Genomic DNA, 144,179 nt, shown 5'->3' with positions numbered 1-144,179 from the left:
ACCTTAAATCTACGTCTGAAGCTGGCGTAGTCACTGGCTCCAAATGACTAGTTTGTGTGCAAGTTGCCCTCTGTTGTGAACACCCTGAAAATTCTTTTAACACAGGAGTGCTTGCCAAATGCAAATCAAAACTCAGTGTTTGGGACACCAGTCCTAAGAGGGAGGGGAGGTTGCCAAGGACCCAGCTGCATACAGTGGAGTGGCTGGAGATCTGCAGTCACAACTGGTGAAGGCAGAGGAGGGGAGAGGTTCTTTGTGCCAATAGATGGTTGCCCTGAAGATAAGCAGTGGCAGAAATGGTAAATGGTTGTCACAGCCGTACACAAAATGATTGGAAGGCAAAGGAAAAAATGTGCAAGGCTCTTCTGCAGATGGATTAGTGCTCCTGCCTAAAAGACCTGGCTTCTTTTGCGTGTTATTCCTCCAGCCTTGATTTCAGGGGGCTTTGCTATCTTTTATGTCTGATTGGATGAGGCTAGAATTTGACCCATTGCCTCTTGTGTGCACCTTTCAGTCACAAAGAAAACTTAAACAGTGTGTATAGGAACAAGAACTGTGTTTAGGTTTGCATGCCAGTGAACTGGCAGCTGTTTTGCCTGCAGCTGAAGTGATACTCTGAATGTGAATCTATATACTGTTGAAAGAGAAAGAAGGAGAATTTTTAATCTAGTGCTCCAGGGTTTTTTAAGGTATATTAGAAAATCTGAATCTCAAACCTGTTTAGGAAAAAATGCACACTGAAGTAAAGAAAATAACCTATTCACACAATAATTTGTTTAAAAAATACTGGTTTGTTTCTGTTCTGAAACTAGAAATCTTTATCCTCTGCTGTGATGTTGAGGATGAGCTGAGGTAAGATGCCTTTCATAACCATTATGGACTCATTCCCTATTTGCCCTTTGGATCTTTCTTGGAGACAATTCCCAGCCATGCTGCTCAGAGCATGATTTTTAAGTACAGGTTGTCCGTGTTAGGACCTCTGTTGTTTTTTGCTGCCTTTTCAGTATCACCTCCACTGAATGCCAGAGAAAGAAATTAATAAGCATCTTTATTACTGTGTTTGGATGCTTTAGTGTCCGACTGAAGCTTTTTGGTCCTATTGAGACTACCTTTCTATTTCTACTGTCAAATAGCAGTGAACAAAGTAGAATAAAATGTAATGTTCTCTTTGTTTCCCATGTAGTCTTCAAGGATACATATCTTTTCAGTTGCAGCATCTCTAGGTGACTGAAGTCCTTTGCCTGTTTCCATTAATATCAAGAGAAAGTCTGTTTCTTCCTTCAGTAGGAGCATAGCTGAGTCATTAAGTGCAGTTTTTTTGAAACCAATGTCTGATCCTGTTTTGTTTTGTCTTTTTAGTTTTTCCTCCTGTCTATTATAGAAATTACCTAGGTATTAATATTGTATTATTCTCTGGCCTTTCACTACATTCATTTTCTATTTACAACATTCAATGTGTTGTTTTGGCACACTGGAACCATCAGTGGAAAGATTTAGTTAATAATATTCAGAGAATATTACAAAGAAAACCAGGGAAATATACCACTATGAGACAGACTGAAGTGGGCTGACTACTTAATTCTGCCTGTGCCAACAATTTCAGAAGTATGTTTATTGCAACACCGCTGTTTTTCTCATCTATTTTCATCAAGAGCTTTTGAATCTTAATTGACTTGTGTGTAGAGAAACATGAATGGCTAATTCTTTTTTTCAAAAGCAGGAGGTTGTGTAAAATGTTAGTATTGGACACAACGTGTGACCATAGCAAAGTCAAACGTGACTGACTCTCTAATGCTTGACATGGTGTAATAGAGTTTCTGTTATTTATGCATGTCAAACTTTAGCTTCCAATTCTAACAAACTCATGTAGTTCTAGTTCTGCTTTGAATTAGCAAAAATCAGAGCTTTCCGTTCTACTCTCATTTGGTAATAACACTGGCAATTAAGGAATAAGACACTAGCCACAAACAAAGAAGCAGTTCCTGCCTTAATGAGTTTGTGGCCTGAATTCAACAGGCCTGATGGTCACCAGCTGTTTTACAGCATTGTCCTTGCATTTTCTTCTTAAATTGAACTTCCTCATGAAATGTAGTTCCATTGGCTTGGGGAGGCTTTCTCCTAGTTTTTGTGAGTATACTAGAGATCAGAATTAGGATCTATATGTGATTTATATTTATACAAATTTGTGAAGACTCATTTACTATTAAAACCAGATGCTTTCACTTCTGCCCACAGAAATCTCCATTTCTGGTGGTGGTTTGGGAATTCCTCTATTTGAAGAAAACTAGCACAGGTAGTTCTTGGGCACAAATTATTTCAAGGAAGAATTTTGTTATGTTTTCTGCATAATGTCTTTCATACAAAAATTATATTATTTTCTGATGGGTACCACGTTTCCCCACATGTCTGCAGAAAGGAACAGCTGCTGCTTTCACACTCATGTTTTGTGTGAAGCTGTCTGCAGCAATAATGGAAAGCTCCTGGCAGGACTGAATCTGAGGACTCCAAGCAGGAAGACTTTGTTGATCGTGGCATACCTTTTTGGCGTAGATTTGCACGTCTTTTCCATCGAACTTCTGGCTTCTTCAAAATGAGACAGCTTGTCTCAGTAGAAATATACTCGCTTTGCATACCCACTGTAGCTTTTAATAACCATTTTACTTTATTGCTGCCACATCCATGCCAAGTACTAAACTGGCCATGATCTTTTCAGCTCAGCTCAGACTTGTCAGCGTCTTTGCATGGCATTACACCTTTAAACATGGTTCACTTTTATTTTAACTCACTCCTTACTTTGGGATACTGGGCATTTTATCTCTGATTCTACAGATTCTGCACTTATTATGATCAAAGCCTGCAACTGTTTACAGTGCCTACTACTATGGTGAGTAACTACCACGGTGTGTCCTTTAATATACCTACACCTAACCTAACAGGAAATCACAATGCATAGTCAGACCATGACTAGAAAATGTCTCATTTTAGGGAAGTAAAATGCAGTTTCTTCAGAGCTTGATACAAACACAGGCCCTGTGTCATGTTTTCCATCCCTGTATTCACAGCAGGAGTGTGCTGTATGATTCCTGTCAGGTTGAGAAGATAACCTTTAGCAGGGAGATAACGGTACTTGGAAGTACTCTGACAGATAGGAGCATAAGGATTTAATCTAAGCCTTTTATTTTTAAAGGAAATTTGTTCCTGTGGGTTTTGGGTTACACCGAAACCATTCTCATGAGTTTTTTTGTGTTCTCACTTGCACTCCTGCCCTGTGCTCTCTGGAGACTTGTATTGAACAGGAACCTGTGAGGACTGCTCTTCAATGCCAGCACCTTGTGCCTTCGAGCCCCCTGCCACCCACAGCTGGTGTAAGAAAATACAGTGATTGCTAATGTCTTATGAGTCAGCTTCTGCAGTCCTTGCTCAGGTCCTGATTCTCGTCTTTCTATTTCTCTTGGGTGGTTGGTTGGCTGGCTGGTGTAAGCAAGAATAAATGAAGTCCTGGTGTGTTTATTAAAGCAAAATGGCCGGTGGCTTGCCCCAAATCCATAGTGTTGTTTGTGTATAAGTTAGTATCCATGAAGTATTAGGCCCTCCTAAATTTGTAATGATCTTTGTTTTCATCAGTGTGAATGAAAATAGTTGCCCATAAAGATAAACTCAATTTAAAAAGTATTTATTTGAACCGAGTAAAGAATTAATTTCATTTTTTGAAAAGTAACTGTGAAATACAAAGAGGTTATTGATATAATCCTTTAAATGGATACATTTAACATAAAGAAGAAATAAGAATATCATCTCAAGTGTCACGTCACTTTCTGTAGCAATGGGTAACTTTACAGTCCTAGAGATGTTAATGCAGAGATAACTGGATACAGAGCTTCCAAACACCCTAACAGTTTGAAAATAAATTACATTTAGTTGCATACCAAAGTAACAGAGTGTTAAGTGTTTTCAGTTTCACAGATATGCCTGCAATAATAATATGAATGTTATGCCTGCCTCTGAAACTACTTTGAGATAAGCGATATCTTTTCCAGATCACAAGAATTTAGTAACTGTATTAAAGGTCCTTTATGTGTAAGGAACCTCCTATAAAAAATAGCCACAGTATGCGCCTCTGATAGTGAGTTCAGTTCACTACTGAACAGATGAAAATATCATTTGCTGTGTGAGTTTTAATAAAAACTTTGCAGTTAACAAGGTTCAAGGGATTTTCTTTTTTAACCATCACATTTGTGATCTGGAGGCTGTTCAAATCTTAAATCCCAGACAAAACTTGTCAATCCATGACAATCAAATCCAAAGACACTATCATTAGGAATCCCTGAAATATGAAAGTGCCAAGTTTAGCCCTTGCAATAATGGCCATTCTAATGCTGTAGCCAAAACATGATCTAGAGAAAAGGAAATGGTGCTGTAGCTGTGGTGGTCTATGGACACAGGCAGGACAATTAAAATTCAGTTTTTTCAACTGTACCAGTTGGCTTAGTAAGAGAGAAAAATCTCTTGTACCCACAGAACGGCATGCTATATAGAATGTATGAGATGTGTATAGCTAATGATTATTCTGGTTTTAACTTCAGTCACAGAAACATTAGCTGCACTTAAAAATAGAGAGCTTTAGATTACAATTTGCTAGTTATTGTCATTATTAAATATATGGAAAACTGAAAATTAAAATACACTTGTTGCAAATGATAAACATGCTTATCTAAGCATGGGATTTGCCCCCAGCTGTACATGTAAAAAATAAAGCAGACAAATTAATTCTTCAGAAGCTATCTTCCTTCCTACCTTCTGTATTGGGAGCTTTACTGAACAGGAATTAACAAAATATATTTTGTTTCATCCTGTGTTTTGTGGTGTTTAACTTCATGAAGTTCAACAAGGAGAAGTACAAAGTCCTGCACTGGGGCAGGAACAACCCCATGCACCAGTACATGCTGGGGGCTGCCCAGCTGGAAAGCAGCTTGGGAGAAAAGGAACCGGGGGTCCTGGTGGACACCAAGTTGACCATGAGCCAGCAATGTGCCCTTGTGGAAAAACAAAAGCCAACAGCATCCTGGGCTGCACTAGGAGGAGCGTTGCCAGCAGGTGGAGGGAGGTGAGCCTTCCCCTCCCCTCAGCACTGGGGAGGCCACACCTGGAGTGCTGGGTCCAGTTCTGGGCTCCCCAGTACACGAGAGACATGGACATACTGGAGCAAGTCCAACAAAGGGCCACAGAGATGATGAAGGGACTGGAGCGTCTCTCCTGTGAGGAAAGGCTGAGAGAGCTGGGACTGCTCAGCCTGGAGAAGAGAAGGCTCAGGGGGATCTCATTAATGTGTGCAAACACCTGAAGGGAGGGTGCACAGAGGACAGAGCCAGGCTCTTTCCAGAGGTGCCCAGTGGCAGAACAAGAGGCAATGGGCACAAACTGAAACCCAGGAGGTTCCCTCTGGACATCAGGAAACACTTTCTCACTGTGAGGGTGACTGAGCGCTGGCACAGGTTGCCCAGGGAGGTTGTGGAGGCTCCATCCTTGGAGATACTCAAAAGCTTTCTGGGCATGGTCCTGGGCAACTGGCTGTAGCTGGCCCTGCTTCAGCAGGGGGGTTGGACCAGATGACCTCCAGAGGTCCCTCCAATCTGTGATTCTGTGGGTCTTCCTAGGGTCTTCAATGAAACAGAGCTCCAGTCACTCACATTTTGGTTTATAGACTGATTTTTACGTTATATAGATGTCTGTAACTGCTGTTTAGAAATTTGACAGGGTATCATAATATATTATGAAATATATAAGACAAGTTTTCAAGTGAAAAGCATAGAGATATGAAACATAAAATTAACAGAGAAGCAGAAAAGGGAATGATGCAGCACAATAGCAAATATACTGAATTGGCAGGTGAGCTTGATTGCAAAATCTTGCGTGGATTAAGTTGCCGTGAACGTGAAGTTATTGAATTACAGAAATAACCATGGTCTGTTGATATTTAAAATTTGGCATTGTTAAATGGCCCCTGTGGTTGTCTAAGATAGTTTAACTTCTGTTGGTTGTATGTAGAAAACAGGCCGATCAGGATTATTCTCCATCTGCTTTTGTTCACAGTTGCTACTGTTGTGGCACAAGTTTCTCTTGCAAGCTGCATCTTTTCCATCGGGGCAGAAATAGCTTAATTTTCGTACTTGTTCAAAAGCCAGTCTGTTTCTTTGCAACCATCACAATGTGCCAATCAATATAACAAGGGAAAATGAGGCTGCTACATGTGGTTCTACCTCATGAAAAATAGCTGCAGTACATGCTTGGATTTCTTTGCTCCTGCAGCCAGTCTCATCTTCCTCTTCTGTCCCCTGTGCTGTCTTGTACAGGTTAGAACTCCCTGCCCATCCTACTACTTCATATTCCTCCATTTTTGTAACAGTTTTCCTTCAGTCTGGCTGTTCCTTGCAATCTTATGACATGATTGACCCATATATGGTAAAACTACCCAGGTGTTGAAAATGCCTCATAAATATGCCTGGTGAACACAGATGTGTGCTGTTTCCTCCACCTCCCAAGAGCAATGCAGCATATTCCTTTACCCAAAGTGACCAGCTCTCTGCTCCACATGAGAGAGGATCTGGGAAGACCCGTGCCTGCTCTCACTCTCTGTGTCATGATCCTGTCTCATGTCTCCCTGTCACCATCCCTTTGGGGCACCTCAGCTCACAGTATTGGGATAGGTTCTCAAAGTGCTGCAATTCTGCCTGGGCTTGCGGCTGTCTCACAAGCAAGGATGGAGTTTCCTTTCTCCCTACCTTTTTCTGACTGTCACCAAAACAAAAGTCAGACATGATGTATTCTTTTAAGGTAACTTAAAACTGAAATGTAATGATTTCCCCAAAAGCGGTTATTGGACAAAATTAACCAAATAGTTGGCTGTAGTGCTCAATTATTCCATTGCATTCTTTGCTGTTTCTATCTGATGCCTAGTGCTTCCGCAGGTCTCTGGATTAAGCTGGAGCAAAAATCACAGCTGTTTCTTTATTGGTTATGCTATTTTTATTCCTAAAGGACTGTAAATAAGAAGGATGAAATAGAGGTTAAAATGAGATTTTATTTTTTTTTTTCACCCTCTCTTTGGAATTCGTAACTTAAGCTGCAAGCACCCTTTACCATTTAATTATCCATTGCAGCATGGGGAGCAAACAGGAGGAATTAGAGGTCTGTCTGCAGTTGCAGGGCTACAGTCTCACTGCAATCACGGTATGGACTGGGATAGCTCACATGACTGAAGTCCTGCAATGGATGGATACAGGCTCTTTAGGAAGGACAGGCTGGGAAAGTGAGGAGACGGAGTTGCCCTTGATATGAGAGAGCAGCAGGAGCGCATGGAGCTCTGCCTTGGGATGGCAGATGCACATGGGGGATGTGGCAGTTGTCTGTTACAGAGCACATGCTCGGGAAAAAGTAGATAAGGTCTCCTTCAGACAACTGGAAGAAGCTTCACTTTCACATGCCCTGGCTGTCATGGGGGACTTCAGCCACCCTGATATCTGCTGGAGGGTTGATGCAGCAGAGCACAAGTAATTCAGGAATATTCTGGACTGCACTGATGACAATTTCCTCAAGCGGGTGACTGAGAGCCAAAGAGGGGAGAAGCTCTCTTGCTCGACAGAAAAGCTGGTTGGGAGTGTGAATGCTGGGAGCAGCCACGGCTGCAGTGACAATAAGATGGTGGAGTTCAATGTGTACAAATACCTGATGGAGTGAATAAAGAAGACGGAGCCATACTCTTCTAGTGGTGCCCAGTGACAGGACAAGAGGCAGCAGGCACAAACTGAAACACGGGAAATTCTACTTAAACAGAAGAAAAAAACTTGTAATTGTTTGGACTACTAAACACTGGAGCAAGTTTCTTAGGCAGGTGGTAGAGCCTCCATTCTTAGAGATATTCAAAACCCAACTGGACGACGGTCCTGGTGACTGTAGCTGACTCTGCTTGAGCAGGAATTTGGACTAGATGATCTCCAGAGGTGCCTGCCAACCTCTGCAATTCTGTGATGTGAATCTGTGATCAAAAGATATTCCAAAATAGACTTCACGGTAAGCTTTAGAAAAGCTTACTCATAGAGAAATTACAAGGATGAATCCCAGCTGACAAAGCAACTCTGAAGTGTGCTTTATTTAAGATTATATCCTAAGCTGCAAGACACCCTTGTTTCACATCGTTTGAAGAACGGTTCTTTGTAATAATTTGATTAAAAGAAATTCCAGGAAATGCATGTGTTACTACATGATACTTCCTGACTAATTTGGCAGGAACTTTAGCACAGCATGATCCAATTAGTCCACTGTTTAATGAAAGGCACTAAGTTATACAGTGTAAGTATTCATTTTGAGCATTAAGCAGGTGCACAGCAGGGTATGGGAGAAGAGTGGAAGCTGCTTTCCAAGCATCCAGCCAGGTGTAGTCCAGGCTCTCTCATAGATTGCTACCAAAGATGGAGAGGATGGGAGGAGCAATGTAGCTGGAAGGGTGCTGGCATTTAGTTCCACTACGGTTTCCTGGGAATCAGGAATGAATTTTAGGAGTCTAGTGGAGTCTCACAGTTGCTGGCTGCTACTTAGCAAGGTCTCCAGTCACCAAACTCTTTTCCACAGAGCTCACAAACACACATTCCCATGGGATGATTTAATTATTCCATCCCCCCAAAAAGCACAGGAAAACTTGTTTTCTGTTTGATACAGAACCTCTTTTTAAGAACATTGAATGAAATCACTGATTTGATCAAAATTTAATATCTGTGTTTTGGGGTGTTTTCGTACAAGAACAGGAAAAGCAGAAGGCGGGATGAGGAGAACAGAGAAGGAGGAAGTATCCACACCCTTTCTGTGTGCAGTAACCCAGTGGTGACAGGCTGCAGTTCAAATCCTCGCTTTTTGAATCCAACCCATGGTCTTGAACAGAGACCTTCCCTCAGATCACTCTTACTGGTCACTGGAAGTGAGGAGAGACCCCACCTCCAAGGGTGTAGTGTCCCTTTACTCAGCGCTTGTTCAACCCTGTCCAGAGCACTGTGTCTAGTCGTGGTCCCCCCTCAGCACAGGACAGACATCAATAAACTGGAGCGACTTCAGCAGAGGTGCACGAAGATAGTTAGGGGCTGGAGCTCTTGCCCTGTGAGGATAAACTATGGGACTGGACCTAGTTTAGCCAGGAGAAGGGGTGGCTTTGGGGGCACCCAACACTAGCCCTTGCACCCACAAGGAGGTTACCAAGTGAGAGAAAATGGTCGTAAATTGAAACAGGTAACATTCAACTGGACATAAGACAAAAAAATTTCATCCAAGGGGACAGCCAAGCAATGCAGCTGGGGTGCAGAGAGGTTGCATCATCTCCATCCTTGGAGATTTTTATGCCCTGATTGTATGAAGCTCTGAGCAACCTAGTCTGAGCTCAGAGCTGTCCTTGCTTTGTCAGGGGTTTGGACCAGAGACCTCCTATGGTCCCTGCCAGCCTGAGTGATTCTGTGATCCTGTGATTTGCATTTATCTCCCCCATTCAAAACGTCACGTTTTCTCTACATAAAGTGAAAACCCTCCAGGGCAGACTGAGAGATGCTCAGACCCAAAACACCCTATGTCCCAGTGGCAAACTGTCCCACCTGTCTTCCAAGAGGCTGAAGATCCCAGTTCAAATCAGACAGAAAGAGTGCTGAACTGAGATACTGCATTTCCCAGGACAACACTGTAAACCTAGTTTGGCAATCACTCAGCTAGGAAGATTAGTGGTGTCCACACTGCCTAGCTGGTTTTGCAATGACATCGAGTGCTTAGCCTGCAAATTCACATTTACTGAAAGAATGATTTTGCAAACAAAAGATTCACCTTGTCCTCATAACAACTATTTTCTGTGTAATGACTAACATACCAGCCTATATTGATTTTCTCGGGTGAGCTTTCCCAGCATGTGCTCCTCCCATTCTACTTGGTAAAGCTTCTTAACGTCTGCTGGGACAGTCCGAGAAGCCTGGTCTGAAGTGCTCCAGGTGCATCACTTCTGCCTGTGGCTGATCAGCCATAGCAACAAAAGACAGAGAGAAGACATGAAGAAGAAAAGAAAAAGGATTTTGTGGGGTGACAGACAGTCCCGTACATGAGGGATAAATGTAACGCTGATGATCAACAAGGTGGCTTTCCTTTCTTTTGTCTGTTACGCACAGTGCAATACAAATAGCGGCAGTCTATGCTCCTATTTACTCTCTCATCCAGTGTGTAAAATCTAACCCGTAGGGAACACTTCTGTGGTCCTTTCAGCCCATAGCTTCGTTGCTCTGTAGAAGGTGATTTGAGTGACACAGTAAGCTGTCATATAACTTGGACTGATGGGCGCCATCAGTTCATGTTATTGTTAACAACCAGTTACTTGTCAGTTGGGGTGATGATTTCCAGACCCTTAGCCAAGTTCACATCAGTATAAAGGAGATCAATAGAAAGTTAATTAGGAGATGAAGGTTGCTGTGCTGACAAAGTCCAGCTCTCCCTTTTCATACCACTAGGTCTGGATGAAGAAGTAAGTGCCCCAGTGCTTGGAAAAGATGGAGCACTGATGAGCAGTAGATGGCCCAGAGTCAGTCTGGAGAAGCTGATGAAATTGTTGCTATGTCATGGTGACAGCTGTCAAAACTGGGTGGGAACCCTGCTCTGGAGCTCTGCAGAAGACCAACTCTTGTTGACCCACCCGTTACTGAGTACCTCATAACTTACTCCGGTTTGTTCCCTAGCTGGCTACAGAAATTGGCACATCATAACCGTAAATCTGTCTGTGAGCTTTGGCCTTGGGGATGATACTGGGCAAACAACAGAAAGAGGCTGTTAAGGTACTACTGTGCCTGCCAGGTGAGGCACAAAGTTTAGTGAGACTCACAGCATGTCTCAGAAGAAGACCAAGTAACAATGGATGTCTAGAAACCGATGGAAAAAGGGGATCTGGCAGCTTGCTAGCTATTGAACCCATCTTGGCATTATGCTAGAACTAAAAATAGAATAGTCCTAACCAGATGAGAACACAACCTAAAGAGAAATACCCTTATTTTGTAAGCCAGTCACAGGACTCAGTCCATGACAGCACATTGTTGTGGCAACCTCATACCCAGTGTCATTAATTATTAGTAATTTTCCCCCTTGGACCTTGCCATCTACTGTAATCCTCACGCACTGCTTTTGTCTCTACGTGGTTGCAAGGAAGCCACAGATCTGACATTTTCTTGGCAACCAAAATTTGTTTGTTTACCACGAAGTGCAACGTTTGGTGCAAAGACCACTGCTTGCACATCTGAACATTTTGGCCTGGTGCGAGATGCCCAGTGTGCATACGCAGATGGTTTGCAGACACTGATCAAACCAGCTGACAGTGCAAACCACAGCCACAAGAAGGGATGTAATTTTGGCATTTCTTTTTTTGTCTAAGTGAAAAACTTTAGAAGAAATAGCCTCATCTGTTTGCTAGCTTTAAAAACAGGAAGAAGAGCCTCTAAAGTTTCTAGATTTACTTTTTTTTTGGCTGTCTTTTTTTGTTTAGAGATGATCTGTGTGACTCAATCATTCCTTCTGCCAAGCAGCGAGAATTCATAATGTCCAACGGTTGCCCCTAATAATTCCTGGGGAACAAATATTTTAACCTGAGGAACACATTTTTTGTCCTTGCAGATTTTCAAATTGGCAAGGCTTTTTGGTTGGAAAGCAAATCAGGAATGATAAAGTGGTGCTGTCTCTTTTATGGAACTTGGCTTTTAAAGACCAGAACATACAGCAAGTTTTCTGTACATCCAAGGTTTAAGACCTTTATGTCCATTATTTGACTACTATACTCCCTTAACTTGGGCTACATAACATTTCAGGGTGGGAAGCCTTGCTCTCCTCACACCAACCACAGGGTAAATCAGGAAGAACTAGACTGAAGTATAAAATTGAGATATGAAACCCCAGTCGGGCCTGAAATGTTTAAACAACGTTGAAAATATAAACATCTGTATTCATTAGCATGCTTTCTTCTTGCTGAGGAATGAAATGGATGATTCCAAACAATAAATAGCCACCTATTTCATTCCTCTCCTTTCTTCTTCCAAAAATTTCCTTTCTCATACCATTGCAATAACTGCTGCCTCAAAGATTTTCAACACTGCTTGAATGCTGCAAAATTCACAGATCAAAACAAATCAGTGTAACAGGAAAACAAAAGGACAGTTATCCCCATGAAACAAGGGGAATGTCAGGATCAATCGGATATGCAGGAACACTGTGGAGATGCCATTCAGGTTTTTCATCAGGTAAGTAACAAGTTATGACTTGTAATCAAAGTAAGAGATACATTACGGAGATCTTTCTTTGTTGTATGCAATCTGTTGAAATTCTGGCATTTAACACGAACAGGCTGGGGGGGAACCCTGTGGCAATACCTGCCTGTACAGCTTTACATATATATTTATCTTGTGTTCTGTACATTTATGGTATGTGTCAAACTGAAAAATGAGGAGCAGCTGGAGCTGCCTCATTTGGAGGGTTGTAAAAGCGAAGCTGTCCTTTTTGTGGTAATCGGCAATCTCCAGCATGAGCGAGTATCCCGATTTCCTCTGCAGTTGCAGTCAGACAGAGTATTCTTCACTTTGGTATGAATTTGTAAAACTTCAGCCATAGCCCCTTCAGGCAAAACTGCCATATGTATGTCAGCTCTTTTTTTTTGTGGTGGGTTTTTTAATCTCATACGCTTACTGTTTGATGTTGCAACTGGAACTGCTGTTGCTGTGAACATGTCTTTCCTTTTTATATATATACCCTTTTACATATATACCCTTGTATACATATATTCAGCATGTTTCAAAAGAAGAGGTAGTGCCAATGCTGGCAAAGAGAAAGCTCTGACAAAAGCAGGAGGAGATACCCAGCTAAGAGATGGATTACTACATGACTTCAAGCCACACAAAATCTTAGCCCAGCAGCCAGGTGAGTGCAGTAACTTCCAGCTGTAGGACTCCAAAGCCCAAGGATACAATACTGACATGGTATCTGCCAATTCTTTGCTGGCTCAGGAGACAAAAAGGCTCCTGACACAGCTGAACTAGTCCTGGAGGCATCTCTTCAACAGGGCAACCCTCCTCTGTGGAATTTCTGCACTGTTTTGGGCAGTTATTTTGCCCCTGCCAGGGCGATTCATTACCTTAGCGCCACTCTTATGAAGAAGTCCCTGGAAAACTACTTTACAGCAAGGTATGGAACATGCAGATCCACTTCACACAGTCCTAAAAAATAGGGGCTAATGGTTTTAAACAGAACTGAACAAATCTTTCTTTTCTTCTGTCTCACTCCCTTTTTTTTTTCCGTTTTCCATCTCTGCACATCTCCTCATATTTGGCTTTCTCCTCTGTTTTCTTCCGAGTTCTGCAAAAGTACTGTCATCTGAGGGAGAAACTGACCGCAGGGCATTTATTTGTACACATATCAAATTTTACCATGGCAACCCTAACTTTTTTCATTATGCAGTCCTCTGGATGATGAAGTTGCTTTTGAACAGCTGGGCATTCCCCTGCTTCTTCTGCAGCTGGTATCTCAAAGAAATCTTAAAAATAGATTGTTATATTAACCAATAAGGAAAAGGGACACCATCCACAGAAAAGGTTTTCTGCAATTGTCAATGGCTTTTTGATTTGTTCATGCCTACAAGTAAGAGTTAGTTATTTATAGATGATTGATTATGTTATTTTGCTGTTAATAGCCCTAATTATGTTTACTCTTACACCTGTAGTGTAGCATCTGGTACAAATTAGCAGAGAATATTGTCCACAGTGTTTTGTTCTTTCTGGATTGTTACAAAATTTTCTCTTACCCGATTCATTCTGCAATGTCCAAAGACAATAATGGCATTTGAATATCGTTTAAACAAAGGAATACTTTTCTATTTTCAGAGCTAAAACGTATAGCAGAATACAGGTAGCCTATATTGGAAAGAACAGTTTCCTTTTGTCAATTACACATTGCTCCAAGGATCATACTATGGCGCTCAGCTAACTAACCTAGCCCCTACCTTTACAAGTCAGCTTTCCTTGCAGGAGATAAGACCAGTTCCTGATTCCAGATGCGCACTGAGCTACAGCCCTGTCCTGAGCCTAGCTGCCATCCCAGGTCTCTGGGCTGAGCAGGATGTTGCTGGCATTTCAGCTCCAAGGTCTTATGATTCCCCTAGCCCTAAACCCAACCCTAACCCTATCCTTCTGCAGAATAGATGATAAACCTCCCCAGTTCAAAAAAGACGACAACCTACCACTCCATCCTGAGCCCACCTTCATCTAGCTCTCTGGGTAGAGCAGGATTTCAGTGTTACTCCAACCCTGAGGATCCTTGCTTCCTGAACTCTAACCCTAATGCTATGCTTCACTATTGTGGATATCAAACCCACCCAGCTGGAAATGGATGATGAAACCATCATTATCCCAAACCCCTATCCTAAGCCAAATCCTCATCCTAGCTTTGGGCTGAGCAGGAGTTTGCTGGAATTTTGTCTTCATTGCAAAAATTTGCCATTTACTAGTTACAGTTACACTGTCAATCATTATACAAATACCTGCTCCAGCACGTCTTGTTTCAGTGTACTTCAAACCCACTTTAAATGAAAAAGGTATTTGTGTTGAAATTTGGACTATATTTTTGCAAGTAGCCGCTATTCTAAATTTGTATACATTTAAACTCATGTCTTCATGTACAGCAGCAAGGCTTGTTTATTGAGTCTAGATATAACTAACTTTCAGTAATTGGGCACTTATAGGACATCTTTAATTGAAGCATTTATTATTGCTCTCACCTGAGTAGCTGAAATATTCAGTAAAATACCTGAACCGTAAAGTAATTCTGTTGTTTTGTCCAGGAACCAAAACCTCTTTGAATACTGAGCCCAAAAGACCAAAATATGGAATATTAGTATTTCCTTCTTCTTCTCCTCTCCAAGTTCATTTCATAACTACTGATCTTTAGCAGAGCATCTGGGAAGTTCCACCACAGAAGGCCTCCACTTTGCCTTGTGAAGCCAGGTCTTCTCTTGTGATGGCTTCTATCTCTTGCTGGTGAAGCACAGGTGATGTAGCTTCACCAGCTACATCACCATCTACCAGCTACATGATGTAGGGTTTATGCAAGGAAACTCCTTTACATGCATGCATGTGGGAAGGCTACTTTTTAGCAGGATTATCTGCAGTTGCCATGACCATGAGGTTGCCCGTCTCACGTTGCGCTCCCGCTCCCCAGCTCTGCAAGGGATGGTGCTGCTGTGGCTGCTACCTACTGGCTTCCTTTTCTCCACAAGTGGGTGACCAGCCCATGGCATGAGGATAGCAAAGGGACTCTTGTAGAGCTGCATTCTCTGGCATGGGTCAAGCATGGGTGTCCTCTTCAGACCCCTCCACCTGATCATTTATACCAACTGTGAAATCACAGTGGCTGGCGCTCTCTCTGTTGACTGAAAAGGACAGAATCGGGAGCTGAAAGCAATATCCAATGGCCTTCAGAGGCCACCACCTGGCTAGCAGGCCATTAGCCAGGCTTGTAGCCAACGTTTAGATACTTTACAGTCCAATCATCTGCTAACTGTCTCGTTTGAAAAAAAACATGGAAGTCAGACCTGATAGCTGTTATAAAACATTAATTAGCTGTAAAACTGAGCTTTTTATGCTGGCTGTTTCCCCGGCACCTGAGTGTTTTTTCCAAAGAGGAAGTTGCAGTTTGCTGGTGCCAGCAGAGTTTTTACGAAGAAACAAATCACTGGGATTTAACTTGTTTAGTAACTTCACATGCAGGTGTTATTCTTGACTGTTTCTTTTACTCCTCTTCATTAAATCATGGTGACGCGCAGCAAGAGCCCACTTCTTTCAAGCAGCTGGCTTTCCTTTGCAGGGAATTAAATAAGGTCTGAAAAACTTACTATATAATAAAAAGTAGGCTGATACTTCTAATGTAAGAGAGGGATCTTGGAGTCTTTTTGTTGTCACTTACAAAGAAAGAGTCAGCTTTACCAAGCTGTGACTTCATGCCCAGCTTTACCTTTTCTGAGATTGTCCTCCTGGTCTTTTTGCTACTATTAGCAGCCTGCATGTTGCAGAATTGTTAAAAAAAATTTAAAGATTGCTCAGTTCAACCACTAACTAAATTTTTATCTGGAAGTACAGCAGCACTGACTTTACATATATACAGCAGATGCTGACTCAACATATAAAACAGATTAACCCCCTCCCGTCTGTTGTCATGACTCTGGATGACCCCCCTCCGTACGAGCCAATCTCACCAAGCTCAGCTGCAGCACAGTTCCCTTTGCTGAGTTCCAGCAGGTGAATCAGCAACGGACTGACTGCAATTTCCATTAATAAACTCAGGTGCCTCTTAAGATCCATCACCAACTCTCAGCAAACCAGAAGTACTGGAGAGCTCCATGGCCTCCAGATGAGGTTTTTGGGGTATCAATCACCAGAAGCAACTTCAGTGCATGGAAGAGTAAATATACTGAATCAAGACACAATATGTGGGGACAACATGCTAAATGCATGTACTTCGTTAGTACTAAACCCTACCAAGCTGTTCAGAGCAGAGCCTTCCAAACTGTTATACAGAACCAGTTCAACAGAATGGGAAAAAATTTCCTCTCTGAGCCATCCTAAAAAGCACACAGACATACCTGCTATGCTGATGTGCACATGTGGCTTTATGCCATAGGTGGCAGTGGTAGGACATTTCCCCACTGCTTCAGCTGGCAGTTGCAGTTTGCTGCTAACAGTGCAATGTGATAGAAATCAGAAAAATCAAATAAAACTGTCAGAACCTTTTCCTGCTCATCCCACGGGTGCATTTCTTCTCTTGCCCCCCAAAATGGCACATAACCCATATGGTAGCAGAAATGGCCAGCACAGTCACTGACTGCTAGTACCTTCTACCCAGCCTCTTTTTGTTTTTCTCTTAGGAATCAAATTCCTCAGAAATTTTTGAGAAAAAGAAATGGGTATGTATACTCCATTTACTCGCTCTCACCATTACGTGTCACCTCTTGGTTAGCAACACAAAAGGGGAGTCCTCATTCACTTTACTGCATTTTGTAATGTAGTATCTTCATAGAGAAGCAAAACTTCAAGCATTTTCTGCTTGATTTATAACAGAGTTCAGCCCATAGGGTCTAACTAGGAGAAAGTCCCTGGGAACAACAGATGCATTGTATACAAGGGCTGCAGTAAAGCCAGATATCAAAACTGAACAGAATATGACTACCTTGCTCTGTTAATGTCACTCTGTGATGTAATGTAGTCATGCCCACAGAAAGACAGATCTAGACTCCTACGTGGACTTGTACCTTACTCTATGAGAAGCCCAGTGAAAGCCAATGGAAGTATTCCTATGGCATGATATAATTCCAGAGAACGGAGAAGATGGCAGCTGCAGGAACTGGCTCATGAGCAAGATCAGAATCAGTTGGTATTGTGAAGCGCTGGAGGCAATGGGAAAAAGACATAAGAACTACAGATACACCAACACAAAGTTAATCGATTAGATGACCTCAGCTCAAATTATTGGTGCTTTTCATGTTGAAGGTAAATATAAAATAAAACAGATGCCAGGATTTCTGCCTAATTAGATTGTAAAGAGCCATGCGAGATTATAGTACCATTAAAGCATATAAGGCATAAAATAATAACATTAACACATGAATATGAGGACACTGAAGTATGAACACTGAACTGTGCTACAAGACCTCATGTCCTTGTCCAGCCCTCATGTCCTTTTCCAGCTGAGAACCGTACCCGTGTCCAATGTCTGAGAACAAGTGGAAAGTTCGGATGTGCTTGGGCATGCAATGAGATCTTTTTACGAAGTGTATTTTCCAGGATTTCAAAACAAACACTGGAGAGGAGAGTATCTGTAGCTAGGAGTGCAGAGAATTTGGACAAGCTCAGACTTCGATCATCGCTCTTCTGCTTCTCTGGTGTTGCAGTTAATGTGTAAATATGAAAGGAGTCAAATTAACGTAAGGCAAATTGAGGCCTCTAGATCAACTTTGTCCTTAAAGCAAGCTCACTTAATAATAGGATTTAACAAGAGATGTAATTGGCCTTCTGCCTTATTCTGGATCTCTGCATTCCCCGTCTTAAAAGGCAACAAGCACAAATGTGGCTTACCCGTTTCCCGACTGGTTAGGAACGAACTGGGGAAGTGCCTATGGAATTAAACTCTGCCATTTGTAGAAGGCTTTTGTACTCCTCAAAAACTCATATATAATGACTAATGACACTTCTGACATTTGTTTCCACTTGTGAGGTAGGCTGGTTAACATATGTGTGATTATGTTACTCCCTGACATGAGGAGGACAACCTAATTAATTTAGCAGCAGGAAAGGACAGGGTGGGATTTCAGGAAATGTGAGCTAATAAGGTGCAAACTGCTTTTACAAGTTCATTATTAAGGAAAATGTTCTGTCCTCTTCTACACATTTCTTGGAAGAGAGTCTAGTGGGCTGCTCTGAGATTTTACATCAGTTTCAGGAATTTTTATATCATTTCACTATTTACTGTCTCAAGACCCTTGCCTGGATTTTGACTCATTTCATTTTGTCTGTCACAATTTAGCTTACTTAGGCTTTCAGAAATGCTGTATCATCCTCCTCCAATTCCTCTAAATTGATCTGTAAATCTAAATTACACTTCAAAAAGCATCTGCCCTAACCATTGGTCTTATTATTTTAAATATTTTCTCAAATTTCTCCACAAACTCTGCATCCCCATAATCGAGGAGGAAGCAGTTAGCAACCTTCTATGCCACCTGGACACTCACAAGTCCATGGGGCTGGATGGGATTCACCCGACAGTACTGAGGGAGCTGGCAGGGGAGCCTGCTAACCGCTCTCCCTCATTTATCAGCAGTCCCATTAGCTAACGGGACTAATCATCTGCCTTGATATTGAAATTAATTCATGTCAGGTGTGCACATCTGGCTTCAGAAAGTTTGGCTAAAAGACCTGCCAGGAGTTTGTTGCTCTTTGAAACAGGAATAAATCCATTTATTCTAAAAGATTAAGTAGAGATATTAGTTAGCCAGCTGTCAAAAACGCTTCACAGCAGATATGTCCTGAAATGAGATCATTCAAGTCTCTGAGGATTTTAACTATGAGAGTCTGGAGCGGGAGAGAAACCTAAATCATAAGTGTGTATGGCTTTGACTAGATAAATCCTAGGTAAAGTCTTCTTACTGAGGAGGCAACAGAATGCTATTAAAATAAAAGTCTGTATTTCAAAAGTTATTGTATGCCACAAGTCAGATCTGGCAAGTGTGCTGTGTCCACAGCCTGGGTAGACAAATAATGCAGAGTTTCAATATTTGCAATGTAACAGATGAAGTGATCCTGATTTCTTTGTTGTTTCTTATTGTTTGTGTTACCATAGCAATTAGGAACCAAAGTACCTCTATTAAACTGGGCCCTGTACAAAAACAGAAATAAAAGTAATCCTTGCCTCTCCCAAAAGTTTTCTGCCTAAGAAAAGGGGCAGTGGATAAAAAGAGCCAGACAGACAGTAAATATAATGAAACAATCCTGCATGACTTGGACACAGCACACCAGTTTCCATGTTGTTGTCAATCTTTTACAGGTCTCACAGGAAAAAAAAACCCACAAAGAAACCACCTTTTAAGAAGGAACCTGAAGTAGAACGAGGAATAAACCATGTGGATGATTATGGAGAGCTTCTTATATGTGAGACGATCAAAGGGGGTAGAAGCTGATGTCAATGCTGAGGAAGAGCCAGTCAGGGAGTTGGAGGTCTTGAAAGTCTTTGAAAGTGAAAGCAAGCAGCTTATGTTTAACAGGATAGGAGAGGGGACCAAACGAAGGGATGGGAGAGAGGTGTGTGATGGTCAAAGCTAGGGAACTGATCTTCTCCATAGTGCTTGGAGTGGGTATGACTGAGAGAAGAAGGTACATTTAGTCTTAACTGACCAGTTAGTATTAAAGGAAACTTGCAGCAACAGTACTGAAACAAAGGAAGAATAAAGAACCAAAATAGTTTTAGGAGAAAGCAAAGTATTTCCTTTTGATTCTCTTACTTCAAGTCTGGAGTTTCTGTGTACATCACTGAAAGAGTTATGTTGAATCTGTCACTGCACTATAACGAAACATAAGGGCATGCAGTGTGTCAGGTTTTGTTTGTTTCTTCTTTAGCAACAGGAGTCTGCTTTGGTCATCTCAAGTGAAACACAATCATTATGCAACTGGCAGCCATACCAGAGAGCAAAAATCTAAAAAGGTTGAAGCAACATGATGCTTCCGTCAAAAGGAGAAAAAGTCTTTAGCTGGTGTTTGGATTTGCCATATGTCTGAGCAAGCAACCATTTTACTGTAGTCCAACCAACTCAATTCTGAAGAAGATTCTGATGAGAACCCATCTAGTTTTGCTAGCCATCTGGAAAAAGTTGTAATGTGCTTTATTTAATTTATTTTTTTTTTAAATCTATCACCTCCTAGACTTTAAGTTTGTGTATTTGTGTGGGATTTGCTGACACTGCAACAGAGATGGGAAGGCAGGGCAGCCAAAGGAACAGCTGCAAAAGTTGAGTGAAGATGCTACACAGACTCCATTTCAACTTTTGAGGAGGTAACTTACTGCAAAAGCTGGCAGCTTCAGGCCTATCTCTATCTGGACTCCTTTTGCAGACAAACAATCTAATTTACAGAAGGCTGAAGGCATGGGACAACAAGGAGTTTTTCCATCCTACCAGGATCTTTTGTCTAGAATACCAGGAATAAATTAAACTGAGGAGTAGAGATGGGACCAGGGTACTCCCTGAAAACACAGACAAGTGTGCTTAACTGTACATGCATGAGAAAGAGCCATGCAAAAAAAGGAAAGCTGATCTTATTTGTGAAGAAGCTGGTTCTGAAGCACTTAATGTCTCTAACAAGTTGTGATACTCTGCACACTGTTAAAAAAAATGGATTAAGGAAATGCTGTGTTTTTAAACAGAGAATGCAAAAGAAAATAAAAGACCCATAGAGTTTATGACTAGCCTGTGGCTGAAGAGCCAATTTTGTATTTTGGGATTAGTCAAATCCTTGAGAAGAGACCAGCTCGTGACTGGAGTCTGATGCAGACCACTCTGCAAGAAACTACCCAAGGAATCTGTGTTTTATAAAAACAAAGCTGAAAATACAAAATTTGTAGTAAAAGCAGGGCATAAATTGAGCTAAAATTGAGCCACATTCTGGATCTCATCCGGACAGCACATTCCTTGAAGGAGGAGATGGAGTAGGGCACCCTGGCAGTAGAGGAAGATTTTCAGAACTTTTTCAAGAAGATAATGCAGCTTTTGACAGAGTTCAGAGCAGAGATGAGGGAACCCTCTCTTCTGGGATGCTTATACTCTTCCACTGTCACTGGAGCAGAAACTGGAAGAAGGGCTGGCAGGCTCTTTGTTCTGGAAATCACAGGTCAAACTGAAAAAAAAAAAACCAAATGGGGTTACCTGTGCTGGTCAAGACCACTAGTTTTACTGAAAACCCGTATGAATTGAGTGAATTTCTAAAAGGGGGAAGTTTTTCCGCTACCCAGGAAGAAACATTCTGGAAGGAGCCTGTGCTAGATATTTTTGCCACCTATTTTCTTTGCCTGATGTACCCAGAGAGGCCTGGCAGGTGTCCTTAGCAAAAGCAGAAGATATGTTTGTGGGCATTCAGAAACTGTTTCCGGACACACCAGTTCCATAGGCTGCGTGTGGGAAGTGATTCACTGCAAAATCTAGTAACTTTTTTATTTTATTGTGGGTGCTAAGGTCTGCGTACATGCTGTTTTGATCTGGGATGCTGGTAGAGGAGTATGATCGAAGGTTTAGAAAGTTTAGATTGATTTTTGGCTCTGAGGCAAAAGCTAAGCAAACAGCTGTAAATTCTGTATTACACAAGTATTGTGAATACAGTGAAGAGTACAGGTGAATGACAGAGCAGAGTTCAGGGCACTGCCAGTATACTAGCCCTGCTGGGAAAGGAAAGGGGACAAGGAATTTTTGGACAAGGGGACAAGGAATTTTTGGCAGCAAATTTTGTCTAATCTAGCTATCCAAGCAAGAAACCCGAGAATGTCACTGTGCAAACCCATGATGAGGGATGCAAATATTATTATATTTTTGGGGAAGCTGAAGGAATCCCGCTAATATCCCGCAAACTCAAAATTAAATTGTCAGTGGCTATCTCCAACATAGGTGCTACTCTAGTCCTCCTACAACGGAGTGGACAAAATTAAGGACCTGCTGTTTATGCACAAGGAACACCAAAATAAAAAGGTGTTTATAACTTTATGCTGGTTACAAGACTTTCCATAAACCATTCACTGTTGTTCCGCAAAGCCAGCAAGCATGTCCTCACCATGAGAATACAGAGTCTGTTCTTCTATGTACAAAACTAATGCTTTTCAAATCAAACACATTTTGGAGTGATCATTAAAGAGGTAGATTATATACGTGGCTAATACTATCATGGCTGATACTACAACCCCCCCTACCAAAACACAATAAAGTCTGTCAGCCAAAAATCTTCATGGACAAAATGTGAACTGGGTGAAGGCTGGAGCAATTATCCAAGATGTCACCAGGGCTGTTAGCACAGTTGACTAGATGCAGTGCCTACATCAATTTAAGGGGGAAAGTTCTAGATGCTACATGGGATTCAGGAATGGTAAGTATATGGTTAAGTATATTATGAAGTTACATGACAGTTACTTAGGAATATAAAAACGCAGTGAGTGTTAGAGATCTTTTACCGACTTCAAGTGACTTTGCTAGAAACCTGTTGAGACTTTTGATGCATGCCAACATCTGCGAACATTATGAAAAATAAAGGCCAAATAACTGAAACACCCTGTGTAGGCTGTCACACAAACCACACATTTGTTCACAATGGCTGAAGAAAAACCTTATGTAGCTGTTCTGCACTATTCCTAGTACTTCCCTGACATAGCCTTACCAAATGACCTAATATCGAAGCCAGTGATTGTACTTGGAAAACCAATTTCCATGAGTAGCGAATTTTAATACAGACTGTGAGAAAAATGAAGAAATATGACTACATGTTATAACTAAGAAGAGTAGTTGGCATGAGTTAAAGCAGTTTTTGTTGAAAGGTAGGTCTCTATGGATTGATGCTCATTTCTGTTTCCCTGGAGCCCATGGATTGGTAGAAAGTGGTATTGAAGTAGTCCAACAAAAAGGTTCTGGCATCCTACATCCTCTTGGTGACTTCTGTAATTTTGAAGGATGTTTTCAGGAAGTCAATTGTTCAAATTTCTCACTGTACATGATTAGTTTACATGATGACCCAAAAGCATGGCTGAAGTGAATTTACCTTGGGATAGACAGAGGAATCGTCTGGTCAGCCAAGTTTTCCCAGACATTTCAATGGGGAACTGTGTTGTACAACAACTGCTGAAGCAAGCAATACAGGATGAGTGCAAAACCATTGAGCAGGGAGAATAGGGGCTTTAGTCTGTGTTACATGGGCTTAGCTGCCAGATCTGACCCGGAGAAGGGAAGAGAGGGCAAGCGTGCCAAGTTTTCAGCTGACACCAGACGGGGGGACCGGTGGATATGCTGTAGGCAGGACTGCCATTGAAGTGGACCTGAAAAGGGGCTGACAAGGAACCCAGGGAATTTAACAAGAGCAAATGTTGAGCCCAGCAGTTGGAAGGCAGAGCCCTGCAGAGATGCAGACTGCAGCTGGCAGTGCTGGGGGGCAGGTCTCGGGGACAGCGTGGGTGCTGGTGGGCAGCAAGCTGAGCTGGGGCCACCCGTGTGCCTGGGCAGCAACAAAGGCCAGCGGTGCCTGGGGTGGTGTGAGCAGGACATGGCCCGAGAGCCAGGGGAGGGCAGGGACTGTCCCCTCTGCTTGGTGCTTGTCAGACCCCATCTGGGTACTGCCTCCAGTTTGGGTCCAGTACAGGAACAACACAGAGGTGAGGGGAGGCCACCAAGATGGTGGGGCTGGCACCCTTGCCCTGCGAGGAGAGGCTGCGGGACCAGGGGTGATTCACCCAGGTGGAGGGACAGCTTTGGGGGCACCCAGCAGCATCCCTGGCACTGACAGGGGCGGTGAAGAAGATGCAGTTGGGCTCCTCACAGTGGTGCATGGTGAGAGGTCTCCCCTGTTTCAGCTTGTGAAATTCAGACCGTTCATAAGGAAGAAACTTTTTACTCACGACAACAGCCCAGCAGTGGAGCTGGGGCCCAGACAGGTTGTGCTGTCTCCAGCCTTGGAGGTTACCAAGCCCCAAATGGATAAGGCCTTGTGCAGCCTGGTCTGAGCTCAGAGCTGGCTGGGCTTTGGGCAGGGTTTGGAGTGGAGACCTCCCACGGTCCTTTCCTTACTGACTTATCCTGTAATCCTATGAACTGCAGCTCTTGGAGCACCCTAGCAGCTCCTGCACATTTCTTACCTAAATGAGTGAGGGTACCCCACCATAGCTCCCTGGTATGGCAGGTTTTGGGGCGCAGCAGGACAGCAGGGCAGGGTGTGGTGGCACAGGAGCCCCGGTGGGGTGGGAGCCGCTTTGTCCTCTGCAGATGGGTGTGAGTGGGCATCTTACCAACATGTACAAATACCTGACGGGGGGAGTACATCGGAGCCAGGTGCTTCTAGTGGTACCCAGTGACAGGAGCAAGGCAGTGGGCTGAAACACAGGAAATCCACTTAAACATAAGAAAGCACATTTTTACGGTGAGGGGGGTGACGCACTTCAGCAGGTTGCCCGGAGAGGCGGCGGCACCCCCATCCTCAAGGACACTCCAGCCCCAGCCGCCCCGGCCTCGGGCGACCGGCCGGGCCCGACCCTGCTCCGAGTCGGGCGTGGGAGGGGCCGCCCACCCGGGGCGCCCACGGCCCCTCCCCGCCCCTCCCCTGCCCTCCCGCGGCCGCGGCTCGCCTCCCTGCGCCCCGCCGGGGTGCCGAGGGGCCGCGCTCAGCCCCGCCGCCGCCGCCGCCGCAGCCCCGGACTCGGCTCGGCGCGGCCGCGCCCCCGCGCTCCCGGCCGCCGCGCCAGCCCGCCCCGCCGCCGCCAGCCCCGGCTCCCCCGGCGAGGAAGATGCTGCGGCTCTGCCTCCTCGCCGCGCATGGTAAGCGGCGGCGGGGGACGCGGCGCGACGCCCCCCGCCCGCCCGGGGCGCGGGGTGGGCGCCGCTCCGGGGTCGGCGGCGGCCCCCAGCCCGCGGCCGCGGGGCCGGCCGGGCCGTGACCGGGACTCGCTTTGTCCTTGCAGCTCTGCGGCTCGCCGGGGCCGCCTTGCTCTCCCCCGGGTCGTGCGCCTTTGAGGACAGCGCCTGCGGCTACGAGTGGGACTACGCGCATCTGCCCTGGGCACTGCACGGGGAAGGTAAGAGCGCTGCTGCCCGCCGGGGGTACGGCTCCCCCCGGGCGTACGGCTCCCCCCCCCCCGGGCGTACAGCCCACCCCCGGGCGCTGCTGCTCCCCCGGGCGCTGCCGCCCCCCCCCGCCGGGCGCTGCCGCAGCCCGCGGCCGCGGTGGCGGGGCGCAGCGCTCCGCGGGGCGGCATCCCGGGGTGCCGACGGCGCCGCGCTGCGCGCTTCGCCGGGGAAGCAGCCGCCGTCGGATCCCTCCCGTGCGCAGTGCCGGTCTGCGGGTGTCAGTCCCCGGAGAGCCGGTCGGCAGGCGCGGGCGGGAGGCGTCCGCTCCCCCCGGGCACCCCTCTCTCCGCAGGTTTCTGCAGTCCGCCTCGGAAACCCGCTTCCCATTTCTTTCACTTTCTGTTGGGAAAAGGTGTCCTTTGTCCAATCTGATGTAGGTCCTAGAAGAAACACATCTGTCAAATTCCTATGAGGCCGCGTTACTGCTTTTTCCAAATATATTTTGGCTTCTCCTCTAGAAGTGGGTGCATTTTCAGGGCAGGAGACAATCTTTGTGAGGATTATCTTTACAACATGTTCAGTTAAGACTTTTCTCCATTTTAGGATACCTGCACTTCAATAGGAAAAAGATAAGCACTAGTCCTTCAGTAAGTTGTACTAGACTTTACGACTGCTGCTGAAAGAGAGAACAAAATCCAGTCACTGTACACAGTGTCCATGCAACTGTAACTCTTGATAAGTTTATAGCGTAGGCTCCCATTTTTGAAAGAATCAATACAAACAAACCAAAGACTAAACAAAAATAAATACAACATGGTTATAAGTGGGGAATGAAATAATTTCTTTTGGGTTATGTTTTGGCAACAATGTCACTTGTAGTGAGAGTTGTGCTCACGCAGTAAAAGGGACTGTGTGCTTTCAAAGTTTTTAAGTTCTAAAGCAGGTGCCAAGAATAATGAAGAGGTGAGTACAGGTACAAAGAGATAGACACACCTTAGTACCCCTCATCAGTGCTCCATTCAAAACTGGCCGGTCTAGTTTTGTCATTCCACTTGTTACTCCACTGATAATGAAGCTTTTTTTGGTTTTGTTTTGGTTTTGTTTTGTTTTGGTTTTTTTTTTCTGATTTGTACCCAGTTTCTCACATATGCAAAGTAAGTCACCTTGTTAATTTTTAGATTAATTATTAGGGTTTGAGAATGTATGAAGAGTGCTAACTTAGAAGAGGCTGTGAGGATGTAATTATTAAAATAATTGCTTTTTCTCATCTTTTTTTTATTTAAATATACATAGATTTTCCTATATTTGTGAAGGTAGTAGGGGAAATTTAGTAACCAGCTCTGCTTTCCCAGCTATGTCTCTTAACATCATGCCCTCTTAAGCTGCCTGTCTTGGAAGCAGCACTTCCTCCTTGTGATTAACAGGGAGCCACATGGTAGTGGCACTGATTCAGCTCCAAGGGACTGTGAGGTGCTGGGAGTAATACCTGCAGAAATGGATGTGCATCATGTTGTGCACATCCATGCTACGGTGCTTCAAGAAACAGGGAAATTTGATCAGAGATTTGGATCAGCAGCAGCCTACTTTTTTTGGCCCACAGAACACTGTTTTGGTTGCCGTTTGATTTTTCTATGTGACCATAAGCGTACCAGTGCCTTACACAGCTTCTGTCATTGTAGATCTTGTTTTTCACAGATATATAACTGAACTGTTATACTCTGGGAGGATATGTGGTATACCAGCTCTCTTAATAGGCATAGTTCTGTCAGCATTTCCATTATAAACCTTTTTTCTGCAGCCTGTAATTTAATAATAGTAAGTCGTTCTGTGCAAACATTTGGCACACAAGGTATTAGCCTCTTCAGAAACAAATTAATAGAATCATAACTAAATCTAGTTGAAAACAGTTCATCCAAATCTATGTAGCAGGTGTGCAAAACCAGTCTTCCTTAGATGCTCTCTTGCTCTAGTAAAACCATGTTCCTTTTGGCAGCGCGGGGCCCTGGTATTTGCAGGTCAGTGTATGTACATGTGGTAATTTACTGGGACAACAGAGGAAGTTAAGGATGGGAGCGGCAGTCTAGTTTTGAATTGTTCCACTTCTCTTTGTGTTGCTTCAAAATGTTTTTATTATTTCAAAACATTATTTGTAATATAGAGTTATATACTACAAATCTCTTACAGGGATAATCTGACTTGCAGTGCAAGTTCTTTCATCTTATGAATCTCTCAATAGTGTGGTCTTGTGCCAAACTGTCAAGATGATGTAAATATAACTAAAATCCTGCCCAGAAATTTCCACTGCATACTTGAAAGTTTTTTGCTCGGTTGCCAAGGAAGCCAATATCTTCTGAAGGGCCAGGCACAGAAAGGAAGTGTGAAGCTAAACCTTGCTTTTGTTTACAGCTATGCATTCCCAGTTAAACCAGTACATTTCTAAGGTTCAGCTGCTTTTTCAAATGTCTCTGGCTTCTCTTGAGTATTCTGGGAGCTCTGGCATAAGAGGTTTTTTTGTGTTTAATTTTAGAATTTTTATAATTGAAAAGATTTTGATTTTTTTTTTGCTAAAGTTTTGATACCTCTAATTGGCTGGCATTTTAGGGCCCGTTTTAGTCAAGTGCAAAAGGAAAATCAAAACAAAATAGACAATGCCAAAACAGATAGCCGTTTCACTCTTTGCTGCTTTACTCAAGACTGGCAGATCAGGCCTTAACAAAGTGGGTGTTTGTGGGATACCAGCTACACAAGAAACAAATCAGGCATTTTACTGTAATATCTGTCCAGTGGACCTGTGCTCCCATAAACTTCTGCTTCACTGACTCTCTGTAAGCCTCGAGCTCTCTCACATAGCTCTGAATTCAGGAATAGGACCTTCAAGTATAAACATCAAGGTGCTCTTTTTAACTGTCAGCTTTTTGAGTCATCTGCTAACTCGATGTTTGCATTTTAGAATTGTAATGATTTTTAGCAGACAATAACCATGCAAAGAAAAATATAAAATATAGAAACAGCTGAGGACATAAATTTCTTACAAGCTTACCTATACCTGAGAAGCACACCCAGCTGAGGTCATAGGCCAGGCTGGGTGAATATAGCATCATGCTTGAGGCAGCATGTTTCCTAATGTGATAGTTCTGTTTTCAGTGTAAGCTGGGAAATCCCATGTGAACATGATGTGCTTCATGAAGTGGGTGTTTGTAGGATACCAGCTACACAAGAAACACAGTAATGTTGTTGCTCAGGAAAAGGGCATCATCACGTAATCCTGGTTCTGAAATCTGATGAGCAACAGATGAGTTTGTGTGTGATCAATGGACCAGTGATAAGATCTGCAAGCTTTCAGTGATTTGCTAGTACACATAAACCAAGGTGTCAATGGTCCATTTTAACTTCAGAGGTGTAGGCATGCTCCCATAAAAATTCTTGCATTCATAATGCCTCTGAACAGATAATTTATTTTTAAAAATCCAGGTACAGAATATAAGACAAAGATCAAACTACTTGGACCCAACTAATGGATGAGAAATTTAGAAAGCAGATCTATATTCATCACTACTGTGGTATTTAGACAGTTGAGGAGCTCAAATACCATGTTGCTTACCACTAACACCCACAGGTACATCTAGCATGAGTTCATGCCCAATTATGTTGGGGCATAAAGCTTTGCAGGTGCATAGTGGCTGGTTTCCACAGGAACTTACTTCTGTGTCAGCAGTATATGTATTGCAAGGGAAAGACGTGGTTAATTCTAATACATACTGTCAAACTTTGTATGATAGGATTTCATCAAATAATCTTGAGATTTTGTTTAACCAAATCGCACATTTATTTCAGAGGACACGTGCTTTGTAAGTGTAAAACAAACTTTAAAACAAAGGAAGATGCTGTATGTAATAGGCAGTAATCCTGAGCAAAGTAATAAAGCCATGTAGACTCATTTGAAACAGCAGAAGGAAACACAGCCTTAAGTCAGTTGCAGCCATTCTGCAGGGTTGGGTTTTGGCATTTTTTGCTTTCCTCCCAGCCCTGTCCAGCACAGAGCCAGCCGTAACCTGACTGTAAGAACATCCTGCTCATAGCATTATTATAAATAAATTTCATTAGACACAATAACTATGGCACATCTTTTCTGTGACTCTGGACAATGTTTACATTTTTGCCAAGAATATCTGTAACGGCATTTTGTGTGCCTGTGTCTATGGGTATGTTTTGCTCTCAATCTCCCTTCATTTTAACAGAGACCAGTTTAAAAGGGCTACAAATAATGTGCATTTGGGCTGTCAGCTCAAATTTGCACTAAAGGAGTTTGCTGTGCTGCATCTGCTTGCCTGGATTTAAGCATTATATAAGAAATTTGTCTATAACCACTGCAAGCTATAGGGAAGACAGGTTGTTTATATTAGCAACGTGCTCCAAAAAGCAAGTGGTCATTGTTCAATGTGCCCATGCACTGCCAATTGCACTGGACTTGGAGCTATTTTAGTGGTAGTGGCAACGGGTTTTGTACAGTTGCCTCCTTATCACCTTTGATCTTCTGTGGAGTGCTGTCAAGCAACTTTCCATGTCAGTCTTCTATAATGAGCTATGTGGCACTGAACTGCTAAAGCTGTAATTGATACAGCCGTATGCATCTGGCTCTCATAGGATCAGTGGCAGCTTTAAATGCATATGTTTGTATGTGTTGCTTTCCTTCTAAAATTCTGGAAGTGTGTATTACTTCAAATTTCATGTTTCTAAGGATATATTTTAATAGCATGCATTTCAGAGTTTTTTGATAATGTTTTTTCTTTCTGCAGTATTCCAAAGGAGACTCATCCTTAAAAAGAAATAATTTCATTCAGAAGAGTGATGTAATAAATAACGATGAATGTAAAAATAGCCTGATTTTCTTCTCCTTAAAACATGCCCACTTTTTGCTGCATTAGTCCAAGACTGTTTCTGTGATGTACTCAAAATGGGCATCCATCAGGTAACAGCTTATGGTAAGCAGGTAAGCAAGCAAGATCACTAACAACAGTGTCAGGAAACTGAAGTTTGTCTTTTGGGACATACTTATCATATAGCTACACTTTAAAATGGTTTTAAGATGGAAAATAATTTCAAGAGACAGGACAGCCATCCCAGGCCATCGGATAAATCAGGCATGAGAGCAGCAGCATAAGGAATCTCAAATCTAACCATGGCCTGCATACCATTTAAATAGCTTGTATTTACAGCTGTGCCACATGACTTAAAACTGACCTGTTTTGACCTAAGCTCTCTCACCTTGAATGCCACATCATTTGGTTGTAATATGCAGAGTAATGAAACAGGTAATCACTGGTCATCCTAGATTTTGTTGCACAGCAAGTGCAGTTCATATCTGATGTGTGCTGTGTCGTGCTCAGTTACAAACATCCTGGAAGATATATTGGCATGTCTGTAGTCTCAGTTTTCTTTCCATCTACCTGCAGTACTTTCCTGTACGTAGCAAAGTAAGCAATTTGAAAATGTAAAAAAGGTGTAACATTGCTGGCTTTGTACAACCCTAAGATGAGACAAGGGGTCTCCCATGTTTGCTATAATTGTATAATTGGGAGCAAAGTAGAGGGTAATTCAGGGAGACTTGCACCAGCTGCAGCAGAACCAGGCTGGCATACCACAATGCTTGATTGCTGGCAAGGTTTTCAGCTGATAAACCCACCCTGCCATGGGAGCTTATTGGTTTGGGTCTCCCAAACCTGGAGCCTGGGCATCTCTGCTCCGAATGCCATTTGATGGAGTGGAGAAGCCATTAGAACTGGCACATGGTCCCTTTTGTCTTGACCTGATAATTAAAATGTTTGTCTTCCTGGCCAAAATAATTGCATTTGGAGTGACAACAGTCCTTCCTAGTCACTCCCAAGGGGAAAAAAAAAAAAGGCTGACTCACATACTTCCGGTACACTTAGACTCTCGTGTTCTTATTTCTCCTTCACCTCTGGTGCCATTTCTCCTGTACACTCCACTTTGACTCTTGTGTTAGCAACTCATTTCTTCTTGCTATTTTCTTGTTCAGTCTGTCGCCAGCAGCTTAGTAGTACCATGTCTGAGTAACACTCAGCCTTGCTCCAGCCTCTCCCTTGTCTTCCTGACACCAATAGGAAATCTGGCATTTTGCTTGCCCACGTATAACTTCTGTCCTAGGCTTCTGGGCAACAGCATTTTTACTGAACTATGCCCAAATTACAGTTATTATCATACTTTTTGCTCATCTTCAGGGGTAGGTCTTGTGCAAAAAAAGATGGCCAAGAGCACTTTATGTTTATGGAGGGCTTCATTAGCAGCTGCCTGTGCGTGACACTTTTGATAAGTCTTGGCTTTCCATTTGCAGCAGGAGAACAAACGAACCCTAAATTGTTATCGGTGAGTCACTGCATGAGAGATGAGTTTCAAAGCATTCCTCTCCTCCATGGGATAGTAACATTCTCAGAAGTGTATTTTCACATACAGCTATTAGTGATTCAGTGCTTAGAGAGTCAACAAGCTATTTTAGTGCATTTTACACTAAGCTGTGGAGGCTGGCCGCAAGAGAGGGAGGACAGCTTTTATAAAATCCATATTTACTGAATATACCTGCACCTCCTGACAATAGGGTGGACTTTGTTTTGCATGAAAACAACTGAAAAGAGACAATTTACCACTAGAATTTGAAAAAAAATTAAAAAACTGTAGGAGGGCAAAAGAGTGTTTGGGAGTGGTGATGGAGGCCAGTCAAACAAATAACTTGCATGTAACCCCAGAGAAAAACTGATTCCCTCCAGGTAACAAGGTTTGTTACTCAATTAGTAAGGTGGAGCAACTTGTATGATTCTCTACCACTGATACAGCACTGCAAACCACACTTACTAAAAACTATATTGCAGCTTCACATTTCAAAATGCTGCATGTTTACATGAAAAACTAGCTGTGCATCTGTGTAGCAGCCACTCAATATGAGCCTTCAGCTCATTTGGACATAACCTGGGCTACCTTTAATTTATAATGCGACTGCGCGTGTTGGTTGCACAGCCTACACAGAGAGACCTCGGTCACACCACTGCGCTTGCACATGTATGCAAGGTGACTATACCCAGAGTTTGCTTGAAAGGCTGCAGGGATCTGGGCATGTCTTCAGTCGAGTGCTGGAGGGTGAGGTATGGCTTCCCACCTGAAATCACAGCTGCTGTGGCTGGCACCGGTGGAGATGGACAGGGCCCAGGATTAGGAAATCAGTCTAGCTTTGTACTGTTATCTTCTCCATTAATAGGAACTTAAATAATATGTTTTCAGCTTCTGTTATAAACAGGATGGATACTAACCTTGCAAATATTGTTGAAGTTTGCTAAAATACAAGTACAAACATGCAAAAACACTTGCTGAAGACAGCTAGAAATATTTTCATTTTTCTGAAAAAATGAAAGACTTAAATGAATGGAAACAAAGTTTCTTTTTAGGAATTTCAGCATACATGCATGGCGTGAGTTTTTATATCAGTAAAACTGCTGACAGGCAGTACTTCGTGGTCATCGCACTTATTACACTACATATGTAATCATCTTGAAAATGAAGAGGAGAACCAATAATTTGCCAATTCATTTTTTTGGAGGGAAGGGAAGGTATTTTCAGCACTGTCAATTTTCAGTACAAATTTTGGTCAAGATCTAATTTGGGTCCAGATCTGTAGTGAGGAAAAATAAGCTTGCACTTGTGCTGAAGGGTGACCACAGACATCTCAGAAGCGTTTCTACTAGTAAAAAAGACTTGTTCACCTTGCATGTGGTACAGGCTGGTCAGAGTTGTAATAGAATCAGCCTGAAAATGCCCTAATAGTCTTATTATATAGCATGCCATCAAGTGGAAATCTTTGAAAGCTTATTGCAAAAACAAGCCCAAACCAGTTACAACTAGTTGTCTTGTGTTCCCTTTTTTTTGTAGTTCTTCCATTATATTACCTTCTGAGATTTTTCATCCTCAGACACCGGGTGTAAGAGCAGTACAGGCAACACTGTAATTAGTTGACTGATTAAACTTATCAAATGGGGTCAAACCTTCTACTGTTACATCTGAAGAAAATATGCTTTAAAAAAAAGAGATATTTTCCTTTAATCTTTCAGTTTTTACTGTTTTAATATTACTTTGTAGCAGTAATGCTACAGAAGGCCAGATAAAAGGCCAGCATAGTCATCCATGTAACTTTATACAATGCTTTGATTGCTTAGAAGCCTTTATATCATTTGAACATATTTTATTACGCTCATTTAAAAGAGTAAGCATCTTTTGCCCAGTCCTTCCCTGTGGTTCTAGGCAGCCAAAGATTCAAGTCTAATTACTATAGTCCTTCTTCATACAATAATCAAGGCAAAGATTCCTACAATTTTATGTAACAATATAGTGCCTGACACTTTTTTAATGCTCTTTGATTAACAGAGTGTTTTTTCTACACTGTATGGCTGTTCCTCCAACAGATTTTCTTTTGGCAAATGTGGCTCAGGATCAGTATATTAGACAACTCTAGTAGTCTGAGTAATTGTGTTGGTGTACTTTGAATGTTGTTTTAAATAGATGTATTCTCTGATAAAGTATGAGCTGCATGTTACTAACACGTTGCTCTGTTCTGAAAACCTTGCAAGTCCTAGTATGAAAATATCCATGAATCACGGTAATTAGATTTCCATTTGAAATATCAGCCCAAGTCTTTTAGGAAACAGAGTCTTAAAAGTTTTCAATTAGCGAACCATTAAAATACTTAAAGAGGCTTTGTGGTGACTTGATGAGTTTCTTCGAATTTGCTGGGCCACAAACTGTATTTCACACTAAAAACGCAGGAAGAGCTACAGAAATAGAAGGGCAGATTACAGCTGTTGTATACAAAACCATAGTGAGATGCTGAGTTATCAAAGGAAGTAATTCTCCATCTTTCAGATTCTCTTTTTTTTTTGGTGTTACATCATAACAATCAATACTTTAAGACTGTTGCCTTGTCTAGCACTCATGGTTGAACAAAGGTCTAATCAGGCTTCTGTGTGACAGTGGTATCTAGTGAATGCTATTGCATTCAGCTTTGGAGCAGGTCCGTTTTTGGCAAAAAGTCATGTCTGGAAAATAAGGAAGCCAGACAATCCTACCTGCTCTGTAAATAAGCAGATGTCCCTGTTTTCTGATAATGACATTAAAGATCATGTTTTAATGCACTGTATCTAAGATCAAACTTTAGATTAACTATGTAACACTTTTCTTCAATAAGCTCTAAGTGCTCCACAAAGCACTTTCTACTTGCAGTAGAAATCCTGGGTAAACTAAATTGTCCACTGTCACTCCCTGATTCATTTGTAGATCTTGCAATGAAAAGGCATCTCCTTTCATAGGCCTGTTGTACATTTGCTGAACCACGTTTCCTCCAGCCTGGAACATAGTTTTTTGCTTTTCAGTAAGTATCGTGAACATGACTTGAGAAGCCCGTTGAAGAAGGCTGGTGTCAGCAGGTAGGATGAGTACTCTACCTGGAACAGGGAACTGGGAACAGAAAGGATGCAAACATCATTTTAATGGCTGTCTCTTCACTTCAGGGTTAGATAATGAGGTTGGTGCCTGGCTATGAGAATCCAAGGTTGCCTCATATACATATAGGTAGCTGTAAGTCAAAGTAATTTCTGAGTTAAAGTCTTCATGGGTACTGCAAGGCTTGTGAGCACTGGAGGGTCCTTTGGGAGCACATTCCATGTTTTTTATGCTACGGCAAACTGAAGTGCTCCAATTATTTTCCATTATGTTGCTGAGGTCATCAGTTCTTCTGGGCATAGGTTGAGAATGGCAGGGTGGAAGGGAGCCATTAAGTCCAGGGGCTATAATGGGGGAACACAAATTCTTTATTGCATGGGGTAGGGAGAAGATATGTCCAAGAAATAGTGTGGAAAGGATGACTGGGCAATAGATACTTTTCTATGTCCCTGCCGCTATTGGGCCACACCACTAAATCCCTCAGCAGTCAGTAGGCCTGCCCTCAGGAGGATACACCTGAGCCTTTCGGAGTTAAAACCCATGAGTTCTGCCTTAATTTTTCTTCCTTATGTTTTTTGCAGAGTGATGATAATTTGGTTTGTGGGGTGTTTTCTTTGGAAATCAATAATGTTGACTTTCTTGGGGAGTTATAGATAACACTTTGACTTTTCCCTGACTCTTTGTTTCCTGTTGTGGATGTTGGCAGGTCTTGGATGGCACAGCTTTATTGGAATGACTGGGTATAATAGTATCTCAGCCAGAAAATTTTGGATAGCATGTGGATTTTTTGAGTTGCCTCTGATACGCTTTCTGTGTTCAGAAATCTCTTGGTTTCCTTAAGTTCATATACATACTGGGAAGCAAATGCATAAATACAGTGTTGGGTGTTAAGGACTTCATCTAGAAAATCTGAATGGGGAAAATACAATAGGAAAAAGGCAATAGGAAAATCTTTTATTTTCCTTTAAAGAAAGGGGCATGTCCCCTCTTATAAAGGAGGTTAGAACTAATGAGCTTAACTGATGTGTTCTGTATTTAAAAATCTTTCTGAGGCAACAGTGATTATTATTATTATTATTGGTTTTATTACTCTTGATATTTGCAAGATTATAGTCTTTGAGGTGTAGCTGCTCTGGGAAGGCAAGGCAACTCATGTTGCTGATGGGGAAGGCAACAAGAGTTGCAGCCAAGGTGTGGGTGATACAGAAAGAGAGCTGTCCGGTGGCATGGCTGCTCTCTCACTGCATGTCTGCTGCAGGTGGACAGTAGAAATGCCCAAAGGCATACTTAAAAAATGTTTTCAAGGGAGAAAAAAATTAATTTGTCTCTTTTGCCTCTTTGGTGTATAAAGGCACCTTAGCTGAGGTCAGTTTAGAAATACGAAGTCTAGGCTTCTCTTGCTGGAGAACCAGCTGGAAACTTAGCTGCTGAAGCTGTAGCATTATAAGCAATGAGAAGCTGAAGAGCAAGGAAAGAGGGCTTCCAGTCTTAATTTGAAACTTCTTCAATACTTTTAGCATCTATTTACATTTCACATACCTAGAAGTTCTGTTTGGTTTTTTGTTTGTTTGTTTGACTTTCTGTACCTGTGAGATCCTCATCGAGAAGCTGATGAAGTATGGGCTGGATGAGCAGAGGTGAGATGAGGATTGAAAACTGGCTGAATGGTTGGCCCAGCCCAGAGGGTGGTGATCACTGAAACAAAGTCTAGTTGGAGGCCAGTGCCCTAGTGGTCAATACTGGCTCCGATCCTGTTCAAGATCTTCCTTAATGATCTGGATGATGGGGTAGAGTATACCCTCAGCAAGTCTGATGATGATACAAAACTGATAGGAGTGACTGACGCATGGGAGGGTCATGCTGGCCTCCAGAGGAACCTCAACAGGCTGGAGAAATGGGCTGACAGGAACCTTATGAAGTTCAACAAGGAGAGGTGCAAAGTTCTGCACCTGGGGAGGAACAGCCCTGTGCCAGAATGTATGCTGGGGGCTGCCTAGTTAGAAAGCAGCTTGACAGAAAAGGACCTGGGAGTCCTGGTGGATACCAAGTTGAACATGAGCCAGCCATGTGCCCTTGTGGCTAATGGTGTCCTGGGCTGCATTAGGAGGACTATTGCCAGCAGGTCAGGAGAGGTGATCCTTCCCCTCTGTTCAGCACTGGTGAAACCCTGTCCGGAGTGCTGGGTCCAGTTCTGGCCTTCCCAGTACCAGAGAGATATGGACATACTGGAGAAAGCCCAATGAAAGGTCATGAAGATGATGAAGAGATTGGACCATCTCTCCTATGAGGAAAGGCTGCAAGAGGTGGGACTGTTCAGCCTGGAGAAAAGAAGGCTCCAGGGGGATCATATGTAAATAAATATAAATACCTGAAGGGAGGGTGCAAAGAGGATGGGGCCAGGCTGTTTTTAGTGGTGCCCAGTGACAAGACCAGAGACAATGGGCACAAACTGAAACACAGGAGGTTCCCCCTGAACATCAGGAAACAGTTTTTCACTGTGAGGGTGGCTGGGAGGTGGTGCAGTCTCCATCTTTGCAGTCAAAAGCCATCTGGACACGGTCCTGGGCAACTGTCTGTAGCTGGCCCTGGACCAGATGACTTCCAGAGGTCCCTTCCAACCCTAACCAGTCTGTGATTCTGTGGTATCTTCACATTTTTGACTGAAAGCTAAGAAAAGCCCTACTGCAGTGGTCTTTCAGAGGGATCTCCAGCCAGAATGAAGAACCTGGGAATTTCTGGTACTTTTTAAGGTAAGAATTAAACAGAATAGTGTACATGTCTGAGTCCATTTGTGTGTATGTATATATGAAATCTCTGCACCCTCATTCAAGAGAAGAAATTAGAGGGTTTTTTGTAGGTCCCCTGTTAAATGAAGGATTTCTTAATTGCTGTTAACAGGATATGGAGAACTTGTTCCTTACTAGTATTTTTGGGGCTTGATTATCATGTAGCTAAGGTTTTCTAAGGCTCGTGGCTGCAAGGCTCATGGGAAATGGATAAGCTAAGGCATAGCGCACTCTGATGCATTTTGTGAAAGGGTGTTTTTCATCATTTCCTACTTTTTTAGTAATTTCCATTTGTAGACTTCTTGTCTTTGGTGTGTGGTGTTTTACACGATTGTTATCCTGAGGAAGCTTTAGCAAAATAGTTCTGCTCCATCTAATCACTCTTGGCAGATCATTCTGCAAATGAACCTCCTTGACTGAAAGTACCGTCTCACAGCTGTTAAGCCAAAGTCAGTTGAGTTCATTTAAGGCCATACGACAGAGTTGACAGTAATTGGCATTATTGTTTAGTGGAGTCAGCAGGGAGGCAGACGAATGAATGGATATGGACTCTAAGTTGATCTCAGCTGATCAGAATAGGTTCAGGCAAGTGATGAAACAGACATAGATGTCTGCGCTGTCTGCCTTGCATCTGTTTGGGAAACAGAGGCCTTAATTCTCCCAAGCCATGTATCCCCAAGCTGAACTGCAGTTCATTACCAGTATTTATTACTGTTGTCTGCTCTTAGCGAATCCCTTCTTCTCTCCATCCCCAATGTGCCAGGTATCTAGTGTACAGAGAAGTGTATTCCCTGCCTTAAACATGTACACACACTTGTGGCAAGCAGTCACAAAAATTTACAAGCTCTAAGCAGGGGCTGGAACCAGAAGACCAGAGACTTGGAGACACATTTCCATGTGTTATGCCATGCTTCACAATCTACTGAGACCTTTTTCATCCCAGGAAAATCATATCTGAGTTACCCAAGTGTCAGGTGATAGCCAGTTTTGTCCTGCATGATTATGGCAGAACAGCAGTGAGAATCTGTAGCAAAGCTGGGGTAATGCCGTTGTTTTTATATCTTGCCTCTACTCTACAGTGAGTAATTTTCCGTTATAGAGTCCTACAGTTTGGTGCCATCCTTAAGAGTTCAGTAGAAAATTTACTTAATACAGGCAGCAAGAAAATGAGGAGCTTTTAGTGCTGCTCAGGCTTCGAGCCATAGCTTAAGCAGCGGTATACTCCCATAGCTATGAACAAATTTGGAGCCTTCCCAGTAATCAGAAGATCAATAGTTATGGTTTTCCTAAGTGTAAACTGATTTGTGATTGTTTAAATTCTTAAGTTCTCGTAAAGAGAATTAAAGGCTGCCTTGAGTGCTAGAGTACATAGGCGTACACAAATGAAAACTGCAAATACAAGCATCCTGATACCTGGATTTTTAAAGTGTATGCAATATAGCAACAATAAATATGTTTAAGAAAACCGGATTTACTTGATTTTTTTCCCTTAGAGATATGCCTTGGGAACATGATAATGTCCAGGGCACAAACAATGATAAAATCTGTCAGTACACAGAATAAAGTCTGTTTACAAGTCTGTGTCAGTATACTGGTTTGCTTATCATCTGCATCTGCAGTTGCATATTCAGCTTCACAGTACTTACTGTCAGCAAACCAGTTATTCACATCTTCATATATATCCTTGAAAACTTACATGTAGCTATATGAATGCTTCATTTTAAGCTGTTGCTTATAGCATTTCAAGTAAGGTGGCTTGTAACATTTTAAACATGCATACATATAGCTAGGCAATGCTAATCCAAGCTGTTGCTTTGTATAAGATTAGTTGAAGTTTAGTAACAAGCAGGAGGAGTTCAAACACAAGAATCTTTACTAATTCCTATATAGTCAGTGCTTTGCATTTTAATTCTTATAAGGCCTTTTGCAGAGGGATTTCTTTCCTGGCCAAGAATATTCTTGTGTGCTTAAGTGGAAACATGAGAGGATTTATACCAATACCAGATTGTTCTCTAAATATAGCCACTTCCAGTGCTTATTTTAAACTAAGTGTCAAACTGGAGAGTTATTAGGGCAGTAACTCTAGTTTGTTTGAAAAAGAAGAGAGAACTTTGCACAGTGAAGTTGTCATATATGGAAATAAGTGGTATGCATAGTTTGGACCACCACATGTAGGTGAAAAGCAAAGAGCTGTAATCAGTGTTTGTTTTTATATGAAAAAGCACTCATGAATTTGGAGTAGACTTCACAGCTGGTGGGTGTTGAAGCCAAAAATAGAGTTACCTGATCAATCACCCCTTACTAGCAGAGGACTCCAATGATCTTTTGCTGTGCTGGGTCAGCTAGATCTTTTTCTGTTAGTTAGCCTTTCCAGAGTCACTTAGCTTTTGTGCTGTTTCTTTTTGATAGAACATTTTGTGTTTTCTGTTAGTTACGCATTTAGAAGGGAATTTCACTGCTATGCCTTTAGTCAACCTGCATGTTACTCCACTATTCTTAAGAGAAATAACCTAGCCGCTTACTGCAAGATTGCATGTGGCGCCCGCTTGTCAGCTTAACTATCTCTCTTGCTACTCACGGGAGAGAAAGTGAGAAAGAAAGGAAGAGCTCCAGCTGAAGCCCAGAGCAGTAGAAGTTTCATGTGCTGGTTTTGGCTGGGATGGAGTTAATTTTCTTTATAGTAGCTAGTATGGGGCTATGTTTTGGATTTGTGCTGGAAACAGTGTTGGTAACACAGGGATGTTTTAGTTGTTGCAGCACTAGTCAAGGACTTTTCAGCTTCCCATGCTCTGCCAGGTGCAGAAGAAGCTGGGAGGGGGCACAGCCAGGACAGTTGATCCAAACTGACCAAAGGGCTATTCCATACCATATGACGTCATGCTCGGTATATAAAGCTGGGGAAGAAGAAGAAAGGGGGGACAGTTGGAGTGATGGCGTTTGTTAGCCCAAGTAACCGTTACGCGTGATGGAGCCCTGCTTTCCTGGAGATGGCTGAACACCTGCCTGCCCATGGGAAGGAGTGAATGAATTCCTTGCTTTGCTTTGCTTGCGTGCGCGGCTTTTGCTTTCCCTATTAAAGTGTCTTTATCTCAGCCCACGAGTTTTCTCACTTTTACTCTTCTGATTCTCTCCCCCATCCCACCGGGCGGGGGGGAGTGAGCGAGTGGCTGTGTGGGGCTTAGTTGCCAGCTGGGGTTAAACCACGACAGTCTGCAGTTTGAAAATATTCAAATTATTCTGTGAAAACAGAAAAAAACCCTTAATCTTTGAAACTTGCTGGAAAATGGAATTGTTCCCTGCTGGACATCTGCACTAGCTGAACCTCCCTCTTGAAGCCTTTTCTAATTTGGTGATTGTACCATCCTAGTTTGTATAGCATGTGTATGACCCATACTGTACTGCAGGAAACTCCCTGAAAGGGAAGGGTGGCAGTCTGAAGGGTCCTCATAATAATGCATCGCTCTAGCCTGATGGAAGAAGACAGCCTTCTAAGATCTTTTGGAGAGAGATGTTTGCAGGCTGTACCTGCACAGTGGGTCTGTACATTTTACTGGTGACTCTGGTGACGTGTTGCTGAGGAGGTTGCATGATGTGCACGGGAAATCTGCTGCCGGGTTTCCATTAGTGCTCCTGTGGTCACTGTTATCCACTGAGCCACCTGAAGGCTACAAGAAATACAGCCCTGCAAGGGCATGGGTGAGAATCTAGAATGATAGAGATTGTCTCAAGACATGAAGGCATTAGATAGTTAGACCACAGTAAATCTGTTGAGAGAGGGATGCTGAAGGAGTCCAAGTCAAATAGGAATTGATATGCACCATGGAATTTTTGTACTTAACCTGGAGTCATGGCTCTGCTTTTCAACCTCTTTAGCTCTTTCACCATTTTATGGAGGTGAATTGCCAAACAACAAACCTTAAAATTTTCCCAGAAAGGTGAGAGAATTATAAAAATTATGAAATACCGAGCCCTCTATCTCAACTTCTTCTGCTGCCCATCATCTGTAGCTGATAATAACAGCCTCGTGTCAGCAATGTGTCTGCAAGCACCCATAACCAAAGAGCAATAAGCTGTGAGGGAGGATGGACCTGCTCTGTGACAACTTCAGTAAGTGTCAGAAACAAGCACGAGATGGGTTGTTCAGCTCCAGACTGTTATTCTGGAGGTGAGTACGTTAATTTATTCCCTGGTCAGATTCAAATCAAACTGATTACATAGGTATTACTCCAAATAATTGACTTTGCTGCTACCTTCAGTGATGACATATTTTTAGTTTTCAACTAACATTAAGTAAATTAATTGATTTTGAAATAGCAACTGTAATGAAGTACACTATACTAATTGCTTTATTCTCCTATCCCACCAACTTACTCCACAATTGCATTCATATTTAGTATCGTAGAATCATAGAACGGTTTGGGTTGGAAGGGACCTTCAAAGAACATCTAGTCCAACCCCCCTGCCATGGGTAGGGACACCTTTCACTAGGTCAGGTTGCTCAAAGCCCCATCCAGCCTGGCCTTGAACACTCCCAGAGATGGAGCATACACAACTTGCTCTGGGCAACCTGTTCCAGTGCCTCACCACCCTCATTGTAAAAAGTTTCTTCCTTATGTCCAACCTAAATCTACCCTCTTTCAGTTTAAAACCGTTACCCCTTGTCCTGTCACTGGAGGCCCTGGTAAAAAGTCTCTCTCCATCTTTCTTATAAGCCCCCTTTATATGTTGAAAGGCTGCAATAAGGTCTCCCCAGGACCTTCTCTTCTCCAGGCTGAACAACCCCAACTCTCTCAGTCTGTCCTCATAGGAGGGGTGTTCCAGCCCTCTGATCATTTTCGTGGTCCTCCTCTGGACCTGCTCTAACAGGTCCATGTCTTTCTTGTGCTGGGGACCCCAGAGCTGGACGCAGTAGTCCAGGTAGGGTTTTGATGACAGCAGAGTAGAGGGGCAGAATCCCTTGACCTGCTGGCCATGCTTCTTTCTGTACAGCCCAGGATACAGTTGGCTTTCTGGGCTGCAAGCGCACATTGTTGGCTCATGTCCAGTTTCTCATCCACCAGTACCCCCAAGTCCTTCTCCGCAGGGCTGCTCTCAATCCATTCATCCCCCAGTCTGTACTGATACGGGGGATTGCCCTGATCCATGTGCAGGACGTTGCACTTGGCCTTGTTGAACTTCATGAGGTTTGCACGGGCCCACTCCTCAAGCCCGTAAAGGTCCCTCTGGATGGCATCTCTTCCCTCAAGCGAATCAATGGCACCATGCAGCTTGGTGTCATCTGCAGACTTGCTGAGGGTGCACTCAATCCCACTGTCTATGTCATTGATGAAGCTATTAAACAGTATTGATCCCAGTACAGACCCTTGAGGGACACCAGTCATTATTGGCTTCCTTTTGGACATTAACCCGTTGACTGTAACTCTTTGGATGTGGCCATCCAGCCAGTTCTGTGTCCATTGAGTAGTCCATCCATCAAATCCTTAGCTGTCTGTATCAAAGATTGTTCTCAGTATCTGAGAATTTTCTGAGATTAACATATGGCTGCTAGTTTTGAATATCATAATTAATATTTGACTCTTCTTGACCAGGCTCTGAATTTTACTGAACCTCATTTTTATATTCAGCTATGCTACCATGTTTCTTTCATAGCTGGCACAGAAATATATTACAATAGGTTAGCTGCAGTGGAATTTGCTTTCTGTTTGTTTACATACTTCATTATTAAGATTATGTCTGTTTGCATGATCTGTTGCCCAGGTTTGCATATGTTGTAATTCTATGACAACACTTGTACTAATACACAATATGACCATATACAAACTAAAAGCAAAGTTTCAGCTCTCCTGCAGCAGAAACTAGACTTCTCCTTTTCAATTAATGCTTACTAAAAGGCCACCCTGAGGCTGAATTCTAGTACCTAACTCTGCACTGTTGTGGAAGGGCATTCAAAAAGGTGAGGTTTGATTTTATTTGAAAGTTCAAGCCATGGTGCTACAATGGGAATCTCCTTCATCATTGCTTCTGCAGAAGAAATAAATGATAATGTTAACCAGACACTGTCAAGGTGCGCCCACTTTGTTTTCTCTCACATTTGTTTTTATGTAGCCAGGAACTCCCACAAGAAGGGTAAGCACCTTTAAAAAGTGACCCACAGTTGCTTTTCAATAAGAAAGACTTACTGAACTATTTCATTGTCCCATCAAATGTCTATGTACCCTTTTTCCCTGAAAAGAAAGGATATAAATTTCAGAGGGAAAATTGTGCCCAGAAGGAAATTTTGACGTTAGGGATTTTGGATGTCCTGGAGATTCAGCAAACGAGTAAAGAAGGTAATGAGCCTGACAGGAGACACTGCATCTATGCAGTGTGCAGGTCACACCAGCAATAGCAAGCCTGGGCACTGTGTTCTGTAGGTGAGTGCCTGATGGGGAGTGTCTTCATCATTTTTAACCATGAAAATTAGTCAGTAGGGAATGCGTATGTTTGCCTCAGATCCTGCACTGGAGGACTCCTTTCCTGTCCAAATGAGGTTGCCAGCTGCTTCTTGTGACACATTTCCTCCATGCCAAAGAACAAATGTTAAATGCCAAGAGACCTACACAAAGGCGCAGCGGGTTTTGGTAGCTGCCAGCCTTCTGCCTGTCACTGACCTGCCTGTCTGCAGGCCTCTTTGCCATAGAGTTATTTCTCATCGTCTGGCAGGCAGCCACAGCTTTTGCTTAATATAAGAGAGAACTTAGCGTATGCTCATAGGTTCTATCCAGCAGTCCATTGGCAATCCCTCAGGCCATGAATAAACAAACTTTTCAGTTGATAACATTTGCTTCCCCTTTTATATCTGATGCAGAATTTAAGCCCTCAAATACTACTGAATTACTTATGGAGGGAGATACAAAGAAGTAACTACAGGTTTATGCTCTCATGAAATAGCTGAGCAGAGGTTGAGCAACCCAGTTAGATCTGTTTTCAGTAGGGCACAGTGGGTTTAATTTTCTCCTGACTGGGCTTCACATGGCACAGAGATGTAGAGGAGGAAAGCAGGTTTAAAATTCGTTGTATGTTTCCCCTGCTGGAATCGGTCTATATTCTCTTGAAACAGCTTGATTAACGGGTCTGAGAACAACTGGGAAGCAGAGACATTTTCCTCCCCAGAGGGCTGCAAGGATAACCATGAGCATTTCTTGAGGCCAGTTTCCTGACTGTTAATACTCCTATACTTTGCCTCAAGAGTCGGAAGCATAACAAAGAAACAATTCCTTTATTTGCAAAATGTAAAAGATATTGCAGACTTTGATTTCTTTTTTAAAGCAGATTTTTAAAAAGCTGTCATGGAAAAAAAAAAGCCTGTGCAACAGAAAATAGAGCACTTTTAAAAGCAAGGAAATAACAGTGTATATGAATATCCCTGCTTGGTTGCTTTCTTTGTGTTGCATGCTGTATCCCTTGCTCTCCAAAGCAATGTATGCTTTCTTGCTTCTTAAAAATTTACAGAAAATTTAGTTACCAGTTTGCATGATGCATTTCATTGATCCTCCCTTCATTAGCATTTTTGTTTTTTAAATGAAAAAATAAAATCTGTATAGCAAAGTTCTGGTTTGCAGTGATCTTGTGAAATTACATTTTCCTGAAATCTGCATGTGAAGATTTTTTGCCTTAGATGGTTGTGGTATACCAGGTTGGCTTGGATCAGCTTCTTGGTAGTGTTACAGACCAGACTTCTGAAGACTGGTGCATGAGACCTTGTGTTTTCCTCCCTCAGAGCACCGCAGTTATAGGAATACTGGCTCAGTACTTTAGGTTATTTCAGTATCACGCATTGAAAAGTTGTCTTTTTTTTTTCCAAGTTCCCAACGGTCATAAATATTTCCCTTGTTTTCCAAGATAAAACTTGGCAAGCAGCTACTCTTGTGGCCTAGTTTACTCTCAGCTTTTGAGGTGTGGAGGAGGAGCAGCAGCTCTGGGAGTTTCACCCTCTCTGTGCTGTGGAAATGGGTCTTTCTCCTGCTCTACAGTAAAGGGAGAGGCTGGGGACCATGTCAGAAAGTTGTACTGATAACATGTTTCATGGCCAGTGTCTCTTGTGTGCTGCAGAGCAGCTGTCAATGCTATTTGAGTTTATGGCTTGGAGCAGAGGCTGGACAAGACAATCCTACACCTTCACTTTTAAGACAGGCGGCCTGTGTGTGAAATTTGAACCCAAAATAAAGGTTTTATAAAGGTTTTATTTTGGGTTCCCAAAATAACCCAAACCCAAAATAACAAGTCTAATCCCTTGTTAACATTTAATCAGGAGTTAATTGCCTCTGTAATCCCAAAGATGTCCATGCATACTTCTTGGGTGAGTACAACTGCAGATTTCTTCAGTAAACAACGAGCTTTCTCTGCAGGCAGCACAATTTCTGACTCTGCAGGGTAACAGGCAAAACTGGTGGGATCAGCTGCCGGGGCAATTTGAGACTTGAAAATCTGTTTCTTGACACCAGAAACAAAGCGGTGAGTCATTGCCAGTGACCAGCCAGGCACGCCAGGACCCCAGCCGATGCTGTCAAGTGCGGAGAGCAGCGCCTGGGAGTGCTCGCATGCGCCCGGCGCGAGCTCCTGGCTCCCATTTCCCCCCAAAGGCTGCATGTTTGCAGAAAATACCTTTTCAGCAGAGAATTCAGTGTTCCTGGGGAAACTGTAAACATACAGAAAATGTGTTGGGACCAGTGCTGAATTGTGTTCGTTGACACTGCATGAACCTTGGTAACACCTTCAAGCATTCCAGCATTTGCCTTGTCTGAAAAAACTTCTGAACTATACTTTATGGGAAATACAACACTAAAAGGCTTTCTCAGAAGAACTGGACTAAGGACTGTTTTTAGAAAGACCACACAAAGTTTGGCAGATAGAGAAAAGTTATTTCTGCAGGGTTTATTTTCTGTATAGTTTATTTTTATTTAGAGTAAGTACAAGGCACATGCTGCTCAGTCGGGCTCATCTGTTGACACACTCAATGCCACAACCAGCTCAGGCAGTCGTCCATGCTGAAAAATGGCAGCAGGACTGAGAGGGCAAGGGGAGAGTATCTCAATGTGCTTGTTTTACACTTAATTATTCCCTGAGTGTCCATCTGTGGCCACTGTTGGGTACTAACAGCCAGCTGGGAGGATGCAGGGTCGAATCTGCTGTGGGGCCTTTTGGGGTCCTTGAACTACTTTCTGAGCCATAAATTGGGGCACATGTTTGCAGGGGAACTGCTCCCTGTGGGTAGTGTTGAGTAAGTGCCCGGTGAGATTTGGCAGCCCGAGTCCACTAAGGTAAATTAATCTACATGGTGTTTTATGGATTTACCTAAGCTTCATTAACATCTGTGTGATCACTCTAGGATATTTAGGATGTATAGTAAGTAGAGTGAGGCCTAACGGCTTTAATAATCGGTTAGGGGGGAAAAAAAAAAAGAATTTTAAAAAAAATCTAATGAGGGCCCATAAACTCTAATACTTTGGAAAGTTTTGGCAAGCTTTTACTTACTTTGGCAGTGAAATGGGAGTCAGTGAGGATATCCTGAAGGAAACAGTGGATGAACTGGCAGGGTCAGATTGATAGATTTTTTCCAATGACCAGTTTATATCTCAAGTGCTATTTCTGTCTTGATAAATGTGTCTCATAGCTCAACTGGGGTATGCTAAATGCCCTTGCAAGCAAATGCCTGAGAGTAATGCTGGATATTCACTGGAATGACATTGCACTAAGTGCTAAAATTCCCAAAAGTTTCAGTAGCTTCTCACTTCCAAAGTTATCTAGAAAAAAAAAAGGAAATATTTGGGGCCTGTGTTAAGAATAAAGTCTGAGCATCTGCGATGACAAGTGTCCCTGGGCAGCTGGGGAGCGTGTGAAGGGGCTGCCGAAGGAATTCGTTTGTTGACCATTGCCTAGCGAGGGGAAGCAGAGAGGCCACCACGATGTGACAGACGTGTGAAGAGTGGACAGGGCCAGACAGATGGCAGAGCCCTGTGCCTATTCTGGATGACATACGATGGCCTGAGATGAATTCAGATCTATAAGGTGGGTCACTGACTTGGACTCTGTCCTGAAGAAGAATTTGACTGGCTAGTTTAATTAAAACACAAAGCCCAGGGAACCTGAAATGTATCAAAATTCCGTTGATTATGGTCAGCAATTGGATGCCTTATGGAAAGCAGAATACTGGTTCCTAAATCTTCCAAATGCCTAAACATTCATAACATTCATTGGCATCCATTTCTTCCTGTTCCCTTAGACTGGAGTTTGCACAAGGAGGTGTCTTTTGCTTTCAATACTGAGTGATCCTTACAAACATAATTCTAGGTAGTCCAAATGTCTTGCTTGGAGACAAAGCTCCATAACCAAATCTCCTTCCAGTGGTACCAGAGACTGCAATTACTGAGGCAGAGGGGAGGGAGCCACAGGGCATCAGCCCTTCCCCACAAATACTTTTGGATCTTCTGAATTTTGAGACCAGCAGTAAATTTATCAATGTGCAATTTTATATAATCCGTGTAAAAACTGGAAAGTCATTTTGGGGTTAATAAGTACATGCAAGTTTCTGGAAAAAAACAGAGCAAGTTTTCATTCCTGCCTTTTGATTTGTAGCATTTCATATTTTTAAAATTATCTACTCAACAAAAAGGGATGGAGAGTAATAATTGAAGAAGGAAAAACCAAAACTCAGAGTAGCCTTGATAGGTTGAATTCCAGGCTTCCTGGGCTGTGAAATTAACCTCTTGTTTAATTTTGCCAGTTTTAACAGTTTCTCTTTAAGGGTACTCAGCCAGAAGTCATCATTCATGTTTGTTGAAAGGAGCTCCCTTGCAGTAGTAGGCTTATGACCAGAGCCCCTGTGCTCAGCTTTCAGTGGATGTACTCTACCATGGAACGTGGATATGTATCATTTGAAGTGTACTTTCTGCTTGAGGGGAAGAGGCAGGAAGCTGGATGCATTATACGTGAACGCATCTATGGACATAGGGGATTTGATACCTAATGAATGTGACAGTACAACAGGTTATACTTAAAGCTCAAATGGCAAATCTAGATTTCAGGATTAATTTTATGACTACTTTCCATTCCCTTGAAATGTCCATGAGATGTTTTAGAGATTACACTTATCTAACCTGGGGCTATTTTGACGAACTCTTGAAAAACCCCGTTCTCCAGTTTTGTGGATTTTGGCTCAGTCTGTCTGTACACACTCGCACACATCCTCCATTGCTACCAGCTGCCTTGCCGAGCAGGAATGATGTACAGGAATGGTGTACATCCCTGGTAAATTGAAGCTGCCAATGTTGATCTTTGAAGTGGCTTAACTGCTGGATGCAGTTGTGCAGAGCTCCAGGAAATATTAGCCATGGTCCTGGTGGTTGTGATGTTCAACATCAATAGATGTGTTCCTTGGCTGCAGGTTTTGTGGTTGCAGATGCTGAATCTTCACCATTGCATGTTCCTGGTCCAGGATGAAGCTTGCTGGGGCAGGAGATGAGTCACTGCGGCTGCTTTCTCGCTTAGAGTGGATTACTCGAGAGTGGCCACTGAGTAATCACAGCAAGCATCTAAGAGGCTGCCACAGCGGCAGCTGGTGATAAACACATTACGAGACAGTGACTTCCAACAGCTGTTGGAAACTGATGGTGTGGCTAGGCTGATTCCCTCAGGTGACCTTCTACCAGGCTACTGCTAGCACCCATCAGGATCTGATTAACTCACCTGTAAGCACTTTCTGTAGCCTGCTATTTCAGGACATGGATATCAATATGTACCTCATCTGTTAGCAGTTCTGTTTGTATTTTGTGAGGTGAGATCACTGATCAGCCCTCCATGAGCCTGCCAGTCACCCTAATGATGCTGGTATAAAAAAAGAGTATAAAACCACCAAGCTTATGGAAAGCAGAAAACTGAACTCACAGGAGTTCAACTTCTGAAGCCAAATAAATATTTCAAATACTTTGAAATCAAATAATATTTCAGTCTACGTAGGACCTAGGACCCAGATGAGTATCAGAGTAAATGTAATTTATATAGGCCAAGCACATTTATAACTTTCCTTGGAGGGACAAGGCTTGTGGGCAAAGGTTACATTTTATTAGTTGATCTGATGTAGCTGGGAGAGACAGACAAGCGTTTAGGCAGATGAGCTGGTTTTTGGGGTAATGCAGTAGGCCAAGTGATTTGGCAGATGCAGAGAAAGCAGATCCATGCAGTAGAAAAGTTTTGCTTTTATAATCTTTCACTGAGTGTGTCCCTGTGGTTTGCAGATGCACTCCAGAAAGCTACCGGTTGAGGGTTTTTTCTTTTCCCAAGGGCAGTGTTGCAGCCTGGCCCAGGACCCCCCTGCATGCTGTGACCCCACTCCCTCGTGCACCTAAGCCAAGTCATGCTGGGCAGACTTTTGTTCCTGCTTGCCCGGCTCCAAGGCTCCCTTGTCCTCTCCCTCCCAGGGCCGCTGCTTGCTGTGAGCAGAGTCTTCCTGATTCCCTGGCTGAGTGCAGGTTTGCTTCAGAGTTTTGCATAGACAGTGAGCACCACGAGCTTTTAGTTTAACCCCTGTGGAGCATACCAAGGAAGTTTCTCAACCAAGAAGTCTTTACGTTTGAAGCACAAAAGCATGATCTTTCAGATTAATTGAAATCCTGACATGCGGCAACCAAATCAGGGTTGGTTGGGCTGGAGCATCTCTTTCTTCTCTCTCAAACTCTTACTCCCTATGGCTGTGCTTGTCACTCTGATCTGAGGAGAAGCGTGGCTCCAGAAGTCCCCTCTCTTAAAACACAACGAGAAGTCCCCTGTCTCATGGTCTGGCTCACCAACTTCCTCATGTTGGTTCCCCTGTGGGGTGTGGGCCAACAGTTTGGTCTGGGTTGCAAATCTGATGGATTTTTCTTCAAAGAAGTGCCAAAGCTGTGTGGACTGCAGATGTGTAGGTTTGCCTTGGGCAGGCTGAGACGTGCTCAGCACTTAATACAGAGCAGAGCTCGTAATATGTTACAGGCATACTCCACCAGATCGCACCATGTGCATCTGCATAAATAAATGAAAGGAGCAATAAACAAAAACAAGATAATGCAAGGGAGTACTGTAGGAGTGAAATTTCATATTCTTTTGCTGAAGGAAGGCAGCCCTGTGATGCACTCTGCCAGGACAAGCAGCTGTGCTGCAAGAGCTATCACAGTGCTTTCTCCTGTGTGCTTGATCCTGGTGGAAATGTGATTTAGCAAAGAGATAGAGCTAGTAATGAAAGAGATAAGCACTGGGAACAAATGGATGCCTGATGATTTCTACTTTATCTGTTTTTTATCTTTAATATTCCCTGTGCACTGGGGACAATGGAAACTGATTTAGGATGCCAAAGAATAAAGAAAAAGCTTTTCTGAATTATTTCCGATTCAGAAATTCACAGCAGAGAATCTTGTGTATCCAGATCTTACCTACATCCTGTTCAAGTGTACCAGCTAATAGAAATCAGAGAGATGGCTTTTTGAGAGAGCTGTTGCAAGGAAAACCAGAGATAACAGAGAAGAACCCAGCAGCCTTTGTGTCAGCAGATAAAAAGTTGTCAAAATTATGTAAAGAACAGCGTGAAAAGGAGAACCGAATGGTCTGAACAACAGCTCACTGAGACTGATGGGTTGGCTGGAACAAGCAGAAAGAAAACTTGAAAAGTATATAAAAATCTGTGAGGTCATTGTGAAAGAAAACAAACCCACATGCTTGGAACAAACGGAAGATCTGGTGTAACTGGTGCATGATGTAAGGATCTTGGGACTTCAGGAGGGAGAGCAAGGAGAGGACCCGGCTGTTGCCAAAAAGCTCTTACAAGTTCAAGCGTCCCCAGTGCAGTGGAGCAACTCCTCTACATCCGAATCAGAAAACGGCAGCGCAAGCTGGACCTTTGCCAGACTTTCACAGGCACGCTGACGGATCGAGGCTGGAAGGCATTGCCAGTGTGGTAGTAGCTGCGACCAGATGCTGCAGTCACACAGTGTTTCAGGGCTAATTGTATTACTTCCATGTTTTTTGACAGGCTCACTAACAGCTGTATTTCTAAACTTTCTGGGGGAGCAAAAGACAGAGCAGGAGGTGGAGCTGGTAGTTAATCCAAGTCCTCTGCTGGGAAAGGAGCCTTTGAAGATTCATCCCCTGGGGTTGGGAAACATGAGCTCTCTGGCCCGGTGTGGTGGCCGCGGCAAACAAAGGGTCAAAGGATAAATCTCAGTCCCCGGAGGGAGACTGGGTTTGTCAAGTAGAGCGAGCTGGAGAGAAAGCTGCGGGGGAGCTCCTGCTGTCAGGGCTGCCCATCCAGCAGGAGGAAGGTGCGGGACTGCCGGGGTGACCTGCTGGTGCGTTCATGCCCCAGGCTGCACTTTTCTACAAAATGCTTTTGTTTTCAGTAAATACTACTCAACTTTGTGAAAGTTGCCGGGAAACACCGTTGTTCCCCCCCGAAGAAGCTGAGTAGCACAGGGACAGATTCAGCGGGTTCCTCAGGTGCCCTCCCTGCCTGGGCAGCTGGCAGAGGCCAGGCAGGACGACCGGATTTTGCTGCAGAAAGGTGACAGCTTTAAGCTTGAGGTGCCCCTGTAGACACAAGAGGAGGAAGAGCCTTGACAGTAGCAGTGTATGGCAGTCACTGCAGACAACAAACACAGACCACCTCCTGCTTCTCCATCCCTCAGCTATTTTCACAGAGCTGCTGTTAAGAAACCACAGAGGAGACAAGACGGTCTAGAGACCAAAAAGTTTTTTCCTATGATGACAACGCTAATTGGTCCCAGCGTATACCATGCAGTTCTTCTGGTGTGAATCTAACGGCTTACCAGAAATAAAGTCATCTGCAGCTTGATGGGAATGAAAATACCAGTTATGTCCTGCGGGGTCAAGTAGCTTTAATCATGGCACCACCCTGGATGTTTTGGGACTGAGCCGCTACCTTCATTAACATGGGCCAGGCTTTCCTGCTCAGCCCCACGTGCGCTGTGCGTGCATCTGTCCGTCAGGGAAGAAACTGCTGCCGCACGAGGACCAAGAGGAGATGGTTAAACACCGACTCTCTCAAGGGTGGACCGCTGTTGCCACACTTCCCTGTCTGCCAAATCAGGCTGGGGAGGGGGGTGTGGGGCAGACCCCCCCAGGGGCCTGGGAGGTGGACAGACCTCCTCCGCAGGTCCAGCAGTGGTGGTGAGAGGCGATGCTTTCTCCAGCTGCCTGGGATGCACTGCTGCTGCTGAGAGACCTTGCTCACACAAGAGGTCTCGGTGGCTCTTGATGCGTGTCAGGTTTGGTGACATTGTGGGCAAGGCTGCCCAGAGGGGACCTGCCCCGTGGCAGGCAGGCGAGGGCAGCAAGGGGAAGCCTGCAGCCAGCTGGGAGCTGGCACTGGCACCTTGCCGGAGCTGCAGCACGGCACGGCATCCGGCACAGGGACCTGGGGTGAGGGCTCGGTGCCTTCTAGCCTGATGCTGCCTAGCTTTTAAGGCTTCATAGACCAAAACTTGCTGCAAAGGCCTCTGGCTCCGATAACAGCCCTCTGCTTGTATGTCGAAAGATATTAAAGTATTCCAAACTGCATTCATTTGTCTTCTCATTAAAAATCGCCGCTATAGTTGCAGTTTAAGCTGATTCTCTAATCCCAGTACAATATTGTGGGCCCAGCTGAAATATTTGTGCAGGCTTTTGTGTGTTTGATCAGTTTGGGGATTTCTTTTACTTTTTTCATGGAATTGTAGGGCAAAACCTTTCCCTCCAATTGAAAACTCACTTGCTCATGCAATTTTTTGCCTTCCCAAGACACTGCCTAAAAAAATTTGAAAAAAACCCACCTCACCCTCCAACTCTTTCCTCCAAAAAGCCTTACCAAAATGCATGGTGACTGTTCCTGATTAGAGAAGAATTTTCTTCAGAAAACCTCAGCTTTTCATAGATAGGACAAATTTAACATTGATCCACACAGTTCTGTATTTCATTTGTGTCAGCAAAAAATGTCTACTTTAGTTGAAAAGTTTGCTTTGTACTGAAAATAATTTGAATGAAAAATGGAGTGTTGAGTCTGAAGCTTTCCTATCCGGTGCCACAAGCTTTCTCCTAGGTTCACCCAAAATCTCATGAAGTAGCTGGTAGAATTTCTGTGTTCTTAACTCAGACTCTGAACCTTCATCTAAACCTCATCTGTACCCAGGGATAGGCTCCATATGCAAACTTAATTTGCAAAATGATGTCTCTCTGGCTGTATCATTAATATTTTTAACTAACTTTTCCTGGACATGTAAGAAGGCTTAATAGGTCCTAAAAAACGAACTGCTTTGCTGCTCCTTTTTTTTTTTTTGGCAGTAGAATATTTTAAAAACACCCTAAAGGCACAGCCCAAAATCCAGACACTGAGATTCCAGAGAAGGTATCAGTATATCAATTTTTGTCCTAGGAAACCCTGGTAATATTCTTTCCTGTTTCTGTATGGGAAGTACAGAGAAAACCCAAACATGATGGGCAACTTTAAGATATTTCTTACAAATTTTCTGTGTAAATGAGTGCCTAATCAAATGTAAATTCCCAAACTTTTCCACTTCATATTTCCTTAATACTGTTTCTCTTGGAGCTCACTGCTTATATGCAGTTTTTCTTGTAAAGCTGCACTGTTGCTGAACTAAGTGAACAGCTGTGTCAGATATAAACCCCACAAAGAGTCTAACAAGTCTGTGGTTACCCTTCCAAATTTTTACAGAGGAAATATGTAATTGAAAAGCTAACTGGTAATTTTAGTCATCCCAGTTGTTTTTTTTTCATTTTGTCAATGGAATTTGGTTTAGTTTATTAGCCAGAGTCTGGCATTTTATCTTGTTTGTGTTATTTACAGACAAAGCAATCAGTGTAGTTTCTGCACTGTTTTTGGGAAAAAGTTGCTGGTATCAAACCCCCTTCCCCTAAGCCATTGGTATAATCACTGCTGACTGATGTATAGATGCCTATTTGGTAAGGAAATCTAAAAAAAAAAAAAAATATATATATAGATTTGGAAAATTTGGTTGAATGACTCATATAGTTAATGTATCACCAACTGTAATTGAGAGAGACTCTGTACAGAACTGCTTATTAGAGCAGCAAGATGAGAGACATGCATACAGAAGGATTTTAAAGGTCTCATTTTGTGAGTCGCACCACTGCAATGCATAGCTGCATTGAGGAGGGATGGGTTTGAACAGTGGGTCCTAATCCCCCTTGGGCTCAATATTTTGCTTGGACCCGGAGGAATGTAAAATGAACACATGCTTGGTCCTGTACAGTTTGATTCAGCTGTCAGGGAGAAGGCAGTGAAGTTACACAGTAGGTAAAGAGTCATTGCACAATGTGGATAAAAAGTGCGTTACTTGCCAGCCTGAGTAGTGAGTGACTGGTGCGGGAAATAACGTCTGAGAGTCCCCTTTCTCCCGTCTCTTCTCCTGGCTGTAGGCGTTTACCTTCACCAGGGAACTGCTAGCTGTTAGCAATCAAAGGTAGTTCTGGCTTTTGTAATCTGTGAAGAAGCTTGTATGGTGTCTTCATCACAATGGCAAAAACCCATGCCATTCCCTAAAAACGGAAAGAAAGTGCAGCTTGCCTGTCTTTGCACAGCCCCTTACACTGCTTAGGGCTGCATCTTCCCCCTGAGCAAGTAATTGTATGCTTGTGTTTCTGTGTCATCAGGCTTTTCCTAGCATTTTGTGACTGCCTCTCTTTTGCTTTCCTGGGATTTTGAAGAGGAGCCCTCTCTTTATAACTTCTGAATGACTGCTATAAATTAAGTGCTATGGGCATTTGGAGGAGGAGGATTTTGAGGAAGAAAATCATGTGGCATGCTACAAAATGAAGCTGCATGTTACATTTTTAATGAGAGGTTTCAGGCTATAGCACTGTGCATTCATCAGATTCTCCACAGACTGCTAAATATCCTTCTGTTACTCCCACAAAAAAGTGTGGAAAGTTGTCTGCTGCTTTACTCCAAGGAGCCCTCTCTTCGCATTGATTTGCTCTCACAATTGCTCTGTGTCAGTCCTTGAGGTCTGCATTGTGAGACCTTCCTTTCTGCAGCAACAGCACATGTCGTTGCTATTACTGAAATACAGTTTAGTATAAAGGCCATTTAGTCAATGCCAGCATTCATTTGGAAGAAGTTTAACATTAGCATTTTCTGTGCTTGATACTGCAAAGTGCCAGGCTCCCTGATCCTGATTAGCAAAGCATTTAAACTTACACATAAAGCTCTCTGTCAGTGCTCCCATTGATTTCAGTGGGGCCAATCACAGATTTAAACTTCCAGAGTTTAAAGTTTCAAAAGTATTCTCTCCAATGTGAAAAAAATCATCCGTAAAAATGCGTAAAAAAAATCCGTATCATCCTGCTAAAATGATTAGCAGGTTTGGGGTGAGAGCACTCCATTTCTGCAGACTTCATGAATAGGTCAAATTAATCTTTTTTAAAAAAGCAACCAAAAAACCACCCCTGATTAAAAACAGAGTTCATGATCTTTGCTCTCATACCAGTGGGGAATCAGACCAAGTGAGAGCAAGTGTAGAGCAAACAGAGAAGGCAGAGTCAAGTTTATAGTAACATAATCATCCTGACTGGAAACTTGATAAGAAGTTGTCTTTCTCTTTTAAATCACTATTTTTGTAGAAGAACCTTAGTCTACTTATAATTAAGTCTTAAAGCCAGGCAGCCATTTAAGCCTCATAGCTGGTAATTTGAGGTCTTCATGTGCATGTGTTTTCCTATGTCGACATTAATTTATTTCTGGAAAAAAAAGAAGATGAATAACAAGGCTTTGTTTCCTATGGGGTTTCTCATGAACTGCAAACCAAAATAGGGCTGAAATCTAAACTGAAATTGCCAGGCATGGATTCTGAATTGTAGGTTTCTTTGTAAGCAAAATGATCCAAATTCAGACTAGCCTAAAAACACAGATCCTTCATCTGAACTGGATATTGCCACTTACATCAATTAAAAACAAATGTGTGAGAAGCATTCGACTTCTGATAGAGCCTTGGTGATTTCCCTTTATCCTCCATGCATGTGAGAAAACATGCATATCTTGGATTAACACGTGCCAGCAAATAAATGCTGTGCATGCTAACTCTTGTGAATCAACTGGATATCTGTATGCAAGTGGATGTTTTATGCACTCACATTTCACGTAGTGGCAGATTAAGTATTTGGCAGGCACATTAGGTGCCTATTTTTAAATATTTATTTCTGTGTTTATTTTTCTTTCATACGCTGCTGCAGTAACAAGTTACTTGTACTTAACCAGTGATTTTGTATATTCCTCCAAGAGACTAAAACCAGACACAGTAGATATAAAGAGAAATTATGGTAAGAGGCAAAAAAAAATTCCATTCCCTAAAAAGGGAAAGAAAATGCAGCTTTCCTGTATTTACACAGCCCCTTATACTGCTTAGGGCTGCATATACCCCCAAAGTAAGTAGCAATCGTTTATCTTACATCTGTTAAACAAAAATGTACAGTACAAATGGGTTGCTGTCCACAGTGTCTGCAGGTGAGAGAGGGAACAGATGCAGGGGGATGCGGTAACATGCACTGGTGAAGGAATCAAGCGTTGTCAGAGCTGCTGCCCGCTCCTGGCATCCTCCTGGGGCTGTATGGGAGACGACTTTGGGAACCTCTTATACCAGATCTGTACCTGCTGTTTGCCTTGGGAGGGCAGTGACTGTCCATACAGATGATTTTTTTCACATTGGAGAGAATACTTTTGAAAAGGCAATAGGGGAGCTCCTAGGAAGCAACCCCAGGTAGAGTTGGTAGAGTTGGTAGGTTCAGGTCAGCTTGGTAGAACTGGAGGGTTCCAGCAGGATTTGGGAGGGGAGGGTGTGCCTCAAAGGCAAGAAATATACTTAACATCAGTCCAACTGCTGATGTGTCCAAGTTAAGCAAGTGCTTACATATGTGTGGAAACCAAGACAAGCTCTGTGGTCAAGTGAAAGGAGATTAAAGAAGAAGAAATACGTGCGCTGGGGAGTCTAACGAGGACAAGTGTGATGTGCTGCTGGGTAAAGGACTGGCTGGACACAGTCCCTGACAGCTTGTACGACCCCGGCTTGCAGCCTGGCTGCTGAGAATTAGTATCAGGAATGGGATTTGTCTGATATACATTGCCACTAGGTTAGGAGGATTGTTTTCCACATCATCTATGGGATGTTTCAGACATGGATGTCATAGCTTGTTTTGTTGTTTTGCTGTTGTTTTTTTTTTAATTTTCTTTCTCTTTCTGTTTCACTTGTTTCTGGCATTGCATTCCAGGTTTCTGTGACTCCTGTATCCCATTTTACTCTCCTGATCTTGGTTTTGATGTGTTAGTAAAGTCTCCAGGACCAGGCTTCTGTTTCACTGTGATTTATTTACTGTTGCCTCCTTTTTCTACATGTTGTTTATTTGGCATTTTTTTGGCCTCCTCAGGCATTTTAAGCTTGTCATCACATCCTTTCTTTTCTTTTTATAGAGAAGGTTATGTTTTCGGCCCTGCTCCTAAAATATCCATCCAGAGAGTAATTTTGAAATAATCCCATTGAGACTGCTGATATGTTTAAATGTAGCTTTACATTTAGCACTTTTTTGAATCAGCAGATTTGTACATGTTAGTTTTACTACTTAAGAATGTCTTTCTAGTTTTCTTCTCTGAAACCAGAAGTGCTTTAGAAGTTTTTGGCTGCAATGCGGTTTTTATGTATTGTTTTAAAATCTAAATTACAAAAATGAAGTTAAAAAGTTTTGATCTGTAAAACAAGTAAATATTCCTGCAGCATATTCCTGCCTGTGTAAATTATCTTGTCAATCAAATTGTCTGTCTACAGCTAGCAGTTCTGGAGGGCAATACTTAATAATCTGCTTTACACTGATATAACATCTTTCCCTGAAGATTTCCAATAATTTTAAAACTGTGATTAAAAATGCTGTGAGACACATGAAGTGACGTTTGTGTGGGATATCAAAAGGTTAAATGACTTGCTTAATGAATGAGTGGCGGTCTCAATCACCTGGCCTAGCCCCAGAACAACCATTCCTACCATTCCTTTATAAATAAGTACTTTTGTCCAGGGATGCAAAAGCAAAGCCTCTGACATTTGTTATTCTGATGTGTGTCTGTTGCCAGGACATTACATTTCTGTGGATACATCTTACGAGGGTGAGAAAGCAGTGCTGTCCAGCCCTGAGCTGTACTCTGACGAGTGGAGCTGTATCAGACTGATTTATCAGATAGCAACAACTTCAGAGGCTTCACCTGATCCCGCCAGGCTCAACCTGTACCTGAGGCAGGAAGGAGAGGGCTTTGATCGTTTGCTGTGGTCAGCCAAGGAGCCTTCAGATAGCTGGCTCATAGCTAGCTTAGATTTAAGGAACAGCACAAAGAAGTACAAGGTAAGCACGATTTTGGAAGATGCCACAGGCTTTCTGGTGGAGGTGTTGGCAGCGTGTGAGTCAGTCGACCCCTCTGTCCCTAAATTCAGTGAGCAGAGCTGGCTTGAGTCAGGCAGTTGATGCTCTTCCCAGTGCACGGGAAAGCGCGGCCAGCTGAGCCCTGCAGCGAGGACGCCGCACCTCGTGGCAGCCCTGCGGAGCTGCCGGCGTCCTGCAGCAGACTCGGGACCTCCCAGGTCTTGGGTCTGCAGCTGCGCCCACCCGTTCCTGTCCTCTGTGCCCTGCTGGGAGGAGTCAGAAGCTGAGAGGAGGGTATTTCTACCCAAAACCCGTCACATTGCATCTCCCACAATAACGTCCTGCATAGCCACAGCTGAGGAATCTGGAGTCCCCTACTCTTATATGAAGTGTGGGATTTTTTGGCCTTGCCCATTGTCCTTCAGTGTGCCTTCTGTCCTCAAGGAAGGGCGTTGACTCCGTCTTTAATGCATTCTGCCAAGCTCTTCCAGCAAAAGCACCTCTCCTGACTGTAAGGATGATGAGCCCCCCACATATATTTAATTTGCTCTCCTGTTTATCCTGTTTAAATGTCCAGGGTGATAACGGAAATACTGAAACCCTAAAATTTACAGTTTGGTTTATATTTTGCAGATTGTACTGGAAGGTGAAATGAGACAAGATAAATCCGCCAGTATAGCAGTTTTTGAAATTAAAATAACTCCTGGATATTGTCTTGGTAAGTACTGTCTGCTCAGCTCCCATATTCTCTGCATAGAAAAAAATGCCTTGTTGGCAGTTTTAAAACTGAATTAAAGGTCTGGGTTTAGAAAAAAGACAAAGGCTTTTTCCTTATTGAAAAGTAGGTTGCCATATTCGATACAGATATTCTTTAAGCTAAGGTTGCACACACTAATATATGTTTTTATTCACCCATCTCTGTGATATATATAGACATTTCGCATGCAGTAATTCATTCTAAAGCTATTTATTGTTCAAGCAGGAACAAGTGTTATATTTTCACAAAACTAGACCGCTGCAAATACTAGACATAACAGCTGCGACATTATTTCTGCTGTCTGCCTGCTCATGCTTCCTTACAGTGGCATCTTGCAGGCTGCAGAGTCAAAACTCTGTTGGTATTTACACTTACTGCTACTTCCTCATGACATTTGCCAAAAACCACTCGTGAAGTTCAAAAATTTCAGTGGCTAGGAGGCTGGGAGACCTTTGCATTTCTGGGGAGCTCTGGTGGAGTCTGACCGAATCGTCACAATTCTTTGGCTCTGTGAAGGAAACAAAGCAGTCTCATTACCGCTGTGAAATACTAGTCCTGCTTTGCTTCTAGCCATCCCTGATTTACAAGTGGAAGTTATGCTCTGACTATTTAATACTATGAAGTGGTATATTTTAAACCTGGTTTATTTGGTTCTAAATTACAGCAGTCCCGTATTGCCAAACATGAAAAGATAGATTGGACCGAACAGGATGGAAATGAGAATTTTATCAAAAATTGATCAAAACTTGTGGCTAAGTTTGCTTCCGTTTATTATGAGCTGTTAAGTGCTATGTCCATTTTTATAAATATAGGTGTTATCTGCACTGCCAGTGCTTAGCAATAGCCTCTCTTCCAGTTTCTGTAATGAAAGTGTGTGCACTGAGCTGGAGATGTCTGCAATTGCAGAATGTGACTTTGAAGAAAATCATCTTTGTGGCTTCGTGAACCGCTGGAACCCCAATGTCAACTGGTTTGTTGGTGGAGGGAACATTCGCAACTCTCAGTCTATCCTGCCCAAAGACCACACACTTAACAGTGAACTGGGTAAGCAACAAACATAAAACACAAGTATAGTGGAAAATTTGAGCGTGATCCACATATGACTCTTATACTGCAAATTACTATGTGAGTTCTTTTTCTCCTGGCATTGGGTGGGGTAAGAATGACTTATGTAAAAAAAGGGATTAGAAAGAGAGGGGAGGAATTTGCAGAAGTTCACACAAAGTTTCCTGTAAGCCTTATAATAAGGTTGTTATGTCCTTTGCTAGGCTTCAAAATTACTCAAAATAAGAATAACATTTTGGATGGAGAGGGGGAAAATTAATCTTTCTGTGGATTCTAAAAGTATGGGCCACAGTAAGTTTTATAATCTGGTACTGCTGCTCTGTACATCTGGCAGGGGTTTTCTTTCCAGTGGCTATTGGGGAAAGTTGAGTAGGAAAGCTAAGGGATTGAAACATGTTTGGAGAATCTTGGGTTAAATTGCAGTTTAGGAGTTTTATTTCTTTCAGTCAAATGTGGTGCTGTTAATACAGTCCATCGGAGGCAGAACGCTGTAAACACTTAAAGGATTTTCAGCACGTGCCCTGTATGAAATACTTGTCCTGGCCACTTTGTTGAGAGGAGAACGTTTTACATAGTGATAGAGAAGGGTTGGGGGTTATCTTAGCCTTTGATGTAGTGTTGCCTGAAGTACGGCAGCAGGTGACAGTCAGGAGACCGAGGTGCTGCAGCACGCTGCGTGTCTCAGACAACGTGACGCTTGTGATGGTGCAAGGAATTGCATCATGAAAAGCAGGGTTGATCCTCTTTCCTTAACTCATGCCGCTGTGCCTTTTTATTTATTTCACAATTGTGTGAGTTGAGTACAGAGTGTCGGTCCGGCCCTGCATCACCCCATGGCACCGAAATGCTGGTAAAATTTTGATGGAAGTTTAACTCGCTACAACTTCAACAGCAGACAGTGGCTCTACCTATTAAATAAAGTACTGTATGTGATAGGAAATGCCGCCAACTGGAAGGGATCTGTTTTCTTGTAGCCACAGTGTTTCTTTTTCACACCAAAACCTCACTGCTGACCATTGACTGAGAAGACCCCAAGAAGCCAAAAGTCACAGAAGAGCCTTCTTTTTGCAAGAGTTGTGCTATGATGGTACATCAGCCAGGGAGATCAAAACTAGGTTATGAAATGTGGTAAAACTGCAGACCAAAAATGAAGCCCGGAACTTCTCAGGCAAGTACTGCTGAAGTGTCACCAGTCGCCTGGCAGTGGGCAGGCTGGAGGAGACCCAGAGCCAAGCAAGCCCCTTTCCGTCCTTCCACTGGAGTGAAGCAAGAAGTGACATCTCCAGGTCTGAGAACACTATTAGCTAATTAATGTAGTGGTGTAGAAACAAACCTAATGGCACAGTTTGCAGTGTCCATGCTGAAGTACCCTGTCAGTTTGACGCTTCATTCTCCTCTAAGTTTTCTACTTGTGAAGAACCATTTTTCTGTTCATCAGCTGATACTGTTGGATGCTGTGTTTCTGGGAGTGTTGAAGAAGAAAAACCACAGATGCACAGCATATCCGTGCACATGGATCTGTCCTGTTTAAATCTAGATAGCTCTCCCAAAATCAAAGTCCGAGAACCTGTACCCTTTGAAAATCCTGCAGGTCATATTGGCTGTTGAGTGGGAGGGAGTCTACTCATCTGTAATGTGTTTTTCTGTTTAACATCTCCCAAAAGTATTTTTTAAGGGTTTTACAGAAAAACAGTCTATTCAGTAAAGATAAAACATTTAGAAACCAAATCCTAGATAGACCGAGCAGAGTTACACAAGCAGTGAAATGTGCAGAATAAAGGTTATTTGCCAACTCATTTGATATATTAAATGAACTGCTGAGTAAAACATGTGAGGAAACACACAGCTTATAGTCTAGTTCATTTGCTTGGGTTGCCTCAGTAAAAGTTGCACAGGAAAAAGACTAAATACTATACTGAGCTGTTGGGAGACAGGGATTTTAGTCAGTTGTAATACATTTTTCCGTTTATGAATCGCTCCCAAAATTCAGAGAGTTTATTACTTTCTTTAATATAAAGGTCTTGAATAAAGATTTAAGAAAGAGCTGAGACTGACTGTTTTGCCAGTGGTATCTTAGCCAAATGACTTTGGATTGTACATAGGAGGAAAGGAGAAAAAAAATCTCTTAGAATTACTAAAATTTCCTAGGAGTCAACCACATCGTTGTCCAGCTCGTAGAGATACATGTCTAGTCCCTGCCCATCTCCTGATACTTCTTCTAAGTGGTGTCTTTTAAAGAGTGTCCTTATACTAAGTTTCTTTTATACTTTTAGGTCACTACATGTATGTGGACTCTGTTTACGTCAAACATTTTCAGGAAGTGGCCCAGCTAATCTCACCAAAGACCACGGCCCCAATGTCTGGCTGCTTATCTTTTTATTATCAGCTTAAGCAGGAGAGTAGCATTGTTTTTACCGTTTACTTGAGAGACACGAGTGGCTTTTATGAAGAGATCTGGAAAACAGAAAGTGCACTGAGTGCGGACTGGGCACTAGCAGAAGTTGACTTCAATGCGCCATACCCCATGGAGGTAAAGCAATCATTCTTGTACAGTCCAGCTATGACTTCCAGGTTGCATCAGACATCAGTGCTGGCTCAGGCCAAGTCGGGAACATGGCAGTGGCTGTCCAGTATCTGAAAGGTGGTTATAAAGATGCTGGCGATCTGTTGTTTCCTTTGTCCACTGCGTAAGGGTTAAGGAGGAATCACTTTCCATACCGGTGCTTGATTTTCAGCAAAGGTGAAGTCAAGTGGTGAAGTGCTTGGACAGAATACCTTAGGAGGTTGTAGGGTCCTACTAATGTGAGGTCTTTCAGTTCCTACTAAATACTGTCAATGTTCTCTCAGTCCCATATTTCTGTGACTTGATTAATTCCATTTTTGAGGATGCTGAATATCATAATGCATGCCTCCCACTGCAGAAGAAAAATTAAAAAAGAATTCAAGCTCTATTCTCTACCTTATACAATCCTGCAATTCAGTCTTTCTGTGCTTTCATGAGATAGAGTCCAAACTTGGGTCCTAATAGTACAGTAGCCCTTAGATGTGAAAGCCAGCTCTCTGTGGTTACTATAATTAATTTCAAGAGTAACAGAAAGAAATGGAATTTTTTATTCCCTACTGTTTACTGAAAAAAACCCCAAACCTTAGAAGATCAGAATAAACATTATATATATATATATATGTATGTATGTACATACGTATAAAAAAGAAAACACACATATATATAAGTATAAAAATGTGTGTGTATGTATATATATGGTATATATACATACATATATACATTATATCTTTACATATATGTAAAATACATATTCTTATCTCTTTCTCTCTCTATTTATAAAGATCTTAGAAGATTGGAATAAACAGTGTATTGGTATTATATATACACATATATACGTAGATGTATACAAATATGTATTTTATACATACGTATGTAATTTTTTTATACAGATATACTCTCTCCCTATAGATATACTTCTAATACTAGGATTACAAGTAAATCAGCTTTCATTCTACTTGCTTTAACTCCACGTCAGTTATGTGTTAATTCACCGTAAGCCTGCAGATTTTCAGAAATTATTAGAGGTAAAGCTAATTTTCATCAGATGTTACATAGTCCTTTATACTCTGTAAAGTCCATGACCAAGTTCATCCATTTGAATTGTCATTCTTCAAATGGTATGGGAAAGGAGATTAGATCTGACGAGATGTCATAATACTGAATGGTAAGTGAATTACTTATTCAATAAATATAAAGTAACATGCAAGGGGAAAAACAGTCCTAGCGCTATAGATGGAAATTGATTAATGATCTCTTAGAGCTTGGCATTACTGTGGTTAGTTTTGTGAAAATATCCTCTTAGTTCTTAGTGGCATTCATAAAACCATCTGGAATGTTGGAAGCTATATATACTGGAATAAAAAGCAAAACAGAGGATGTTGTACCACTGGATGAATGCACAGGGTACCCTTGTGTTCAGCAGAGTATGCAACTCCAACCCTCTCAGTTAAAAAATAATATCCTAGAACTACAAGAGCGAGATGGGGATAATCAAAAGTATGGAGATGTTACATTAATGAAATAACAGTTTTCAGCCTGTAAAAAAAGGACTGAAGTAGAATATGGTAGAGGTTCATAAAAATCATGAATGACACAGAAAAGATTAACTGTTCTCTTTTTCTCATCATATATGTTGCTGTTTCAAATTCTTAATTACCAGGTAATAGTTTTATAATAAACCAAAGGGAGGATTTCTTCCCACGTCACATAACTATAGAACTCACTTCCACAGTGTTCTATCGATACCATTATTCTGATCAGATCAAAAATGTGATTAGACAAATTAATGGGAAAGAAAGAATCCATCACGAATGCAATGTGAAGGAAGAACTGCAAACTTGTCAGTGTCTTCAGTTCTTTCTGTAGGTGACCTCTGTTGGAAACAAGACACTGGGCTAGATGGGCCTTTATTCTGCTCCGGGAATTTTTATGTAATCCAACACAGCCATTATTTTAGAGATCACTTTTAAACCTTGCATATGATTTCTTCAGTTGCTTCAAGAGGGTCTTCCTCTTTGTTTCATCCGGTTAAAGGAGATCACTCAGGATTCTTTCACAGCTCTCCTAGTTTGGCTCCCATCCCTAGGTGAGACATCACAGGCATTGCTTTCACTGAACAGGATCTCCCTCTGGAAGCATTTGTCCTTATATCCGTGTTTTGTCCCTGGGGTTGCCTTGTGACTCAGGCCTTTTCTCAAAGTTTTCCTGTAACTCAGAGCTTTGATACTTAAGAGAAATTTTAAGACACTTCCTCAAGAGTTATGGACTGTCCTCCACTTACTTGAGGAAATTATGTCCCTTGGGAACGACTAAGTACAAACATTGTTTGATTTTTGTGGTAAACAGAACACAGCAATAGCTTTTCTGGTTCTTATCTTAACTAAATTTTTTAAATGAAATTTTCCCTGCCAGCTGATACCACGGCATGGGTTTCAGTGTCTGAGGATGTTTAGAGAAAACAGTAAAACTTAATATTGTAACAGCAGAGTAATCCACACAGTTTGTTTTTAGCTCTTGATCCAGATAAATTCTAGATACAGTAATAATTAGGCAGTTTTGGAGTTATAGTCGATACAGACTGATGACCCTGAATACTGGCTTTGTATGGTATCATGACAGTAGCCTTACTGCGTCTTTAAAACTGGTGCTTCATAAAGCAGCAGAAGACCTATGTTCCCCTTGATTTTTCCTTGACTTTGAGGAGGCAAAGATCTGGTACCAGGGTCAGGCTCTGATTTATATCCCTAATAATTGATATAATTTAATTTGTCCCAACACCTGTCTGAGATGCCCTGGAGCCTGCCTGGGACATCCAATCAGAATTCTGTAATGTGAAGATGTGTACCAAAATTATTGTTGTGTATATGGTAGATGAATAAAAAATGATTACCCTTTCCAGGTAATATTTGAAGTTGCTTTCAACAGTGCCAAGGGAGGTTATGTTGCCCTCGATGACATTTCTTTCTCTCCGATTTACTGCAGCAATCAGACAGGTATGAGTTTTTATTGCTATTTACCTTCCTTGTTTTCTCCCTTTGCTTTGCCCCTCTGAACTGTCTCTCAGTAGTTGCAATATTTGGTAGTGACGTGCAGATGCTGTCTTCTCAACTGACCAGTGCCGTTGGGCTCCTCTTCCTCTTGGTGGCAAAACAGCAGATAAACACTAATGCCCTTAATTTGATCCAGAAACCAGTCCTTAATGCTTCCTCTCCAAAGACCTTGCCTCAGGGATCTGCAACTGGAGCGCTGGACTGCATGCTGTATTTGCATCACCCCAGCTTTTGAACAAATTACCACTTGCAGGCCTGTCGCAGAAGACAGAGGGATTTCCCAGGTGTGACAGTATGAGGAAGAAAATGTCCTAGGCTTCCCATTATTGTTGATATAGGGAGTATCTTCGTCCATGCCACATGCCCTGAGGTGTTCTTCAGAGCCAAAACAGGAGCCTTGCCTTCCTGTCTTCACTCTTCCAGGAGGTATTATTTGTCTCAGAGAGTGGCATGTCTGTCAGGATTTTATTAGGTTTCCACATTAGCTGAATCCACGTGACCTCTGCTGTAGAGGCACTTGGGATGAATGACACTGTCATTTGTGATTGCAGCCTCTTAAGTAGCTGCATACTGGTTGCTTGGGTTTTACTGTACCGCTAAGCAATAGTCAAAAGTAGATTAGTGGTTTCCCACTGAGCCCATCCATTCTTTCAGTCACAAGTTTGAATTTTTGGCTAATGTTTTGAAGTGATCAAGGAAAAGGAGATTTTTTGCCCTTTTTTATCTGCTTGGAGTCTCTGCTAGCTTTACCTGCACTGCTCAAGTATCAATAGGAGGTAGATTCCAGATATGTTATTAATCCACGACTCTTGGCTGAGTAAATCTAGTTGTTTCATTAACTCCTCAATGCCTGTTCTATTTTTGCTTTGTTTTGCAACAAAAATCCTGAGTTATGTTTGCAGTATGCCATGGATTGGAGCTGTGTTGCTCATTTGTGTTTTCCATTTTAATTTTCAGATGTCTTGTATGTGTGGAGGTATGGGATAAATTTTATATTATTTTCTGCCCTAACCCTGATTTAGTCACACGATCACGGCCCACGTTCAGATCTACTCTGAGTGGTAAATTTGATAGGTTCAGCTAGAGCTTTGCCTGCTAACTCTGATTTTGAAGTTTGGGGTTTTTTTTTTCTGTTTGAGAGATGAATGCCAATCATTTGCTTTATATTTTGTTGAACTACAACAAAGCTGGTTAATCCTTCAGACTTATCTCCTATTTCCTTCTTCAATTGTTTTGAGTAGACATGTTAAAAAGGAAGAGATCTTCATTCTCCTTGTAGTCAGCCATAGCAGTGTATGTAACAGCATTAAGCTTTTTCGTTATTTTTCTGGAAGTTTTGGTCAACAAAGGTCTCAATGTTAGCCAAACGGAGGGAAAAGGTACCAGAGAATTAAACTTGCTCACCAAAGGATGAATCTTTAATGCTGCATGGACTTGGTAGTGCTCCAACTGTGTTTTCTTTAGCTAGGAAAGCAGCGGGGGGAGCAGCATGGGCAGTGCTTAGATCTAGCTTATTTGAGGCTGAAAAGACCACAGGCGTCTCTCCAATGCCAAAGTTTTGCTTCTCCTGAAGCTGATCGCCTGTGTCCCTGCCCTTGCTGGGAAGCCGTCTTACCCTCCGTGCAGAAGGGTTGTGCGTGCTGCCATGGAGTGATGATCACAGGGTCCCGTCTCCTGATGTAGCCAAAAATTGCATGATGACTTTGGGTTGTGCCCCTCCTTCCCCCAGTATCTGGTACAAGTGACTGATGAGGTCTAAAGAAGGAGAAATGTTTTACTTAAAAACACCTGTTCACCAGGAGGATTTTTTCAGACTAAAGCAAATTCTGACCCAGGAATTCCACAGCACAGGTCAAGAGGAAGCCATCAGCAGGGTTGGGGAGCTTAGCTTAGCCTTCAGTCGACTTCACTATAAATGGTGCAGCTTTCTTTGCTGCAGTGCTAAGTGAGGCATAGCTCCAGAGGTCAGTAGCCATGAGGTGGTACATGAACCAAAAGCTATTTGACTGACTTACATACTTACAGCATGCATATACATACATGTTATATATGACTACAAAAGGGTTTTTTACAAAGTGCTCTTTAAAAGAATATTAAATGTCAATGTTAGAAAGTTATCCTCTTGGAAACTGAAATGAAAAGATTACATCCATGCACACACACGTGCACGCTCACACTCATTTTGTCCAAATATCTTTTGAATGAAGGAGGAGAATGAAAACAAATGGTCTGAATGTCTTTGTGCATTATGTCCTGAAGGAGGAATCTTCTCTTAATATCTGTAGCTTATTTATATTTTATATGGTATGTGAAGGAGGTTTCCTCCTGGCTCCAGCAAAAATGTGAGAAAATAACACCCACTTGCAATAGCAAATTGATAGTTTGATATAATTGTGACTGCACTATATCTGTGTAACATCTTTGCAGATGCTCATCTGCTGTAATGCAAAGAAAGATGAAACAGTATTCTTTGGCATCCTTGTGCTTCAAATGCCTATGCTTATTATCCTGTGCTCTTCCTAACAGAACATATGCATCTATCTTTTAGGAACTCCTTTCAATCCTGCCGAGGCAGGTTGCAATTTTGAGGAAGATCTGTGTAATTTTTACCAGGATCACAAAGATGGCCCAGGATGGAGCAGAGTGAAAGTGAAGCGTAACGTGTATAGAGCAGGAGATCACACTACCGGGTTTGGTAAATCAAAACTCCTTTTCACTAGGAGAGTCAAACTGGATATAAAGGTTAACCTGTTGTATTATTGTTCACTCTCTTAAATAACGTCATTGGCACACTGGTTAGATTGCCTCACTGCAACTCCCTGCCATTAAAAATCAGCGTACACCGCTCTGTCCTAGCTGGGACTCTGGCTGTGCTTCGCCACATGTAAAGGGGGAAGGTCACCTATTGAATAGTCACGCAGGGCCGTAAATCGGAGTATCTTCACTGTACTGATCTGTCGCTGAAGGGATGATGCCACAAAAAAATGCAAGCAATTATAATAGTAGCTTAATGCATTGCTTTTAATATAGAAGAATGGTGGGCTCTTAGCTCTTCCAGGCTTAGGATAGTTGGTATTTTCAAGGGAAAACGGTGAAACGTTGTGTAGTGAAAGGCCTGCTAATAAGTTCTGAAACTCACACATCAATTTTTATAGACTATTCATGGTTCTTAATCATATGTGCTAAAGTCTCACCTCTTTATACTTGGTGCAGGGAATAATAGGCCTTGTGCCACATCCTTCATTCTTTGGTCTCGGAGCGGTACCCTTGAAACAGCCAGGTTTCCAGTGAGGCCAGCAGGCCAGAGAATTTTGCAGTGTAAATTTGAAAAGTGCTTATTTCTGGTAACTTAGCCATGTGCCAGTTTTGCTTGAAGTAGCTGGTATGCTTTTAGAAAAATTATTTCCTTTCAAACAGAGTATGGTAATCTGTTTCCTGCCAGTAGAAACTGTTTTTATAACCAAATCCTGATGCAATAATGGAAGCTGCTTTAATAGCAAATCAGCTATGCTAATTGCATATTAGAAATACTCAATAATTGCGCTGTCTTGCAGGTTATTACTTGTTGGCAAACACAAAGTTTACATCACAGCCTGGGTACATTGGACGTCTGTATGGCCCGACCCTGCCAGGAAACTTGCAGTTTTGTCTGCGTTTTTATTATGCCTTATATGGGTTTTTCAAAATGAGTGGTACTCTTGCTGTTTATATCTTTGAGGAGAATCATGTCGTTCAAGAGAAAATCTGGTCTGTCTTGGACTCTCCAAAGGGAGTTTGGACTCAAGCTGAAATCTCCTTCAAAAAGCCTATGCCTTGCAAGGTAAGACCCAGCTCTTCAAATCTGCCAAATTCTGTATGGCGATTTTCCTTGCCTTCTCCTCCCAGGGTTCTTTGTCATCCAGGGATTAATCCTAAGTGAGCTATACCTGCAAAGTGAAATAGAGTTCCCCAGGCAGTACAGTGGGGAGTAGAGTATTTCTTTGCAGCCTGGCTCACATGGGAGCCCCGATAAAGGGCCTTCGTACCAGGAACGGGGCAGCGTTGCCCTGGTGTCTTCAGCTGTAGTCACAGTATTGTGGAAATTTCACTTGAGGAGCTCTAGCAAGAGCCGGTTGTGTCTGGGTTTCTCAGCAGGCTCCACGTTCACTCATTTTTGTTTATTTGTTTCCTATGTGATTTGCATCACTGTACTCAATTACAGATTTTAATTAATCTAAAAAGTCAGTACTGGTAAGTTCTGGTCAAAATGGGGAGCCGATCCTGCTTTCCTAAACTCAGCCACTGGGTTAAAATATGAAACCAGAAGTCAGTGTAATTTAGAGCAATGGACTTGAAGTATTTGCAGTGTCTGGTTGGAGAGGTCACTTTGTTATCTCAACAAGTTAATACGAATAACATAATATTTCACATCAGCTCCTGAGTAAGTCCTCAAGCTGCTGTTGTTCCTCACCTCCACTCTTTTTACAAAGACTGACTTTTACACAAATTTGTGTAGGAGCTACTTCTGTGGTTATCCTGATTTCTGTAATGGGTTTTCACTCTCTGTGAGTCATCTAAGAAGGACCAGATGGGTTACTACCTGCTGACACTGAGATAAATCCAGCTTTTTTTCAGAGTGTGATAGTAGTATGAACATATGAATGAAAGCTTGTCTTGTAACTCAGGTATTTCTAAATTATAGAAAAACATCTTAAGCATTTTCCCCACTACAATGTAATTTTTGAAATTGCAGTAGTTACTGAGTTTAACTTTTCTTGGAAAAAAAAAGTGTTTTTCTTTGAAGTAAATACACTGTAAAAAAAAAAGTTCACCAAAAAAAAGTTGCCTAACTGTGTTAAAAGGGAAATTTACACTGAAAATTTCAGTCCTAGTTGTTGGCTAGTGTTTTCTCTCAGATATCTGATACCTTAAAAAATTGATGGGATTTTTATGTACCTATTTTTTATGCATAAAACGTAATAGAATTTCTAATTCCCTTTCAACTGATAGAGAAAAAAAATAATTTTATTACTGCCCAGCAAGTGCATGACAGAAAAGTCTCTCATAGTATCATCCCAAAATATTTGCAGAAAAGTTCTTTTCTCTTTCTTTTAAATCATGAAAAGGTATTGGTTAAAAAGGCAAGCTTGCAACTTACTTTGTCCATCTCCTGTTTATGTATTTCTTTATTACTTCTAAAAAAGTTCAGCAGCTTGTGTAGCGTAATACTCTGCATGAGTAGTGATGACAGCTGAGCATGTCTATTAAAAATGGTTTATAGCCTTGGAGGTGGCAGTTTTTTTACCGTCTGACATTTACATGGAAAATCTTTTCCAATATGAATTTATGAAGAACTATTTTTATGTTTTCCTAGAAATTAGTATATCTAAAACACTTGTGAAGAAGCTTGCCTGGGATGGAAAGCTTTTCGTGAATTGCAGCTTTCATATCTGTAGTTACCAGTCTGTCTGTAGGCAGTAACAGATGGGACAGCAGCACAGAGGAGAATAAAGAAGTGAAGGGAATATCCTCGCTGCTTCTGAGCCTGAAGGTCTGCAGGAGGGAAGAAACCCTGTGCTCTGCAGCGGGAGGGTTTGTTGGTCTCTGGCAATTCTCAAAAACCTTCAGTGGGTCCTTCAGGTCTTGTAATGGGAAAGCCTACTTTCCAACGGAAACAAGTTACAAAATGTTTCTGTTGAGGAGGCATTCCTCAAGTATCACAAAAAGTGAGATTTATTGGGTTTTGGAGAACTCAGCATGCGTTCATCATACCATAATTCAGACATCCCATAGCCAAATAACTATGTATTTGGGGGGTGTGTGACGTTCTACCTTAGCCTTGGTTTAAACCTATTCTCTCACACTGTCTTTTTGCCCAGATTGGAAGATTAAATCAGGTTTAGAATAGGGATTAAGTTTTTGCATATGTAGTAGATGCCACTGTTACATAATAAATCATGCACAAGCTATAATGTGCTGAACTTTGTATGATGGTTTTATGGTTTTCATGATGGCTGCGTATGTATATACACCATTAGTTTATAAAGTTTTCCTTTAGTTTCCAAATAGTACAGGTAAGACAATGGGTGAAGTTCTGAAGCTTGTCAATATGGAAAAGTATATCAAGATATGTTTACAGCTGAGAAGGTAGCATACAAAAGACAAATGATGCCAAAATTTAAGTATGTGTCTGCTTGCCATAAGGCAAGGGTGAAAAACTGGTGCAGTTACAGGTTGTCTGCTTGTAATATTCACAAGCAGGCTTGAATGAAGTTGCACAGTGAAACCAATTCTGGCTTTTCCTTGCAATCTCATGCCCAACGCTTCAACGTTAATACTATAAAAAGTCCTTTCGTGCTTTATTTTGTTTGTATCTTCTTTTCCAAGCCAACAGAAGGAAATGAAGGAGCACTGTGTGGCATTGTATAAACACTTAGGTTTGTTATCTGTAAAGATGTGTCTGCCTAGGACCTAGTGAAATAACTGACAAGGAACACTCATTTCAATGGCCGTCTTCAACGTAGGCCAGCGGTGGAGGTGCATCAGAACATGTTTTGCCTGACAGCAAGGAGTGGTGGGAACCAGCAAGTCGGGGATTACACTTCAGGCTCTGGAGGGAGAGACAGTATAGAGAAGCATGAGAGAAACAAGCTCACGGAAGCTTGATCACTCTTGTCCTGTCTCCTCCAACCTGTCCTTGCATTTCTTGCCTCCTCACTGATGCATCTTTGTCTTATCTATCCTGCTCCGTAGGCAGCACCCTGCCACCTGCATTCCCATCTTACTCCTGGCTCCTCGGCTCTGGACAGTCCCAGTTTTTTTCCCTCTAATCTTGTCCATGTCCCAGTCTGTTTGCCCTGCTTGTCCCAGTTCTTACAAATTTTAGTTTTTCAAAAACTAATGACGTGACAGAAGCACAGTTCTGGCTCAAAGACCAAACCCTGACACATTTCATGCTCCTACTCCAAAGCCTAGGAGTGCCCAAGCATTTCAAAGAATTTTTTAAATAGGGGCAAAATAAAACCTTTTTTCCTAGCCTTGTTCTCGGAAATGATGGAACTGTTTTGGCTTAAATCTTCCAAAACAAGCCTGAAGCAAGGACCCAGCATGGAAAGTCTGAGCTGAAGTCATTGTGTCTTGGCAATGTTATAAGCAAGTGAAAAACAGTCTTTTAATGGAGTGAGGTGGTCTCAAAATAAGACAGGGCTACCACCTTTCCTCTAATACAGATGTGGTGGCTGATGTGCCTATCGTATTGTTTTCTGAGATGCATCAGGTCTAGACTTGGATGATAAGAAGTTGTAGGCATATGCACAGTAGTTTGGCTGATTAAGTTCTTGGTTACTGGGTGTGACTTGTAGATTGGGTCAGCGCCTGTGGAAACAGTAAACAGTCTCCTGCTAGTTTTTCCTTAATGTCCGGTACAGTCAGTGAGGCAGTCATTATGCTGCTTTGGCCAGAGAGTTCTGAAGGTCGTAACAATTCTGCAGCCAGAAAACAATTGTTCTAAAATACCTGATTGCCTATGTCCTTCACCTTTCTTCTGCTACAAATTCTACTCCCAAGGCTTTGAAAACAATATAAAATCCGTCTGATATGTTTTAATTTTGATAACGTGTTTGCATCAGGACAATAAAAAGGCTCAGATTTTCATCTCTTGGTTTGTGTAATGTTTTTTGCAAGTTCTTTTTGAATTAGCTAACTGCAGTCTGGCACAGATTGTTGGCTTGAGTTCTGTGAGCAGGAAACATGAAGCTGGCCAACAGGCTTTAATATGACACTTTGAAACTACCGCGTTGAAAAGGTTAGGTGTGTATGATCCAGCTAAGCAAGTCATAAGTGTTTATACATATATATATATATATGTATATATGTCTACATACTGCAAATACATGTGCTATATAATGCTAGCGAGAAGGCAGGAAATTTAAAATCCTGATTTCTCAATTTGTACTTGAGGCACTCTCTGTTTTAGTTAGTGTAAGTACCTATGATCCTATACACATACAGTATTGTTTTTATACTCTGTAGTGCCCATGGAATAAATATAAGAAGGAAGAAAGAAAAAAAAGTTTCCTAACGTTTATTAAAATAAAGGAAACCCTTCATGCTTTGCTGTATAAGCCTCTTAAAGGGCAGCATAAAAATCTGAGTCTGAAATATGTAGATTCTTTTGATCTGATTGAATGTACTGAAACTGATCTTCCAGGCCAATACATGGCAGGAAAATGTCAGAGCTAACTGAAAGAAAAATTCACATATGGCATATGTAACCTGGAGATGCTCACATGCACCATGGAGCAAGAATCTGCGTTTTAATACTGTGTGTGTGTTTGTGTGTATACGCCACCATGGGAAGAGATTTCTTCTATGCAACTTCACAACAAAGTCCAAATGCCTAGATTAAAGTGAAGGTTTGAGTGCACCTCGTAAGTAGACGTAGGTCTACTTACGTTCATTTCTGCTAGATTTGGTTCACCATTCTGAAGCTCAGGTTTTCAAAAGCAAACATCTCATGTTGTTTATCCACTCATGCAACTTTTTGCAATGTTATCTAGCGCTGTAGTGCTTGAATACCTCCCAGAGAGTTCAAAAACAAATCCTCAGAAAGGTAGCTGGCATCATAACAGTCCACTCTACTTCCATCAGAGTAGTTGTGGCAGCATTTCTTGGGTTTTCATTCTTGCAGTCTACTTTTCTTCCTCTCTGATGTTTTTTTTCCCTCACTCTCTTTCCTTGAGTTGATCTGTTTGTTTTCACCCGTCCTCCATAACTAATTTTAGTTGCAGTTGTGAGAAAGCAAAATCAAGTGACTGAGTGATACACTTCAATATTTACATGTTTTAAAACAAACAGAAGGGAGGACTTTTTTGGGAATGACTAAACACTGAAATCCTTTGTTGCAGGATGCTGTGGAGGCCAATAGTACACAAGCATTAAAAAGGGATTAGGTAAATTCATGGAAAATAGACCTCACAGTGACTGTAAACGCAGTGGTACAGGTGTGACCTCCAGTTCAGCAAGTTCTTCAACTCTCTGGGGGCTGAACGTAATATAACGGCACAAATAGCTTTATGGTTGATTTGTTTCTTGTACTGTTTTCCCTAAACATCCATTATCACACCTCCACCTTCCTAGGGCTTGATAGGAGGATCTTTGGACCTTTGTTCTCACATCATCACTGTGATGATGCTCAATATTAAATTATTCTAGCATTTTTCTTCGCTGCTGAGGAATTTGTGTCTCCCACTTGTCCACCAAAGTCATAGGTAAATGACTAAAGCAATCTTGGATATATGATGAAGTCCTAGATCCCTGTGCCTGAGTCACTAGTATAAAGGACACAGTTCTCCAGTCAAGTATCAAGTGGAGGAGGACAGACATCCTAGTCCTCATCTCCTCCTCTTCCTCCTCTGAAAAACCCTCACTTGTGTCAAAAAAGGAGCTTTTTGGTACTGTTCTGACACAATCCTTGATCAGTCTTCCTACGGTAAGGTATGCAACCTGAAGAGGTTGGAACGAGCCGCAGTTTTATGGCCCCTCTGTCCTTCCTTCTCTAACCTCTAAACCAAGAAATTTCTTAAAAAACAGTCACTGGAAATGCCTGTTTAAAATAAGAACATTACGGTCTGTAAATAGTAGGATTAGTGCTTGCAAAATTGGCATACAGTTATGAAAATGACATACTGGAAACTGTAAAAATTATTCAGGTTAGAAAGTGTTACCTAAGTGGCCTGCCTCTTCACAGTAGCTAAGCAAGGAGATGTGTTGCATGAAATATTACATACCTGTTGTGGTTTAACCCTAGCCAGCAACTAAGCACCATGCAGCCGCTCACTCACTCCCCACCCCCTCAAACCCCCCCCCAGTGGTATGAGGAAGACAATCGGAAGAGTAAAAGTGAGAAAACTCGTGGGTTGAGATAAAGACAGTTTAATAATTGAAATAAAACTAAGTATAATAATAATAATAATAATAATAATAATAATAATAATAATAATAATAGAAGAAGAATATGCAAAGCAAGTGATGCATGATGCAATTGCTCACCACCCACCGACCAATGCCCATCCCATCCCCAAGCAGTGGTCGCTGCCCCCCGGCCAACTCCCCCAGTTTCTATACTGAGCATGATGCCATATGGTATGGAATAGCCCTTTGGCCAGTTGGTGTCAGCTGTCCTGGCTGTGCCCCCTCCCAGCTTCTTGTGCACCTGGCCGAGCATGGGAAGCTGAAAAGTCCTTGAGCAGTGTAAACACCGCTTAGCAACAACTAAAACATCAGTGTGGTATCAACATTATTCTCATACTAAATCCGAAGCACAGCACTATACCAGCTACTGGGAAGAAAAATAACTCTATCCCAGCCGAAACCAGGACAATACCTCCTTTTGATATCTGTGATACTTAACTGACATTTCCTTTTTTTGCTCAGTTTTTGTTCTGGGTACTTAATATTGTGATATCATGATGCCACATCATCTGACAAGACTCCTCAGTCTAAAGGCAAGAACCTCTCCCTCTTATAAAAAAAGCCAAGGAAACTGTTTCACTGAAAAGAGGATAGAGCCATAATAGCAGATTTCTGGAAATCTAGAGGGCGTTGGGGGACAGCTGAGGATATCGGTGTCCTGTATACATTTCTGTGCAGGCAGTATTCTCGACCAGACAGTGCAATCCAGTGAATATAGATGTAGCATTAACAGCCTGTGGCCCTAGGTTATTCTGTTACCTTTTTATTTCTCTTTCATTGTTTGTTTCTGCAACTCATTTACCCTTGGACAGGAAAGATTTTCAAAAATATTTGTTCAAATGTCACAAGGTTATTACCAATGTTATCCAATTATTTATGTATAAGCTTTCATAATCCATTCTTTTTCCTGCTGAAGCTCATTGTATTTCCATGGCAAGAAATTGAACTCACCTGGCGAGTGCCATTTTAAATCAATTTATTTTAAATGACAGAAGCTTGCAGACATTCTAATTTTGGCTTAATAGCTTACTTGCATTCTTGATAAATGAGTTTCTGACTGTTTAAGCCAAAGAAGAACAAGCCATTTGACATCTAGTTTAATTAAATGAGTTAAAAGTAGTTTGGGCTACACTGATAATGTTTGTATCGAACAGCCCTGGGACAATCGGAATGGTTCTGCCATTCCCTGTGCCAGTGATGGGTCCCTGGCTTACACGCTTATATGGCTGTGTACTAGTGTAACTGACTGAAAAGTCAGGCTCTCCATTTTGTGAAAACATCTTGACTGCTTCTTTGTGTCATGTCACTTTTGTTTCTGGTGCTCCAATTATTTTTGGATTTCATAATACTGAGTTTTGTGTCACTGTATGGAAACTACAACAGTTGCTTCTCACATAAACCCACCTCAGACTCCACTATAACTGCCTTCCTCCTTTAAGAAATTGAACCTCAGTATGTGTCTAAGTGACAGACTGAGTTTTGTGTCTATGCTGATATACAGTAAGTAGTTTAAACGTAGGAATGCTCACTAGGATGGCATTGGGCAAATTAATTTGCTGCAGAGGGATAGCTTGCCTTTAAGTCACCAGATTTGGCTGCCGTCACAGTTTTTCTTCTGTTTGGCTGGTCTGGCTCTCTAACTGAGCAACAGCTGTATTTTCTGGGATAAACAGGTAGGAAGGAAAATTTACAGAACCCATAGGGATCCAGGGGAATCTTCTCTCCTTTTCTCCTGTTCTCAGGCCAGCTCCCTCCAAATCTCCTTTTACAAGCTTCCCCATTAGTCCTTCCTTGTACTTCTTGATGGAGGCACCCTGCTGCATGTCCTACACTTTCTTCTCCTCCAAAAGCAGGTAAACTTCAGATGCATACGTTTTCACTCACATCTACTTGTAGAGATGCAGAGAGCTAAGGGTGAGAAGTCTTTTCTACCTCACTCAGTGTCTGCAGCACAACCCAACAACACGTCATGGGAGAAGTGAAACCCTGCTTGCTCTACCAGCTGTTTTCATCTGGCATTGCTCATTACTGATATAATCCAGGACAAATGCTAAGAACTGATCATTGATACTTTGAGGCTGCAGGCCAGGAACATTGATTAAGGACTGGAAAATAAACAAACCAGCTTTCAGAAATTGGTGCAATGATTTGGAAGGAAACTAATGCCCTGGCTGTGTCCTGTTATTGGAACAAAAAGAGACATGAGAGGAAAATATGTTTTATTTTTCAGTAACACAGGCAACAACTGCCTACATTTGATAATGTTTTTAATTTAGCCTCTAAGATAGCATGCAAGTCCAGGAAGATTTGTTACCTAGTTTGAAACAATTAGTATGTTGTTCATCTGTCATGTTTTGTGAAGAAAGTGTGAGCTGAACACAAAGATCCTCCTATTCTTTTCTCCAAGGCATGAGATAACTTCATAAAAATGTCTTTTGGAAGAATTGACCTAGGAAATATTTTCATTCAAAACAAGAAAAATTTAAAGCATCATGAGATTAGTCCTATTGAGGCTGTAGAAAGGATTCAGAGATCTGATGTAGGGTGAAAATGAGTAGCTGAGTAAATCCAAATTGATACAATTTTGGCAGTAAAGTTCAAATAGTCAAAGATGTCCCTTAATGACAAAAAAGGACATTTAGGACAAAAGAAGAGTGAATAAGTCTGAGCTGTGAATAAAAATATGTTCTACCCCATTGCTTAAAACTAAATCAAGAATATAGCAACAAAATAAGCCGAGGGGACAGTGAACAATTTCAGTACATTTGCTATAGCTAAGACTGGAAACTCCACATTCCCAAGCACAAGCTCGCCCACCCCTGTGCAATTATAAAGTCCACTCATGGCACATGTCACTCAACACCACAAAAAGCAAGTGGAGAATTAGTAACGCTAAAGCTACAGATGACAAAGCTGAACAAGTTTATGAGTGTCACTGAAACAGATCAATCCTTTGATTGTACAAAGGCTACTGGTTCAATGGCCTTTGGGAGACCAGCAGTTATTGTTGCGATGCTTTTGAAATGGAGGGCTTTCTGCAGGATCCAATCGGTAGTTACATACCTTGTATGGAACAAATTATTGCAATTTAAGAATAAAGAACTTGAGCCTGCTCCCAATGATGTCAATAGGAAAACATCACTTACAACATGATTCCACAGTGTGGAAATGTTGTTTCACAAACGAGGACTGACCTCACCCTTTCATGTGTGGTTTTCTGAAGATTCTTGGGTTTAGGACTATAATATGTCTCTAGTTTATTACAAATGTTCACCAGAATGCATTTGTTAAGAGCCTGGTGAATGACGTCCACCCAACGTCAGTATTTATTGTATTCTTTATTCCAAGAGATGCTACCATTTTTTAATAGATTGCTCCTGTTTCTTGAGAATGAACTTACAAAGTAGGATACAATTTTTCTCCTGTTAAACCTTCAGGCTATGAGAGCAGCTCTACGGAAAAAAAAAAAAAAAAAAGGCCAGTTTTAGGCCACTATACACTGAGCAGTTGTGCATGCTATGCAGGGGCACTCCTTTAGCAATCTAGCAAAATCCAGTATAACAATCATATTGAAGGTGTTACCAAGCCTGTTAAAAGAGGACATATTAAATAATGCATGAAGGACTTTTAAAAACTTTGTTGTACCCACATGAAACTGTCAGTCAGCATTTAACCTCAAATATGTAACCAAGGTGTTTACAGTTGTTCCAGAATATTAAACTGTTAGAAGTGACACTCATCCGTCTCCAGTCACTAGCTCAGACCTCATCACAAAGGAATTGTTTTGAAAAGCTCCTCCCAAATTATGGTCATAACCCCAATGGTCAGACAGATGGTTCGCAGTAGTTAGGCAAAGAAAACTGCCAGCAGTATTTTCACAAAATAAACCTTATTCTGTCTTCTGTAATTCAAACAGTTCTGTGTCAACCTTAGGAGAAGGGCAGCAGGGAATCTTGTAGTTTCTCTCTATTTTATTTTGTCATCTCATGAGTGACTTTTATTTTCCATGGCAGAATTAATGTGTAGTCAAATAAAACAACTTGGACGCTATTCTTAAAATCACAAACCCAGATTAACACTGTGAATGATGCTTAGTATTTCCAGCCTCCTGCTCTATGATATCATGGCCTTGTATCATTTCTGAATAATCCCATTTTATGCAGTAGTTTCATCTCATTTCTATTGTTCTTTGTTTTTTGCGACGGCCATTTCTCTTGGCCATCACTCTGCATTTCTCTTTCAAATTTGTTTTTCCATGGATAAAACCTCCTGGTTGTAAGGATAAGATAGCTGAGGACATTTGAGCTGTTCGTGTTGGTTTTTTGGGGGAAAAAACCGCAATAGCCTCGGTGAGTCATGTTTTCTCATACACTAAAAAATACACTCTCCTAATAAAATGGAAACTAGATACAGAGATACATCATTTGCCTATTAAAAGTGAGAAAACACTTTCTATTGAATGAAAACATACATCCAAACCCCACTGGATTTGAAATTTCAGTCATTGGCAGTATTAGTATGTGCCAAAACAAAGTGGATTCATCATTTCTGTTCTGTAGATGTCAAAATTATTAGCGCATTTGGAAAAATCTAAAATTTCAGACTCTTAACAGTGCCGGCCTTTGTTAGATACCTGAAACTTCTTTCATGTATTGCAGGTTGTCTTTGTCAGCTGGTGTAAAAGCTTCTGGGACTGTGGACTTGTGGCACTGGACGATGTATCATTGAGCCTGGGAAGCTGCCAGGCTGCTGGTAAGACCATGTATATGTGTCGTCCAACAACTGCTACCCTTGTTAGTAAGAGTTCATTGCATACCAAGCCTATCCTACAGCTGCCTTCATCCCACTGTGGTTTCTTTTCTTTTATTTTTCCAATAAGTATTGCATAAATCCTATTTTTGCAGTAGCATACATACAGTGAGGACCAGGTTTTTTTCACAGGGGGTACCAGCTAACTCCTAATTAACTTCACTGACTCTGGTGCAGCTGTATATCGGTGAGCATTCCTTTTGGGGCATTACAATTTTAAAAAAAACAACAGCCCAACTGAGGGGAAAGTAGTTTTCAAATGGCTTTTAGGAAACCAGGAATGGACCCAAAAGCAGTATTTTCAAAACACAGCATTATTCTTTTTAGTCCAGAAGTACAGTTGTGCAAGGCGAAGACACAGTCCCTTGTCTGAGCTGCAGTTCTCTAATGAAGACAGATAAAAAGAGTCTAACTCTCACTTCTGTAGTGGGAGGAACTGAATGTTTTTGAGCAAGACTTTACCCTCTGATGTGCACAGGCTAACCTCTCTGAGCTCACCCAAACTCCCTCTTCTGGGGCTTTTTGAGGTTTGACAATGCAACGATTGTATCCTCATTTGGAAACCATTCTCATGAGACAGGCACAATCTATAATCCCATTCTTCTTCGGAATAAAGCCATGACCTTGAAATGGTGATGAGGCTGATCTACCATGCCATTTATATTCCCATGTAATAAGAACTTTTTAGTGACCTCTTTTGATTGGATTTCAAGCATTCAGGCAGCTAACCATTACAGAACAGAGAGAAGTCACATGTATAAAACAAGATGCCATTTTTCTAAAGTATTTCCGACAGTTGTCTGTTTTGCCTTTCTGTAGCTCCTAAGTAACTGAAAAGGAACCAAAGGTGCAGAACTGATACTTGGGTGTATAGTCATATAAGGACTTGTCACTGATGGCAGCAAAAAAATGCCCCAAAAATGCCCCAGAGTATGTGAGGCATCAAGGCTTCCTCCTTTCCAAAACATGAAAGCAGCTCAGAGTGTCTACACCTGAACTACAAATTCAGATTATAGCAGAAGACCTGACAGAAGCTTTCTGGCAAGCACCTGAATTGTAAACTTTCTCTCTTCTGCACCATCTAGTAGAACTGAAATAATGAAAATACTCTAGTAATTGCAGCTCTGTGGTCTGTTGTATGCAGTATTCGAATCTGGTGCCAGGGGAACATGAGAGCTAAATGTGGCGTTTGATTTCAGATCACAGAAACTCCAGTCTTTGACAAGACTCATTTAACATGCATGTTATACATGCTGGAGCTCATTAAACTGCTTGGGGTGCCACAGTACTGAAGAAAATTACACTGGTAGAGCCCCTTGCAGAGTAAGAGCTATGATGAGACAATAAACTGTACGAGATGTTTTAAAGGAAGACTAGGGGACAGATTTCCCCAAAGCTGTGAAGAAAATGGAACTAAATTTCGTACATCAATTTGAAGCTAACTTTTATAAGCTCCTGACTACTGTAAGTATTGCTAGGTAGATAGAAGTGATTTCAGCAGGTGAGTGAATGCAGTAGATTGCTTGTGTAATTTCTCCATATATCTGTCTAATGTATTTGCAGTTTTAAACAATGTCCTCTCCTTATAGATCTATTGCTGCCCAATCCTGGAGAGTGTACTTTTGAAAAAGATGAGTGTGTGTTTATCCAGAAGAAGAGAGGTCGTGGGAGTTGGCACAGGAGGAGGGGTCCAACTCCCACTTCTTACACTGGACCAAAAGGAGACCACACTACTGGGGTAGGTGAGTTAAGCTCCACATTGAACTTTCAGAACAGAGATTGATAGTTAATCAAAAATACTTCCAAATGATAACCTAGAACACAGAGAAAGTTTTTACTGTTCTGTTCAGAACAGTTATTAATCAAATGAAGTAAACACGTTTCTTAGGGACCCACGGATGGTTTTCAGAATGTGGTATTTAATCTGAATTATCTGCAGACCAAGTGGGTAATTCAGTCTTCATGTCCTAAAGCAGCCCTTTCCTTTGGGAGAAAAAAGGACAGGATGACTCTCCAGACCCTGCTTCTTCCAAACCCCTAGCTTACGTGAATATTCCCTGAAACTGAAAGGCAAACAAGTAGTTGGGGGCTCTTATGCATCAACACCTTCCTGTTCAAGCTTAGAAGAAAACATGGATAATAAAAGAGGTCCCACAAGACCCTTTGTCTTGAAATCTGCTCCATAACCTCACTTTCGTTATTTAAAGTATTTAGGCAAGTGGGGCCCCCATTAGCATGAGCGAGCACACAGAAAACTGCATCAGAATTGCCCCCACACCGGGGGCAGTACCTGGTGACTTTTGGAAATGATGAACTGTGTCACTGCGTTGGGTGCTCGTGTTCCTGCAGAAGAGGACCTTAGTAACAACTCTGCTGACTTCAGTATAGTGGATGAAACTGCCCTAAGGCTTGTGAACTTTAAATGCCTACATAGGCTTAAAAAGGGTTTTGGGGGCTTTTGGATTTGCCCTCCTTCACAGTGGTTAGCATTCATTCAACAAGTTAAAAAGTCAGTTGCAGACAAGCTGGATTATTCACAGCAGCCATCTATCCAGTCTGTTAAAAATTTTAGCTGGATTACAAAAGCAGTTGGCCTGCTCAAGGGGCTCACCAAAAGCTATTATTATTCTGTCAACTGTGATTGAGTGTAAACCACGTTAAGCATTAGCAAGCATAGTTATTTCAGCTGTGCATATGAAGTCTCGCTCTATGCAAGCTTAATTCAAGTTACTCTGGAAAACTGTTTTGTTCCTAGTTAACAAAATAATAAATTCTTCTAGTTAATAAAATAACAAATGTTTTGTCTTGTTTCTGATTTCTTTATCTAAAACGATACCTTTGTGCACGCTCAGCAAAATCTCCCTGTCTCCTGGTAAAATTTCTGTAATGGCTGCATCCTGAGCAAGGTATGGAAATTGACTAGAGAGATGTAAATTCATGGTGTGTAGGACTGTATGGCCAAAATCCTGTATGTGGAATTGAGAATGCAGATGGGAATGTTTCTCTTTGGCTTGAAATTCCAGATCACCAAGAAATTATGTTCTTCTATTGTTAATTCTAACCAGTACTGATTCTGGGTAGAAATATGAATAGCCTTCAGAGATAAGTAAGTTTTAAAGCTTAAAACTTCTCTTATGTGTTATGAAATAAAAATGAGAAACATTACTTACAAATCTGACCATATTCTGACCAGATCTATTGGCTAAGTTATCTAAGTGGAAAACATAGGCTATCTACAAATCAAGAACATTTTCCCAATAATGATACCTTTGTACTGTGGAATGACTTTCAAAAGGGAATATTGAAATTCTTGTCCCTTTTCCATTTAAAAATTAGATGACATTAGAGTGAATTAGATGACATACTGTCTGTCTTTGTTACCCGTGCTGTCCAGTTCTTCTGCATCAACTAGACATGTGATCATGAACTTTAAAATAAGTAAAAATTTTTCCTAACAGTTTTTAAAGTTCATTGGAGAATTTTTATTTTGAAATGTGGGTGAGACTCTTGGAGATGCATCTGTAGGCCATCTCTGTATTGTCTGTCAGACCCTTCTTTTTCTACAAAATATAATCCAAAAGGACTACATCACATTAAAGTTGGCGATTGTTTTGGTAGGTAACCAAACTCGGTTCCATAAAAGGATTCAACATTCAGGTTTGTTTGATGCTTTTTTTTTCCCCTCGTTATTCCCTAGCTAATCTATTTTATTCTTTCTCTTTCAAGTACTCTATATCCCAGCTCTTGTGTTTCCAAGGACGATAACCCTCTCCTTATAGTAGGAGCAATGCTTAAGAGTTTTTTGCTCAAGAAAAGGAATGGGCTGTTAGCACAATTTTCTTGATTTCTAAGGCAGAAACTGACTTTAGACCTATTTTCAGTTTATGTAGATAACTAAGTATTCTGAGATCTGAGGCTGATAGCTCAACTTTAGAACTGGTGAAGCAAGAGAATCTTTTAAGCCTGGCCTGTGACAACAATGTTTATTCCTTATTTCACACATCTTTTCGCAGCAAGATGCGCTCAGAAATACATGGATTTGAATTCACAAAACCAAGAGCTGATCTAGTCTTTCCAAAAGGTTTATAATATGTTTCAGGCCTTAGAACTAAAGGCAAGTTAGTTTACTATACTGTAGTATGAGCTGTACACTTTGATTTTTTACTCAAGGAACTTGTAAGCATCAAAATCCTCGCAATGGCTTGCACTAGGTTTGGTATAGCCTTGGAAATTCTCCAACACAGTGTACGAAATTATCTTTTCTTTACAGACCTACAGCTGTAGATAATCTTCCTTTTCACCCTTTCTTTCTACTGCTGCTCACCACCAAACTACAACCTGGGTTAGAGGGGATGTCTTCGGCATGGGTTTGTGTAGATAATAGGACTCAGAGTATCATGAGAGACACCCCAAGCATCCACCAGCTGCTCTTGCCCTGCTCTCAGCTTTTCTCTTGCCTCATTGATCCTTAGGAATCCCCTCTCTCCCTGAGGGCAATCTCACCGCCTGGACTTGTCATGGCAGAAGGGCAGCTTGTTTTCTCCACCACCACAAAAAGGGAGCAGTGGGACTGCATGAAGACCTGCTGCAAAATCCGAGTTCACTGCCTGCTGGCGGAGTGTGCGTCTCAAGACACAGAACAGCTGCCATATGCAGCAGACAGGACGTGGGGATGCTCCTCAGTCTTCTGACACACCTCAGTTTGCTCCACGTGGAAATAACTGAATGATGGATTGGGGGCGGGTGGGGGGGGAGTAATTTGCCTGCCACCAATTAATGACTAATTTTTCCACAGATCAGAGTTCATTATAATCTTTCATTCATTCATGGATTCTAGAGAGTCTGGTTTTCCTCACTTGTGTCTTCACATCTTGATCACAGAAATAAAAATATTATTGATGTCATATGTGATTTAAAAGAGGTATTTCAATTCATCTGCTTTGTTAATAGCATCAGCTCCAACCACTGCCTAAACTGTACCCTCAGATGTACATGCAGCTGTCCCTGAATGCCAATTAATCGACCACTGTCAGAATGCACTCCTGGTTTAAGAACAGCTATGATTTTTTCTTACTTCGTATTCCTTTCTGTTGCTATGTATTTCATCAGATATAAACAAGTTTTTAAGTGTTCTTATATTAGCATTCACAAACATTACAATTATTACACTATACAATTATTACAGCATCACAAATATTACAGTCTACGGCATAAAAGTCTTTATCAAAATAGTTTCAATCATAGTTTTTAATATAATGAACATGCTGAGAGAATGTATTCTACTTCGCTAATATTTGCTTGTGTATCTTTTTAAGGATACTACATGTATATAGAGGCATCCAACATGGTCTATGGACAGAGAGCATACCTAGTTTCAAGATCACTAAGAGGAAGCTCTGGAAAACAGTGCTTGACATTTTTCTATCACATGTATGGAGCTGGGACTGGATTATTAAGTGTTTATCTAAAAAAGGAAGGTGATGACGAAGACATTCCTTTGTGGAGGAGGACAGGGGAACAAAGCATCTCATGGCTAAGGGGACTGATAGAATATGAAAGTGATAGAAACTACCAGGTAAGAAAAAGCAAACAAAAAGCAGTCAAAATGGAATACTGAACTGAACTATGCTAGAATCCGTTTTGGGTTGTATAAAAAAAAAATAAAATGTTAAGAGGTAGATAGCATTGAAGGGGCACCTGAACAAGCTGAAGTAATGTGTAATTTCTTACAAATGAAGGTAGGTAGGGAATTATTAAAGACATTAATAGGTTGCAAGTATGGAAATAGTTCATTAATTCAAAATTATTTTTTTAAAGTATTTAAATGCTGTTTTCCCATCGTTTCTTGTCAGTAGTGGTAGTTTTTATTTAGATCACTTATGCAATTTCTTTTCCTTCAGCTGTCTAAAGCCCTGTCTAGCTTTGACATAACCACTAAGCTGTGATTAAATGGCTGCTTCTTACAGGATGGTCTTTCTGAGGTGGCACCAAAGGCAAGGGATGATGCAAAGCCAGAAAATAAAGCCTCTGCCTTTATTTTCAACAGGGCCATCATTTCAGTATTGCCAGAGACAAAGACCAAAGATGTGTGGGTTTTTTAAATCACTTTGCGTTAAGAGCCTGGAAATTACTTGGGGGGGAAAGGGGGGGGAAAACGACACCTTTTACTGAAAAGCAAGTTTAGCTTCATCAGTAAGACCACAACATAATATTGTAATGCCTTTTTTCCTCCTCAGGTCTTGCTTGCATATGGGCAACACACAGCAACACATTTGGGCTGAAAAGCAAGATAGAAATGCCACATCACTAGAGAAAATCTATCAATGGTCTATAACAAACAGCAATTTCTTTACAAATTGTGCGAACAAATTTTCTTCCTTCGGCATAGCACACACCCAAATTCTCTGACCAGGGCAATCAGTCCACTGATAGAGCACAGAAGTTCCTTTCCAAGAACCAGGCTCTCAGGACACACTAGATCCTTGAATAGACTGCATGGGCATTATTTTTTTTAGTCCTTCTTGTGGGTTTCACAAAAAGCTGTGTCTTACCTTTACAGATTATTTTTGAAGCGATCCGTGGTGTGTCAATCAGAAGTGACACTGCTATTGATGATATTCTGTTCCAGGCAGGACCCTGTTTAGGTAAGTTTAAACATACTTTGTTTCTCTTAGGAGACACCTGGCAACTCACAGTGCTTTCTGTAATTAGACAGGTGATAATTCTTCCTGTGAATCCCCACTGAATGGATCTGAATTTAGTATCATGCTGCTGGGCTAGGGCAGAATTTTTGTTTTCTAGTAAGATGCAAGACCATTCCCAGAATCTGGACTAGTAAAGATGCTGTAACACTTGTTAAAAACCATATGGCAGTCCCAGTTAAATCCAGCATGGTAATTACATTCTGTCTTATGCACAATAGAAAGACAAATAATTACAGTATTTCCCCCTTCTTTGTATTCTAGAAGTGGAAGAAATTCAGTTCTCATCAGGCTATCCTGACAGCTTAAATGAAATTGAGTATTAAATACAGTCTGCTGAAAGGAATGAAGTGCGTAGAAGATTTGGATGTGAGAAACTGCACAAACTGCCTATTTTAAAATACATTTTAAGTAAATACTGGACTGTTTTGAATATGCACCGATGTATAGGAAGAACTCAGAGCACTCATGTTCCTCACCTTTGCAATGAAATTATTGACTCAGGGCTTCTTAGATTGTTTGGGGTTATTTTATATTTTTTCTCTTTTGCATGAGGTATCAATTATTATATAAAGGCTTCCCATTTTGCACAGATCATTCATCTTAATGTTTGGTTTGGTTTTTTTTTAACCTTTCTGGTATATAGATAAAAAGAGGAAAGTAAAGGTTCAATATTATGTTATCTTAAATCTGCATTCAGTGAATGTTTTGTGTTGGGTACAGAATGGATTTTTGTTAAGGAAATTATAAATATTTTGAAATAATAAAGAAAATAGTATTAGCTACTAGTAATAGCCTACAGGTTAAGTGCAATTATTCATTATGACAAATCTCTCTGGGAAACTCTTAACACTCTGCTGACAATTTTTTGTGGTTTTGTATTCTTTTACTGTAACAAATATATTTGCTGTCCTTGCCAATAACAAACTCACTTTTAGTGTTCCAGTATAATTCAGTGTAAGCTGCTGACATTTTGAACTATATGAAATGAAACCCTTTGAAGCCATGTTTTCTGGCATACAAGTCTTTTTTTTTTTTTTTAAATAAATCAGTTTGTACACTCACAGAGAATGTACTTACACTTTACCCAACCACAGATGCCTTGCATTTGTATTAATAGGAATCTGAATTCACACAACTTGTTAATTTTTAAGATTGTATGTGTTTGTGTGTAAGGTTTTGTTTTAAAATTATTATAACTTCCTAATAAAATGTAACTTTGAAAATCATCTTATTGCTCTGCTCTAGACTTTATAGTTCTTGGTGTAACAAGAAACAACTGAACCTAATATAACAGCCTGAATTCAATATTTTGAATACGAAGAGAATGAAATGTGTGGGTCACATCACCTAAGACAGCTGACAGAAAGCAATCTGATCTGCTGCAGGAAGTTCCTGTATTGAGCCGTAGAAATTATTCTTACAGCCACGACATTCAAGCTGTTGCTGCCAGATGTGAGCCCTGAAAAGTGGCGATAGTCTTTGCTCCTTTCAGGACAAAGTATACATTTTTCTTAATGGCCTATAAGGATCAACAGCACCTGAGACAATCTGGCCCCTTGCATCTTCAGTAAGTTTTCATTTTGGTGACACAAACAATTGAAGAGATTGTTCAGTTAAATACATTCAGTACTAACATATTTATTTGACCACACAGATTGAAGCAGTTTATTATTTCCTGGAGACTGAGGAAGAGCCAAAAGGAATTGACATCTTAACTGCTTGTCCTGGCTACCTACAGTCCATGTTGGCAGCTGGTTACGAACACATCGTTCTTGCTAGTATTCTGAAAATGAAAGCAAGCAGAAACAACGGATTGTTTCCTAAGAGTCAGTACAGTTTACAGTTGTTCTGTAAAGCTTATGCTTTGGTATCAACATTCAGATCAAATTATCTAAGCAGAAAACAAGTGAAAATGAAGTGGTTAAAATCATCAGGCTTGGTGGTTCTCCATACTTCTGATGTGGCTTTTCTGTAAATGAAGTGAAGAACAAAGTATAACTACTGGATTCCTATCTCTAACAGTTTATGCAACTCTGCTTCCCTCCATCAGAGTGACCAGATTTAGGCTGATATGAATAAGAAAATAAGCAAAGTACTCTATTCTGCTCTCCACTGAGCTTTCTCTAGGGACCTCACTGGTACGATGATTTTGTCAGTATCACTGGGGGTAGTATTTATCCATAGGGTGTGAAGCACTGTCCTGACCGCAAAAAAAAAAGCCTAAGTTCTTCCTTCAGTCGGGAACAACAGCACCTTTCCACCCATTTCTGCTGCAGGAATTAAAGAACAGAGGGGGAATTTGAAAGGTGGATTTAAATTACTTTAGTGCCTATTGAATATCAGTTTACAGAATAGGAAATTCACAGACCAGTGAAAGAATGGCTGCAAAACATCTGAAAACTAGGGAAGGTGCATTAAGATTTCTCCACTGGCAAACTTCAGTTTTACAGTGAGGTAAAAAACACTCCATCAGCTCTGTCCAAATAGGAAACTCCCCATGCAACTGATTTCGGCCCTGGATCCATTTTTATTTACTATTTGTTCCTTTCTCACTGCTGCAGTAGCTGTACAGGGACCACAGCAGGGCAAAGAACAGTTCCGAGACTTGCTATACTAGGCCTGTTTACTGTCCGAAAATTTCTTCAAAAGCTACTGGAGAACCTACAATTGCTTTGATCCCAGTTGTGGCACAGTCCCTAAAATGGAAATTAAAAAGAAACCTTCAAAAGCAGCTGTAACACCCCAAACATTAACAGGCTTGTATTTGATTGCTCTAAATGTAGCTTTGTGCTGGAGTGGAACTGAACTTGTCCTGAGATCAGAGGAAAAGTCCTTTTACTGCCCTCTTGTTTAATACTCTTTTTATTCTTTAAATATTTTCCGTTAGTTGACATTTTGTCATTATCCTTATTAATTTCCAAAAAGAAGGCCAAATCCAGATCTCAGTAACACCAATGGAAAACCAGAATAACAACATAAAATATCATTGTAATTCTAGCTTTACACTAATGTAAATGAAACTGTATTCTGGCTGGTGATTGTGTCACACCAAAATAAACCTAATATAAATCCAACTTTACAGTCATGAAGCTTCACTAAAACAGCTCAAGCTGAGCACTAAAAGACCTGGCATTTTATCTACTTGGATCTGAACACAGCTCACAGGTGTGACTGCCCGCACTCAAGAGACCCACTGCCCCAGAAGGACCACTGTGTAAGGTAAAAGGCTGGAAGAGAGCACGCTTTTCCTGCAACATGACACACTGACATTTTGAAAAATGTCAGTGTGCCTACCCCTCACATTTTGAAAAAGAGACAACATCAGTCTCGTCCTACCTCAAACAAAACACTAGGTGTCAGATGTCAAATTTACTTAATTTTAATGTTTCCTTTGGAAAAACATTTCAATTTGTGATTTCAAGTTTCTTAGTTGCTTAAGTATGAATGAATAAACTTTCAATACTCCTTTACATTACTTTGATCTATATTCATCTTCTTGCTGTTTTCCTCCCATCCTCCCTCTGTTGTTTTCCTGTCCACCTCCTGCACCCTTCTTTTTTTCCACCTGTATATGGTTTTTATGAACATCAGCATTTTGGTCTCTTTCTTAGCTAACTGCATATTCTGCTATGCTCCTATGCTCACTGCTAAGTACTGTGTTACATCTTGCTGCCCTTATGTTCTGTATTAGCTTTTACATCCTCCCTCTCTTCTTTCAAGAACGCCTCTTGGTCCAAGCACTGCCTACTTTGTGGCCTTTGCTGTCTCCTTTTTCCAGCTCTTACCTGCATCCATACTTACCAGATCCTGGAAAATGCTCCCTGACAAATTCTGGGAAAAAGAATTCAGCAGTCTCTAGTGGGAATATGTTGAAATGGTTCCTTAATCTACCACCTCCTTCTCTTTTGGCTGGAAGTCACTGTTACTTAATGACTCCAGCTCTACCCTTTTGGTCTGCAAGCTTAAGACATAACTGATTTAGGAGACTACAATTTTTATTAAGTAAAACATTAACAACTAATAAATCAACTAATGTTCTAATTAACTAATAGACACACCAGTGTTACTAATTTACAGTGATACAATTTCGCACTCTATTACACAGCTACTCAAAGCTATTATCACAAATCTTAAGAATGACATACTTCCGATTTTATCACCCTCTCTCCTCCACACCACATAGTACTAGGGTGCATTTCTATGCTTCTTTATTCTTCCACACCAAGTCTTCTGGACATGGACCTGGTGGAGAGTCCAGTGGGTTATCCAAAGTGGCTGTCTGATGTCCTGGTGGGATTGGACATGCAGGTCAACTTCATTACTATCTGTGGGCATCTGCACTCATACTGTTGGAACAGAAGTCCCCTTCATTCTTTAATGGCTCTTAATCTTTCCTCCCTCATTTTTTCCCTGTATCTGGAACAACCTGTTCACTACCCTTGTACCTCCCTTTATCTAGCTAAATTCCCCTCAAAGAAGCAACCTGTCTTAAATTACTTTTTCCTCATTGGTCCCAATTCTGCAACATCCATACCCAAAGATGCTGTTCTGATGTCTTTACCATGGCAGTCTCGGTCTTTGCAGGGTATTACAGATACAGTTACTTAGGTACAGGTGACCTTGCAAGCCTCCGCATGCCAAGTATCTAGTTCATATTGGAAAAACATTGTTTTCCTTGTAAACTTTCTAGGACAAATCACTCTAGTTATGTATCGATTCCTTTACATAGTTCCACTTAAGCATAAGCAGTTTCTTATCTCTGTCTTTCAGCAGTGTTACTCAGCTTCTTGGTCCCTCGTAGATGCTTTGGCTAGTTATGAGGCCTTGTGCTCCAGCAGGAACTCTTGGTCCGAGAGAAAAAATAAAGCATGTGGGAAAGGTAAGGCGTCTGCAGGAATCTCAGTGACAATGGCGATTGCCCTGCAGTCAAGATGCCAAAATCTCACACACACACACATTCCTCTAGGAGGATCATTTATAAAAAACATCTATCCTTCCTACCTACTTCCCGATCTCTGAAGTAACACATGTAAAACATGTATTTCCTGTTATTTTTGTTAAAAATTAAGCAAATGTAAACAAACCCAGACAGGCGTTGGAATACGAAAACAAGAAGACTTTGCTCGCCCGGAAACCAAACCTGTCCCCAGGAAGGAAAGTGCCCACCTCTGAAGCACTGGCCACCCACTGCTCGGCTGTGCTGCCACCTCGTGGGAAAGCCGATACCACCACTCACCCGCGCCGCGTGACGCTGCCCAGCCGCTGGGAAAGGGCCGCTACCGGTAGCGGGCGGTGACAGCCCAGGGGGCCAGGGCCTGCAGCCCCGAGGCCTGCCCAACGCCCTCCCACCCCGCTCCGGGCAGGGGCCTCCGAGAAGCACGCTAAAGGCGAGCCCCGGTGCCGGTCGCCCCTCTTCTGAGGGACGAACGCTGGGGGGAGCCGCCTCCGGGGGCGCGGCGCAGGCACCGGCACCTTTCCTCCGCGCAGCGCCCGACCCTTCACGCCCCGCGCCGCCCCACCGCAGGGCACGCTGATTCCTCCCGCCGGCCGGGACGGGCCTAGGCCGCGCCTCACGCCCGTTAGACCGCACGGCAGCCTCAGCGCCGGGGAACACGAGTACGAGCACGGCCCGCCGCCTCCCGCCTCGTTCTCTGAAACCGAAAGCACCACAACACCCCACCCTCCCTCCCGGGTGCCCCTTATCACCCCGCTGCCCTCCAGCCAATGGGAACCAGCGCAGCAAGCTGCAAGCCGATGAAAAGCTTCACCGCGGCTTAGTCCCGCCTTACCAGCCAATGAACGCGCTCCTCACCTGCCCGCCGTTTTCCACCCGCCAATGAGAGCGAGGCGCGGGGCGCGTCTTCGCGGCTGGGGATTGCGGGCGGGCTATGCGGGGAAGATGGCGGTGGCAGCGCCGGGGAAGAGGAGCCTGGGCGCTTGTCATCTCGGCGCCGGCGGCAGCCAGCGGGCCGTCAGAAACAATGAGGCGCGCCCCCGCTTCGTCGAGGGCTCCATTGTCAGGATCTTCATGGAGAACTTTCTGTGAGTGAGCGGTACGCGTTTTCTCCTCCCAGGTGGCGGCGGCCGAGCGGCCGCCATTGGCCGTGGGGCGCCTGTGGGCGCTGGCGTGTGGGCTCCCTGCCGTCTCAGAGGCGGGTGGCTAGCTTGGGCAGCCTCGGCTTCTTTCCCTCCCCGCCCCGTTTTAAAGCGGGTGCCGGGCTAGGGACCTGGTTGTTAAGTCAGGAGGGCCAAAGCTGGAGCAGTGGGCTGGCGAGGCAGGGACGCGCTCGCTGCAGCCGTTCTCCGCCGTGGTACACGGAGCGGGGAGTCACCCTCGGTTAACAGGGGGCCTTAATAAGACCTCGGATACCGAGGCGAATCGGGGCTGGAAGAGGGAGTGCGTGAAACGTTTTTCCATGGAAGGTGATGCCTTGCTCGGAGGGGGGAGAGGACCTGCTGTGTGGATTACGCGTCCTGTAGGTTCTTAGCGCAGTGTCGCTTCCGTGGGGGTGTGTTCCCCAGTGGTGGTCGTGTCGGCCTTTCTTCTCCTAAGGTGGTGGCTCCTGTCCATGTCAGCCTCTGCCAGATTTTTTTTCTCCCACTTAGGTGATTGTCAAGCAGTGGAGGAGGGGAGAGTGCAGAAGATGTGCACAGGGCAGCGGGGACGGGCCTTGGGAACCATTAGGATAAAGTATCATCTGTGGTGTTATGTTTTCCACGAGCTTTCTCCAGCTTCTGTGTATTGGGAGTACCGTTCTGTTTGGAGCTATTTATAGTTACTAGTAGAAGTTTTCAGGCCATTTTCTTATGGCTGGTATGCCGATAGCTCCATGTCAACCTTCAAAACAGTTCTGAGTAGTGTACTTCACGGGTCACGCTACAGATGTCAAATGAAGCTTCAAACATAGTAGTTTTAAGCCTCAGCATTAAGGGTTCAAATACCTTCCCTTCCAGAAGTACATGGGTTATGTTATTGTCTTACCATTAACTACTTTCTGTTTCTTCTTTGGTGCAAGTGTCTCAGTTCCTCTCTGCATGTTTAGTACAGTGTGGGAACAGAACATCGAATGGTGGAGTTCATTATGAATTTGGGATGTTACTGATCATACCAACATTAATGATTTGTCTTGAATTTGTGTGCTAGGGCTTAATCTCTTCCTGTAGTTGCTATTGCAGTAGGCATGCTGGATGCACACGATTAAAGATGTCTAATACAATTAAAAAAAAATCACTGATAACAAGCTAATGTTTTACATTCTTGTAACTCAAGAAAGCTACTGCATGATATATCAATACGGAATTCCACAGACTTCTTGCAGAGCTTAAGACCCAAGTACGTTGTACGAGTTAGACGAGTGGAATCTCCTTCTGTGACTGCAGTGCAGCAGGCAGCTGGAATTAAATGTAACCGACTTGACTGAATTCAGTCAATTTTCTTTCTGTCTTTTTTTTTTTAAATATGTAAAATATTATGTAAAAATATGATGCCCTAGTAAAGTCAATAGAAATTGTCGTTTTGTGGCTGGATTTCATTCTTTATAATCTTTTGTGTTGAAGAAAGTTGTTGTGAGTACTCTGGCTGGTAGAAATGTATTCCACAGCATTTTATTGTAAAGTTAGTTTTCACTCTGAGATTTTCTTACAAAACAGTATTTGATGATTGAGTCTAGATTTGATAAAGTTATCTGTCATATTTAATATGATCATAAAGTGTTTTTAAGCAAGTAAAATTTTTTTAAGGTGACATACTGTTTATAAGGTTCAAAAAAATTGTTGTCCTTTCCAGAACGTATGACATCTGTGAAGTACGTCCAGGACCCAATCTGAACATGATTGTAGGTGCTAATGGAACAGGAAAGTCAAGCATTGTTTGTGCCATCTGCCTGGGACTGGCTGGAAAACCTTCCTTCATAGGGCGAGCTGATAAGGTAGCTATGAACTTTTGTAATTTTCATGTTTCATCTGAATTTCTTTAAGAGCCCTGTCCAGCAGAGGAGGGGGGAAAAGACTGTCTTCCTTGATTTGCTTTATTTTTTATAAAAAGGTGTCCAAATTGTAGAATAACCTGATCCAGAGAGAAAGACTTTTACCAAAGAGGGTTTGTCTTACTTCACTACTTGTTGTCTTGGCTGAATTATGTAATGGAAACACCTGAATTGTACTGGAACCTGAGTAGACTAGAGGTTATATTTGAAGATGTCTAAGCCTCCACAGTGGGGTGGGAAAATGCCACCTAATGCATAAGTAACATTTGATCAAAAATACCAACTAAAGGAGAAATAAAAAAAAGGTCTAACAAATTTCCAAGTACATAGAACCTGTAGAAATAACATATCCTTAATGTGTCTGAGAATTTATCTAAAAGGATGGAGCAACTGATCTTTGATTTAAATGGAAGTTGGATTGGTTTGGGTTGTTTTACTATTATTTTCATTTTTTGCTCCCAGGAGATCACGTGTTGACATTATAGTAGGAAGTTTGTACCATCAAATTTTTAAGTTTTGCTCTTGCCTTCTTGGATATTCTGGTTGGATGGAATATATTTCAGTAGATCTTTGGTCTGGGAGGACTGAATCTGGGTACATATTCCCTGGTTGCAGCTCAGTCTTGAGCAAATGTGAATATGGAAATTGACTGCATGGCAGCACTCTGTGTTGGTATTTTTATTGGCTTTTCATGTTTATATATTTTTATACTATTGGAATTGGCAGTCCGGTTAGTACCAATGTATGTCAATGTCTTTCATTTGTATTACCATTGTTCCCCAAATTCATGAGAACTTCTTCCTCTCTGTGGATCTGGTGATTATAACTTGTTAGGTTTTGGAGGCTGAAATTGATCAGAAATTGTTAACCTGTGGAGGAAGTTCTAATGCTGGTAGTTGATGAGGAAGATAATAGTGTCTTCCTTTATTTTTAGTTAATACACAGCCATAATAAGTTTTAGTTTTTAACTGTAAGTTTTCAATAAAATATCCCATTACAGTAACTGTATTATACAAATACATATTTTTGTAAGAGATTACATTTTAATACACTGTTATTTCACAATAATAACTTCTATAATTAATTTTGTAGGTTGGTCTCTTCGTAAAGCAGGGGTGCTTGAAAGGTGTAGTAGAAATTGAACTGTAAGTAGTAAAATTGTATTTCCTCATGCATTTTTAATTAGATTATTTCCCCACACAGTCATTCACAAAGTTGTGAAAAAAAATCTGGTGTACAGAGGTCTGTCTTTAAGCTGGTGATTTACTTTTTCTTTTTTTTTTTTTACCCAGACTTAAAAATTTTAAGGTTAAATAATTACCATGTGAGAAATAAGCAGTGATGGCTGGTCTTGATTTCGCTTTCTTAAGCATTTTATCTTGTCTTGATCTACAGAGAATATATAGATAAAGATTGCTGCATATGCTGTGTTTAGCTTTTGATTACATTTAAGGTTCAGATGATTCAGATCCAGTCAGTACTGCCATCATGATGTAGTGGTTGGAAATTATTTTTAAAGAAGAAAAAAAAAAAACAAAGTCTAAGTTCTAAAACCAAATATTCTGCCTTCACTTTCTTATACTAATACTGCTGGTATGAGGGGATCCTCTGCATTCTTGCTGAAAACATCATATACTGAAAGAACAGAAGAGGAAAAAAAAAAGGTAGATCTGACTAATTCCAGCTAATGGAGTCTTCTCAGTAAGCTTTTGCAAAACAGAGCAATTGAAAATCATTTGGACTTACTCTGTAAAATTCCATCAGTAACTTGTGGTTACAGGGCAATATTACATGCTTCCTGTAAAGTTTTGGGGTTTTTTTGACAACTGAAGAGAGACTGTCCTAATAGAGTTCCTTAATGGATGCTTTTTTGTGGAGATCTTAACATAAAGCTGCAGTAGCACAGGTGGTTTTGATAAGCCTTAACCTGATCTGTTTGCCTGAACTACATAGATCAGAGCTGATCAACTGATTCAGAGCCTGAGTTAATTTGTGTAACAATTGGCCACCCTGATCAGATTGTATAAGAAGAAAATTGTGTTAAGGAAAAAGATAATACTGAAACAGGTCTTTGAAAAAATCCTATCCACTTTCATTCTTGTGGGAGTGATCAAGTAAGACATTCTTTGGAGACTGGCCAAGCAGTGGATCAGGAGGTAGGATGTTTTTCAGGTAGATGGTGTGATTGTTTCAACATAGGTATATCCCAATGTTACTTGAAAGTCTGAAGAGAGACTTGCAGTATGTGAAGACTCAGCATTTTTACTGTAATGGTTGCAAGGTAATTCAGTCCTTTGTCTACTTGGTAGAAAATATTTAAATGCAACATCTAAGGTGAGAGAGCAATGATGCAGAAGATTGCTTTTTGACAGGAATTTAAAAATTTGAATTCTATAAGCACGCACTGTCTTGGTTGAATTTGGCCCTTGGATTGTAACTAAAATCAAGAGTTCTAGTAGTAAAAAGTCCTTAATTTGATAAAAGTAAGTAGCATGGCTTTGTCAGTCTTTTAAAGGAAGTCTGGTATATTAAAATAAGGTAGTTGATACTTGGGAGGAAATAATCATACAGTCTTCAAGAAGTAGGCTCATATCCCCATGGCACTTATTCCAAACACTAGAATCTGTTGAATTACTCACTTCTACTTTGACTTTTATTCTGAAGTCTCCTAAGGTACATGGCCTCCAAACTGTTATGAGCCCTTATCCTCCATCTTTAACAATATGCTGACCGAACAGGCACTAGACAATTTCTAAGTCAAAGTGGTGACCAAAATGTCAAGAGTTTATGACTACCTCATTGCTCATTTGTTACTGAAGCATCTTAACCAGACTAAATTTTTGCAGATAAGTGTTGAGCTAGAGAACTAAGTGGACAACTGATGCATCTTTGCTGTTCTTAAAAAGCAGAAAATGAAAACAAACTCGTGTTTTTCATACTGTATGATACTATTTTTATTCCCAAATGGAATCTTTATACACAGCTTATTGGTGTAGTTCTGTACGCTAACATTTTTTACTTTAAAGGCATAGTATTAGTGTGCACCTCCTGCATACCAACTTTAAAACTTACTAAATGTCATATTAAAAAAATACACTTTTATATAAACTATTCACATCTGTAAAAACTTTTAAATGGTTTATAAATTCAGCATGAGTATGTAATTTATATAAATAACTTCCTCTGAGTTAAGATTTGCAGATATTTTTGATGTTTTCCATGTGAGATTAATTCATCACTGAAGTACTGGATGTTTTCCGAAGCATAAAATGTGAATCTGCTGCTACTGTCCAGTTAATTTATATTAAATATTTGGATATCTAGAAGTTTTAATACCATAATTCTAACATACTTTGACACTTGGTAACCTTTGCGTATTCTCAAAAGTGTAAACAATTTTTATTAATCAGGTCTAAGACGCCTGACAATATCACTATCACACGTGAGATTCAAGTGGTGAACAACACATCAGCGTGGTTTATCAACAGAAAGCCAACAACCCTGAAAACAGTAGAAGAGCAGATTGCAGCCTTAAACATCCAGGTGGACAACTTGTGCCAGTTTCTTCCTCAGGTATGAATGAATTTTGAAAGACAGTGGGTGCAAATGGAGTGCTGTGTTTTGAGTGGATTTTGTTGCTGCTTAGCTTTTGTAGCGCTTCAGTGATTTAATGGAACAGCACATAGAATGAGAGGGGTGAGATAGCCATACTGATGTGATGGTGAAAGAAAGGAGGAACTGTTGTGACCTTTAAGGCTCACTAATTGGATGGTTTTGTACCTGCTGTCAGTTGACACTGAAAGAAAAGCTGCTGATGTTCCCCATGTTGGTGTTTGAGTAGCAGCATTAGCAGTGATATCTCTCTGTCCTGTCTGTGCTGCTGTAGGGACAAAAAATCTGTAGGGAAATTTTTATAAGGTCTTGACATCTAGCACTTCCTCTGTACCTTTACCTGCATGGTTCCTGTAGTTCTGCATCCCTGACTTTCCCCGTCAACCCCTGCATGCACTTTTCCATGGTTATATCCAATCAGTTCCTCAGGATTGGATCCTGTACTTGGTAAGTGAAGGGGAAGAGTTGTCTGGATTTCTTTCTCCAAAAAACAGAAAGCAGTCCTCCTAAATGACTCTACAGTTGCAACGGAGACTGCTACTAGAGCCTTTTTGGTAACGTCTGTGGCTCAACAGTTTCTTGAGCATAGCGTAGGATTTAAAGATATTTAGCATCAAATTATGTAATAAAATAATCCTGATGGAAAATAGCTCCTAAAGGATAGAGAATATTAAAGAACACTACAAGCAGTTTCCATACCTGAATCCATGCTCAGGCATGTCAGGATTTCTGTGTAGATAACTAAGTTGCCTCACAATTGTACCTTAACAAAAGTTATGACAGATTCCTTCCTAAGACCTTCCCAGTTGATGCGGATCATCAAGGATGGTAGTAAAAGAAAACCTTATCAGAGCCTAGCCAACCATGGGTTTATTGTTCTATTCAAGGAGAAGTGCATTCAAGGAGACATGCTGAAAAACATTAAAATTTAGAAAGCTAATATTGCAGAAACAAAGATTCTGTGGTTTGTTTTTTTATTCACAATATTTCACAAATATTCAGTATTTCACAAATATTCACAATATTTGTCTAGAGTAGAACTTTCTGCATACTCTGCCAATGTAACTTTTGTGTTTAAAACGACTTTTTTTCTTTAGTATATAAATGTCAGTTCAGTGAATATTACTGTGTTGAAAGTTTTGGTTTATTTGCTCTCTGCCACTGTAGCAATGGCAAGCACACCTTTCACTCCAGTCTTGGTTTTGAGCTGTTCCTCTGCCTTGAACAGCAGCAATGCTTCCTGATACCCTTGGCTGCCAGCCTTAATATTAACTTCTATATTGCTTAACTTTTGAGTTAATCATAGCATTTACACTGGGAAGGTGTAGCCTCAGCAGCCTGAGAACCAATATTAAGAATACAGTGGAATAAACCCTTTGTCTCTACTAAACTGTCTTGTTCAGAATAACGATAGCCAATTCAAGAATAATGAACCAACCCATGTCCTTAACAGCTACCCTCAAAAGCTGCCAAACAGCCAAGAACAGATTTAAGCTATTAAATCATTCCAGAACAGCTCCAAGAAAACATGTATGAAATCTTACAAATGTTTGGGAGGGTTTCATTGCTACTCTGAGATGGCCATCCTATGCTTAACTATGCCAGAGCTATCTGGTATAGAACTGTAGTCAGGTGATGTTCATGAGAAATAAGTTGTGGTATTTAAATCCAGTATTACTGTACTGCACTGTTCAAACTAATACTGTATTTTTGTAACCATTTTTTTTATTTTGTAGGACAAAGTTGGAGAATTTGCAAAACTGAGTAAGATTGAGTTGCTTGAAGCAACTGAAAAATCCATTGGTCCTCCAGAAATGTACCAGTTTCACTGTGAACTGAAAAACTTCAGAGAAAAGGAAAGAGAACTGGAGGTAAACATGCACATTTATAGAGACAGAGAACAGTGACTGTAGGGAAATTAGCATAATAAAATTTAATGTGAGATCTTACAGAATTAGAAGGTGGTATTTATTTACAAAGTCTGCGGTAAGTTGATTTTACCAAATCATGCTCATCTTCTGTCAGAATTCATTCGCTCCGACACTCACATGCTCATAAGCACAAAGACACATGTGTGCAAGTTGTCTGCACAGAGAGGATGAGGGATGCGTGTTGTCAAGTACTCATTGCTTCTCTGGAATTCTTGACTGGCAGCAACTTTTCTGGACAGATCTTTTATGGCTTTTAGAAGTCATCAGCTGTTGTAGGGTGGTCCTTTGTTTTAATCTTGCTGACTTCAGCTTCCATAAATTATGGACAAAATTGTTGCCTGCTACCTGGTTTTCGTGGTTTGGAACATTCACAGAAAAAGAGGAAAAGGGAGAGCGTATGCAATAAGCTGCAACCTTGTTGCCGTCCTGGTATTAGGACGCAGGGCCTTTCCCTGACAGTTAGTTGTACTGTGATCTTACCAGAGCTCAAGCTTAGTGATCTTTGCAGAAATAATGTGTTCCTTGGTGTCACTGCTGGGAATGGTGTCTTGGGAACAGTGTTCTGGGAACAGAGTCTGTCATTAGCCATACAGGCCATTCTTTTAGTCCTTTGTTCTTCTTTTTCTTTTTGTGCTTGTGTGGGCGCATGTATTTCCACTCATACGTACTGCATTCATATACCAACCTTAATGTTTCTGTTACAAATCTCTACAAGATCTTTCACAAGCATTTTTGCTACTTGTATTTATCAAAACCAGTTATGGTGATTTAGAAACATCTAGGTTAATGGAGGCTTGAGCTGTAGGGTGTAACTTCCTGAGAAAATTTTTAAAAAATTAAATCTTTTATTCAGATTAATATTTCTGTTTAAATTAGATTTGTTTTCACAGAAAGTATGCGATAAACGTACTTGAAAAAGCTGGACAACTATTCCTAGTTGGGTTTTTCCCCTCTAATTACTGCTGTACTAAAATGTCCTCTCTAGTGTTAAATTTCTGCTTTAATGTACAGGTGAGATGTGGACTACTTCTGAAAAGCGTTTTCACAAAGTAGATAGTGTAAAACATGAAAATGTATATTCTTACAGAACTTGTGCAGAGACAAAACTAACTCTTTGGAGAAAATGAAACAGAGGATTGAACGATACAAACAAGATGTTGAGAGATACCATGAGCGCAAGCGCCATCTAGACTTAATTGAGATGCTTGAGAGGAAAAGGCCTTGGGTGGTAAGTTTTTATTTTCTTTTCAGTGTTTTTCTTACCTAACCCATTTTTCCTAATACTGCAATATTAGAAATATGCCAAAAATTTCTTTAAAAGAAATTTGACCAGAGTAACTTGAACACCATTACGATTGCTGAGTGCAAACAGGCCAGGTCTTGAAATACTGTTCTTGGCCTAACTTTGATCAGAGGTTTGCTTGCATATGTAGCTGGACTGAAGAAGTTGCTTAAGAAGTAACTTAAGTAGTTGCTGCCCATTTAGGAAAGCCAGCAAGATGGGTCAAGAGCAGTACTCCTTTTCCGCCTTGCAGACACAACTAGCTTAATTTAAGCTGTGCCTAGCCAGTTCCACTTGCTTCTTCCAGCTGTATTTTTTTACAGAACGTGTTTTTGTTGGTTTGTTTTGGTTTTTTTACAGGTTGCCTTCCCCCTTTGCGAATTTTAATTTATTAATTGAGGTTTGGTGTGCATGACATAAATCGTGATGAATATAGGTTGTCAACCTCAAAAATGTTGGCATTTGGAGAGATGGAAATTTTAAACAAATTTAAAAGAGTCTAGAATCAAGGACAAGTCATTTATAAAAAGTAAAATAAGTCTTTCTGAACAGCACTTTAATGATTGTAGTTTAGTTTGGTGTTGAATGGTCAGTCAGATTAAATTATTATAAACAGTTTAAGCTGATGTGGATTTTATTATATTGAAGCAATATGTTGTTTGCCTTGTTTGCAAGCTTTATAGAATTCATGAAATATAGATATAGAACTTAGGAAAATTTACATGTAATACTTGTGGAGGATGCAGAAAATTTTTGTAAGGTGTTTTGTTGCAATTTTGCAGATAACAAAGCCTCACATGGCTTTATGAAGCCTCACAGAACTTTGTCCCTTGTATCTTGAAGAGCAACTGGATTCAGGGGATGTACCTTCCCTGCCTTCAGACCTCTGTGCTAGCAGCACAGAGGGGTATAGGAGCAGCAATTGAAATAGATGGATGGTGGTAGATGCTGAGGAGGTGGGCTGTACGCTCTGTGCCATTAAGATTGGACTTTTGCATTTGCTGAGTGATGCAGATGTTTCCAACTACACGTGCATTAGCCTGGCTTAGTTAACAAGAAGAGAGTTATTTTACTAGGAGAGATGTAGGTCTTGCATAATGTAGACTGATACTGATTGTTCTCTACTGTAAGATATTTGCAGATACAGAACTCTGAAGGCTGGTCGGAAACTGGTGGGGGGAAACTAAGTTAGGAATCTTATCTGCTGTCAGTTAAATTGTTTTCCATAAGTTTGAGAACATTGCTGTTAGTTATGTGTTTCTTAAGCAAATTTAGACAGACTTCTTCACACTTTACTCTTTCACTGCTGTCTTCGAGACAGTTTGTGTTGCTGAGTATATGAACTACTTTCAGTGGGTGCACTCAGTCAGGAGAAATTTAACTTTCTGGCCACGGAATCCATAGAAACAACAGTGTGTTTTGACAGCTGTGTGAAGTTCCAGTTTAGAGTACAGAATCAGTAGCATGTACCAGATTGTTTACCAGAAGTCACTTGCCTGTGGATAATCTACAGTTGAAATCAAGGGTCATCAACATAATTGTTTTACTAGGTAGAAGATACTTGACCTACAGGCTGCAACAAAATTTCACATTCCATTGTGATCTTCAGTGTACAAGATTGTTGCTATTTTGTGGTTTGTCAAATCCTTCTGGTAGATCTCTTGGTATTCTCCTATATTGCAAAATACCATTCTCTCTCTTGAAGAAGAAATGCATTCTCTTACAAGGGAATATTTCTTTGTCATCTGACCTAGCACGGTTTAATCCTAAGAATAAATTTTTTTGGTGTCTTGAAATTGGGTTCACCAAAGTTGAGAGTAGCACAGGAGTTTATTCTTCCTTCTGTGGATCTTCCCCTCCCCCATCCTCCCCAAAAGGTAGGTTTCTGCTTGTAGACCAAACATACCTAGCTGTTTAGAATTGCCTCTGTAACAAACAGAATAGCTAGGTGAGCCTCCAAATCAGCTAGGCTGCAGACATATAAACATTGCAGTATGTTACGAAATGGAGAAGACAGGCAGCCTGAAAACAGGTCAGCTGAAATACAACACTACATTGTCTCTGTGGAAAAGAGGAAATCTAGTGCTAAACTTGTTTTACTGTCTGACCACTGTAGAACTGCATTTTTATTCTGAAGACTCCACTGCTCTTCACCTGAGGAGCACTTCTAGTCAAGTGTTTTTTGTAGTCAGTGCCAGCTGCTTCTGTACGTGGAGAATTTTACACCATTTTTATATATGTCTATGTCTAATAGGCTTTTGAGCATCTACTTCAAATTCCGTAAAATTGGACCCTAGGAGTACAATGTTAAAGATTTGGACTCAAGGATTTAGGGGACATTTTATGTTCTTGTGTGTACCTTAATGGGACTGCCATCAAATTATTGTGTCATTTACAATCAGTGAGCAGATTTAAGGAGCTAGAGTTTTTTTGACACAGATAGCCCTTCTTTTGTAGTGTCTTAAAGAAAAGGGGTTTCTTACCCCTCCAAGCTTAAGGTAGTAGTAGGGTATATGATAAGGTATACTGTTTTAAAGTAGTATAGCAGCAGGAGGTGCTGTTCCTCCTGCTATAAATGTCCTGAAAACATGTAATTCTGAAAATGTGTTTTGATGAAGCTGTGTCCATTCTTCTTTTCCTCCTCTTCCATTCACAATTGAGAAAAACTTCGTTATATAGTTTAGGCACAAATATCTCTTGGGAGGGCTGAATTCCTCTGGAAGTTCTGCAGATCTTTAGCTAAGTGCATAATTACAAGCATCAAGGTTATTTGCTTAAATGTTACCAAAATACAGAGGTCTAGTGAAAGTCAGGTTTTCTTAAAGTGTTAAAGGGATTTGCTGTATAAAAACCATGTCATGGCAATTTCTAGGGAAACTTGCCTATACTTTGTAGCTGAAGAAATGAGGTGTGATTGTATGTGTGTGCATTTGCTTTAACCTTGAAATATAATGCCTTATTTAGAGCAGAGCTAAATTTTAAGCTTATTCTATCAGCTAAGTGGAAATATAATTGCTTTACCTCTGTAACTTTGTAATGGTGGCTGCTGATTGTACTCCACATCATAGAATGACAGCAGCTTTCTTCAAATACTTTTGGCTTTATGAAAAAGATACTGTGAAGAAAGAATAGCCTAAGTTGGTTTATTTGTGATTAATTGTGTGTGTTTACAAGCAGGGTAAATAACTAACTAGGAAAAAGTGGTAGCAGATAAAGCAAAGTTAGCTGTTACAGATAGAGCTTGCAGGCGATCTTTTTTTTTGTTTTTTAATGTTCCAAAGCTTGGAATAATCCAGGCATATGCTCTAAAGCAGGGGCTTTCTGTAGTGCCTGCCAAATCCAACAGCTTTCCCTTCTGCACCCCCACATTACATGTATCTACTCGTACTCTCTCTGGTCCCCCGAGTATCTTTTTTTTCTCATGAACCCTTAACAATCATTGAAAGTCATGTTCTTTTTTTTTTTTTTTCCTGTTAGTTGGGTATGGGGTGGTTTTTTTGTGATTTGTTTGTTTGGTTTATTTTTTTCTTTTCTCCAGAGGGCATAACACAAAGAAATTCACTAGTAATGACTCCTTCAACCTAAATTACTTTCTTCCCAAAATTCCCGCCTTCTTGAAGTGGAGGTTCTTGATCACCACACTGCTTACCATCTCTTTATTTTTGGGAATGTATCTCCAGTTAAACTCCCTAGATAGTGACTTCTCTGGTATTTGTGGTGTATGGTGGAGTTTTTGTTTGTTTTCCGAAGTTCTGTTCCGCTCTGTCTCTCTCCTTGGTTTACTTCAGGGTTATGTCTGTTACTGGCTCTGATGATCTGTCCAGCTCCTTCCTTTTCTTTCTCCGGAAGTTTTCTGTGGTTATTTGCTCCTTAGCTTGAGGACTTCTGCCTAAGTAGTGCTCAAACTATGGACAGAAGGGGCTAAAGAATTACTTTTTCCACACCGATCCCAGATGGACTTAGAGGCAAGGTAATTGCAGACACATTGGTCATTTCTTCTGCTACTTGAATTGCATATTATTTAAGAACCATAAATGTGTGTGCTTGTTCACTGAGGACTGAATGATCCTTACATCTCCTAGTCATAGTGACTGGTAACAGAATTACTTAACTAGTTGCTCTAATACTAGCTTCTGAATGAGATTTTTCTCCTAAAACTTATGTACAATTAAATAAAATGTTAGAGAAGTATAAAATATTGGAATAGAAGACAAAAGTCTTCAATTACTTTACTTTCAACTCCTCCAAGGAATATGAAAATGTTCGTCAGCAGCATGAGGAAGTGAAACAAAGCCGAGACCAAGCCAAGGAAGAACTGAAGAATCTGAAAGAAATGCAGTCCCCAGTAACAAAAAAAATCCAAGAAACTGAAGAATATTTTAAGAGTCTGGATATGAAAATCAGAGATAAGGTAGGTATTTTAAGTTCTCAGTTAACATATGTAATATTTCAGGTGTTCTGTGTTCAGCTTTGTAAAGTGTGAAGCAATAACCTCTTTCTTTCTAGTGTGCCATAATGACGTGTTTCAGAATAAATTTTTCTAATGTACTCATGCCCTTGGTTCTCACTGCATTCTCCATGTCTCTGTTCCATTAAAAGCAGTAAAACTCAAGGAATACATTTCTTAGTAAATCTTCAGTAGCAACTCTGAAAGTCCACTCTCTTGGTATTATAAGAGCACACAAATTTTGTAATTATCTTCATAGAACCTTCAAAATCTTCAGGGATATAATGTTACAGTTTCCCAAAGTTAGATACTTATATTGAATTAGTTTCCTATTTTCAGCTCTCCTGTAGTTTGGGTTTGTGGATGCTCTGTTTATCTTCTTAAAATGTAGCCAGTTTGAGTGGTTAATTTAAGCTAAATTACAACTTTTCTGGCCTAAAAGCGTTCCTCTAATATTTAACTTAATTCCATAAGTAGGGTATAATTTTTTTTATTAGACAGCAATCCTCCATGGGTTGTGAATACTTTTATGCATAAGAGAATTTAATGGTAAACCTACCTATGCGTTACATCTTACTGTCTGTTTTTTTAATAGCTGCTCTCTCTGAGGATATGGAAAATTACTATTTCTGTATGACAAATAGGAAAGTACTGTAATTCACTGCAGGATTTTAACTATCATGTACTATTCAGGTTGCAGAAGTCATTGTATGCATAGGCTGCACAAATTTTTAATGGGTAATGAAAGTTAAATGATAACATGAGAATGTTTGCTGCAGTGAGTTCTGTTTGAAGATAACTGATCAGATTAAAGGACTTGGTGTGGAGACATGCGTGACACCTGTAGAGGACTGCTGTCATGAAGCATTTTGTAGAATCAGGTTCTGAAACTTGAATCAGGGTCTGAAACGTCAGTGGTATTTAGAACACTGTGAGCTAATGCACTGTCCATGTGCTTCCTTTAAAAAAAACAAAACAAACATCCTCCCCTCAAACCAAAAAATCCACAAAAAAACAAAAAACCAAAAACAAACCAGAAAGACCAGACAAACAAAAACCACAGATGGTTGTTCATACCACTTCTGGTTTTGTTGTGAAGTAAACTGTACCAGACATAACTACTTACCCAAGTACATTATTATTATTAAAAACGCCCTTTGCTAAATGTATCCTTTGAATTTTGTGCTCTACAGTACTGCAAGAGTTTATTATGCTGTGATTCAAAGTACCTAAATGTTTGAAAATCTGGTAGTTTTATTGAAGTTGGCTTTTTTTGGGTGTGGTTGAGGTTTTTTGTTTGTTTTGTGGGGTTTTGTTGTTTACGTGTACTTCCTTAGAGGAAAGTTAACAGCTGGAAGCTTGAAACTAATTTTCGTAATGCAGTAAGAGCCTTCATGGTTGTGAAGTGCTAAGCTTTATTTTCACCACTTGGTATTATCCTGCTAGGTTTTACTCATATCTTTCATTTTAATTAATGTTATACTAATTTATTTTTTCAAACAGGAAAGAATTCTACTGAACCATTGCTACCACAATTCTTAGAAGTATTGGGCCATATTCATATAAAAGTTATCCTCTGTTGGTATGAGTTATACTTTGTATGAGAAACCTAGGACAAAACAGTGAGCATTTTAGTTTTAACTTGCAGGGAGCATGCTCAGCATAGGCTATTTGCTATAGAACTATGAAGGAAAAACTGGGGGAACGTACTAGCTGATCGACTCATACTCTTGAGTCAACATGTTTTTCTGCTCGATCTAAACGTGTGGAGTGAGGCTTTCACACACTAAACGTTCACAAGGTGAACTGTATGTTGAAGTGGTGTTTAATTTGGGCCCAGAGAATGAATTAGATGCATTTTGTTCTACAATATTCCAGAAGCCAAAAAGATGGGAAGAAGGAAAGTGCTACATTTGAAATAAATAATCTATAGAAGACTTACTGCGATATTCTAATACTGCTTTCCAGTGATTATTTACCATCATTTTGACTGTAATGTATAGCTGATACTATGTTGTATATAATATTATAATAAGACATTTCCAAACCCGAGTTTTGTTCTGATGTTAAGTGATACAGCCAAGTGTAACTTGAATGATTAATACTCTGTCTTGAAGAAGCCCCCATAGAGTCCAAAATAATGGAAAAAGGCTTAAGGGAGTATATACCTGGTTATGGCATGAACAATTTGTATGATATCAGGCAAGTTAACAAGATGTTAGAGGTGTATTGCTACTTTTTGAACTTTTGCGACAGTAGCTCTTTTTTGGGTACTGAAATCCGTTTCCCTCCCACATACCTTCTTAGTTGGGCTGTGAAAATGAAGTTCTTTTGAAGGAGAATCAGTGCTGCTTGAACTGTCAGGAGATAGTTGTGACCTAAGACAAAACCTCAAGGCTTTTAAGTACCATGCCTTAAAATTGCTTAAATTGCTATTTCTTTATTAGTTCTTCACTTTTTCATAGATACTACTTGAATTTATTGTAACTTAGAGTTTTATCTTTGTAGATGCAAGCATTTGGTGAGCGATTCACAGATAATTGTGCTGCAAGCCAACAGGAGTTGATTAATGAATTATTTTATTATTAAAAAACCAGTATAACTCTATTTTTGGCCCAAAAGTTGTTTTTTTCAAACCAAATTTCAATTTGGCATTAAGGGAAAGCAGTTTAGCATTTTATGTCCTCTCTATTTTGGACACACAGACCTGTAGGGAACATAATTGTCTTCAGGCCCTTTGGTCCAGGCTTATATCCATTACCAAATAACTGTAATCCTGAGTGCTTCTTGAGCTTGCTCTTGGCTTGAGGATATATATGTGAGAGCAGAGATAAACCACCTCTTCTTTATGCCTTGTTTGCGCTTTGTTGGAAAAAAGCCAGGCATGGTGTTACAGATTTTGCCGGAAGGAGCTGGACTGAAAGTAAAGGCAGAGCTAAATCTGGGAAGAAATTGATGTATCAAGATAACTGCATGACTATTTCTCTTGTCTCTCTCTGTGTGAAAACCCATTTAAGGATTTGGTTAGACTAAGAATTCCTAGTAAAATTTTGTGCTTTGGGTGTGTAGGACGTGTAGATTCTGAAAAAAAGAAATTGGCCCATTTTGTAGGAAGAGGTTGATAAAATTGTGTGAGAGAAGCCTAGAATAGTTTCTGCTTTAGGCTCTTTAAAGGCATTTGAACAGAGTGGAATATGCAATGTAATTTTTTTAGCAATATTTGACAGTATAAGGCGGTGTCTTGTGGTTGTACCATGAAAACCATAAAGACAATTACAGTTTTTAATCTGTTCTGTAAGGTAGATGTATATAAATATATGATAACTGAAAATATAATGATAATTGAAATATTGAATTCCAGTTCTTTACTAGTGTCCTGGTTTTGAGAGCCTTCAGAATTTGACAGCCTTCAGCCTTGAGGGTTCAGGGAAGGAGGAATTAAGTTTGTAGAGAATGCATAGTGCACTTCTGCACACATAACACGGTGCACTGTGTTCAGGACTCGGTACAAGTGCCTGGGTAACCTGACCTAATAAGACCCGCTTTGAGCAAGGGAATGGACTGGGTGATGCCCAGAAGTCCCTTCCAACCTATATTATTCTACAACTCTAGAAGCTGAGAAGGATGGAGAAAGAGTAGAGACATGGGTGCCTACACATCAGCCAACAAGCTGTCAAGCTCAGCTGTGTAGGATATAGCTTTAGCACAATGCACTTCAGAGGTAGGATGACTTTGACAAATTCTGTTTGGCTGTCCTGTGCCTAGGAACTTATGTCTTTCTTGCTCTGAGTATAAGTTTTCCTTGGTAAAGTTGGTTTGGAAAAAGAGGCAAGAACACTTTATAAATGTAAGGATCTGAATGTAACATTTTTACTGAAATCAAGGATGGAGTTACTTTAATTTCAGATTAGGTTAGGAAACTTCCTCTATCTGTCATGTCTGAATTTGCACATCTATAGCTGAATGGTTGTGAACAGTTTATATGCTGTTACTCAGTTCTTCATAAATTGCTGAAAATATACATGTTACAGATACAAGTAAGAATAATAAGAAACTGGTGAGTATGACTTTGTCAGTAATAAACTGTTGGCATAAATGCTTAGTTATGCATATACAGAATGTTCTTTAAAATATGACTGCTTTTTACAAATACAACTATAACTGAATTTATGACTATCTAATTTAAATATCTTACTGTATGCAGGCTGCTGAAATCAAAGACGTTTCTCAGAAATGTAAACAGAAGCAAGATGCTTTGGAGATGAAAGATAAACAAGTAAGAGTCTTGATATTTGTGACTTTTTTTGGTGTTTCTTTGCTAATGTATTAATTCAGTACTAGTTATAGCATATGCTGCATTCAGGTGGAATGCTACTACTTAAATTCTGCAGTAAAACACAGATATGGGGGGAGCTTGTCCGCTTTTCTGTTAGCGGAGAGAGAAATTTCTCTGAAGAGGCTGCAAGTGCTTGCATGCTTCACTCCCTCCAGTACACCATGAATCTTTAAAACATCTGTTAATCAAACAGGTATTGCTAAGGGACAGGTGTATGCTACATAAAATCAGTTACCCTGATGCAACAAACTTAGGAATAGACAGTGTGTGTGTATATACTATATATTATAGGCTTTCCTTGAAAAGCTACAGCCTCTATAGTACAGTAATGCAGTGAGCATTAAACATGCCCTCAAATATTCCATGTGAGAGGCTAAGGTTATTGCTTCTGTTAAGTGTATATGTCCAACATTTTTTAAAAAGAAAATGCAAAGATATGTTGTAAAACAGTTACAGAACTTCATCTAAGCACTCGGTCAAGAAATGTATAAATTAAATGTATAAGTGTACAGAGTCAGTGTTGCACATTGTGTTTCTGCTATACGTTTTATGCAATCTTAGACTAATTTTCAAATGTGTTAAGAAAGATCTTATGTTTTAAGATTCTGATTTTGTAAAAACAAAGGAACTTCAAAAATTGATTTAAAGGCTTGATTGTATTTTTGCTTAAATGTTCCTAAATCTTAAGAAAATCTTGTCAGTTCTTCAACTGTCATAGGGCTATTGTAACTGCAACAGACACTTACGGTTTTAGAGCATGGTTAGTTACATCAGCATTTAATACCAGTTGCACAGATACCCTAGTTATTTGTCGTAGGTTTTGTATACTAAACTCCTTTAATGTTGCAAATACTCAAAATTCTTAGATTGAAGAAATTCATCAAGCTTTGAGAATGAAAAAAGATGAAGAAATGGACAGACAGAGGAAAATACACAACACTCATAAGATGATAGAGGACTGGAAGAATCAGCTCAATGCAATGGAAGTCTGTGAGAATCTTCAGCCACAAACTGATGCTGTTAATAATGAGCTGAAAAAATTACAAGAAGAAAGAGCAAATATTGATAGTGATATCAGTGATCTAACAGCAGAGAAAATGAACCAAGAGAGGGAAAAGAAAAGTAAGTTACTTGGGGTTTTGTTTGTTGATTTTTTTTCTTTTTTTTAATAACTGTTCGTACAGAATCTAGTTGTCCTGCTGTAGTGAGATAATTTACTTCAAGCCTCATAGTTGAATGTTACATGTATAGCAGTCCTCTTGCCTGTTATCAGTTTTATTAAAAGTAACAGAAACTGCTTTCAAAATAGAAAGAACAAGAATATTCAAAAGTGGCAATTGACCTTAAAACTGTCCTTCCATAAAAATTAGTTTCCTCTGATCTCTGGGTAAGGAGACTGCTTTGCCAGTTTCATTTTTTTCTGTTATTAAATGAAGTACTGTTAGCAGGATACAAAAAAACAAACCTGAAGCAAAAGCAGTTTGCTTTGAAGATGCAGTGTTTAAAATTATCTCTTTGGCTGTGTATTAGCTACTGATGCTGCTTTTGTCCTTTCTAGATGAACTTGAGCTAAGCTTATGGTAAATTCCTTTATACTAGCCTAGGATTTACAATCAGTTCTTTCTAGAAACAAAATTCAAAAGTTACAGCTTGGCGGGTAGGAGGTGTTGTATATATTCCTCGGTGAGCGTAGTACATTTGCACTTACCTATCTGTCTGGTACTTGTCGTAGAATCCAAGACAAAACTGAGGTATAGAGAGACAAAGTGACCTAGGGAAGGAGACGCTATATATTTTACCTTGAGAAGCACAGAAAGTATTCGATCTCTGTTTCTCCTGAATAGCAAATGCTTTCGCACAGTCTATTGTCACGCATTTTGTTTTCTGCAAGCATGAAATAACCCTCAGATTTCATGTTGCTAGTCCCACTACCTCTTTCCTCTTGGGGCATTATTGGTTTTAAATACAAAGGCAGAACAAGTTTTGAAGAGAGATATTTTTAGGACTAAACTCCTGTGTTTTTACTGCAGTACCACATTTTGTTATCCTTTGAGTAAGTCTTCATTTTATTTTAGATTTTAAGCTTTAATAGTTCTTAAGATTTCTTTAGAATAAGCAGCATCCTGATTGTGGGAAGAGAAACTTAATTCCTATAATCTCCTAATAACCTTATTGCTGGAGTAGCATAGCCAATAAATATCGGAAAATGCTAGTTATAATGTGTACTTGCTATGGACTGTGTTTAAGAAACTGCCTTAAATTACAGGAATAAGTGATCGCCTTGGACAACTTAATAATATAATGAATATGAAGGAAGAGAATCTGAAAGGCAGATTCCGAGACACACACTCTGCTCTTTTGTGGCTAAGAAAGAACAAAGACAAGTTTAAAAAAAAAGTTTGTGAACCCATGATGCTTGAAGTAAGAAAATTTACTTGCATATCACTCTTACCAGTTAATGTTTAGTTTATTTATGTCTTGCAAGACTTCGAGAATGACTTTAAGACTGCAGGATACATTAGCACGGTGAACTATTTGTAATTTTAATTCCATAGGCAATGTAGTAATACTCAACATTGAATAAGATGGGGTGGTTCCTTCCCCTTCCCTCCTCAAGGAGCAGTCCTTTATTAAGGTGCCCATTGCAGATTTCCTCTAAGTTACATCTAGTTATTTAGACCTAAGTAGTTCTTACTTGCTGCTTAAAAAAGCAGTGGTAGTTAAAATTGATTACCCCCTTATAGCACAACTTGCTTAGCAATGGTTACAACATGTCACTATGATCCCCAGGTGTTTTTGTGGTTTGTTTTGCACAGCCAACTACAGACACAGAAACACCTATCCCTAGTTTTGTTTTACATTTTGGTTCGACAGACACTGTACTAGCTAGGAAGAGGAGGGCTAAATTTTCAAAGAGACTATTGGTTTTCTAGTGCATTCCTCCACCGTTATCCCAGCGTCTTGCAATATGTGCTCCATATAATGTGAAGAGGATGAAGAACACCAATGCACTCTTCCTCTTCAGAATTACAAGCTTATTTTAATAGTGTATTGCTACAATTTAAATTAGTTGAATGTTGAATATTTGTATGCCAATTCTTACACTTTGTGCATGCACTAGAACTGTTCAAAATGATTTTATTTTTTTTTTTTAGTTTAAAATACCAAGTATTTCCTGTTATGACCAGAACTTCCAATTCTTCCTGGAAGACCACATCAAGTTAATTTTACAAATGCCTTGATAGGATGGCTTTGCTTTTACTTTAAGGCCTCATTAACCTCTGTAACATCCACTAATGTCTGAATTTGTTTTCTTTGATATAATGTAAGTTAGTCTCACGTACTTATAAATTCTAGCTTTCAAATTGCTACTAAGTGTACCTAGCCTTTGGCTGACTTGAGATTATTAAATTGTGTAGTTTGTGTAATTTTGCCTTTGTATGTCACGTATAGTAACATAATGTCTAATTACTAGTGAGAGTTACAGAAGAATTCTAACATTAGCATTTAATTCAGATATGAAAAGCTTCATCCGTCTTAAACTTGGATATTTTTTTTCTTAAGAATTTGAAGAGAATTCGATCAATCTGTGAATCTAGGGCTTTCTAGGGCTTCACAATTCTGTATTTGTATTTGGTGATGTTCACTGTGCCCAAATCAAAGGGAACTGCATATGAATAATTTGTGGAGTGTGGCATTTTCTGTTTTTGATTCCTTAGGTTAATGGTTTCTAAACAGTGAGATACCTTTAGTAGTACTGGAGCAGAGCCACTAGACATGAGATGGTGGTGGTTGCAATTGTAAGGTTAGTGTGGAGTGGAAGAGGGGGAGGTGGTATGGTGGAGACCGTGATAGCTCCAGGAATGCTGAGAAAGGATATGGATGGCTAAAAACTAAACACAATGACATGTGAGTTACTGTAGGTTTCCTCCCAAGAGAATTGGTTGCAGAAAGACAGGGGATATATTTAAAGAGATTTAAACGTTGTCTTTGTTTTCATTAAATGTAGGCTTGGATATCATCTGACTGCTTAAAATGTTGGGGGGGGGGCATGTTAAGTCCAGTCGTATTAAATAATTTTCTCATTACCTTTCTTTATCAGATCAATATGAAAGACAATAGACATGCTAAGTATGTTGAAAATCACATTTCAGCCAATGACATGAGGGCTTTCGTTTTTGAGAGTCAAGAAGATATGGAAATGTTTCTTGTGGAGGCAAGTAGGCACCAATTTTAAAAATTGATTAAATACTGATGGAGGGGCCCTAAATATTAGAGTCTACCAAGTAAACTTGTATTTATTAAGTTTTGATTGGCAAGGTCAGCACAATAGCTAATACAAAATATTCAAAGGTTTTCTGGATTAACGTATTCTTCTAGGAAGTAGAGATTTTTTTACTGTAGGAGTAAGATTTTTTTTTTAAAGCCTAGACCAACTGTAGGGATGCTGGAATATTAAGAAAATATTTCTTTTTAGAAATAACTTTTGTCTTCCTTCATGAGGCAATAATCGTTGAGGAGAAAATACTGTGTACAAGAAAATGACATGTCCTGGTTTCGTCTGGGATAGAGTTAATGTTCTTCCTAGTAGCTGGTATAGTGCTGTGTTTTGGATTTTAGTATGAGAATAATGTTGATAACACGCTGATGTTTTGGTTGTTGCTAAGTGGCATTTACATTGGTCAAGGAATTTTCAGCTTCCCATGCTCTGCCAAAAAAAAACCCCAAAAAACCAGTGATACAGCCACTCACCACCCACCGACTGATGCCCAGCCAGTCCGCAAGCAGCGACCGCTACCCCCTGGGCTAACTCCCCCCAGTTTATATACTGAGCATGATGTCATATGGTATGGAATAGCTCTTTGGTCAGTTTGGATCAACTATCCTGGCTGTGCCCCCTCCCAGTTTCTTGGGCACCTGGCAGAGCATGGGAAGCTGAAAAGTCCTTGGCCAGTGTAAACACCGCTTAGCAACAACCAAAACATCAGTGTGTTATCAATATTATTCTCATACTAAAATCCAAAACACAGCACTATACCAGCCACTAGGAAGAAAATTAACTCTATCCCAGCTGAAACCAGGACACGACAAGAGCAGGAAGCTACAAATGTAGTACCAAGCTTTTCCAATGCCTCCTGACTAAAGAGGCGAGAGGGCATCTTTTGCTGCTTGGACCATTGTCTTCTCACAAATCAGGCTTATATTTTCTTACTACTGCCATTTCCTGGAGTCATAAGGAGATTGTTCCCTTTGAGGTGCCAGACAGATGATGCAGGAGAAAAAAGCTTCAAGATACAGCATTAACTGTCATAATACTTCCCAACTACTGTCCACAGAATAGTGTGATTACTGACACTGTCCTGCAATTTTTTAAGACCTATCTGCCCTTCACAGAGGCTAGTCATTTTTATATATGTGAACAGTAGTGGTGATATGTGAGGTTCTGGGGGCTTGTCTTGCCTCTATGGTTGTGGAACCCAGTGCAAGACTGCTTTAACCAGCTAAACTGATCTTTCATTTGTATCCTAAGTAATTTCTGCCCTATTAGGATCAGGCTTTTCAGAGCCTCTGTAGCCAGTGGTCTGACATTATCTGTGCAAAATGGCCATACAGCCTGAAAGAGGAGGCTTCCTTATTACATCCAGCTTGCCTATTTAGATTGAGCACCTGGGTCTGGATTTCTTTGATTGCTTTTGTTTTCTCTAATGCATGGTATTTTCATGGAGAGACATTAACTGAGCTTGCCTTTTAGACAGCTCAGTCATGCCTGAGCCAGAGTGGATTTTTGTGGGTTCTTCCAGGGGTTGTCAGTTTAAAATAATTCCTATTCTGTGAATTAATAATAAATACTTGATTTTCATATAGTGAATTTTTCTGCTGTTTTTTACCAAATAATCCAATGTAATCTATATTTAGATGCGTGATCATCAGAAACTAAGAGTGAATGCTGTATGCGCGCCTGCTGAATCATGTGCTGAAAGCTTACCTTTGAGACCTATTGAAGAATTACAGTATGTATCGGATTCTGTCAGTGGGGAATGGTTTTAAATACAATGTTTTGGTGTTGTTGCTATATATGAGAATTTTCTATGCAAATCAAATTTTCACCAATTCGGTTCTGGGTTAGCGGGACTTCTTTTTGACCCTTCAGTAACTTCAGCTTGCTTACCTGCTGAATTTTATTTCTGATGCATGCTTTTTTTTTCCTCCTCTTCAGCCGATATGGATTTTTCTCATATTTACGAGAGTTATTTGATGCTCCTCATCCTGTGATGAGTTATCTTTGCTCCCAGTACCGTGTTCATGATGTCCCTGTGGGAACAGAGAAGACCAGAAACATGATTGAAAGGGTGAGATGTCCTAAATAGCACAAACACACCTGTGGTCTAGAGTTTTATTTTGGAAATTCTTTGGCAAGTTAATGTGGAGAAAACAAAAAATTGCTTTAGCCTTTTATTTGGCCTTTAGAAGTGAGAACAGTTCATTATACACAAACATATTGCAAAACATTTTAACAAATCCAGTCAATCTAATGCAGTACTTCACAGAAAGTTAAATACATCTTTCATCTGCATACTGTTCCAAGTCAGTTATATGAAGCTGTTTTATTATAATAACTTCCACTTTACGTGCCTGAGATATTCTGAGCAAAATTTTAAGCAGTTACTAGAACATGACAATGCTGACCTGTCGTGTTTTAAAGCAACAATTAGAAGCTGCTTTTTTTTTTTTTTTAAACTCATTAAGATGTTCAGTTTCTAGCAAATACAGTTGTATAGCTTCAGTCAGAACTGATGTGATAAGTAGTATATAAACCTTTTGGATTCTTAGAAATAGGCTAAGAGCTCCCACTAGGAGTAATCTCCCTACCTTAGTCTTTCATGGGTTCCTGCAAGCTCATCATTGCTGGGTTATAATGGGTAACACATGACAGTTTTCAACTTAAATCCTTATACACTTCTCTGTCTACGCTGGACATCTGTTGTCTGTCTTGTTTAGAGAGTGAACTCTTTGAATTCAGAAGACTACTTTGGGCTCTCTGAGAACAGTAAGAGTTGCTTTTTTGAGAAACTCAGGGAACAGGCTTTGCGAATAGAGAACAATTCCTGTTTGATTGGGATAGCTGTTGCTCCTTCCTATCTTCTATGTTTCTGAGGCTCTAAGAATGAGGAAGAGGAAAGTAAAAGTGGAGGGAGTCCTAGGTGAAAAGCTCTTCTCTTAATGTTTTTTCTAAGCATTTTCATCTTTAAACTGCAGTTCTTCCACCACTTTGTGTTTATCACTTGATGAAGTAGATTACCTATATAATAGGCCTTTGAGTTACATTTTGTAAACCAGTCAGAATTACTCCTTAGATACTCCCTCCTTTCCAGAGCTCTGTGGGCAGCAAGTGAAAAATCTCTGGTGTAGGGGCAAAGATGAGCCACTATTCTGAATGTGTTGCACATGGCACATTCTCAGTTCAGTTGTGTAAAGTTTTTTCTTTGTTTTTATTATTTTTGATTGAGAAATGCATTGTTTGCAACATTTTGTTTCACACATGCCAGAGAAAGCTTTAGTTTAAAAGGAGACTTGTTTTCATAGAGCTGAGCATATAGAATGTCGTCAACCACAATCTGAGCTGTAAAGCAAAGTAAACATGGTTTTCAGTGTCCAGGAACCAAATCAACAGAATATTGCTGGTCCTGTGTATATAAACTGAAAAAATCTTTAGTCAAATTTACGTTGTGCTATGGAGGCTTTTTGGTGTTCCTGGTTTAATGGAGAATTTATATCCTTTTGAAGTACTATACTACCTTGCATTATGGTAAATCTTTGGTTATTTAGAATATCCTTTTTGACACGAGTCATTTAAAAACAGTAACTCTAGTATTTTTATACCTCTTTTTTTTTTTTTTTTCCTACATCTGCTTCACTGAAGTTCATGTATTACAGCTCACCTTACGGTTTCATCTATTAATTTCTTACGTACTTTTGGTACACAGGCTACGTTTGCATGTTATGCAACTACAGCAAGTACAATCCTTGTTCATGATGCAGTACAAATATTAACAGGTTTTTCCAGTGTCTGTCTGTAATATCAGAATAATCAGAACCTGTTTAATTGGTTATGATAACATACTCTGACAGTATCTTAAAAGTTCTTTGCTGATCAGTCTGAATTACAAGTATAATGATGCATTAAACTTAGCATCATCTTTTTGCAAAGGCTTGTTAACAGCATAAGTTGAAGTTCTTTACTGTGGATTTTAGCTAGTTTATTCCTTGTTCTGAAATATTGCCTTAAGTAACACTTTTGTCAGATTAATATTTTTGTGTCTGTTTTAGGTCATACAGGAAACCAAACTTAAGCAAATATATACAGCAGAAGAAAAATACATTGTTAAAGTATCTGCTTATACAAACCTAACACTCTCTACTAACACATCCCTGAGGGGGGCACAGTTTCTCACTAGTTCAGTGGATACAGATGAAAGAAGACAGTTGGAAAACCAGGCACAGGTAGGAATTTACTTCTGTGCTGTATATGATGTGAACTACTACCCATTTTATCGTTCAATAAGCATAGCCTACTTGCATGTGTTAGTATCATATGTTTGTAGTAAGAATACTAGTGGTGTGTGTTCTTTTATTTCAGGACATCAATAACATGTTAGGGTCATTGGATATGCGTTTGACTACATTGTTTGAGAGACAGAAACATCTGGAACGCAGAGACAATGAGCTCAGGCAACAGAAGAAGGAGCTTTTAGAGAGAGGAAACGGGAGGAGACAGTTGGAATCAAAAATTGGTGTGAAGTATGATAGGTAGGAAACAAGCCATATTATCTATGAAACGTGAACAATTTTAATAACAAAGGTATTTTGGCTTCCTCTTACTGCAGTGTGCTTTTACCCTTACAAAGTAACCAGTAGTTGAGCATCAGATACAGGTGATAATGAACACAAAGAAGGTGTTTAGAAATGGAGATGAAGACAGGATTTGAGAAACCATGTAACAGTGTTCCAAAAGGTTTTCTGTAATAAAATCATAGGATTCCAGTGAGAGATCATTGCAGTCATTTACCAAATATTTACCTTAGTCTTCTGTCTCGGTAGCACATACCTAGATAATAACATAATGTACATAAATGGTAGCCTGTAGTATGCCACTTGATACTGGCCTCCAGGGAGAATACAACAGACTAACACTGACCCTCTGATCCTGACCGTCCAGCCACTTTTTTAGCTAGTCTTCCATCCATCCAGAGTGTAGTCTTCCAACTTGAGTATTAGGGGAGACAGCATTGATAAAGTTAGAGGAATGCATCTGAATCCAGCAGCCTCAGAGGAAGGTGGGGCTGATGCAGCTTAACCCTCCCCAGTGCAACCAGTAGTGAGGCTGAGCCTGTCTTCCCAGTAGACACATTCACACAGAGCACATCTAAACAGTACCTATGTACATATTTACACACAGGCAGCCACACAGCACTGATGGACACACAGAGCAATTGGGCAAACACAGCACCACTGGCCTCATCATGTTCCTGCTCTGTCTGAGCAGGACGGGGCTCCCCTAGTGAGACTCCTACGCATACATATGGATGATGTGGATCCCATCAGCAGCTCGGTCCAGACACTGAGTCTGCTCAGTAGCTGCCCCTGGCCCTCAGTCTCCCCAGTTGCTGGTACCTGGACATGCAAACACCTGAGGCTGCAGCCCTGCTCCTGTTGCCTGTACAGGCTGCCTCACTCACCCATGTGTACACTCATTCAGAACTGGCTGGGTCTCCCTGGTTTCCCAGTAGCCAGCTCGGTGGTCTTGCCCTCAGAGACACACAGGCATACAAATGTGCAGAGGTAGCCTTGACTGCCCTAGTCCCCTGCAACAGCCAGTAGGCCTGTCATCTTACCCTTAAATACAGACACAGGCCAGCAGGTCTCAGCCCTAGAGACAGCAGACCTCATGGTCTCTGGCAGCCAGGCTGGACTCCCCTGGTCCCTCCAATAGCCATCTCCTCCTGTGGTCTCACCCTTAGTGACACACATACCCCCTTGGGTCCCAGGCCACTTCACCTGTTTGGCAGCTAGTCTGGCCTGGTCTTTGCTAGGGATCAAACACTCACTTGCACACCTGCACTTGTACAAGGTGGTGGCACCATGGACACATGGGCCTCTGACCTGTGGTCCCACTCCACTGGCTGTCGCTTAAGTCTACTCACTCTGGTCTTTCTAGTCACTGGCACTACAGACAAGCAGGCCCTCTCCTTGACTTGTAATCTGATGATAGTTGCTTGCACTTAGACTACCATACACACACATGGATGCTGAATAGAGAGTCCCTCACCCAGAAAAAGAATGAAAAATGGAACTGAATAAGAAGAGAGTGTGCCAACTGGGCATGGCTGGACGAGCCTATTGACCAGCCAACTATGTACATGTAACTGTTCCTTTTGTCCCCATATCCCTCTGTTTTCCCACACTTGTTCCTCTCCAAGTCATCTAGATCCCTCCCTTTCCCCGCGTTTGGTTTCTCCCCTGAATATCCAATAGTAAGTCCTGCACAGTTGCAAAATGCTTTTCTGCTGCATTCCATAATGTCTCCTATACCCCCAGGAAATAACCCTCTCAGTCCAGAGGGTGCTGTGGTGTTGACTTACTTTGTTGGGTTTCACACCTGGACACTGGTGCTGAGGCTGATCTGGGACAGGGTGTCCCTTCCTCTGAGTCCTTAATTTGGGTTCCTGTCTGCTAGGGTGCCCCTGTCTTCCTCTGGGTTTATGGAGGTGGCCAATTTGTGGGCGGATGGCTCCTGTGATGGGCCTGGGGGTAGCCAGGGTAGGGTATTATTTGGGGTTCCCCCACCTGCTATTGTCTCTCCTTTTTGGGTGTGCAGGTGAGCTTTTATCAGATAACCTAACAGAAAGCCTTGGTAAAATGGAGGTAAATGACAACCACTTGACCTCCTGTCATGCAGTTGTTTTACAGTTGGGTTCATCAGGTATGACGTACCCTTGGTAAATGCTTGCCAATTCTTCCTGATCACCTTCTCACTTATGCCCCTAGAATTGTTTTCTGAGGGGCATACTTGCTCCGCAATTTTCCCAGGGATCAAACTAAGAATGATTGGTTTGTAGTTTCCTGGATCATCCTCTTGGCCTGTTTGGCCATTTTTTAAGATCTCCAAATGCTTTGCAGCTCACTAAACATCATGATTATTTCATATGAAGTTCTTCATAATTATAAGTTTTTGAGGTTTAGATCTAGTGAAAATTCTGGGTTTCTGCAGTAAGTTGAGGACACAATTTTTTTTACTAGTGTATATATAACAAGAATTAAGCAAACCTCCTGAACTCTCCTACATTGTATTGTTGCAAGGAGCTAGCAGCAGAAGAAAAATGTAATCCTTACACTGATTTTTCTTTTTCTTTTTTTTGTAATCTGAAATTTACGGAAGTAAAGGAGTATGATTGCTCAGTGATGCCCTTAGCAGCCAAAATCATAGTTTCTTTAATTATGAAAATTTTGTCTTTTGAATTTCTTAGGTTTAAAGCGCATAGATTGGGAATGCCTCTAATGTATGTGGAAAGTCTAGGTATACAAATTCCTGTTCTCACTAACTGGTGGTTCATCACCAAGATTAAGAAATTTTGCATTTTTGTACAATTTATTTTTAATCAGGATTAATAAAATATTAATGTTATTAAATGTTAAAAATGTTATTAATGTAATTAAAATAATAAAAAATAATATGATTCCTCCCATAGCTTAAGACAGCTGGAACAAGATGCTATCAACCTAGAGAAGGAATCTCAACAGGCAAATGTAAAGATCAAAGAAATAAATACCCAAAAAGCAAGACTTGTTACTGAATTAATGCATCTCATAAAGGTATGTATTTTTAACTTGGTATGTGTTCCACTATTGTGAAAAGTCCAATTCTTGTAACTTAAGCAGGAGGTGTGCAACATTTGGATGTGTTACTGTAAATGTTTACAAGCTAACTTGCTTCAAGATAAACATCTTCTGAAGCTTTTATGAACTCGAACTTGTTCATCTGTCATTGATTCGATTTGTAGATCATTTGTGTGCGTTGATTTAGACTCTCAGTGACTGAAGTCTTACAATCCATGGTCTGATTCAGTAAATACAGGAATAAACTAGGAATTAACTGTGTAACCATTTCAGCCTGTACATTTTCAGAATACTGCATAATTCTGTGAACTGTTCCTTCCACCCTAGTTCATAACATCTTTTTGTTTTTATTGGAAAAAAGAGTAGTCATTAGTCATGTGAAAAATTGACCTGAAACTGTAAGGATCCATGATTGTGGAAGAGGCCTAGGATGGGAAAAGTACTCAGGTCTCAGGCTCCAATGTCATGAGGTTTTCTTTAACTCAAAAAAGAAGAAAACATTCTGGACTTAATTGTTGCTTTAGCTTAGCCTGTAAGCCCTAATAATGGGAGCTGCCACAAGGTGAATTTTCTTCGGTTTTTTTTTTAATAACTAAGGAACAAGAAACAGTTACTTTTAGTTCTAGGGGAATCTGCTTGTGCTTTTGCACTCAGCAAGAAATGGTGCCATTCTTGCACCCACTTTGAGCATGTGTGTTGTTCCTTTGCCATGCCTTACTAGCATTGAAATGTGTTCTTGCTTACTCCTGAAAAGAGTTGAGTATTACAGAATCACAGAATCGTACAGGTTGGAAAAGACCTTTAAGATCATCAAGTCCAACCGTAAACCTAACACTACCAAGACCACCGCTACACCATGTCCCTAAGCACCTCATCCAAACGTCTTTTAAATACCTCCAGGGATGGCAACTCAACCACTTTCCTGGGCAGCCTCTTCCAATGCTTGATAACCCTTTCAGTGAAGAAAAATTTCCTAATGTCCAATCTAAACCTCCCCTGGCGCAACTTGAGGCTATTTCCTCTCGTCCTCTCATTTGTTACTTGGGAGAAGAGACTGACACCCACCTTGCTACAACCTTCTTTCAGGTAGTTGTAGGGAGCGAGAAGGTCTCCCCTCAGTCTCCTTTTCTCCAGGCTGAACAACCCCAGTTCCCTCAGCCGCTTCTCATAAGACTTGTGCTCTAGACCCTTCACCAGCTTTGTTGCCCTTCTCTGGACACGCTCCAGCACCTCAATGTCTCTCTTGTAGTGAGGGGCCCAAAACTGAACACAGTATTTGAGGTGCGGCCTCACCAGTGCCGCATACAGGGGCACGATCACTTCCCTACTCCTGCTGGCCACACTATTTTTGATAGAAGCCAGGATGCCATTGGCTTTCTTGGCCACCTGGGCACACTGCTGGCTCATATTCAGGTGGCTGTCAACCATCACCCCCAGGTCCTTTTCTGCGAGGCAGCTTTCCATCCACTCTTCCCCAAGCCTGTAGTGTTGCATGGGGTTGTTGTGGCCCAAGTGCAGGACCTTGCACTTGGCCTTGTTGAACCCCATACAATTGGCCCCAGCCCATTGATCCAGCCTGTCCAGGTCCCTCTGTAGAGCCTTCCTACACTCAAGCAGTTACCTTTGAAGTGAGGCTGATTTCAATACACTTTAGTTGCTGGTATTTATATAATAAATAAAGAAGAAAATATTCCAAATGGGTGGGCTATTTCTGTTTGTTGATTGGCATGGACTGCAACAATTGGAGTGTTTCAGAGATCACTTTTGCGTCAGCTAGCCAAAGCAATTTTGAAAATGCCAAAGATTGGCAGAAGACACCTGCCATGTTAAAAGGGTTGCTTATGCTGTAGATTACTTTACAGAACTTGCAGAACCTTGTGCAGGTAATAACAGTACTGAAAAGTACCTCTTTTCAAAACTTGTGCAAATGCTTTGTATGTAAAACAGGATTTTCCCAGTTGTGTAAACTGTCCATTTCCCAGTATGTAAACTGTCCAAGTGTGTTGCTGTTCTAAAGTGCAGCCAAAGTTGTTTACTGACTGCTGTATGACCCGCCTGAAGAAGCGTCTTAATCTTTTTCACCCAGTATAGGAAAATGGATTTGACACATACTGTGTATTTCTCAGTATACCAGGGGTGTAGGGGAGGATGGATGGTATTTCCCTGATATAGTTATTGATTACAAAAGGGATTTATTTCAGTTGTGTATCAGCTTAATTTTGACACTTTGTGTGCTGTAGGAAATATATGCTAGTACATAGTGAAGGTGTTATGGTTTAGCACCACTCGGCAATTAAGTACCACACAGCCACTTGCTCATCCTCCCTCCCCCAGTGGGATGGGGAGAGAAAAAGCAAGAAAACTTGTGGGTTGAGATAAGGACAGATTAATATTTGGAATAATAATAATAAACTTGTAATGAGAAGGAAAACAACAAGAGAGCGAGAAAGGAACAAAACCCAGGGGGGGAAAAAACCAAAACAGTGATACAACTGCTCACCACCCGCTGACCAACGCCCAGCCAGTCCCTGAGCAGCGACCGCTACCCCCCAGCCAACTCCTCCCATTTTCTATACTGAGCATGACATCATATGGTATGGACTAGCCCTTTGGTCAGTTTGGATCAACTATCCTGGCTGTGCCCCCTCCCAGTTTCTTGGGCACCTGGCAGAGCATGGGGAGCTGAAAAGTCCTTGACCAGTGTAAACACCACTTAGCAACAACCAAAACATCAGCGTGTTATCAATATTATTCTCATACTAAAATCCAAAACACAGCACTATACCAGCTACTAGGAAGAAAATTAACTCTATCCCAGCTGAAACCAGGACAGAAGAGAATAAAATGGTGTGATACAAGAAAGATGTTTCATTATATGTTTTACCAAAGTTGTTGAAATCCATACATTTCTGGTCATCCCCAAACCAAACTTCCTGAATGCTTCCAGGTTTATGGGAGTCTGTGTACTTTCTTCAATAGGTTCTGTAGTTATATTAGCTGTAGGCTATTAAAGTGATAATAACTTAGGTAGTAGTATGTTTCAGGCATACTCACTTCTACCACAGAAGGAAATTTAGAACATGTATGGGATTTTTGTGTGTTTAGATCATATTGCCATCACGCACTTTTTTAAGAGTTCTGGGGCTTGTGTGGAACAGTCAAGTAGCGACAGGCTGCATGTATATTTACACAAATACAACACAAGGCATAGCGTACCTGGCACATACCTAGTACACATCAATACTTTACAACCAGTTGACAGAAACAGCCTTGTTCCACTGTTTCAGATTCTGGTACTGTTGTCTTTGAATAATCTTAACTTTTTCCATTTTATTTCCATTCCATTTCCTTTTGTTACAAATTTTTTTTTCAGTTTACTTTTCTGATAATTGTTTTTAAACTGTTTAAGTGGATTGGAAACAAATAAACTTATTCCTATGTCCAAGTTCACACTGTAGAAACTTTGTGTTGAAATGACAAATAGTAAAAGATCTCAGATCTTGGCTCCCTGTTGTGGTCAGAAGCTAACACTCTCAAAACTTCATCCTGCTGTAACCATCCTACCCCTAGGTCTAAAGCTGGAACCTTGTCCTCTGTTTCATTAAGAGATAATTCCTTTGTATTTATATGTCGATCATTAAAAAAAAATGGTAAACCAGTGTTCTCAGTGCTGTAAAGAGAGGGCCCCATAAGTCAAGGTTTGAAGCTACCCTTCACACAATCAAGAATGTATTGCTGATTTTGAAGCCTCTGGACCATTCCTGAGGCTGACTCGTTTAAAGAAGCAACGATTTTAATGTCAAAGTTGTCAGACCAGGTTCTGGGGATCACTAAAGCCTGTTAGGAAACTTCCAAAATAGTCTCCTTTTGTTGTCATACGCTATTCCAGTTAAGACAGAAGACACTAGAGTCACTGTACATCTAGTCAGTCATCTTGCATTGTCAGTGACAGGCACATATCTTATGTGTTTATTTTTTGACCTTCTTCCATCTGTGTGTGTGACTTACAAAGTCCACCAAAATCCACCTGTTGGATTCTGTCTCTGAGAAAGAATTGAGATGGCTTTGTCTTTTCTCACATTTCACATGTGAGTATATGGTGTAGGGAAAGAGAATGTGCTTTTCTGGTGTAAAATGGTTTGGTTGCAAGTGATATGTATATGCTTACAGATTAAAAGTACATGGGGACTATGCATCTTGAAGAGCTTGGGTCACCAGTAAGTCACCTTTCTTTTCATTGAATTTGACAGCCAGCAGCATTGAAGAGCTGAACACAGTGTGAGATTCTATGCTGTGACTAAAAATTGGATAGTTTCTAAAGCCCGATAGTGATTGTATCAGTTTTGACTCCCTTGTGGAAAAAAATTACATTTTCCGTTTTCCTTTGTAGAACTGCATATCACTGAACATCCTCAAAGCAGATTTGGTTCTTCAGAGTACTACAGTGGCTGCTGAGAAGAACAGACTAGAATCAGAGTATAAAGCAGCAAGTATACAGCTAAGAGCTGCAGAGGTAACCATTTATATGAATACTGGGATATCTACTGTGAAACATCTTCTGTGGAAGCCTTTATGGTGTAGAAAAGGATGCTTCTGTGGCTTTGTTTAGAAATGGGTATTAGTACTACTAAATATTTAGCCTTGATTTCTGTAGTTTGACTTCAGCTTCTTCATTTAAAGCTGAATAGGAGCTTTGCCTTCCTTAATTAAGACAGCTAAGCTTCTGTGAAAATGTGCTGAACAGTCATCATGTCCTGGATCTTTTTATTATAATGTATAGAGTGTGTAAAAAGGCTTGCTGTTATTTGGAAGTATTATTTTTCTTCTGAGTTTGTCATAGACAAGTAGCCACAACCCACATGAGATGCAAGCTCAAGATGAACCAGAAATTACTGTATCAGAGTGGAGCAGAGCTGTTTTGTCTTTCTTTCATAGCTTATTTTCTCGTACTGTAATTAAATGCCTTTTTTGTAGGACAGAAAGGAGGATAAACAGTCCTTCTATTGATCATATTAGGAAGCTATGCTGTGTTCAGGTAAAAAGGCAGTCTCTGAGGAATTAGTTCCACATACAAGTACTCTTTTCCCAGAGCAGAGGATGCTGTGATCTCTCATGGATTGGTACATAGAGGTCAATTTTTGTATTTGTGTAGTAGTACAATCTTTCAATGTACTGAGGGAAAAAACTGTCAAAGTACAGGATGGTAAGGTTTTTTTCCTTATCTTGCAAGAGCCAGGTTAACTATAACCTATTGCTAATTCAATTTGATCCACACCAAAAAAAAAAAAAAAATTGTTGTTAAATTGGAAAGCAGTTCAAAAGGTAAGTGGTAGTTATTTCGGATGGCTATGCACTTGCAAAAAGAATGACCTTGGCATGTATTTAAAAAACAACTTGAGGTTATAGGTATCATCACTTGCAGGAAAATTAGGAAGAGAACTTCCTAAGAGGAGCAGAAAGTAACTTGAAGTCAGAGATAAGGTCAGTATGTTGGTTGGAAAATTGCTGTTATATCAGTTCTCTCATGTGATGCAGCTCTTATTCAGACTTTATCAAAATCCAATGCAAATCGCTTCATTGCTGGAGCTCAGTAAGGAGTAAGAATGCATTACAAAGTTGTGAACCTCATGTAAGTAGTGTGTATTGTCACTGGGAAATTTATTTAATATTTTTAGTTCTCTCTGTCCCCCTCTTCTTCATCTGTTAGAGAGCAGCTTGGGCTGGTGCATAAGTCGATGTCTGGTCAGATCAGTAGACAGGAGTTGTAAGGTAAATGTGATAATTCTTGGTTAAACAAAAATTGCCTCTGTCCCTAGTGAAGAGGTGTTTGGGTCAGCTGAGGTCCCCGTAATGACTCAGTTGTCGTTACTGGGTTACATTCAACAACGTAAGTAGAGGAAATCATATCAGAGCTTATATTTTGGATGGTTGGTTCTAGGAACATGAAAAAAAAACCCAGAAAAAAACCCTAAAACCAGTAATCCTAGTGATTAGAATTTCGAGAAGTTTAACTGCTCTGGAGGAAAACTCTTCTGAATATTCAAGTGCATCCTAAGTTTTCACGTACCCAGAAGTCCAAAGCCACTCTTCCCTACATACTGCATGTTGAGTCTTTGAATTAAGTCTTTAGCCCCTTTTTTAGAAGTTCTTTTACCTGTATTGCCTTGTGAATGATGTATGTTGTACACTCTGTGGTTTGTTTCTTATTTTCTGCCTTGAGAGATACACTTTCATGGGGAAAACTCAGTATTTATTAGCTTCATCTCAAATTAAATGTTATTTGAAATAGTACGTTTAAATTGGCCCTTCCCTCCAACTTCTTGGTGGCTTTGGCTGTGATAATTTTTTTTTCTACAGCAGTACTGTGTTAAGGTAGTCTTGCTCCAAAGCTGCCTGCGAGGATGCCATCACAACACTTTGAGGAAGTCTTGGAAGCAGTTGTTGCGTGTTTTTAATAAATAAACAAACCTGCAAAAAGGAGGAAGCCAAACAGAAATAGAAATAAGTATGTTGTACAAAAGCTGCATAGTGGACTAAATTGGAGCCTAAACGTTACAATTATGGGATCATTAATTCTCTATTTAATCATCAGACATTTTTGTAGGTCATGTGCTGATCATGATGCATTCATTTAAATTGGAATGGTGGGTATCAGCCAAAGAAGCCGTGAAACTTTGTTAATACTTAGCGCTCACTCCTGGTGTTTATCTCCCAAGCAATCTTGAGTCTTTATAATACCAGAGTAAATATCTGATTAAGATGTGAAGCAAATACAAACCTCACGTAGTACATCGAAGCGAAGATCACATATGTTCCTTTTGTGAGGTCTTGGCACTGGGATACTGTGGAGAGAGCAGCATGTTTGTTGCTTTATGGTGGGTTTTTTTAACCACTTAGGTGGAAAGGCCAAAGAAGTACATGTTTTCGATCAAGTCAAGTTAGCAGCAACAGATTTCTGGGGTTTGTATTTGTCATTGTAGTTCAAGTGGGAACCTTAGTGTTATTTTAACAGCTCCTTGTATTTAATTTAATGAGCCTAAGAAGCAAATTTGTGTTTGTCACCCATACTGAACATTGGGAGGATTGTTAGCCCCATCTGCTCATTAGATAATTGGCACAGTTGCCTGCATGTTTATGACGGTTGTTTGAAAGAGTGTTGCTAATTGTCTTGCTTTGATAGCTTGTTAATTTTCAGGTTCATTTGGTGTAAATTTGTTTAAATAATTGGTATTAATACTCTGTATGTACATGGCAGCATTTGCTCCTTAAGCCAAGTTTTAAGAAAATGCAGATTCTGTTTTTCTATGTATAAATTTCAAAACTTCAAATAATTAAATGCTGTCACCAAGCATGCATTGAAACAAATTCATGAGAAAACATTGGCTACTGGTAACTATATTTTCTTTAACCAGCCTCTTATTTTGCACAAAATCAGTTGCAGTTCTGATGAGCACAAGAGAATACAAATTGCTTGTGCATACAGAATATAATTGGTTTCTGCTGTTTGGTAGATGCCTTTCAGGAAGCTGTAATCGCAGCCCTGCACTAGTACAGAACTTTCCTTAAGTACCTGGATAAAGCTCTTTTCAAGTTGGTTCTTATGCTGTTGGCTGAAACAAATGTAAAGCTCTGTCTAGGCTATGATTTCTTATGGTAGCGTCTCTGTTTAAAACAGTAATTCTTTCTACTTAGAGTTGCTTTTTTATCTAGATGATTTTACTGAGGCACTTTCAGGAAATCAACAGGAACCTTAACGTTACCATGCACTTTTGAATATATAGGAGGCAGAAGGAATCAAAACTTGTGTATTTTTATTTATATTTATCTAACTTTTATTTAGTGTGTGGCCATGACAAACTGGCAAAGCTGAATGAAAACTGAGGCTTAACCTTGTTGTTGAACTGTCAGTGCATTTATTCTAGTACGTGCTTCATAACCACATCAAATGTCTATTGTTTCCCAGTCTTCCTGTTGAATGCTGAGGTTTTCCTCTGCCCAAACATGTATTTTCCTTTTCACACTGTGAAGAATTTTACTTGCCTTAGGCTTGGGTGAGACATATTCAATATTGCATCTATTTCAGATTTTCAGTGCCTAGAAATCAACTCGAAATCTTGTTTCATGCAGCTCTGCAGGTTTTCAGGTGGGAGCTTTATGTACAATTGAGATCTGAGATACCATACTTCAGATAATTCAGAATTGACTTTGGCTCTGGAAATGGTCAAACACATAAGTATAAAATTGATGTTTCTTGTATAAAAAAGTATGGGTTTGTTGCCTTTCAGTGGATCATTGCCTTCGTTATCATGAGGTCAAACACATTTCAGATTAAGCCAGTTGGCTTTTAAATTTCTGAGATCCAAAACATAGTCCAGTTTTAATTTAGAACTTTCTAAAATGTTCCTAAAAAATTGTTTATCAAATGCATTACAGGGCATATGCAGATATGTAATGGAACATAAGCGTTGTGGTGTACAGTTTTATTTGCGCTAATTCGGAATGTCCTAAGAGCTTGGCTGTAAGCAAAAGGAGGGCCATCCTCCACTTGTTGCTGTTTTATCTGTATGTAATGCCAGTCCTTCTTGCGCCCATGTGACATTTTCCTCCTTCTCTATAATAGACTTTATGAAGGGGAAGAGGGGGGAATCTAAAAAAGGCCTTTTTTTTTTTTAACTTTTCTGAAAACATCAACACAGTGTTGAAAAATATATTTACAGTGTGTTTGTGAAGATTGTGAAATGCTTATCTCTAATGCAAAATCTATTTCCTAGTGCTTGGTGGAGAGAAGGAAAAACAGGATTTTTGAGTTGATATATGCTATAGAGAACAGCAGACCTAATTCTTGAGTGAGTGTGAGAACTCCATTGATGATCACTCATGATTGTATCTGTTGCTACTGCTTCTGTTGTATTTAGTGAATAAAGATTAATTAAATTGCCAGAAAGTAATGCAAGTTGCTATCAGTGTCTGTGTCCTGTATTTTAAAAATGTGGAATAAACTTTTATCTAATTGTATAATCTCCAAATGAACACTTTGAAATTTTTTTGCCACTGGAGGGCTCCCATTTAACTAAAGTACACAAGAATAAAAATTGGGAAGGTAAAGCTCTCCCAAGTGTAGGAACATAACTAAACTTTCCAAACTGTCAGAAGAAAGTTCTGAAGCAAAATATTGTGCATTTGGATTTTGAGTTAGAATTTTGTGCCTATGAAAAAACTGAAAACAGTGTATTTCCGTGGTGTAACTGTAACTGTCTGTTAAAAAGATGGGTTGCATGTGTAATCACTGAGTAAATGTATACTAAAATAACTTGGATTAAAAGCTGCAGCATCTTGGTATGTACTCCTTTTCATTTCTAAGTGGCTGGCAGCTCCCAGCTATCTGCAGTTGGGTGCTCACCTGAGCTGGGAGACAGCAGCAAGCAGTTACTCCCAAGCACTGCCAGCTCAGCATTTGGAAGCAGCAGGCCTGCGGTAGGGACCACATGTATAGAGATAAGTGAGTGAGGTTTCTGGGGCAGAAGGGAAGAGATATTTAAGGCTCTCCAAGGTTTTTGCCAGAATACTGCTTATTTGAGATAATCTTTAGCTTAGTGTTTCATGAAGGTATCATATTTTGTGTATTATGTTTCAACTACTGTTGTGGTAACATTGTGTTATAAAAGTCATAGGGCTGGACTGGCCACTTACCTGTAGTAAGCTCCAAAGAGTTTAGCCTTGAGACCACTGTTCAAAATCAGAAACTACCTGCTTTTAACTTATTTTTCAGCACTAGTTCAAAAATTATGCGTTTACATTTTGTATTTTGCTGGCTGTATTACAGAGGTAGAATATGAAACAGCAAAGGAAGTACATCTGATTGTGTAATTATGATGTTGACTCTGTAAAATTTCAGCTAAAATACCATTCAGTGTACATCATGTCCGCCATGTTCTCCCAAGCAGATAAATACAGTTAAATGGGAGCTAATGAAGAATAAGGCTCACAGTAGCTGTGTTTTAGCTTATAGAGAATTTCCTGTAAAATAGTCTATTTTGAGACATATATTGAATCTACGTGCACACTTGTCGAGTTGAGAGAAAAAAAAATTTAGCTATATTACAAGAACAAGCTTTTGATAAGTTTTCCTTGGCATCTGTTGACTTCAAGCAGAGAGGCAGAATGAGTTCTATATGTTGAAACAAAGATTTTCAATCTTTAAGCAGTCTGATTTCACCTACATTCTCTGATTCGGATGTTGTTTGTTGCCAGTGTGCTAGTGTCACCTCTGGAAATTTATAATAAAGTAAAAAAAAAAAAGTGTATTTTAATATCTCTAATATCTTTTCTAACAGCAACAATTCCGTGAACTGGATGATAAGAAGCGAGTTCTTACAGAGAACTGCAAGGAATTGCTAAAAAAAGCTCGACAGGTCTGCAAACTGAGTCCAGATCAATATCTTCCAAAAGAATTTCAAACGGTATGTACAAAAACAAATCTCCACATATCTCTTACATTTTGGATGATGTACAACATTCTAACTTCTCCAGCAAAGAATGTTATATATTTTATATTAGAAAGCTACCAGTGAAGGATCATGTGTACTTCTGTCAGTGTTGACTCACCCTTTTAAAGCACCTTTAAGTAGTGCTGGGATATCCCCTGACTATCACTTTGTTATGAGTACATGGGGGACAAAATTTGATCTGAAATTTCTTGCTGTAATAGAACAACACAAAAGAACTGAAATCTGGGCCTGCCTACTTACCCGGAGGTCTTCCCACAGTCTCTAGAAGTATTTGTGTGGCTTAACTAGCATAGCCCCTGGCTTATACCAAGTCTGTGAGCATCTGTACCTGCACAAGGGAGGCAACTAAGCATCAATTAGTTGTGTATATTTGTTACATAGTAGCACTTTTAGCCTTCTTTCTCTGTCCAGAATAGTTTGTGAGGCAATCTTGCTATGTTAAATTTTGAGTATGTGACATCCTGATTAAAAGTTACAGAATATTTTATGGCTTATTCGATTTCTTTTTAGCAAACTTGAGGCCTTCATTAGCATTGCTGTGTAACACATGCATCCTTTCTCTTGTAGGCTTTTCAGGCTCTTCCGACCACGTTGGAAGAAATTGATGCTTTTCTGAATGAAGAGAAAACCAGGGCCTCCTGTTTCACAGGCCTGAATGCTTCGGTATGTTCACTGCTTTCCCTCTGCCCTCCCTTCCCCCCCCTCCACCCGTATTGTACTTGCTTCCCACTCTGTGCTAGATCTCTTGGTATAATAAGCTAGACAGCAGGAACAATGTGCTGTAAATGCCAGATTCTGCATCTATTAGAATTTTAAGTAGGTTTTTCCAAAAGAACAGTGTGTTCTCTGCATTTCGGGAGAAAAAAAAGTTGCAGTAACCCGGAATAAGCAATGCTCTACAGTTCCGTTGCTTTAAAGCTAGAAGTGTGTCTTGTTCAGTGTGCGGTGCAATAATCTATATAGTTGCATTTTAACAGAATCGGTGCAGTGTGATATTTTCACAGTGAAGGTTAGAATTGGCAAACATTTTGTTGACTGCTTGTTTTTTTTATTCTGGCAGGTTGTTGAAGAATACAATAAACAGACACAAGAAATACAGCAGTTGACAGAATATCTAGAGGAAAAGAAAAATGAATTGGATAACTATAAGCAAAACATTTCACAGGTAATAGCTGAAGTTATGACTTCTGTATCAGTATGTCTTTATTAGAATAGAATGTATGTACAGAAATAAAAGGTAACATTCCAACTTGTCTTGAGTACTTACAATATTTTTGAATTTAAATACTATCTCTAAAGGAAAATTCAGTTATTAAAAATGGTTTGACATGGATATGTCTACTTCTAGGTCAAAGAAAGGTGGCTAAACCCCTTGAAAAAGCTGATTGAGCAAATTAATGAGAAGTTCAGTAACTTCTTTAGTTCTATGCAGTGTGTTGGTGAAGTTGATCTTCATGTGGAAAATGAGGTATGATCTATTTTTCATATGGAAGAATAACATTTATGTGTTCGTGCATCATCTTTTGCTTGTATATTGCTAGAGAAAAAATAACAAGTCATTTGGATTGTAGGAAAGATGTTCTTTTTAAAAAAAAAAAAGAACTTTTACTGATGAACACACTTTTTTGGTGATAGAACTGGCTTATCAGTCTGATTAAAGGACAATGAGTCTTTGTCCAGATGCATAGGACTTCAACTCGCTGACTTTTGGAAGCTTCTTGCAACTTACAGGGCTCAGTTAGAAGCATTGTATTTACTTTAGCTGTAACACAGATTTATTAAGTTAAGTGATTTTAGTCTACATTTTTAGCTAATTTGTGCTATTCTATTATCATTTAGTGGCTAAATGTACTGTTATTAAGTGTTGTATTGATTTGGTTCTACATGTAGTTTCTACTCAAGTCTGCTGGCATTTTGTCTGTTGTGGAAGTAGCAGTCATTTGGCCCAGCTTGTTATGCCCTCAGTAACATTTATAGGCGGGGTTTACCTTTGATGAAGAGTTTAAAGCATCAGTAGTACCCTGGGGAGAGATATTTAGTGCAGTGGGCTGAAGAGAATTTGGGTATTTTGTTTTAAATTGATCTCTGTAATGATGATTTTAAGACTCTCATTATGTAATACATAGACTCCACAATAGTGAAAGTTGACACTTAAATATTTTTTTGCTGTTGTAAATTACTTGAGCAGCATTTCTTAAAATATTTGAAGTGGTAGTTATTATTGGGGGCAGAATAGTGACTGACAAGGCTCTTTACATGATCTGCATAAAAATGTTTACATAGAAACTAGTATTATGAAACAGTAGGACATTAAAACATGGACTTTTCAGTTCTTTTGATGGTTACCTACAGAGTCAGATCTATCTTACACAAATACTATCTTTTATCTAAAAGTAAGAGTACACAGAAAAACAGTACACAGAAAGTGCACAGAAAAACAGTACACAGAAAAACAGTAAAGCAGTTTAAAAGCAAAGGGAGTCTAGACTGTCTTTCTGAATATCTTCTTTGGAAGGTCTTGCTTTTCTTTTGCAAAAATGTCACAAATAGTTAGCTAGTGGTACTGTGCCAATGACTAAAACTTTTTCCTCAAGGTATCAACGTCTATAATACAGTGAGGTGGATAACCTGTTCTAGAGCTTGGATTCCTTACCCTTCTTCTCTGCAGGAGACTCTTTTGCCCTGACCTGTAAATATCAAAAGAGAAACTCTTGAGGCAGAATTATCTTTGTTAGAAATATTCCTGTGACACTGAAGCTCAAGCCTCTGTTAGCCTGCCCTGCAGGAGCCTTGAGATCTGATGATGTCCTTGGTGACAGTACCTACTGTCTGAAACACTTCACTAGGCTCTTCCTTGACATCCTAGCAGAAACCTCAGTGAATGTTCTGACTTTCCTTGGTAGCACTTGGTAACCAGAATTCAGAGTGCTAGCAGTGATAACTCTCACCTTCCTCAATTCCCCACAGGGAGTTTTGAGCATCATTCTTGACAGGTCCTGGAATATCTGTCAGTTATATGAACTGGCATTTCCAGTAGTCTGGCAACAAAGGCCTGACTTTCTGATGCCATTGCGGCTGTGCTGGAGGATGCATCTTTTTTACTGGAGTTTTTGGCAGCCTGTACCTTGGAAACTTCTCCGAGCCTAGTTTCAGTCTCTTCTAATGCATCTGAAAGTACAGTGTGCCTAGAGACCTTAGGTCCTGGTTTTTATTTCTCCTTACATGAAGTCATTGTGTCCTTGATGTCCCACAGCCCCATCCTTTTCCAAAGAGTGTAGCAAAAGCTCTGCAAGTATCTGTTAGAGAAGAAACAGGAACTAAATTGTGAACTTAAGGATATTTTTTCACTCCACTGTGCTAAGTGTTCCTGGTCATAAGCAAGCCAGACTGTGGGTCTGTTGAGATTGATCCTGACAATCAAGTACCAAATCCTACTAAAATGGAGAAAGTTCATCTAAGCTATGGTGCTGTTATCTTCACTGATTAGGAGAACGTCTTACTAGCTCCCCTTAGCAAAATACCACCTCCAGAAAGGTCAGTGCAGCAACATTCATTTGTTTTGAAAGCATGCCCCATGATTTTCCTTCTTAGCCGCCTGATTATCAGGCATGGCTATCAAACTACAATCTGCAAATCCAAGAAGCTAATTATTCTTCTGATAAGCTGCATTAAATGCTAAAGAAAAAATTTCTTCCATAGTGGGGGAGAATGAAATGGTAACCAAAATCAGCTTGCAAATAGTTTTAGTGGCATTAAGCATTGCTTTGTTCCAGTGTGTCTGTCATGGTCATATAGCACTCCTTCTCAAGGCAGGTCTTCAGTTTGTCTTTGGAAGTGCCAACCTATTGCTGACAGGGAAGAACATCGAGGATGAGAAAGGTGACCTGTCTTCAAAATTGGAAAAAGTTGGCACTTAGCAAACAGGAGTTTATAACTATGTCAGGTCACCTTCATTCTCTCCTAAAGTGTGTATGCATTTGCCTCAGCCTCAAGGATTCACAGTTCCATGTTTCTGTAATACTGGTACACCAGAAGCACCAGAGTTTTGTAGTACATGAAAGTAAATACTGGTATAAGACCTTACACTTTCCAGTCCTGAGAGTGTTTCTCTGCCTGCAGGTGTAGTAAAACACCAGGAACACTGAAAGATGGCTTGTTCTTCTGATTTAGCAGATTAGCTGATCTGAGAGGATTTGACAGATCCTCTCCCATGTTAGATGCTATCTCGTATGTACATTACTCATCCCAAAGCAAGACCTGAAGGCAGCAAAGAAGCTGAAAATTGTTCCTACAGACTTGAAGTTCCTTAAGACAGTTTTAAGACTTTAAGATGGTATGGCTTATTTAGTTCACGGTGGCTTTTAGACCTTGTTGTGCTTCATAAAAGCTGCCCTCCAGTGGGACTCTGCTCTGCCAGGTCACCCAGGTTCATATGCCTTTTGATGACTGTGGTATGTGGCAATCTGAACCAAACTGGCATGTGCCAGGTTCTGTGGGATGGGCTCCTCATTGTCTCTTTGCCACAACTGTCCTTTCTAAATCTAGAAGTATTCTGTGAGTAACCATCAGGAATCACCTCCACTCCTTTCTTCTACCCTAAGCATTACGATTGTGTTATCAGGAGAACATGAGTCAATGACCTCCAAGTGCAGGATTTACACTTCCACAGTGAATATGGATAGACCTCTTGGAATTAATATTCCTGAAACTTTTGAATCTTCCCTGTAGCTCTCATTAACTTGATAGGTGCATGTAAAGATTGTGTCTTATGTAGACCAAACAGTAAGCCATCAGTATGGGCTTTCTACACGGAGGATTGCATTCCCATTCCTGCACTGAGCTTACCTGAACTTCAGAAATATTAGCAAGTACTCCAAAGATTTCTTTTTTTTCCTCCAATCATGAATGTATTTCCTTGCATGGGCCTTCTTTTGAACCACATCTGTTATCCCCACACCTATGCATCAATGACTCAGACTGCTGACAAGTGTCAGTTTTCTGTTAAAGAAAAGGCCAGGGTTGGAATCCTTGGGTGTGGTTTTCCTGACTGAGTATGAAAGGGAAATAGCTGTCATGGTGAATTTTGTAGGGGCTTTGTATCTCAATCTGCTAGTGGAGGAAAAGTGAAGGATTTAATTAGACTACTTGCACTTGAAGAGGTTCAGATGGGATCTTAACCTATACACATACACATCCCATTACCCCACTCTTCCAGTTGATAGCATCATGTACCCTAATGCTTTTGTTCTGATTAATGGAATTTATAGGGGCATTGCTTTCTCCTTTTTCTAGCCAAGAATTTTTTTCTTGTCTATGTTCTTAATATGTATGAAGTCTTTTTTACCAGGGATTCAGAAATTAACAAATCATTGCCATAGGGAGGGAGTGGTATTGAAAATTCTCTATCTAACAAGAATAGATCAGAGTTAAGGAAAATATATGAAACAGAATTAATATACTGATAGTAAGTTGAATCTGAGTAGTTCATAGACTCCTGTAGAACATTTGACATAGATTTCCTTTAATTTGCATGCCATTATCAAATAACCTGTAGTACAGAGAAACTGAGTTTAACAGGTACTGGCTTTTATAGGAGGAGTACGACAAGTATGGGATTCGCATTAGAGTCAAATTCCACAGTAACACTGAACTTCATGAATTGACTCCATATCATCAGAGTGGAGGTGAGAAAAGTGTTTCCACTATGTTGTACCTGATGGCTCTACAGGAACTCAACAGATGTCCTTTCAGGGTTGTAGATGAAATAAATCAGGTGAGGATCAACTGTGCAGTATATAACCTCTTACTATACAGATGCTTATGACATAGTGGAGAGAACAGACTTTTTTTTTTTTCTTTTAGGGAATGGATCCAATGAATGAGAGAAGAGTTTTTGAAATGGTTGTGAAAACTGCCTGCAAAGAAAGCACGTCTCAGTACTTCTTTATTACACCAAAGGTGCGTGGCAGAAAATGAAATTGAAAGTTTAATGTGTAGGAGAGTTGAGTTTTGTGTGATAATTTCCCTATAAACACTGTATAACTTATCTCTGTTTTACCTAAGAAATTAATATTAAAGGGTAACTGTGAGAGAATTTGTCCATTTTTAAGGACAGTCCTGGCAGGAATTCCTACAACTTATACCAAGGCTCATCTCATCATAAACACATTCCGAAATTGTGGCCTCTGTGGAAGTACCACAAGTTAACCACCAGTGGATAGGGGTACCATGTAACAAGGCTGTCAAATGTAATGCCTCTAGCTCACACAGAATTGGGATTGTAGTAGAGACCAACTTCCAAGCAAGTCAGATGATAGTGCTGCTGACATCAGAAAAACTAGAGGAGTCCCAAATTAATGGAGGAAAACTATTCAAGTAATAATCTGAGATTTATAAGCTCAGAAAAGGTCAGTGCTATGCTCCATGGACAATGGCTTGAAGAGGACTTTTCAGTCAAGAATGACCAGTGCTTAATTGTGCTCTTCTGTTAAAATTAAAAAAAAAAAAGTCATAATTGACTTACTAGGTGATGCGGTGATGTGATGCTGTGGCTTGAAAGGACTAGTAAGTAGGGTGGCTGTTCACCTGCACCTTTAGCAGAGGCTAATATTATGTTCAACTCGATCCAAGACAGATTGAACCAGTAAAGGTTACTTGGTATACCAAGGACGCAAGCATTCAGTAATGGGCTATACGCTTTTTATTCAGATACCAGTTCTCCTGCATCCCGTACTTCACTATATTTTAGAAAATTTGGCTGGTGTGTACTATTTTTTTTCTGTAAATAGCAGTTGAAGGACCTGAGAAAAGCCACCTACAGCGTTTACCTGACTGAAAGCAGGAGGAAGGTGGTGCTTGTTGTTCCTTCTGATCTTGCAGTATACTTACCTCCGCACAGTTTGGTCGTTTCCTGTCCACATTACCTCTTTCTTGTTCTGTGTGTTATCTATCCCCTTTTGCCTTCTTGCAATTTCTCTCCTTATTGGATCTTTTTTTCTGTGCTCTCTCCTCCTTTGAGAAATAAGAGAGTGGTTTGGATGTTGAAAGGACAGAGATAGCTCTACTAACTATAATGCTTCCCACATATAAGGAACTGTAGAAAATTACTGTCTAGGGTTCAGAGTCTGTTTTAAAAGTTGTGCTCATTGTCAAATTACTAAGAATAGAGAAGGGGGAAACTTGAGTGTGCAGACCTAACCCCAAAGATCAGAGTAAGCATGAGAAAGCAGAAGAAAGAAATTTCAGAGGCTTAAAAAAAAAGTCCGTTTAACATTATGGTAAGAAGAAGATCAATGGATGTGTTGCACCACTATTCAGCAGCAAGAGATGGTGTTATGAAGAGGTGGCTGATATTTCTTCTTTCCTCTCTCTCTCTCTCGATCCAACTGCAAGTAGATGATCACCACAGTTAACATGGTGAAGTTGTGGTGGCCTGCCACAAAGAACATTATTGAGACAGCACTTCATGTAAAGGTTTTAGCCAGTGAGATGGTTTGAGTGGGCTGCATCAGAGGATAATTAAAAGGCTGTGCAGAGCAGGCTGAGAAAGCCAGACTCTGCTGTTCAGTGGCTTACCTGGAGTTTCTGAGCCTATGCTATATGTCATCACTTACTAGAAAGCAAGTATGTAATCACATACTAGAAAGTACAACAAATTGTCATACTAAGCTAAGTTCCATGTATGTATATAGTGGATACAGGAAAAACTGTTATCGTGGTTTTTTTCAGTATGTTGACACTTTCCCCAGATACATTTTTAAGCAAGCTACAGAGGGAAAGGGGTATAGACTAATATGCAGTAGAGTTGATTGGGAAAATTGTATTCTGAACAGTTGTGATTCACTGTCAGAATGAATAGATGAACTGACTCTGTTCCTTAGGAGTCTTGGGCTTGAAAATCAGTATTTTTAATATAAATCTATGCTGAAACAGATTACATTTATTAAACATGCAAATAATCACCATGTTGGGAGTGAATGCTTCTTTGCTGTAGAGCAAGATTGGAATTCAAAACAGTCATAGATTAAGTGACTTTATTTGAAAACAGGATGCATTTCAGCACAGACAAGCATAGGACTTGGTATTTAAGTGGGGAAATCAACAACAACTTCTGGTCTAAGGCATACATGCTTAAATGACTGGGGAGAGAGAAGTTACTGTGGATAACAAGCTGAACATCAGTTGCGAGTAAATCGTTAAAAGTCATGCTGAGCACTGCAGATAACCCTACAGCTTGCATGACATCTATCAGTCTGCTGGGCTTGTGCCTGACAAGATTTGGACTATGGTAAGTGTCTAGCTTTGGCTGTTACACCTCAGAAAAGTAGTACAGTGGCTGGAGTTACTCCAGAAGACAGCAGTGCAGCTTTTAGGAAGTTTTGAAAGTTTTGAGTTTCCACTAATGGAAATTGCTTAGCTCAGAGGAGCACAAGGCTGAAGAGAGACGTAATAATTGTGCCCAAGTAACTTTACCTCCTGCCTTGCCCTGGCAAAAAAGGAAAAACGGACAATATTCTCTTCCCATTGTGGATACAGCAAAAAAATAATGACCTCATTTGCAGCAACAAGGAACAGATTAGATACGAAGCTTTTCTTGTAGTAGAATAGTGAAGCACGGAAATTGCCTGAAGAATGAGTGGAGTCTCTTTGGGGGGTTTTTAGGAACAAATATACATTATCTGTCAGAAAGGCTATAACCCTGCTATATTGACCTTTTGAAATCTGAGGCTTTACTTAGACCTCCTTCACCTTTTTTAGATAATGGGGAACATCTCTTCTAGCTATTTTGACTTTGGTTTTTGTGTTTTTCACCAGCTCCTGCAGAATCTCACTTACAATGACAAGATGACGGTGTTGTTTGTCTACAATGGACCTTTTATGTTGGAGGCAAACAAATGGAACTTAAAGGCTTTCTGTAGGCGGCGGCGGCGACTTGGAAGGATGGATGAACAGTGATACATATTTATATATATAAAGTATATAATGGTTTTGTAGAACTTTTTGGAACATCTGGCTTTCAGGACTTCAGAAATTGTGAAAGATGAGAACCTGCAAAGAATTGTGAAAGATGAGAACCTGCAAAGAATTGATGACTAAGAACTTTTATTCTTAAAACTTGTGTAAAAGTGTAACAGATTTGAAGTGCATGATTTTTTTTCAAATTTTTCATAGTGGCCTCTTTCTCCAAAGAACCTACTTTTTCTCAATAGTAGTTTTAAATAAAAAAGAAGTTTCTTGTATTTTGTTATTTTACCAGTAATGTAGCATCAGAAGTACAGTTAATTTTTCTAGGTTTTACTGGACTAATTCTATGTCTGGGGTTTTTTTTGTTTGTTTTTATTTTTCAAAAAATTTGAATTTGCTTTTGGTAAATAGCGTTCCTCTAACATAGTTAAGGATGTTCTCCAAACTTTTCCTATTGAAATGGAAACTTTTCTAATGAATGAAGAAGATGATGTGTAGGAAGAGAATGGTTTGTAAGTAGCTGTATGTTGGTTTTTGTTTTGTGAAAATATACCTGAAGTTAATATAAAGAATATACTATTGTTAGAGTAATATACTTTGTTATTGTTATTTATTATTTTTGAGCTAATGTTCCATTTTGTATTCCTGGAAGGATAAGGTCTTTATTTTTCTAGCAAGTCTCTCAGCAAGCAGACGGACAAAGAGCCAGGTTTTTCTGAAACAATGTGCTAGTTACCTTGCAGAAGTAAAACTAAGCAATATATAACTTTTTGGGGTTTTTTTTAAATAAAACTTGATAAGTTTTTGATGATAGATGAAGAAAATAGTTCTGCTGATTTCACATGTAAGTTAAAACCAGGAGGCTTTTTACAAGGCTTCAGCTGCATTGGAGTGATTGTATACACAATGGCTTTTCAACAGATAGCCTTAAAATACATTAGTGGGGTTTTGGCCATAGCTGTTAAGCATGTAGTAGATGTTATTAACAGAATGTTCAATACCTAAAAGAAATTCCTGGTTATTTAGTTAACTAAGAAAAAAAAATTAACTTAATACTGAATTGTGAAGAGTATTATTTGTAAAGAAATGGAAACTACAGTTGGTATGTAAAATGTACGTAAAAATGGTTGAGTCCCAGGACACCATCTGAAAATATGCAATATCCTTGTTTTCACGGGAGGGAGTAGCCTTCAATAGAATTTTATACAAAATTTGGT

The 144,179-nt window shown here is 40.6% G+C and overlaps 2 protein-coding genes across 3 annotated transcripts; both read left to right on the top strand.

Annotated features, from left to right (window-relative positions):
• The first annotated feature begins 25,003 nt into the window (after positions 1–25,003).
• On the top strand, positions 25,004–88,456 carry MAMDC2 (MAM domain containing 2). The gene is made up of 14 exons (XM_072859643.1): positions 25,004–25,135; positions 25,279–25,392; positions 58,820–59,085; positions 59,737–59,821; positions 60,767–60,904; positions 63,199–63,455; positions 66,388–66,481; positions 69,087–69,233; positions 70,093–70,358; positions 81,148–81,241; positions 82,888–83,040; positions 86,614–86,873; positions 87,858–87,942; positions 88,264–88,456. The coding sequence occupies exons 1-14, from the start codon at positions 25,105–25,107 to the stop codon at positions 88,323–88,325; spliced, it is 2,052 nt and encodes a 683-aa protein (XP_072715744.1). The 5' UTR covers positions 25,004–25,104; the 3' UTR covers positions 88,326–88,456.
• A 5,437-nt stretch (positions 88,457–93,893) lies between these two features.
• SMC5 (structural maintenance of chromosomes 5) lies at positions 93,894–143,900 on the top strand. Of its 2 annotated transcripts, XM_072860174.1 has the most exons (24): positions 93,894–94,044; positions 95,789–95,930; positions 97,080–97,132; positions 99,398–99,560; positions 101,336–101,470; positions 102,618–102,758; positions 107,062–107,223; positions 111,464–111,535; positions 112,462–112,717; positions 113,862–114,016; positions 115,698–115,811; positions 117,512–117,606; positions 117,813–117,945; positions 119,924–120,097; positions 120,234–120,403; positions 123,343–123,466; positions 127,881–128,003; positions 133,825–133,950; positions 134,566–134,661; positions 135,059–135,163; positions 135,347–135,466; positions 139,592–139,771; positions 139,861–139,956; positions 142,813–143,900. In XM_072860174.1, exons 1-24 carry the CDS (start codon positions 93,902–93,904, stop codon positions 142,951–142,953), a joined length of 3,219 nt encoding a protein of 1,072 aa, XP_072716275.1. In that variant the 5' UTR covers positions 93,894–93,901; the 3' UTR covers positions 142,954–143,900. The 2 variants fall into 2 exon arrangements, with proteins under 2 accessions (XP_072716275.1, XP_072716276.1); XM_072860175.1 differs by lacking the exon at positions 139,861–139,956.
• Positions 143,901–144,179: the final 279 nt, after the last annotated feature.

This window comes from Ciconia boyciana, chromosome 4, assembly GCF_034638445.1.
Source record: "Ciconia boyciana chromosome 4, ASM3463844v1, whole genome shotgun sequence".
Lineage (NCBI taxonomy): Eukaryota > Metazoa > Chordata > Aves > Ciconiiformes > Ciconiidae > Ciconia > Ciconia boyciana.
This window is presented reverse-complemented; position numbering and strand designations above follow the sequence as displayed.

What these genes read in the sequence shown, in the direction of transcription:
- MAMDC2 (XM_072859643.1), top strand. Translation starts at nt 25,105, where the DNA reads ATGCTGCGGCTCTGCCTCCTCGCCGCGCATG. An exon ending in AGATCACACTACCGGGTTTG is followed by an intron (nt 69,234 to 70,092) that starts GTAAATCAAAAC and finishes GCTGTCTTGCAG; the next exon opens with GTTATTACTTGTTGGCAAAC. An exon ending in CCAGGCAGGACCCTGTTTAG is followed by an intron (nt 87,943 to 88,263) that starts GTAAGTTTAAAC and finishes TTTGTATTCTAG; the next exon opens with AAGTGGAAGAAATTCAGTTC.
- SMC5 (XM_072860174.1), top strand. Translation starts at nt 93,902, where the DNA reads ATGGCGGTGGCAGCGCCGGGGAAGAGGAGCCTGGGCGCTTGTCATCTC. An exon ending in TCATAGGGCGAGCTGATAAG is followed by an intron (nt 95,931 to 97,079) that starts GTAGCTATGAAC and finishes TTAATTTTGTAG; the next exon opens with GTTGGTCTCTTCGTAAAGCA. An exon ending in AGTTGGAAAACCAGGCACAG is followed by an intron (nt 120,098 to 120,233) that starts GTAGGAATTTAC and finishes CTTTTATTTCAG; the next exon opens with GACATCAATAACATGTTAGG.